Source organism: Ascaphus truei, chromosome 20, assembly GCF_040206685.1.
Source record: "Ascaphus truei isolate aAscTru1 chromosome 20, aAscTru1.hap1, whole genome shotgun sequence".
NCBI classification, from domain to species: Eukaryota; Metazoa; Chordata; class Amphibia; order Anura; family Ascaphidae; genus Ascaphus; species Ascaphus truei.
In genome coordinates, this window is record NC_134502.1 from 5,316,465 (window position 1) to 5,460,643 (window position 144,179).

At 45.0% G+C, this 144,179-nt stretch overlaps 3 protein-coding genes across 3 annotated transcripts in view; 1 reads left to right on the plus strand and 2 right to left on the minus strand.

Annotated features, from left to right (window-relative positions):
• Window positions 1–12,494: 12,494 nt before the first annotated feature.
• Window positions 12,495–54,270, minus strand: LOC142471213 (uncharacterized). The gene is given in 9 exon segments (XM_075578009.1): window positions 12,495–13,024; window positions 13,026–14,016; window positions 14,662–14,769; window positions 28,775–28,882; window positions 30,301–30,448; window positions 30,972–31,031; window positions 46,288–46,404; window positions 46,862–46,968; window positions 53,717–54,270. Coding segments are annotated over 8 exon segments (2,025 nt in total). The 5' UTR covers window positions 46,961–46,968; window positions 53,717–54,270; the 3' UTR covers window positions 12,495–12,630.
• A 6,286-nt stretch (window positions 54,271–60,556) lies between these two features.
• Window positions 60,557–91,607, plus strand: LOC142471219 (uncharacterized). Its single transcript, XM_075578018.1, is given in 8 exon segments — window positions 60,557–61,596; window positions 76,060–76,166; window positions 76,752–76,868; window positions 83,337–83,396; window positions 83,888–84,035; window positions 85,215–85,322; window positions 88,466–89,615; window positions 89,617–91,607. Coding segments are annotated over 8 exon segments (1,863 nt in total). The 5' UTR covers window positions 60,557–61,592; the 3' UTR covers window positions 89,786–91,607.
• Window positions 91,608–134,764: 43,157 nt separating this feature from the next.
• Window positions 134,765–144,179, minus strand: part of LOC142471206 (uncharacterized) — a 114,812-nt gene continuing 105,397 nt past the window's right edge. Inside the window, 4 exon segments of the mRNA XM_075578003.1 lie at window positions 134,765–136,607; window positions 136,609–137,031; window positions 137,033–137,930; window positions 138,576–138,683. Of these exon segments, the coding sequence (XP_075434118.1) occupies window positions 136,442–136,607; window positions 136,609–137,031; window positions 137,033–137,930; window positions 138,576–138,683 (1,595 nt within the window). The 3' untranslated portion in view covers window positions 134,765–136,441.

The window sequence follows — 144,179 nt, forward strand, 5'->3', positions numbered from 1 at the left end:
TCCATTCCCTTTCTTGGATATATAATTTCTAGCACTGGCTTCTCTATGGACCCAGTCAAACTCAAGGCTGTCTTAGAATGGCCACAACCCACCTCCCTGAAAGCCATACAGCGCTTCTTGGGATTTGCGAATTACTATCGTAAATTCATCAAGAATTTTTCTTCCATCATGGCTCCCATTACTGCCCTTTCCAAAAAGGGAGCTAACACAGCAGTTTGGTCTCCTGCAGCTCTCCAAGCCTTCGACTCTCAAAAAAAAATCTTTCGCTTCTGTTCCTATTTTGCGTCATCCTGACCCCGGGCTTCCCTTTACCTTAGAGGTAGATGCATCCGACGTCGGTGCTGGCGCCATTCTCTCTCAGAGACAGTCCCCACAGGCCAAACTTCATCCCTGTGGGTTCTTTTCAAAAAACTATTTTTCGGCAGAACGGAACTATGATGTCGGAAACAAAGAGCTCCTGGCCATTAAACTCGCCCTTCAGGAATGGAGATATCTCCTGGAGGGAACGGAGACCCCCATTTCGATCTTCACTGATCATAAAACTTACTCTACATTGAGAGTGCACGTCGCCTTGGGGCACGTCAGGCTCGATGGTCTCTTTTTTTTCCGAGATTTAATTATCTCATATCTTACATTCCTGGCTCAAAGAATCAAAAGGCAGACGCACTTTCACGTCAATTCCTGTTTGAGGACAATTCCGAAGTTATCTCCGAAACAATCTTACCCTCCAAATATATAATTTCGGCTAACTCTTTTGATATCCTGGATCAGGTCATGGCAGCACAATCTACCCTCCCGAGGGGCCTTAAGATGCCGGTCGGCCATATGTATTTTATTTATTTATTTATTTTATTTATAAAATATTTTACCAGGAAGTAATACATTGAGAGTTACCTCTCGTTTTCAAGTATGTCCTGGGCACAGAGAAAAACAAATAATACATGGTTACAAATACAGTTACATAAATGAACAGGGTATACATTATATACAAGACATTGCGTGCACAGTTAAAGAAAATATATATTATGGGCGTATGAAACAGTTACAGACCAGATTAAAATGTGAGACAGCCTTAGATTTGAAAGAACTTAAACTGGTGGTGGATGTGAGAGTCTCTGGTAGGTTGTTCCAGTTTTGGGGTGCACGGTAGGAGAAGGAGGAACGTCCGGATACTTTGTTGAGCCTTGGGACCATGAACAGTCTTTTGGAGTCTGATCTCAGGTGATAAGTGCTGCATGTGGTAGGGGTGAGGAGCTTGTTCAGATAGCTGGGTAGCTTGCCCATGAAGAATTTAAAGGCAAGACAGGAAAGGTGAACTTTGCGCCTAGACTCTAGTGATGACCAATCTAGTTCTTTGAGCATATTGCAGCGATGTGTGTTGTAGTTGCATTGGAGAACAAAACGACAAATTGAATTGTAGAGTGTGTCAAGTTTGCTAAGGTGGGTTTGAGGTGCCGAGCCGTATACTATGTCTCCATAGTCAATAATTGGCATTAGCATCTGCTGTGCGATACGCTTTCTGACCAGGAGACTTAGGGAGGATTTGTTCCTGTAAAGTGCCCCTAGTTTGGCATAGGTCTTGGTTGTCAGGATATCAATGTGCATCCCGAATGTTAAGTGGGAGTCAAACCATAAGCCCAGGTATTTAAAACTAGTGACAGGGGTTAGGGTGGTGTTAGCGTTGGTTCTAATCAGGAGCTCAGTCACTGGAAGCTTTAAAAATTTAGTCTTGGTCCCGAATACCATTGTTACAGTCTTGTCAGTGTTTAAAAACAGTTTGTTTTGGGAAATCCAGTTTTCGAGTCTCAAAAAGTCAGACTGAAGTATGTGTTGAAGGTTAGAGAGGCTATGGCTGTGTGCATATAGGATTGTGTCGTCTGCATACATGTGTATTGAGGCTTCCTTACAAGCTGTGGGAAGATCATTAATGAACACTGAGAAGAGTAGGGGCCCCAGAACAGAGCCTTGCGGGACACCACAGGTGATGTCCAGGGGGTTGGAGTTAGAGCCTGAGATGGACACATGTTGGGATCTTCCTGATAGGTAGGACTGAAACCAGTTTAAAGCAAGCTTCCCTATTCCAGAGCTCTGGAGCTTGTTGAGCAGGATAGCATGATCAACTGTGTCAAAAACCTTTGCAAAATCTAGGAATACTGCACCAGTGAGTTGACCCCGTTCCATTGCACACTGGATTTCATTGCAAACTTTTAGCAGGGTAGTTACGGTGGAGTGTCTGGGACGAAACCCAGATTGGAATTGGCTAGGGAAATTTGTCTTGGTATAGAAATCGCTTAATTGAGAGTGGGCACATTTTTCCATGACTTTGGATAGAATTGGGAGAAGTGAGATTGGCCTGTAGTTTGAGACAGTGTTTTTGTCCCCACTTTTGAAGATTGGGACAACTCTGGCAGTTTTCCAGGTCTTAGGGATATGGCCTGCAGACAGGATAGAGTTGACTATGGACGCAATTGGTTTGGCAATGGCTGGGGCACCAAGTCGTAGGAACCTAGATTGTAGTAAGTCAGGTCCACATTGGCTGCTTAGTTTTAGTTTGAGGAGCGCTTGTATAATCTCCTCTTCAGATACTGGGCCAAATTGAAAATTGTGGGCAGTGTTGGGAGGGGGTGGGACTATAGGGGTACTCCCAGGATGAGATTCAGGTTTGTGGTTTGGGCTGGGTTTTGCTAATAAGTTAGTGGCGCACCCCACAAAGTAATCATTGAATGCATTTGCAATGTCAGTGGGGTCTGTCAGAGTAATATCCCCCTTATTGATATTACTTGGTTGTTGATGGTTAGGAGGCTGGAATATGTTGTTGATAACCTTCCAGAAGTTACTGTAGCTGGGTTTGTTGTATTTTGGTGGAGATTGTCAGAGTAATATTGTGCTTTTGCATGCCTTGTTTGCCTTGTGCACATGTTCCGTGTGCATCTGTAGTGATTGAGATCCTTGGTAGTGCCAGTTACTTTGTAGCTTTTCCACAAGGTATCCCTGAACTGGTAGAGTGCTATAAGGTCAGGTGTAACCCATGGAAGGTGGGCCCCCCGTACCCTTATTTTGCGTAGTGGAGCATGGGTATCGCAGAGTTTTAAGAACTCGGATTGGAAATAGTCGAGCGCAGAGTCAGGGTCAGGAATTAAATCGATTCTGTGCCATGGGCAGTTGGTAAGGTCATCCAGAAACTGTTGTGGGTTAAAGTTTTTAAATGTTCTAGTGAGGAGAACTTTAGGGCTTGATTGGGGCGTTTTAATTTTCCTTACACAGTACACTATTGCATGGTCACTGAAAATGTCAGGAAGGATGCCAGAGGATTGGATTTTGCTGGGGTTTGAGGAGAGAATCCAGTCTAGCAAGGAATGGTTATGCGATTTCAGGTTTATCCGTGTGGGTTGGGAAATGAGTTGCGATAGGTTAAGTGACTTGAGTTTTATCTGGATTTTGTGGTTTTTAGGGTCAAGCCAATTGAAGTTGAAATCTTCAAGAACTAGCAGCTCACTCTTCTCATTCAGAGAGGAAATGGAGCCAAGAAATTGGGTGATATCAGTCAGGGATTGTAGAGGGGCTTTAGGGGGGCGGTAGATGCCAGCAAGGAAGATGGGCTTAGAAAAGGGGAGGCAGATTTTGCCAACTAGAATTTCAAAAGAGGATGGGCTTGGTGGGCAATTTAACAGTGTAAATTGTAAGGTGTCTGCAATATAAAATAACACCCCTCCTCCTCTCTTTGACCTATCTCTCCTAAAAATGGAGTATCCCTGAATGGCGATATTTGCATCAGGGGTTTTAGGGGATAGCCATGTTTCTGTAAGAATGATGGCTTTGGGTTTATGCATAAGGCACCATGCCCTTAGTTCGTCCAGTTTGGGCAGCAGGCTCCGGATATTTATATGGGCGACAGATAGCCCTTTTTGGAATTTAAAGGTGGAATTCTCAGGGGCATGGGACAGAGCTGAAATGGGAGGACCTGGGTTAGGTTCAATATCAGCTGCTAAAGAGAGTAACAGTACAAGTAGGAATTTGGGTAGTTGTTTGTAGGTTGTAAATTTGTGGTGTTTGCTATTAGAGTGAGCAGTGGTTGATGTGCTGCTTTTTAGAGTTCTCCACCAAGATTCAGTAGATAGTGCAAGGCTTTTGAGTAGTCCAGGGTGTATGGTGATGTTGGGTGTGGGCCAGGATGGAGGAGTTTGTAGTGTATAGAGGGAGTAACATCTCCATGAGGCCAGGAGAAAGAAAAAAGTTACTATACATAGCAGGTTCATTATGCCAGAGTTAGGCAGTGCTGCAAGGAGCTGCTGTGAACAAAGTGAGTGTGTGCAGACTAAACAGCAGGGGTGTGCCTGTTCCTTGTCTGCCATGTATGCAGCTCCTCGCTTCCATAGGAAGATACTTGAGTGGGGTCATTCTTCTAGGTCAGCCGGTCATCCAGGCATTAGCAGAACTTCTGACCTTATTGGTCGTACCTTTTGGTGGCCAACCATGTTGCAGGACATTTCGGAGTATGAAAAGACCTGTCCAATCTGCGCCCAGGTTAAGACCATTCGTAAAAAGCCGTACGGTCTTCTACAACCCCTCCCTATACCTGAACACCCATGGAGTCATCTCCCCATGGACTTTGTGGTGGAACTTCCAACCTCTAAAGGGATGAACACCATTTTGGTTGTCGTGGATCGTTTATCCAAACAGGCCCATTTCGTCCCTCTCAAAGGCCTGCCCAATTCCGCCACCCTGGCAGACGTTTTTGTTAAGGAAATATTCCGCCTTCACGGAGTTCCTCTTTCCATCGTATCCGATCGAGGTACACACTTCGTCTCAAAATTTTGGCGGGCCTTCGCTCACAGGATGGATATCACCCTCTACTTTTCTTCCGGGTATCATCCACAAACTAATGGGCAAACCGAGAGAACGAACCAGACTCTGGAACAATTCCTCTGATGCTTCATTGCGGACAGCCAGGATAATTGGGTAGATTTACTTCCGTGGGCAGAGTTCTCCCATAATTCTTTAAAGAACAGCTCCACGCTGAAATCCCCTTTTTTCATTAATTATGGTTTTCACCCAGGTCAGCTGCCCATCAACTCAGTTCCTTCCGGGGTTCCAGCTGCCGATGACCGAATCAAGGATCTTCAGGAATCCTGGAAAAAGATCCAAGAGGCTTTGAGAAACGCAACCCATAGACAAAAGGCACAGGCAGATTGTCACCGTCGTCAGGCACCAGTCTTCAAACCAGGGGATAAGGTCTGGCTCTCTTCCAAAAACATTAGACTGAAGACTCCAAGCCACAAACTGGCTCCTAGGTTCTTGGGTCCATTCTCAGTAGTAGAACGGATCAACTCTGTGGCATATCGTCTGGAACTTCCTCCATCCATGAGGATACCCTCCGTGTTCCACGTGTCACTGCTGAAACCTGTGTCCCAGAGTCCACGGATCCATAGGACATCAATTGACCCTAAACCAGTCATAGTTCAGGGGCAGGAAGAGTTCGAAATCCAGTCTATTCTGGATTCCAGGAGGACGAGGGGTTCGGTGCAATACCTGGTTCACTGGAAGGGCTTTGTCCCAGAGGAAAGATCTTGGGTACCCTACCATCAAATACATGCCACCAGACTGCTGAGACTCTTTCACTCCAAATTTCACCAAAAGCCATATTGGAGTCGTCCTGAGGCCGCTCCTCAAGGGGGGGTTACTGTAAGGTCCGGGGGAACACCTCTCCCTAAGGGGGTTCCCCCCGCGATCTTACCTGTCCCCACACCAGTTCTGCCTTCTCGCCGCCGCGGGCGGGATCTCCCTGCTCCTTCGCTTCCCGCGGCGGCTACTGAACCCGCGCATGCGCGCGCACGGCCGAGGACGTTTACGTCCTCCCTCAGGGGAAAGTCCCGCCCCCAGCTGAGGCCGCGCGTGCCTCTCCCGTGCGGCGCACACGCCTGATGCGCGTGCACCGCTCACAAGCTGCACAGCTGTGGTAAGTTCTCCTCTACCAATCCCTATCTTTCCTGGGGTCGCTCCCTCGTTACTCCCCCTCTCCCTATTGGTCCTTCCTCCTACTTATACCTTGCTCAGCCATTCATTCTTTGGCTGAGCATAGCTTTGTATGACCTGTGTTACCGACGGTCGTGCCTGCCTCAGTTCCTGTCTCTTTATCTCCTTAGTGATCCCTTGCGTACCGAACCGGCCTGGCTGTGGATCCGCTCTGGTCTTCTACCCCTGGTCTGTATCCTGACCTCCTGGACACCCCTGGTCTGTATCCTGACCTTCTGGACACCCCGACCCCTTTACCTCGGTTTGCGGATTCTGACCTACCTCCTGGCTCTGGACCCCAGGCTCTCGGTACCACCTATCTTCTGGAACCTCCCTTCTCATCTGGCGAGTATCTTACTTTATCTTATACTCCCAGACGGTTCCAGACGCCTATTTTCCACTTTCCAGGCGTGTCCCCGTAGCTGTGGGTGCAGTTTGTTACCCATCTCACCTCAGTTTCGGGGTCCCTCCTTGTCCGTGGTGAGCACAGTGTAACAAAAAGGAAATTATGAGAAAGAAAGAAATTAAATTTTCACGTGATAAAATGGACTATGAGAAAAAACAAGTATACTCATGGGAAAAAATCGTACAACCAAGAAGGGGGAGTAAAGATCAGCAATCTGGCTATTTTACACCTGGCAGGTGTAGGAGTAATTCTTGGTCCCAGAAATCAATTTTGAAAAAAACCTCTTCACCATATGATGTTCAAAATGTTGAGTCTGATGTCTCTATCTCATATAATGCAAGTCATTCAGTTTCATTTTTTTCACAACAAGGAGGGAATTTTCCCTATCAAGACAGACCCAAGGAACAGCGCCAGCAGGAGGCCAGGTCTCGTTATGAACAGCCAATTAATACCTCTGAGGGTTATGATGATGGCCCCTCAACTAGCTATCCATCAAAAAAATAAGGCGACGAGAAGTGGGAAGAGGAAATCAAGGAAAAGGGGCTCCACACAAACGGAAAAAGAACTTTTAAATGGGGTTATCAATATATCTAACATTGAACTCTCTAAAGATGAACTCTCTCTCCTTTACAAAGGGTTAAAGTTCGCTCCGGAGTGTAAATTTGATGTTTTTGATACAGTAATCGATCTTCATAAATTTATCCGTAAATGTACCTTAAAAAAGTTCTATGATGCTAGAAACTCTAAACTAACAGATGTTATTGCTTCTAATTCTATGAATGTTGTTGACTCTGATAATCCTTACTTTTCTTTCAGAGAACATTGTATTATCCAAGACATGGAGGAATTGGGGGGTACCTTTGCGGAGGAGTATGATCCAGATAATTTCTTGGGTAGAAAGGAGTCAGGTCTTAAGAAAAGGTCTTTATTTTTTCCTACATTTGTGAAGGGGAAATTCCTATCCACATTCAAGAGTTTAGTGGAGAGGGATCTCATCCTTCTTGAAAAAGGCTTTATATTTGATTCCCCGCATCGTGCCCATTACAAAGATAATCTCACTAGGGGTGAGATTGTTGCACTGAATGAGTTAACAAGAAACAAAAATCTCATAATTAAGAATGCTGATAAAGGGGGAGCGGTCGTAGTGCAGCATAGGGATGACTATCACAGGGAGGCCCTTCGACAGCTCTGTGATACTTGTTCCTATGCTGTACTGCCTACAGACCCCACAAAGAGATTTCAGGAGGAACTTAAACTACTTCTTGATGAGGGAACTATGTTATGTGTCCTTAATGAAAATGATAGAGAATTCTTGTTCAGTGCGACCCCGACCACGGCAGTGTTTCACCATCTCCCAAAGATTCACAAATCGCTGGTCTCCCCTCTTGGGAGACCCATTATATCTAGCATTGGATCTTTGGGGGATGGTGTTTCACGCTACGTTGATCGGTTTTTACAACCCCTTGTGAGATCCTTACCATCCTTCATTTTGGATAGTGGAGACCTCCTGACACATATTAATCAAATTTCATGGAAACCTAACATGATTTGGGTCACACTAGATGTGACATCCCTGTACACAATGATTGCACACCAACATGGGTTGACAGCTGTTGGCCATTTTCTTTCACGCACAGATATTTCACCTGCACAAATCACTTTTTTATTAGATTCTATTCACTTTCTGTTAACTCACAATTATTTTCTTTTTGATGGGGTTCACTATCTTCAAACACGTGGAACAGCAATGGGAACGAGCTTTGCCCCTTCCTACGCCAACCTTTTTATGGGTTGGTGGGAGTCTGTCCATGTGTTTGGAGATGGGAACATGTTTAGGGAGCACTTTTTCTTCTATAAACGTTTGATAGATGATCTTATTCTTATTTGGGAGGGTGATGTCACTTCACTTACATCTTTTATTAACACTTTAAATAACAATGTTTATAATTTAAATTTCACATATCCGTTTAATCACCATCACATTCACTATTTAGATCTTTATCTTTATATTGATATTCATTTATCTATTCAATCGGACATTTATAGCAAGTCCAATTCTCGGAACACTTTTCTACGTGCTAACAGCTGTCACCCAAGGGCCCTTATTAGGTAAATATGGGGAAAAACAATACTCACTTGTACAGCCACTTCTCTATTTGTGCGTGCATCACGCAATGCGGTGTAAGTAGAAACAAAATCCAAGGATTGAAGTGGAACACAGCTGAAGGAGGGGACCAGCACCAAAATATAAGGTTAAAACGAGTATTTATTAGAACATGGTGTAGGGGGAGACAAACACACTCTGACGCATTTCAGGCTAGAACACCCTTTATCAAAGAGTACTTTGATAAAGGGCGTTCTAGCCTGAAACGCGCCAGAGTGTGTTTGTCTCCCCCTACACCATATTCTAATAAATACTCGTTTTAACCTTATATTTTGGTGCTGGTCCCCTCCTTCAGCTGTGCTCTGCTTCAATACTTGGATTATGTTTCTATTTGGGCAAACAGTATTCTCTGCTCCAACGTCATGGTTAGAAGCAGCTTGACAAAGTGGGCTAACATCTAACCCACCGTGGTAAGAACAGTTCAAGGGGCAACCACGGGTGGGTTGAGGTCCCCCTCCGAGAATCTCTCGTGGTGCTCGCTCTCCGGGTGCACGGTCTCACCGGTAGTGGCCACAACCACTATCTCAGGAGTACATTTAGCCATGCTGGCTTCGTGGCACTCCAAATCCTCGCACATGTCCCTCTGCGACCTGCTGCGTGTCGGCAGCCCATAATCCGCACACCGGGCAACCACAGACGTCCTATCACAGTAACAGTCCTCTGGGTAAGCCATCTTCACCCTGTGGCACTAAACTAAGTGACAAGAACCAGTGTGCTTCCCTGCTTTGTATAGCGTGTGCACGACACCACTTGTTTTGAGAGCTTGCAATCCGCAGCTCACTTTGTACTATAATTCCCCGCAGGAAATTATAACCCAAAGCCCAATGATCCATACCCCTGCCACCAGAAAAAAAGCCTGTCATGGGAGACAAGGACTTATAACACATTTATACCGGGATCTTTCACTAGGCAAAACAAGGTGGTGGAATAAAATGAGGGTTATTCAGGTAAACTTGCGTACACACAATGAAATACAAAATACAGATAGAATGTACACTGTTACTGAGGTATGGGGGCTGAAAAATAGACTTTCCTAGTTTTGCTTCAGCAAAACGCTTAACCTGTCCCCTCCACGTCACTGGAGTATGTCTGAAACAAGTAACTTTATTCCTCAGAACTGGTCCTCTGCTGGACTAGGCCTCCCTGGCACCTCAATGCCCCTGGGAAACCCAACCGGTGCTTCACTGGACCAGTCCCAAGATTATCTGTAAGTCTGCAGACAGAGAGAGAATCTGATTGCGGCAGCCCCTTTCATAGACTTCTGTGTCCTACTGTATGTTTAACATGAACAGGGAATTCATGCCACTCAGAGCATGGAAACTTTTCCCACCAGCCAACCAGAGCGGGGATCATCTGGCTGATTATGTCAGAGGAAGGGGCGTGCCAAGCCGCACCTCCCCCCACCCCTAGCGCAATCATGGCCATCTGCCAGGCTCAACAGTGTCTCAGCGAACAAAGATGGCTTTTGGGCCTGTTCCTCTGCCCCTTCATGCTAAACCAAATGGCCCGACACCTCTGGACATCCTGGTTCTCCTTTGAGCTCAGATGTCTATGCAGACACCCTGGCACCTATGCAAATGCTCAGGCTGACTGCATAGATATTTATACATACAGTATAACACACTATAAACATTAGTTTAATAATGTATAAATCTTGGGGAACCTTATTTATGTGTGGGAAAATGGTTTGGGATACCTGGGCTCGAAAACCAGGAGTCTGGAGAAGTCTGTGCAGCCCGAATGTAATTTACCCTGCGTATCCACAAATAGTGCCTGCACGCCGGGGAGAATCAGGAAACCCCAAACTCCTGCAAACAAAACGAATAAATTTTCACCCAAATATCCCACCTTAAACTTACACTCCCAAAATCTCATGTCTATACAACACAGGGAACCCCACAAACCTCTAAACAGGTCAGGTTTTTGCTATACTTTACATGGGACTTCCATAGCCCACCCCATCATTGTGTAATGATGGGCACCCACAAAGCCTATGCTGTTTCCAGGGAGCCATACCTGTACCTGGGGTAACCCCTAAACCAGGGACCCCCTATTCTAAGAATACTATAACACATTTCACCATGGCTCACTTTCCTTCCTGGGCTGTGCTGAAGCAGGGTACCCTAGTGGTGATTGTCGGTTACATTTTCAAGGGTTAAAGGAGGAAACGATTGATTCACATACACTGTCCTGTGGTAAAGAAAACCTGTCCCATTTCCATAGAGGGAAAAAAAGTTCAGAAAACAAAAGCATAAGGAAAACAAATGTTTATTATAGATTGAAAGCAAAACATGGAACACTCAACATTTTTCTTTTTTGATCAATACAATAACTCCCCAAACATTTCCTGATGTAGGAAAAAGTAAATGAATGATAATTAACTGACAGTTCTACATAGATAACATTTTAGATAACATTGCTTTCCCAATCTAATTTCGACATTTCTCTAGGACTAATCCAGCATCTACAACTTTGAGATCAAAACAAAATGGAAAAATTCCCAAAATTTTTCTTTATTTCTTGTTAAACAGGAGATTTTTGCAGAAAATAAGTGCAAATTGAACCTTCTAGAAAAAAATAAAATAAATCCAGGGTTTCCTATCATGAACAGGTTTTCTGTGATTCATGTGTGGGTTTACTCGCAAGTCTTTCATTTTATGTGGCTTTTTTGATGCATAGAAATATTTTATCAATAACGTTTTTCCCACGTGGGACAATCACACAGATTCTACTTCATGTGTTCGCTGGTGTGTGACAAGACTTTCAAGGTGAGGGAAAAAATAATATGCCATGGGAAGTTCCATTTCTCTGTTGTACAGTATGAGTTTGTCTGGTGTGTAAGACTTGAGTTTTCAGAAAAGCATTTCCCACATTTAGGGAAAAAATACATTGTGAATTTTGATGCAATAAAAAGCAGCTTTCCTAAAAATATTGAACGTAAGTCTCTCTCCTTTGTCTATTCTCTGATATACTGTAAAATTAGATTTGGAAGCAAAGTATTTCCCACATTTATGGCACACATTATTTCTGTTCTGTACGAGTTGTCTGGTGTTGAAGAAGATTTGACCTGTGAGTAAATCAATTCCCACACTAAGTTCAAGCATTAGGCTTTTCTCTTATTTGAATTATCTGATGTCGATTAAGAGAGGGCTTACTAGAAGTGTTTCCCACAGTCAGTGAACGTATGACATTTCTACCCTGTGTGGTTTCTTTGATGTATAACAAGATTTGGTAGCAAAATGTTTTCCACATTCACTTCATTAATTAGGGCTTCTTCTCTCCTGTGTGTAATCTCTGATGTATATGACTATATTTGTGAGTAAACCATTTCCCACAGTCATTACACTTAGTCTTTGGTCCCGCTGCGTCTGGCGGCGTGCGCGGCCGCGGACCACCAGCCCCTTTCCTCCAGTGTGGAGGTCCCCGCTGGCTCCTTCTGACTTGGCTGACTGCGTGCTGTGACGCGTCAGCCGGCCGATGCTGCAAGCTCCTAGTGATTTGCAGCTCTGACGCGTCACGTGATGCGACAGTCAGCCAATGAAGGAAAGAGGAGATACGGATGGGAGGCGGCTTGGGAGAGGAGCAGGGAAGGAGCTGCGGGGGAAAGTGTGTGTGTGTGTGTGTATGTGTGTATATGTGTGTGTTGTGTGGTGGGTTTTTTTCCTGTTTGTTTTTCCACACGATATCCTTCACGTGACAGCTAGTGGGAACACTTCAGGACAGAAGAAATCCATATACTGTAGTTATAATTCAAGACTCATGCAGTCTGGATCATATATTGATTTGCATATTCATTCAAGTTTTACCACGCCCCCCTCCCACTCCCGGCTCCCTACAGAACGCATATCACGGTCAATTGCCTGTCAGCGCGCCGCCTGTCTGCAGTGCGGGAGCGCTGACTGAGGGAGCGGGGCCTTAGCCTTATGTGTCTTCTCTCCAGTGTGTGTTTTCTGATGCACAATAAGACTACATTTGAAAACTAAGTCTTTCCCGCATTCATTGCATTTATAAGGCTTCTCTCCTGTGTGCTCTGAGATATACAGCAAGATTAGATTTGCGGGTGAAGTGTTTCCCACATTCTTTGCATTTGTGAACATTCTCTCCTGTGTGTTTTCTGATGTACAGTAAGACTAGATTTCATAGTAAACTGTTTCCTACATTCTTTGCATTTATGAGGATTCTCTCCTGTGTGTGTTCTCTGATGTTCAACAAGATTAGATTTGCGGTTGAAGTGTTTCCCACATTCATTGCATTTATGAGGCTTCTCTCCTGTGTGTGTTTTCTGATGCGCAACAAGAATATATTTGGAAGCAAACTGTTTCCCACATTCATTGCATTTGTGAGGCTTCTCCCCTGTGTGTGTTCTCTGATGCGCAACAAGAGTATATTTGGAAGCAAACTGTTTCCCACATTCACTGCATTTATGAGGCTTCTCCCCTGTGTGTTTTCTGATGCGCAACAAGAGTATATTTGTAAGAAAACGATTTCCCACATTCATTACATTTATGAAGCATCTCTCCTGTGTGCTTTCTCTGATGTACAACAAGATTAGATTTGCGGTTGAAGTGTTTCCCACATTCATTGCATTTATGTGGCTTCTCTCCTGTGTGTGTTATCTGATGAACAATAAGATTAGATTGGTAAGTAAACTGTTTCTCACATTCATTGCATTTATGAGGCTTCTCTCCTGTGTGCATTTTCTGATGATGAACAAGATAAGATTTGAAAGTAAACTGTTTCCCACATTCATTGCATTTATGTGCCTTCTCTCCTGTGTGCATTTTCTGATGTACAATAAGATAAGATTTGAGAGCGAAGTATTTCCCACATTCATTGCATTTATGAGGCTTCTCTACCGTGTGTGTTTTCTGATGCGCAACAAGAGTATATTTGGAAGCAAACTGTTTCCCACATTCATTGCATTTATGAGGCTTCTCCCCTGTGTGTGTTTTCTGATGTACAATAAGAGCAGATTTGAAAGTAAACTGTTTCCCACATTCATTGCATTTATGAGGCTTCTCTCCTGTGTGCTTTCTCTGATGTTCAAAAAGTTTAGATTTGCGAGTGAAGTGTTTTCCACATTCTTTGCATTTATGAAGCTTCTCTCCTGTGTGTATTCTCTGATGTTCAAGAAGACTGGATTTGTAAGCAAACGGTTTCCCACATTCATTGCATTTATGAGGCTTCTTTCCTGTGTGCAAACTCTGATGTTCAAGAAGATTAGATTTGAAAGTAAACTGTTTCTCACATTCATTGTATTTATGAGGCTTCTCTCCTGTGTGTGTTTTCTGATGATCAACAAGATTAGATTTGCGAGTGAAGTGTTTCCCACATTCATTGCATTTATGACACTTCCCCTCTGAGGGGAAATTTATATTTTCCATTGTCCTATCTGTTGAACAGGCTGCAGTGTGGATCCAGCTCATGGATCCATCTGTTGGAAGGAAATTCACAGTGAGTGTATCATAACAGTATAATCTAACATTTCATTCACTATGAGCATCATTTGACAATGAGGGGTATTGGTTTTTGGTGGTAACACTTTCGAGTTTGGTTATATGTTCTATGCCACATTATGTGTTGCCTGCCATCTCTCTATATGTAATCATTACAAAGACAATTCAGAACTTGAATATGAAAACAAAACAAATAGAAAAACAAGGCGCATCTCCATGCTGCCATATAATATCACCACCCTGTAAGGCAAAGGTGATGCTCCTAAAGATGGGCCACGCGATTTCACGGAGTCACGATCCCCATTGGTAGCAATCACATGTTCGGGGATCTCCCCCAGGGTGACAAACAGAATTCTGATCCTGGGATTCTGATCAAGCCATAGAAAACTAGCATTTTAATGATGATTTACCTGGAATGACACAAGGACCTACAGTATGGCATGCCCTGGGCCATAGCAGGTACATTATTAGAGTAATCTGAAGGTTAAAATAAGGAATGCTAAGGAATTTTTCTAATTTCCTTGAGAACATACCTACACATAAATTTGAATTGTAATCATTTTTCTCTGCACATAGGGGAAATATGGACCCTGAGCTGCTTTCTTCACACTTGTTCTGCTCACCTGTGCTGGTACCTTCAAAGCATTCCATCTCCTGGGCTTCCAGGTGACTCTTCACACTCAGCCCCTCTATTTGCTCAGTCCGTGGTACAATCTCATCTTTAAATTCACCTGCTCAAATCATTCAATACCAATTACATGTTCTTATTTCACTGACTTTCTCATATTTAATACCTATTCTACTTAATGTGTTTTACACATGGCAGTGGGTACCAAATTGGATAGCTCCTCACCTGCAGCTCCAGTAGGACAGAAAACTCTTCTGTAGGTACTAGTACTGTATATAAGGCCCTCACCTTACATGCAAGAACAGTATTTTCTCTTTCCTACAGCGTAGCAGTAGGTTTTGTTATTTTGAAATAGGACTCACCGTGCAGTTCAATTCAGGAGTCGTCAGCCTCTCCCCCCTGAAGCACCTGCCGGTGTCTGTGTTCTGGAACACAATCAGTGAAACACAAGGCCAGGGTAGGCCTTAAAGGGCTGGTAATGGCATCCAACGTGAGTGCTGAGGATTGGAAGTCGTCCCCATGTCTATAAGTGGCATGTGTGATGACGCCATAGTCGTGACAGTCACGGAATTCCTTTATTATGCTTGTGGTATGAGGAGGCACTTAGAAAGTCAGGAAAATAGTGCAGATTGAGCAGGCAAGCAAGCAGTCTCCCAAAAGATCACGGTCACAAACAAGTCTAGACAAGACGACTCTTTTTCAGAGGGGTCAGATGTATTTCAGCAACATTCGGGGGCAAATATTGGGATTCATCCAAACAGGTGGGGTTAGATGAAGATTTGGATTTTCATTTAGACCTTGTAAACCCCTTAATTAAGGCAATGAGGTAAATACTGGAGTTACAAGACACAGAAGAATAACGCATGAAGTAAGAAATTATTCATGGGCTCACAAAGGAAGATGAGATATTTTCCCCTGCACAAGGTTATAAAGGGGGTGATGGAGGCTGAGTGGACACAGCCAGACAAGAAATTGCTTGTTCTTAAAAGATTTGCTGGGATGATTTCTATTGAGAAAAATTGATCAGGTTTTTGGGAAGCCCTCCTAAGGTTTACGCTGCAATCACAAGGATTGCTAGAAAAATTAAGTTGCATGTCGAGGAGCTGTATCCTTCAAAGACGCTATGGACTGAAAAATGGAGTGTGTTATAGGAACGTATTTTTCAGTATGCAAACCAACAGTAGCAATAGCATCCCTATCCAGAGCCATGCACATCGGAGCAGCTTACATGGAAGAAACACTCACGCAGGAAACAATGAGAGGATTGATCCTGAGTGCTCTCAGAGAAATTAAGTTGACAACAGATCAGCAAGACCCATGGCACTTTCAATGGCAATGAGAAGGGCACCATTGTGGCTGAGACATTGGGTATATAGAAAATGTCCAAGCACATCAAAAATGTGTAAAAATGAATTATAATTAAATGGTCATACTACACCTATGTAACGTACGTGCTCACCGCAAACCTGGACCGGACCGCGGGGCTGAGGTGGGGATAGATATACACCAACCTTAGACCACGAAGCCTGATCCGGGTTGCGAATTCCATGGTCAAACAAAGCTGGGTCAGGACAGGAGAAGGCAGGATAATCCGTGGACAAGCCGGGGTCAGGATAGGAGAAGGCTGGGTAAATGAGATCCATGCTGGGGTTCGGCAAGAGGACGCTTGAGCGAAGGTGCTCCAACGTAGAAAGGAACAGGAACGGGGAATCCAGTGCTTCAGCACCAAACAGCACTCCCTAGCCGGGTACAGCTGTGAGTAATGGAAGCCACTGGAAGCAGGAGATTGCAGCAGGTAACAGGAACAACGATGCAGGCCTCTGCAGGACTGGAAGCAGTGAACAGGTACTGCAGACAGGACAAGAAACACTGGGGCTTCAGTGTAACCGTGGCCGCGCGGCGGAGTCTGCCAGTAACTGAGAACAATGACAAGAAGGCCAGGCAGGCCAAACACATGCTGTGGCAAACGTCTATGTTCAGCAACTTCCTGGTGGGCGGGGCAGAAGTTACAGTAAATAGAACAGACAGCCAATGAGACTGAGAGCTGCATAGGAGGCAGCAAGAAGCAGGCTGCAGTCTAATTGCGAAAGTAGGTGATTCTTGATTGCAGGTTCAAGGGGGAGTTTCCTAGAAGCTGCAAGGTTCTGTAAGGACAAGGTTTCAGCAAAACCCAAGAGCGGATTCCTTACTATACTGCAAAAATGTTAAAGTATATGAAACCGGGGACTTCCGGTGACGTCATCCGGCATGGTTGACTGCTGAGAGAGCTCCGGGGACCCTCTTTAACAAAAGCAATAATTGATCACTTTACCCCCGCGTTTTTCCGACTTATCCAACCACCAACAGACGGAGGAGCAAAAGGAGAATGCAGGCGAGAGTAAAAAAACCTGCAACTCACGGAGTAGCAAAATATTTCCCCCCTTCACAAAAGAGCCCCGAGGCAAGGGCAGAGATGCAAGATGGCGCTGGAGCACGCGGCTCTCCCGCCGAGTCGAACAGGCCCCAGCAGCCAAGGGGAGATCCAAACCCAGAGGACCCAATCTCACGCTCCTACATGGAGGAACTAATGACGAATATGCACAATAAACTACACACTTCGTTGCAAGACGACCTAAAGGCGGTAGTCTCAGAGCTGAAGCGCAAAATCTCGGGTCTAGCAAGACAGGACGGCCGAGATCGAGCTCAGGCAAGGAGAGGATCGCCAAAGACTGATGGAGGCAGAGGACAAAATCTTCCGGCTGGGAGAAGAGGTCGCGGGTCTCAAGGAGGAGATGGAGGATCATGAGAACCAGGACAGGAGGCAGAACTTCCGAATTCGGAACGTCCCGGAGACGGTTCTCCCAGACCTCCTGCGACCCTATCTGACTAAATTAGTCATCGCAGTCTGCGACGAAACGGATCAGAGAGACATGGAAATCGACCGGGCACATAGGGCTTAGGTCGGCAGACCCTAACAGACGACGCAACATTATCGTCAGATTTCATAGTTACTCCACTAAAGAAAAAGTATTAAATGCCTGCCGGGCACTGGACTCTGTGGTTTTTCAAGATGAGGTCCTACAAGTGTTCAGTGATCTATCGAAAACCACAGTAAACAAAAGAAAAGAGATCAAACCACTCACCTTGTTCCTGCGAGAGAACGGAATCAAATACCGCTGGGGGTTTCCATTCAAACTCATTGCCTCCAAACACGGAAAGTTCCTGGCCTTGAGACGACCGGAGGAAATGTCTACGTTCGCTAGAGCACTGGATCTCTCCCCCCGTCCTCGTGGTCGGAGGCCGAGCGTCCCGCAAGAGACACCGAGGAGGAGGACAGATCAATCCGCTCCTCACGGAGAATAGCGGCACAGACTCAAAGCAGGAGCAAGTGATCCCTCCGAATCAAGCACCGCTTACCTGTGGATGTTACTCCTAGTTGGCCATTGCCATATACCTGAGCATCAATGAGGCGCAGAATCCCCCACGTGAGAGCCACGAGAAGGAGCCCCAGAGAGAACCCCTACATCACCGGGCCCAGTCCACACCACATCGCCTGGACGTCGGGACAGACTGCCCTCCACACACAGGTTTACATACTATTCGTGCACCGATCCCTAGCAGCCGCCGAGAGGGGAGACCGCCCCCCACCTCCATTTTTTGCCACTGGAGGTCATGGAACGCGTACGGACACAGACAACATAAAGAGATTCCTGTTTGGATGGAGAATGCAACCCTGCCTCACCTCGTGGTCTGTATAGGGACTTTTGGGTGAATGGGGAGGGTGGCCCCAGTCCTAGATCAGCATACGGGCCCGTTACAATGACTCCCGCTCAGGAGAACCACCCCAGAGGTGAGATCTAACCCGCAAAGACATTTGTCCAAGAGCGGCTGCTCGGACTATACCCCCCAGTCACGCTAGTTAACCAAGTATAAGGTTGTTGCTCCCTGGTTTCAAAAGGGATGTAAGTTGGGCACTTTAGCCCTAGTAGTTAAATTCTCGTTTACCCTTTATACCATAAGTAAAAATTACTATCTCAAGGGATTGCTCTCTATGCAGATGGCCCAAATTGTACCCCTTCCCCCCCCGCCCTCCCTCCTACCCCCACCCACCCACCACCCCTATATCCCCCCCTCCTCCCCCTCCCCGCCCACCCTACCCTGTCCGCCTTTTCCCCTCTTCCCCCTCCTCGCACCCCCCTACCCAAGTCTCATAAAGTTGAAAGTCACTCTGAAACATTGCCTTATCCTTCATAACGGGTCTTGTAAAACAGGCATCCAACACAAAGGTTGTCTTACATACGGGATCGTGACATATGAGTATGAATAACTGTCTAGGAAAATACACAAATGCTGCTCTTAATATGCTCCCACCCTTACCCCATTCCCCTCCCCTTTCAAATGAGCTATGAGCCAAATGCTGAGGAAATATGACTGTCAATGTAATACCATTTTTACTGTGATATATACTTGGCAATGTGTATGCTTAAATAAATTTCTGTCTTGCGCGCAGCTACCTCCCTTCCCATCCCCTTCTCCCCCCCCTCCCCTTCTCCCCCTCCCTTCGAGCCCGAAGCTAACAGGGTTAGGACTTATACTGCTAGGGAAGCTGAAATTGCTGGTGAACGCACACTTAAAGCTGTCTCCCATTGCTGCTGGAAACTGTGGTGGTGGACAACTCTCCCCTCAGCTTAAACACTGGCTGCGGCCTGAACGAACCATCCCCCCCCCCCACCCCTCCTCTCCAGATGTTAACAGGGTTAAGACTTATACTGTTTGGGAAGCTGAAATTTTTGGCGAATGTATATTTAAAGCTGTTCTCCACTGCTGCGGGAAAACTGTGTTGGTGGACAATCCCCCCCTAAACTGAATACTGGTTGCTGCTTGAACGAACCTCCCCCTCCCCTCCCCAGCTCGAAGGTATACGGGTTAAGACTAACACTGCTAAGAAAGCTGAAACTGATGGTGAATGTATATTCAAAGCTGTCTTCCACTGACTCTGTCGCTTCATATGCCGCCCCCCCACTCCTCACTCTCCCCGCCCCACCCCCTCCTCTTCCCCCCCTTCCCCTATGCTTTCCTCTCAAATACCCACATGTCAACCCCCCCAAAAAAACAGACATCATCTCTGGAAGCACAACTAACCCTAGGCAAAATAACCAACCCTGCATATAACCTGAGTGAATACTTACGCCCAGACTCTAATTAAGGCCCCGGTCGGAATGGGACCATGCTACAAGCCCTAAGGGGCTACCCCTTAAAGGGGCCTCGCAGAACCAATCACCCCCTCCCCCCTTCTTCCCCCCCCCCCCCACCCCACCCAAAACATTGCGGATGAGACCAGGAAGAACGAAAGGGAATCCAGATAATCGATGGGTCCACACCTCTCTCGGACCTGTCGGCGGGCGAAACCGGACGTACTCCCCCTAGAGTCTTAAACCCTAGCTACCGGTCCTTAGCTTAGACCGGTCCTGAACCTTTGAGACCCTGACAAGGTCTGCTTTCTTCTTCTAGCCCTGCTGATACTGTCCCAGCAGGACCCCCTCCCCCCTGTCCTTTCCCCCTCCTCCCCTCTACCCCCCCTGGGAGGCCATCCCAGAGTGTCAGAGCAATAAAGAGTCCACTGATCTTAGCAACAGGGGTGTAGCACCCTTTAGAACCATACATCGGACCATCCCTAGTGGGAAGGGTAAGGTCCTAATACCCGAAGAGGGAACAAAGAAATTATGGCTAAACAAGGCACAATCAAATTAGTATCCCTAAATGTAAAGGGGTTACAGAACAATAGGAAAAGTAGGCTTGCCCTCCAAGAACTGAAAAAATCAAATGGTGACATTGTCTTCCTCCAGGAAACGCACTTAACATCTCAGGAACCGCCCAAAACCTTCCAAAACGCATACCCTATGAGTTATTACTCATCATTTAGTAGTAAAAAAAGGGGAGTTGCTATTCTGATCCGTCAGGGCACTCCATTTAATCTAACAAAAATAACAACCGACCCAGAGGGTAGATTCACTGTTGTGTATGGCTCACTATCAGGATCCGCAGTCGCCCTGATTAACCTCTATGCCCCCAATGAAAACCAGACAAACTTTCTAAAAAAAGTACTGGAGGAGATTGATCCTGATTACTTGTCGTCACTAATAATAGCAGGAGACTTAAATATGGCACTTAATCCGGCCGAAGACAAATCGACCACTTTGGGACGCCCGCACTCAACCCAGGCTCTAAGACTGGGGAGAAAATGTAAAGATATTATGAAGGAATTTTCTCTAGTGGATATTTGGAGAGCACAACATCAGGGACAAAGGGACTACACCTTTTATTCGGCCCCTCACCAGACCTATTCGCGTATCGACTACTTTCTTGCTACCAAGAATATTCTAGAAGCAGCAGCTAACACTAACATTGGGCCGATTACATGGTCCGACCACGCACCCATCCTTATGAACCTCTCGACCCCATTTGTAAAAACGACTTCTTATAGCTGGAAATTGCCATGGTAATATACATTGCAAAAGAAGAAGGAACCAGAAGCGGGAGACTCACATCATGTCTTAGGATGACCACACGAACAACATCACAGCGGTTCATATTCCCAGATGCAAAAGAAAATGCTGCAGCTGACTTTTTGAGCCGAACAAGAATCCGTCCAGATGAATGGGAATTAGATGTTGGGATATTTTACGAGCTGATGTATCCCCAGGGTCAGCCCCAGAGAGGGCTCCATGAGGTCTATCTCAAAAACAAAAAAAAGTTGACTGCTTCTGCTCAAGGTTTTCATATGATCACTCGAATAAGACAAGAAGAACATGGTTTGCCCATCTGGTGAATATGGCAATAGATCCCACATGGCATCTCCCAGTCTTTCAGGGGACATGGAGATTAGGTGGCACATACTGAAAAAGAAGGGATGTTTAGATAAGGCAATTGCATCTCTAATGCCAGCCAGGAACACCTCAATTTCATTAATATACCGTTGACTTAAAGACTGGTGTCAGAAGAAAAATTAAGATTTTTCTGTTCTCTCTTTTTAGTCATTGATAGCATTTATGCAAGATGGTTTTGACAAGGGTTTCAGTCTGAGTTACTTAAAAGGACAGGTTTCAGCACTACTAGAGATGAATTTAGCATCAGACACCTTCCCAACTTGCTTTTTTCCTCCATTTTCCAAGATACACCCTTTCCTCTGTTGTTCTACTGCTAAAACTCTAACGCAGGCCCTTATCCTCTCCTATCTCGTTTATTGTAACCTTCTACTGTCCAGCCTTCCCGGCTCTCACCTGTCTCCCCTACAATCTGAAGGGGAGGAACTAGCAAATTTAGTACCCAGTGCAGTGATTGGAGACCCAGAAAAGAAAATAACGGTAACCTATACATACATATATATATATATATATATAAAAACTAATATATATATATATATATATATATATATATATATATATATATATATATATATATATATATATATAGAAACACAGAAAAAGAAAACCTCTAAAGTAGCACTCAGACAAGTGTTTGCAAAAAATAGAAAGGGTACTTTAATTAAATTCAAAAGAAATAACAGACATACAAACAACTGACTGGAGAGCCTGCCTGACTAAAAAATGAAAAAAACAAATGGACAGAAAAAAACAAAAAAAATATGATACAACACAATATAATAGACCCAAAAAAATATGAAAATATGATGCCCTTAAGAAACTAGCTTACTGTGGGAACAAAAGTTCCCGCAATAAAGCAATATAGACCGGCCGGTCACCACATACAGTAGCGACATCTTTTATTGCACTGAATGCCGCCGGCAAGCCGGGATCTACCCCAGCTGCCGCCAGTAACAACCGCGCGCCGCCGCGTTTCCCCCACGCACCCCCCCTCCACTTCGCGCGCAATTTAAATCCCTTCCCGACCCCGTACAAGGCTCCTGCTATGCCGCTCTGCTTCCCCGCACCCCCGCTTACCTTCATTTGATCTCCAGGGGTGTCGGGGAAGCCTGCGGAAGCCGGGGAAGACGGGGAAGCCGGGCGCGCATGTTACAGTGACGTCACAGTGCGCCGCCACGCGCCGCGGCTACCCGCTTCCCAGACGCATGCAGCCGGCGGCTTTTACTCGAATAAAAGCTGCCGCTGCTGTATATAAGAGACTGAAAAACATCATAGGTCTACATAAATAAGCATGGAAAAATACACAAAAATTAACATAAGTGTTATGCTGATAGCAGTAAAAATGTCACTAGCAAAGTGTAAACCTATTGCAACTCAGGTGATGCTAGAGCAAGGGAGACATATAAATGAGTATATTTAGTGACCCAAATACATAGATTGAAGCAGATGTAAAACAAAAAAAAGGGAGGGATAAAATAACCCAAGATACTCAGCTCCTTGATGTAAAGATACTGCAAACATGAATCAGCACAGCACAGTCCACTGAAAAAGTCCAAGCATGTAGGACATAAATGGAAGTCCAAAATAGGGCAGAGGCAGGATCAACAGCAGCAAAAATTAAAATTAGCCCACTAACGCGTTTCGGCAACTAAGCCTTCTTCACGAGTGGTACTAAGGCTATGTAGCAGGGGCATTTAAATAGTTAGCAGACAATTACAAAATTCGCGCCAAAAAAACACATATAACACATGAAATCAATTACTTTGGTAATACATGCTGTTGATTGGTATCGGTGGTGTTTTGCAGCTGTGTGGTAAGATGTTTTGATGCTGGGATGTTCCCAGTATCCACTTCCTGAAGCGAGGTGTCTTTATCAAACCCTCGCGAGAATTGTGCATGAATCTCCACACATGCGCACTGTGTTGTAGCTGTTGCGCCCGCCATCTTTGTTATGGTATTGACTTTTGCCATTAGTGATGTCATTTCCTATAGCAGACGAGTGGACTCATTGTTCTGCTGTGACACTCTGAATGAAGTGTCTGGGCATCTTAACATATATTGCCCATGCGCGAGGACTTGCCCTTACGTTATTGTCCAATAAAGATCAGAATTCTGCTGAGGGCTATTTTACCCTTTCAAAAATGGCCGCCGCAATAGAGCAATATGCATTGCACATGTGCGGGAAGTAAGGGACAAATCTCGTGAGACTCTTCACTCGTCTGCTATAGGAAATGACATCACTAATGGCAAAAGTCAATACCATAACAAAGATGGCGGGCGCAACAGCTACAACACAGTGCGCATGTGTGGAGATTCATGCACAATTCTCGCGAGGGTTTGATAAAGACACCTCGCTTCAGGAAGTGGATACTGGGAACATCCCAGCATCAAAACATCTTACCACACAGCTGCAAAACACCACCGATACCAATCAACAGCATGTATTACCAAAGTAATTGATTTCATGTGTTATATGTGGTTTTTTGGCGCGAATTTTGTAATTGTCTGCTAACTATTTAAATGCCCCTGCTACATAGCCTTAGTACCACTCGTGAAGAAGGCTTAGTTGCCGAAACGCGTTAGTGGGCTAATTTTAATTTTTGCTGCTGTTGATCCTGCCTGCCTCTGCCTATTTTGGACTTCCATTTATGTCCTACATGCTTGGACTTTTTCAGTGGACTGTGCTGTGCTGATTCATGTTTGCAGTATCTTTACATCAAGGAGCTGAGTATCTTGGGTTATTTTATCCCTCCCTTTTTTTTTTGTTTTCCATCTGCTTCAATCTATGTATTTGGGTCACTAAATATACTCATTTATATGTCTCCCTTGCTCTAGCATCACCTGAGTTGCAATAGGTTTACACTTTGCTAGTGACATTTTTACTGCTATCAGCATAACACTCATGTTACTTTTTGTGTATTTTTCCATGCTTATTTATGTAGACCTATGATGTTTTTCAGTCTCTTATATATGTGGTGACCGGCCGGTCTATATTGCTTTATTGCGGGAACTTTTGTTCCCACAGTAAGCTAGTTTCTTAAGGGCATCATATTTTCATATTTTTTTGGGTCTATTATATTGTGTTGTATCATATTTTTTTTGTTTTTTTCTGCCCATTTGTTTTTTTCATTTTTTAGTCAGGCAGGCTCTCCAGTCAGTTGTTTGTATGTCTGTTATTTCTTTTGAATTTAATTAAAGTACCCTTTCTATTGTTTGCAAACACTTGTCTGAGTGCTACTTTAGAGGTTTTCTTTTTCTGTGTTTCCATATTCATTTCTTTCCTCTAGCACCACCTACAGCTTATACTTTTGCTATAACTATTTCAGATATATTTTTATGATTTAGGTTGGTTTTGACTTTGCTTTACTTATTGGTAGTGATGCGGTATTCGCTCTTCTGTGTATGTTATATATATATATATATATATATATATATATATATATATATATATATATATATATATATAGCAACTGTAAATATTACTGTATGTTCATTTGCATGTCTTAGACAGGTCTGCAACCCTGTCTTTCCCCATTGTCACCCAGCATACAGCACTTCCACTGCAGCAAGGGATTCTGGGAAATGACATGCAAATGAGCACTCAGTGCCACCTTTTGTCTCAAGCTCGTATTACACAAGCCAATCCTCAAGCCAATGCATGCTGTTTTAAACACAGCTTTTAGACAGAGGCTGGGATGAGATGCAAAGCCATTAGACCCACTCACATACATGTTTCAACCTTGATGGGTATCATCAGTGTGAGGCTGGTCTTAATGGCTAGCAGGTTTGAGACTAGACTAGGTAATCACCACTGTCATTTAGGTTATGGTGGGTAAAAAAAGCGACAAAAACCCTCCACAGTAAAGCATAAAGCAACTGTAAATATTACTGTATGTTCATTTGCATGTCTTAGACAGGTCTGCAACCCTGTATTTCCCCATTGTCACCCAGCATACAGCACTTCCACTGCAGCAAGGGATTCTGGGAAATGACATGCAAATGAGCACTCAGTGCCACCTTTTGTCTCAAGCTCGTATTACACATATATATACACAATGGAAAGCAAATAGGTAGCGCTATATCCCAATAGGCAGGCAGCCTGAGATATAATCCTGACCCCCAGTCAGGTGATGAGTATGGCAACAAATTATATCTATGGCGCTCTGCACTAGTGATATACCATATATATGATAAAAAATCAAATAAATTTATACAACCAGTGTCGTGGATATTCTCCCTTGGTATTGATGCTCCACACGTGGTGGGTACACATGTAAGGAAAGAAAATCAAAACATAGTGTAATATTGTTAAACACACATATAAACATGCAACATGAGACAGACGCTGAGAACAACAGGTGACAAATTACAAACACATTTAATAAGGTATATGATTAAAAATACATAAAAATACATAAAAACATATATAAGGATCTGGTAGGACACTCCAACTCAAGTGGGGGTTCCTGCTTACCAAACGTAAGATGGTATCAGGCAATGGATATTGTTAAAGAGTATCCCCTCTTGTGGATGGCCGCTGCTGTAGCAAACTCCTGGGCTCACACGTGGAGTCTCCGTCTCTGTGACCTCCGCCTCTGTCCGCTGTGGACATGTGATGCTGGCGTGGAAGCTGACCGCTGTAAACACCTCCTGCCTTGCCGCTGAAAGCGCGCCAACCGGAGCAGATTCAAATGCGGATGGATATGCGCCAAAGATACAGCAGCCCGCAGGTAGCAGTTCTTAATTCCAAGGGGGACAGTGTTCACCACTGAGTGTGGGAGACCTCTCAGACCTCTCAGTAACACCCTACGCGTTTCGAAAGTAAGACTTTCTTCCTCAGGGGTAAATGTGATATGAAAAAATAGTCCCTGTATGTCCCGGTATATGTAGTCCCGTAATAAAGGTGCAGTACACCATTGTGAACTTGATCATGCGCAGATGGATGCGCTGGGACTCTCAGCGTCACAAACATAACATAGACACAAGACAAAATGAAAAATTACAATAAACAACTGTTATTAATTAATATATTACACAAAAGTACATTATTAGTACATACATAATTTTTGGAACCATAGGATACAATAAAGCATTATCACTATATAACATGATAATACTTGAAGTAGATAAGGCTGTGAGACCACATATATAATGGTATATGTGGCCAGTCCACAATTATGCAAGAAGTATAATGAGCAGAATGTGCCATAGTGTAAACCATGTTGGTTGGCTATTATAATAGGTGAATAGGGGGTGAGATGTGCCCCGTGGTGGGTTAAAGTATTAAAATGTTATGGTGTGCCAATGTGTATAAGAATATATGTGATGGTATATAAGTGTGACATATGCTAGAAGGGAAGTGATGTGTGGATGTATAATAATGTGAATTAATGTGTATAAAAATAAGTGAATATAGAATAATGTGTGAGACTATATTAATATAAATACAGTGACTAATCAGTGTAATAATATTTACAAAAATTTTTTTAAATATAAAATATATATTTAATAATAAATATATTTAATAATAAATATTATTATATGGCAGTATAAGCAATTCACATTAATTACTTTATCACAAAAAAAAAATATATATTTTATATTTAAAAAAATTTTTGTAAATATTATTACACTGATTAGTCACTGTATTTATATTAATATAGTCTCACACATTATTCTATATTCACTTATTTTTATACACATTAATTCACATTATTATACATCCACACATCACTTCCCTTCTAGCATATGTCACACTTATATACCATCACATATATTCTTATACACATTGGCACACCATAACATTTTAATACTTTAACCCACCACGGGGCACATCTCACCCCCTATTCACCTATTATAATAGCCAACCAACATGGTTTACACTATGGCACATTCTGCTCATTATACTTCTTGCATAATTGTGGACTGGCCACATATACCATTATATATGTGGTCTCACAGCCTTATCTACTTCAAGTATTATCATGTTATATAGTGATAATGCTTTATTGTATCCTATGGTTCCAAAAATTATGTATGTACTAATAATGTACTTTTGTGTAATATATTAATTAATAACAGTTGTTTATTGTAATTTTTCATTTTGTCTTGTGTCTATGTTATGTTTGTGACGCTGAGAGTCCCAGCGCATCCATCTGCGCATGATCAAGTTCACAATGGTGTACTGCACCTTTATTACGGGACTACATATACCGGGACATACAGGGACTATTTTTTCATATCACATTTACCCCTGAGGAAGAAAGTCTTACTTTCGAAACGCATAGGGTGTTACTGAGAGGTCTGAGAGGTCTCCCACACTCAGTGGTGAACACTGTCCCCCTTGGAATTAAGAACTGCTACCTGCGGGCTGCTGTATCTTTGGCGCATATCCATCCGCATTTGAATCTGCTCCGGTTGGCGCGCTTTCAGCGGCAAGGCAGGAGGTGTTTACAGCGGTCAGCTTCCACGCCAGCATCACATGTCCACAGCGGACAGAGGCGGAGGTCACAGAGACGGAGACTCCACGTGTGAGCCCAGGAGTTTGCTACAGCAGCGGCCATCCACAAGAGGGGATACTCTTTAACAATATCCATTGCCTGATACCATCTTACGTTTGGTAAGCAGGAACCCCCACTTGAGTTGGAGTGTCCTACCAGATCCTTATATATGTTTTTATGTATTTTTATGTATTTTTAATCATATACCTTATTAAATGTGTTTGTAATTTGTCACCTGTTGTTCTCAGCGTCTGTCTCATGTTGCATGTTTATATGTGTGTTTAACAATATTACACTATGTTTTGATTTTCTTTCCTTACATGTGTACCCACCACGTGTGGAGCATCAATACCAAGGGAGAATATCCACGACACTGGTTGTATAAATTTATTTGATTTTTTATCATATATATGGTATATCACTAGTGCAGAGCGCCATAGATATAATTTGTTGCCATACATATATATACACACACATATACACATATATATACACATATACATATATATACATATATATACACATATACATATATATACATACACACACATTTACTCTTTTTTTCCCTAAAACAAATGAACTTGCTATAAATTAACATTGGAATATAAATACACCTACCAACTATTTTAAAGGGTTTTAAACAGTCAAAAATATTCACATTAACTTAACATTTAAGAACTCGGGGAGACTATTTACTAATTCTGACCCATGTTCCATGGAGATTATTATCCTGTATGTTACTCACCTGCACTGGTGTCTGAGTGAACTTGCCCCTGTTGAATGTCCTGTTCCTCTCTCTCATCCTCTCTCTGTTCTTTAATTGATACAATATCTAGATTGTCATAGTGGAGGCCTGTTAGTTCCAATAGAGGATTAAACAGATGTGTATACATTTACACCATACATTATAGCAGTTTAAAGATATTGAAAAATGTATATTCATTCTTAAGAATCTTTTATGGATTTGTCCCATCTCAAAATTAATTGAGCCTATCTTCATAGTATTCACATATAAATTAAGATAGAAAAATATTTTAATTAAGAGTTTTTAACCCACAAGGGTTACGTCGCCATTTTAATACACTTGGGACGGTGTTCTGCTAACACAGAAGAGAGAGAGACTGCAAACTTGTGTCTCTGCTGATAATATCTTTTACATAATTGGCATCAACCCCGAGTGGGATATTTTGGTTCTAAACATAATTCTATACAAGTATATAACTGTTCAACTAAATATTAAATTACAGATGCAGCCACAAGCATTAGAACTCTTGCCTTGGAAATTCTGGGGCAGTAACACAGTAAATTCCTCAACATTTCTGTGAGATTCTTAATGGCCCATCAGATTAACAAAGCAGGGATCCCTGCAGTCCCATTCAGTTTGTATGGAACTGCAGGGACCCCCCACTGTGCTAATCATATGGGCCATTAAGAATCTCACAGAAATGTTGAGGCAATGTTGAAGAATTTACTATGAGATTGCCTCAGAATCTCCCAGATACAAGTGTTCTAATACTCGTGACTGCACCTGCATTAATATTGAAAAAGAGTATATATGATATAAATATATTATGCTGGTGAATGTATGTAAAACATCTATAAAAACTTTTAAGACAACACAGCTAAATAAAACAACAATTGAAAGCTTTAAAGCAATAAATCAGCTGGTGTAGCAACTAATAATCCATCCTCAGCTGGAGGGTAAGCAAATAAGTCCAAAAAAGTTCATAAGAGCTCATAGCTTCCAGTTAGATTTAGTAGTAGTAGTGCAACCCTGTGGCTTCCCTGATGAAGCCGAGTACCCCGGCGAAATGCATAGGATGGAGATAGCCGAGTAAACAGAGGACATTACCCAGCCCCCATTGACGGTCCTGCACGAGAAGGACTGAGTGCCCTTGTGCAACCACACGCAGACGGAGCATCTCGGCAGGTAGATTTGAGGGTGGAATCCAAACTACACAATAGGGAAGCTGTGTCTGCAGCCCGAGCGACCCTAGAGGATTTGTGCAGGAGAGTGATCAAGGGGAGAGCTAAAGGAGAGACTCCTCAAAGGCTAAATGCTTAAAAAAACTTCCCAAACGTGAGTGCAACCATTGGATGTTAGTTAATACACTGATTAACTTTTGGAAACAAATAGCACTATTGTTTCTTTTTTGTTCTCGTCCCTTTTCTATTTTCCTCTCTACCATTTCTGTTACACGTGAGTTTGTCTGTATGTCACATCTATTGAATCTAGCAGGAAGCTATGAACTTTTTAAAACATAGTTCTACCTGAACTCCTGTTTAATGGGATTCCCAAAGATTTGAGGGACTTGTAATTCTCCACCATTGCGTCCTTGTAAAGCCCCTTGTGTCCTTCTATATAGTCCCACTCCTCCATAGAGAAATAGACAGCAACATCCTCACACCTTATAGGTACCTGAGAGAGAGAGAATCCCATTCAGCGTTCACGTAGAGCAATTTATTCTGTAATTACTTATAAAGAGACAGTAAAACAAGCACATGCAGAGAAACACAGAGAGAAGATAGAATAATACACACAGGTCCAGACAGAGCGTAGACAATAAAGGGTAACTACTGCACTGGCTCTAATTTGGTATGTTCCAAGACCCCTGGCTGTTGGTTTATCCTTGACATATTTCCTTCTTGAACAGGCAAGCATACTGTCTCTTTCAGCCAGCAGCCACCTTGAGAAGTCACCTCACCTATCTCCTCTGGTAAAGTTAATATAATTGACCCCTCCCCTATATTTGTTACCTGCCCAGTCTCCACCCCTTTTTGTTACTGTTGTTCTACAATATAGATTACAGAAGAAAATAAGGACTCTGTGTGCATCAACAGGGAGTGAGTGAAGCTGCCTGCCTCTACTCACTTGCCACAGTGAGCTTGGGACAGAACAGTCATGAATCTGGTATAATGTAACATGCACCAGCAGTGCTCACCTCTCCAGTTAGCAGGTGGATGCTGCTATGGGGGGAATTCTTCCTCACAGTTATGTATTCCTACAGAATGAAAGAGAGTTATGTATGAGATGAGAGGTGAGGGGATATGAGACCATTGCGGATGTATTCCCCTACCCTTCCCCACCCACCCTTTTTATTTTCTGTACTCCCCTTCTCCCCCTCTCCTATGTTTTGAAAAAAAATAAAATACAAGTTGAAAAAAAAAAGAAGACAAGAATATTGCTAACTAAAAAAAACAAAAAACAAAGACATACACACAATGTAACACAATTTACAGGGTTAAAACATTTACTGGGAACGGGGCTAACGAATAAAATAGTCCTTTAAACGAAATTCACAAAAATGACCTCTGTAGGAGTCCTTTCCAATGACCGGGAGGTACTCACAAACTCCTGGAACTGATTTCGGCATGCAATGTCAGCCGCGACTGCTACGTTCTCAAAAAGTGGGACTTAAAACATTTTCTCACTCAAAATCTTTGAAGCCGGCTCGCGTCTATTCAGCACAGAGCACCTTTGAATTTGCCGCTGTTGGTTTGGCGCTTGGAATCTGCCCCTCTGATTGGCTGGAACGCTCCTTATGGGTTTCAGTGTCCCATTCACAAACCTCTACAGCCTATCAGAGCGTGGGAATTTCCCTGCCAGCCAATCACCGATTTTCCGGTATTGTAAAGCTGGGTGGGCAACTTTTTTCATTCTGCTAATGGGCATGCGCCAACCTTGCACCTCTGCCTCTTTGCATACTGAGCCCACCCACTGTCCAGGCTCCACAGAGTCAGGGCTCTGGCAAATGGTGGCCGGATAGCCCTGTGTTAGCCCAGGATGCGGGTACTCAAGCAGAACTGCAGTACCCCTCCTGTTCTAACAAATTGGCATCCCTGAGGCTTTCAAGTCCGGACTCCGAACTGACCCATAGGCACCAAGCTTGGTAGCCATCTGGTCCCTCGGCATCCATGACTTGGAAATCCCACAGTTCATTCACAGGTTATCAGTACATATACCTATTAAATATAACTCTTTAATAAAATATACTGTGGCCTGTATTTTTGTGTGATAAAGATGTGTAAGTCCCAGTTCTGGTGTCAGGAATGGAGTGTATATAGAGAGAAGGCATAATCTTGCTAGAAAGGGCAATTGAATAGATATTATCTTGTAGAGACACAGAGAGACAATATATATATCAAAAAGCAAACAAAATTATTCTTATAAATAAAAGTGAACTTGTCTTTAACAACATAGTTAATAAATCAAAAAACATAAAAGTGTTGAAACCCAACTAAGTGTGACTAAGTCACTAATTGTGACATGATTAGTGATTACAAGATTCTAATTACAAATATTAATTAATAAATACATAGAAAATTGAAAACAAAAATCAATATGGTGAAGATGTGTGAATTTTGTCTAAAACCAAATAAATATTTAAAATAAATTAAAGTTATACCTCGTAATGTAAGTGAATAATATATTAATATTATAAAGTTCAAGTGGTATAACCATTCCAAGGAGATCGAAGTAAGTGACCTATATGCATACAGCCAAATCTTGTACCTATTATCCTAAATTAATATAAAGATATACATGATAATTGCATATATGTCTATCCTAATAACTAGATATTATATATATAGGAAGGAGAGGAGCAGAGGAATATGGAATTTACAAATATAAACAAGGCTCCAAAAAGCAAGAGCAGAGGAGGAACAGGCTAAACCAGGGTACTTGCATCTAGACATTCATTCAACCCACCAGGGGCAAGAGTGCCCAACTGGTGGATCCAGAACGTCTCTTTGCGGCACAAAATTTTTAAACGATCCTCCCCCAGAGCACACGGAGAAACAGATTCCAGGCCCATAATTGTCATAGATTTGGGATCTTGGTTATGTGCTGTTTTAAAGTGACGGGGTACACTATGTGTGTTGATCCCTTTTATCACATTTCTCCTGTGCTCTAGGAAGCGAACGTGCAATGGACGTGTAGTGCGGCCAACATATTGTTGGCCACGGCCGCACTGGATCAAGTAAATAACAAAGGAACTAAGGCAATCGATATGTGTATTAATAAAGTAGACCCTGTCCTTGTTGTGAGAACTGAATTGTGTTTGAAGTAACAGATGCTTGCAAGTGATGCAACGGCTACGTCCACATTTGTGGTTACCTTTCGGACCCACATCTATGGACGAAGCGGCTGGATCAATGGACTTTAATTTGGAAGGAGCCAGAATGCTTTTAATGCTTCTAGCTTTTCTATATACAATAGATGCTCTCTCCGGCAAAATGGTTTTTAAATGGGGATCACATTTGAGGATGCTCCAATGAGTATTCCAAATATGGTTAATATTTTTATAGGCCTGATTATAGGTAGTAATAAACCTCACAGAAGAGGAATCAGTGCTATTAATTGTAATTGGAGCATCATAACTCATACGCAAAGCCCTCTTGGCTTTTGATTGATTAAGAATTACTGTTCTATCCATAGCTTTAACTTTGCAGAGAGAGTCTATGATCAATTTGTCATCATAACTCTTGTCCAAGAATTTCTTACTGAGTGTATCTGACTGTGAAAGAAAATCATTCTCTTTTGTGCAGTTTCTTTTGAGTCGATGAAACTGCCCCAGAGGAATATTGTTGAGCCACTGTTGGTGATGATTACTTGTTGCATGGACAAAATTGTTTACTGACACAGATTTAAAATGAGCCGCAGTAGTAATGTTTGTGATGGTAGCTTTGAGACAGGCTATTAATAATACACACCAAATATAACTGGGTTGAACTGGACGAGACTTAGATATGATAAAATATAATTTATTGAGACAATTGAGTAAGGGGTGACTCTGACTTATATACCATTTCAACCCTTCTTTTACACTCAAGGCGCCGAGCTGTCTAGCAAAATCTCTTTGAAGCAGATTTTGGTTTCCCTGTAAGTGTGAAGTATCACACTTAAAAAACACTCAGTTCCTTGGTTCCTGCCCCCAGTATAAACAATTAGGCAATTAGCCTTTGATCACCGGGCTGTGTTAATTCTTGCAGGATGCTCTTCCTGCCTATTAACATAGCAGATGGAGTCTGCAGTTTTCAGAGCAGACCCAATACCCCATATACATTTTAATACCTACACATATTAAAATACCCGGTTCTGGTAGGTCCAGCGGGTCCAAACTTTCCAGACCTTAATGCCGGAAGTGGTACACTATAGGGTCCAAATATCAGCCCGCTACGACCTACGGAACCGGAGTTATACAAATATCACATAAACCGTTTCATATTTTATTATAAAAATCTCCGCTAAAAAGAAATCTCAACGTTTCACTAAATCCCCATTGAAAACAACGGGCTCCGCCGCCGTGGGTTTCAATGGAGCAACTCCGCCATTGTAGTCAATGGAGTTTCCCTCCATAGACTTTCAATGGAGGAACCGCCGGCTTTGAAGTCTGAGAAAATCCACAAATCTTTACCTTCGTCCACACTCCGTCTGGTTGGTCTGAGGGGGCTGGGAATGGGCATGCATTAAAGCCGGAATCTTGGCTATATGCCACCCAAATCCCATCCCTCTGGTCATTCCAGAACCGGAGATATGGACTTACACATTTCAACATTTTTCACTTAGTCGTTTTTTTGCCATGCGGCTTTTCCCCATTGGAATCAATGGCCGGCGCCGCCATTGACAATTCATGGCGCCCACCGCCATTAGATTCAATGGTGCGACCCTCCTTCTCCGCTCGACTCCTTACGGGGGTCCCTCATTCCCGGACCCGGTGTGGATCGTGTGTGGGGGTCCTAGGGGGTAGGGACAAAAAGAACTTTATTCCCAGGGGCCCTAGAACCCAAGATTCCCACGCCAATTGTCGTTGAACTTGACCAAAGTGATTAAACTCTTTTAAAACACATTGTAACCGCTTTTGCGGTCTGCGGTTTGGATGGCTGCCAACCTGTTCCTCGAGGCCGGCGTTGAGGAATCTCCATTGAAGTCAATGAGCCCATTGACTTACAATGGGAAACCGCCGCTCCTCCTCTCGGACGCCACCTGCTGGTCGTCGCTGGAAAACAGGTCCAAAACCGCTACTTCTGCCATTAGAAAGCATGGAGGCTCAATGGCGACCTATGGACGGCTGCAAAATGGAACCTGAAAAATGCGGGAAAATTACACAAAGGGCAATAATCACCATTTTAACCCCTTCCCTCCCGCATCAACCCTAGTGTATGTGTGAGTGCAAAAACCAGGATAACACAATACATTTACATAGGGGAATAAACATTTGAATATTTAAGCAGCGCATAACACATTACTGGACCTCAGTCCAGTTAACCCCTTGCTTCCCAGATGAGAGTAGAGGGTGGCCAAATGGGGTGTAACCCCTTTAATCCCGGGCCAAATCCTCTCTATCATCACAAAGTTAGACTCTAAGTCCACGCTAAGTACTAGGTCCAGAAAGACCACAGATGTAGCATCAATGTTAAATGTGAATTTTAATCCCAAAGGGTTGTCATCAAAGGAACTTAAAATGTTGTGTAAATCAGTCTTGTCCCAATCCCAAATAATAATAATGTCATCGATGAAACGGCCATAGTACACAAGGCCCGCCCCAAGAATGTCATTGTGCCACACAAATCTCTCCTCCCAAAATCCCATGAAGAGATTTGCATAGCTGGGGGCGAACCTCGTGCCCATGGCCGTTCCACAGATCTGTAAATAATATACATCCTCAAATAAAAAATAATTGTGGTTTAAACTAAACCTAACACTGTTTAAAATGAAATTTTTATGTTTTTCCGGAATGGATAGGTCTCTGTTCAGCCAAAAACGTATTGCCTCAATCCCCCTGGCATGATCTATACAAGTACAGGTAAACCCCGTTATAGCGCGGTCCTCGGGGGCCACCCGATCCAACCGTGCTAGACCCGGGGTCGCGCTGATTTAAAAAAAAAAATGGCCACCGCGCGTCTGATCGGGAGGGAGTGAGGAGGGAAGGAAGGAAGAGGTGGCCAGGAGCCCTACCCGTCCCCTAGCAACAGCGAGTCCAGCCGCGGCATAGCCCACGCAGCCCTTCGAGTCCCAGCCTGCTCCTCACTCACCCCCCCTCCTCCCGACACCCCCCATCCTCCCGACACTCCCCATCCTCCTGACACCCCCCATCCTCCTCCTGATGCCAGCTCCGCTCCGATCTCAGCAGCCGACACCAAAGGTAGGGAGGGGGAGTGGGAAGTGTGGTGTAGTGTGCTGTGAGTGCTGTGAGAGTGTGTTGTGAGTGCTGTGAGAGTGTGCTGTGAGTGCTGTGTGCTGTGAGAGTGTGCTGTGAGTGCTGTGTGCTATGAGTGCTGTGTGCTGGGAGTGCTGCGTGCTGGGAGTGTGTGCAGTGTGCAGTGTGTGCAGTGAGTGTGTGTGCAGTGAGAGTGTGTGCTGTGAGCAGTGTGCTGGGAGTGTGTGCAGTGTGCAGTGTGCACAGTGTGTGCAGTGAGAGTGTGTGCAGTGAGAGTGTGTGCAGTGTGTTGTGAGCAGTGTGCAGTGAGTGTGTGTGCAGAGAGAGTGTGTGCAGTGAGAGTGTGTGCAGTGGCAGTGAGTGTGTGTGCAGTGAGTGTGTGTGCAGTGAGAGTGTGTGCAGTGTGCAGTGAGCAGTGTGCAGTGGCAGTGTGTGCAGTGGCAGTGAGTGTGTGTGCAGTGAGTGTGTGTGCAGTGAGTGTGTGTGCAGTGAGAGTGTGTGCAGTGAGAGTGTGTGCAGTGAGAGTGTGTGCAGTGAGAGTGTGTGCAGTGAGAGTGTGTGCAGTGGGAGTGTGTGCAGTGAGAGTGTGTGCAGTGAGAGTGTGTGCAGTGAGAGTGTGTGCAGTGAGAGTGTGTGCGCAGTGAGAGTGTGTGTGCAGTGAGAGTGTGTGCGCAGTGAGCAGTGAGAGTGTGTGCAGTGAGAGTGTGTGCAGTGAGAGTGTGTGCAGTGAGAGTGTGTGCAGTGAGAGTGTGTGCGCAGTGAGAGTGTGTGCGCAGTGAGAGTGTGTGCGCAGTGAGAGTGTGTGCAGTGAGAGTGTGTGCAGTGAGAGTGTGTGCAGTGAGAGAGTGTGCAGTGATTGAGTGTGCAGTGAGAGAGTGTGCAGTGAGAGAGTGTGCAGTGAGAGAGTGTGCAGTGAGAGAGTGTGCAGTGTGTGCAATGTGCAAAAAAAATTTAATTTTTAATTTTAATTTATTTTTTTAAACGGGAGCCACGTGAAAACCGCGTTATAACCGATTTCGCGTTATAACGGGTCGCGCTATAACGGGGTTTACCTGTATAGAGAGAGGCCACATCGCATGTGGCCCAAAGGTAGGTAGATTTCCATTTAACACTGGAGATGGAGTCAATGACGTGGAGCGTATCCCGAACATGCGACCTGAGCTGATACAGTACACACACATATATATATGAAAAAAAATCACACTCAGTTGGCACAAGAGAGAAAATGCTGATGCTTGTCCCATATGCACATGTATACAAATAGGTTTTACCAGATTGGAGTCCGGGAAAAATGAGACAGCACACAGTCTTGTAAGTCCAAAAGAACTATATTCAGTTTAACATGGCACCACATCCAACGTTTCGATCATCTAAACGTGACCTTCGTCACGCACGTCCCTGAGGAAGGTCACGTTTAGATGATCGAAACGTTGGATGTGGTGCCATGTTAAACTGAATATAGTTCTTTTGGACTTACAAAACTGTGTGCTGTCTCGTTTTTCCCGGACTCCAATCTGGTAAAACCTATTTGTATATATATATATATACATATATACACACACACACACATATATATATATATATATATATATATATATATATATACACATATATATATATATACACACACACACTAGCTTTTGTACCCGGCTTCGCCCGGGGAATATATCTCCCCGCCCCCCCTCCCCCCGCTGGTACATATCCCCCCGCTTCCTGAACATCTCCCCGACCCTCACCCCCCCCCCCACCCACTCCCCTGCTTCCGGCTCATCTCCCCGTCCCTCCCGTGCTGCCGGCACATCTCTCCACGCAGCTTTAGGCTGCGGCCACACTGCCGCTCAGCTCGCTCATGCTTGAGAGCAGTGACGTCACAAGCTCTCCAAGCATGAGCGATCGACTGTCCTGCAATTTTTTTAGAGCAGGAGCGGGGGGCGTGTCATTGGCTGTCTCTGTGTCTGTATGTATGTGTGTGTGTGTGTGTGTGTCTCTGTCTCCATTTTCCCTCTACAACCTTCCCTCCCCTCTTTCCCCCCCATTGCCCTCTCTCCCCCCCATTGCTCTCTCTCTCTCCCCTCTCCCGACCCCCACTTCCCCTCTCTCCTTTCTCTCCTTTGCCCTCTCTCTATCCCCCTTTTCTCCTGTCTCCCATCTCCCACTCCGTGTCCTCCCTCCCACTCCGTTTTCTCACCCCCTCACTCCGTTTTCTCCCCCCTCACTCCGTTTTCTCCCCCCTCACTCCGTTTTCTCCCCCCTCACTCCGTTTTCTCCCCCCTCACTCCGTTTTCTCCGCCTCTCCCTCCCTCAATCCGTTTTCTCCGCCTCTCCCTCCCTCAATCCGTTTTCTCCGCCCCTCCCTCACTCCGTTTTCTCCGCCCCTCCCTCCGTTTTCTCCGCCCCTCCCTCCGTTTTCTCCGCCCCTCCCTCCGTTTTCTCCACCCCTCCCTCACTCCGTTTTCTCCGCCCCTCCCTCACTTACTCCGTTTTCTCTGCTCCTCCCTCACTCTGTTTTCTCCGCCCCTCCCTCACTCTGTTTTCTCCGCCCCTCCCTCACTCCGTTTTCTCCACCCCTCCCTCCGTTTTCTCCATCCCTCCCTCACTCCGTTTTCTCAGCCCCTTCCTCACTCCGTTTTCTCTGACCCTCCCTCACTCCGTTTTCTCCCCTCACTCCGTTTTCTCCGCCTCTCCCTCCCTCAATCCGTTTTCTCTGCTCCTCCCTCACTCCGTTTACTCCGCCCCTCCCTCCGTTTTCTCCACCCCTCCCTCACTCCGTTTTCTCCGCCCCTCCCTCACTCCGTTTTCTCTGACCCTCCATCACTCCGTTTTCTCCCCCCCTCACTCTGTTTTCTCCCCCCTCCCTCCGGTTTCACCCCCCTCCCTCACTCCGTTTTCTCCACCACTCCCTCCCTCACTCCGTTTTCTCTGTCCCTCCCTCCCTCACTGTTTTCTCCCCCCGCCCCAACTCACTAATTTTTCGCCCCCCTCACTCTGTTTTCTCCCCCCTCCCCCGCTCACTCTGTTTTCACCCCACTCACTCCGTTTTCTCCCCCCTTCCCCACTCACTCCATTTTCTCTCCCCTCCCCCACTCACTCTGTTTTCTCCCCCTTCCCCCACTCACTCTATTTTCTCCTGCTTCCCCCATTCACTCCGTTTTCTCCCCCCTCCCTTACTCACTCCGTTTTCTCGTCCCCCCAATCACTCCGTTTTCTCCCCCCACTACTCACTCCGTTTTCTCCTCCCACTCACTCTGTTTTCTCCTCCCCACTCACTCTGCTTTCTCCGACCCCACTCACTCTGCTTTCTCCGACCCCACTCACTCTGCTTTCTCCGACCCCACTCACTCTGTTTCCCCCCTCTCTGCCTCCCACCACTCACTCCGTTTCCCCCCTCACTCACTCCGTTTCCCCCCCTCACTCAACCCGTTTCCCCCCTCACTCACCCCGTTTCCCCCCCTCACTCACTCCTTTTTCTTCCCATCCCTTGACGCACTCTGTTTTCTTCCCCCCTCATTCAGTTTTCTTCACCCCCCTCAATCAGATTTCTTCCCCCCCTCAATGTTTTCTCCCCCCCCCCCGGCACATCTCCTCCGCACATCTCACTTCAGACACACAAAACACAGAAGTCGGTAAGGATACGCCCCTCCCTAAGAAGCTACGCCCCGGCCCCCTGCTTCTGCTCTAACATTATTGCATTACAGGCGAGGGAAACCTATAATGTCCATAACTTGGGAGGTGAGTGACATTGGAAGCTCAAAATAGTTGCATTGACCTACAAATCCGTAGCAGAATGTCCAGTCAAGGGAAGGAGGAGAGAGGAGGGAGGGGAGGAGAGGAGGGAGGGGAGGAGGAGGGGAGCGGAAGGGGGAGGTGCAGGGGCAGCAGTGAGTGCGGGCGGCCAGGCGGAACCCCTGGGACTGCTCCGCGGAGCCCCGGCTGAGAATCACTAACACACACACAGCCCTATCAAGGCAAGGACACGTCCCCTCCCTTAGTAGCCACGCCCCCTCCCTTAGTAGCCACGGTCCCCGCCCCTTGCTCTCGCTCTAACATTACTGCTGTCCAGCCGAGTGAAACTTAGAATGTCCATAACTTGGGAGGTGAGTGACATTGGAAGCTCAAAATAGTTGCGTTGACCTACAAATCCGCAGCAGAATGTACAGTGAAAATTTTGTGGTGCTACGTGGTGCCGTTTGTGAGATATTGATGCTTCTGACATACAAAAAAATGGAAAACGGAATCCAACTTAGAATTATATATATATATCAAATGGAAATATACTGTATGCTCATTTGCATGTCTTAGGCAGGTCTGCAACCCGGGTTTTCTGGCTATGCATCTTAACCCTGGCTGTGCTCAAAGCTGTGACCATGCAGCAAGCTTAAGCCTATAGGGAACCATGTTTAAAATATTTTTTGAAGCAAAAAGTGGCACTGTGCGCTCATTTGCATGTCATTTCCCAGAATCCCTTGCTGCAGTGGAAATGCTGTGTGCTGGGTGATAATGGTGAAAGGCGGGGTTGCAGACCTGTCTAAGACATGCAAATGAGCATACAGTATATTTCCATTTGCTATATGCTTTGCTGTGGAGGGTTGTTACTTTTTTTACTCACCATAACTTAACTAAGTATATATATATATATATATACAGTGTTCGACAAACCTATACATTTGCTCGCCCCGGGCGAGTGGATTTAACCCCCGGGCGAGTAAATATTGGCCCAAGAAGCACACATTTGGTACTAGGTGGCGAGTAGATTTTTTTGTGTGGCGAGTAGATTTTTTGGTGATTTGTCAACCACTGTGTGTGTGTGTGTGTGTGTGTGTGTGTGTGTGTGTGTGTGTGTGTGTGTATATATATATATATATATATATATATATATATATATATATAGCAGAATAAATGAGTTCTTCAGTATTAGGTGATACCTTTTTTATTGGACTAACAATTTATGTCATAGGACAAGCTTTCGAGAGTTCTCCTCTCTTCTTCAGGTCAAGCAATACTGATATACAAAGGATTCAATGGCTAAAGCATATACTGCTGCGACCAAGTTTATTCGAGCATTTGCCCGTTCTTGGCCGCAGCAGTAGCCTGGCGCGCGCCCGAGAGTGACGGGCGCGCGCCGAAGCAGCGGAAGAGCGCCCTCCGATCGGGGCGCTCTCCCTACCGCTGCCGGGTCCGCCGGGTCCCCCGGAACCCCCTGCCGCTGTCCCGCGATCGCGGGACACCAGGGCTCCCTCGGGGAGCCCCTGGACGCGCGTGCAGGGGGCGCACGCTCCCGAAGACGCGTGACCGCGCGTCTATGACGCGCGGCACGCCGAGGGGCGGCCACTAGCAAGCCGGGAAATCTCCCGGCTTGCGGTACCGGCCACACTCGAATAAAGTGTGTCGGTACTGTATAAGCATATATATATATGTATATATATGTTCTGTCTCCGGCTTACTGAGGCTTAATAAATTCAGACAGGCAGATAATGATTCCTTATTTCATACAAAATGGAGTCTTTGAATTTGTTATGCTTAATTGTAGGAACATGAACAGAAATTACACAATGGAGTATCTCAGTCCTGGGTTTCCACAGACGGCTAAAATCCCAAGGCATGACAAAGCACCTACGCCGTACGAAACAAGTAAGGGCAGGGCCATGGTCAAAAAGACCGTGCTGAGCAGCGCTGAGGGGAAACATTCATACCTATGTGCACGGCTTTAGACAGCGCTTCCTCACGCTTCCGCAGGTGTGCGGAGGCGTGTGGAATTGCAGCAGACAGTGAAGTTTAAGTTTTCCCGCTGAGGCAAGCGGAGGGCAGGTCACGTGACTGCCAAAAGCCAATGGCAGTCCGTGACGTCGGTGCCGTCACGTAGCGCGCTAGACCCGCCTCGCCTCCGCCCCGCCTCCCACCCGGCTCACAAGCGCGCACACTGACGCTCATGCAGGGACACAAAAAAGCTCCTGCTTGAGCAGGAGAGCATGAGCGTCAGCGCTGCTCAGAGCTGTTTGGATTACCATGTCCCAAGCCTTAGAGAACTTGCAAGCAAAACGTTTTTGGATTTGAATCAATAAACATTGTTCTTGGTCATCACGTCCAGCATTACCTTTTTTGTCTGTGCACCGTTTTTTCCCTGTTTGGATCCTTCCCCCTCCTTCCTAAAGCAGATTAACACTCCTAGAAAACTACTAGTTAAGTCTGGTCCAGTAATGAGAACATAGTTTAAGGAGACTCCTAGGAATTGAACACTTGAAAAAAATACCACCCGGATTTGACCAGGTTTATGTGGGTGGTAAACGCCAAATAATGCTGGTACCAGCATTCTTCGCCTTCATTCAGTGGAGGAGTGGGTTCTGCTAACCACTGTCGAATATCTTCTGCTTGAAGTCCATAAAGTGACGCTTTGTTTCTGGCTTCCTTTCTAAGGCTGGGGCCATAGAGGGGTGAGGAGTTCCGAGCCGCGCTGACACTGAGGCTCGCCTGCTGAAATCTGCGCGATTTCATGCCCATGCAGGCGAGCCAGCGGGCACCAGCGGAGGCGGGGCGAGACTGAGGGAGGCGGGGCAGTGACATCGCTGGGCCAATCGCCCGCGACGCACCGACGTCAACGTCACGGCGCCGACATCACGCCGACGTGACGTTGCTCCACGCTGATTGGATGTTTTCAGCCGACAGCGCACTGAAAAACAGCTTGGCTGTCGGCTGAAAAATCCAGCGCCTCCGCACGCCTGCGGACGCCCGCGTGAGCCCTCTCTCAAGGCATCCTCATTGAGGATGCAGGGGCTCAGCGCGGAGCGTCCGCATGGCTCAGTGCGACCTGTCCTTCTATGGACTTGGCCTAAGTTGCAACGCAGCAAAGCAAGTCTAGAGAGGGCCTGTTCTCTGTTGTTTGGGAGATGTTCTCTGGGTGAATGAAATGGAAGTTGAGTCACCAAACTGTTTGATTCATCTGTAAAGAGGTCTTTATCCATCATCCTCAGTAAATCTGTCTTCCATTGATGGAGCTGGTTTATCATTGTCTTTTGTTGTCTGCAATGCTGTACATCCTAGACCATTTCCACACTTCTCTCATGTAAAGATATCTCTGTAAGTTTCAGTGATATGCCTTTGTTTCTCCTTGTTGCCAAGTCCTACTTTTATGTTGAAGTGGTTAGGACATGGTTTGAAGAGAGATGCACGTCCATTATCCAATGTTTGTTTATAGGGCATCGACGTTGTCAGGTCTGTGCACTTTGGCAATGCATACGTCACACACAATTACCCATCCCAGGTCAAGACTTTGGGAATACGGGGTGTTATGGGAACCGTTGCGCTGTTTGCGGACTTTGTATACCCTAAAGATATACCTGCCAAGCAGTAGTAAGACCTGAGTCTCTTGGTCTAACAGTGGGACGCGATCAGCTATTCTTCTGAGGTGAGGGTGATGACGTGCCCTGTCTGGTGTGGGAATTTAGCTATTTTCTGGCATCTGACTACACTCGTATAGAGTATGGAGTGGTATCTTTATTCTACAATCTATGGAACACGTGATGTAGCCATTTGCTCTAATACGTGTTGTTTCCATCATTCCTGCGCATGTTCTGAGTGTGTAGGGGGGAAGCATTGTCTCATATATTGTACAAGTCAAAGAACTCTGACCTAACTAAAGATCAGTTGCTTTGATCATCAATGATGGTGTACACTATTATAGCCTTTTCAGGTTGTCACTCGGGGTGTACTACAAGACATATTTTAGAGCAGGATCTCGCATCACCTCCTTCTCCACAAATCTTGATGCACTTGGATGTGACTGATGGTGGTGTTATTTTCTCTTCTCCCGTTTAATTGTCTCTGGATATAAAGCTACTACATGTCAGTGTCACACTCTGTATATTTGATAGCGTCTTTACAGTCTCTGAAGAGGTGACTTGTGGAAGCGCAGCATTTGAAGCAAACTCCAAGTTCCTTGAATAGGCTCCTGGTTTCCTCTATGGTAGTGATGTACTGGGTATCCAGAAATTACCCAGGGGGCTGTGACCCGGTGTCCGGTAATTTCCATTCTGTTCTGTTTCGTTGGTCCTCCTTTGGATAACGGCAGGAGCAGAGCAGCAGAAGAGACTTACCTGTAGCCAGCGGTGGAGGGTGATGAGGACCGCTGCGAAGGATAAGGAGCTGGCTATCCAATATGAATGCTCCTGCTCCGGTAACGTTCCCCGGCTCCCACCGGCACTGGCTGTGATAGGATGTGTTACGCTGCTCCCACTAGTTCAACAATGATGTTCTCTGCTGCCACCGCCACCAGGATGTCTGCCGTTGCTCCCACAATGTTACCGTGGTCGTCCTCACCCTCTCCAGGTAATTCAAAGCTGCCGGGCCCGGGTACTTGGTACCCGGCCTTGCAAATGTTCTATTTTTCCACTGGGCACCCGTTACCCGGCAATTTTCAGGACTTGGTAAAACACTACTCTATGGGTGTCACGTGTGTCATATGGACCGAGAAAGGTGTTCTAGTATTATTGTATCTTGTGACTGGTCTTTCGTTTCTTTAAATAGCTAGTACTAGATATGGTTGGTGTACCTAGGGCTGAAGATGTGGGCTGTTGTAGTTGGGTATGTTGCTCTGTCCATCATATTGGTTCACAACATTGAACGTAAGGTGGAGAAGGGTTTATTGGATGCCTTTTGTGTATGTGTTGGGTATGCGTTATGTGCAATAGTCCTTGCTGAGGGGAACCCTGCAGTCGTGTCTTACGTGCAGTGGATGTAAGGTGACAGTGTGCAAGTATGAGAAAGGGTGTTCTCTGTGTTAAAGTACCTGGATTGCGAGCTTGGTGTAGTGCATCCGTACACATGTGAGTGTGTGCTTCACTGTGGTAGATGTAGCCACCCCATGTAGGGTATGCTTGAAGATGCTGTTCCTCTAATTCATGTGGAGTCTCCATAGCTTTGGCATCTGTAATACCCTCCTCATCGGGTAGAGATGGTGAACTGGCGTTCATACTGGCATGACTTATTAAATAGTCTCTGGTGTGCTGGATCTTCTAAAGCTATTGGATTTCTCCAGTGCTCCCCGCCATCTTGTCTTCCGGCTGTTTCAAAGATCTTGGCTTGGGCTTCAGCAGCGACGGCTTCCTTTTCTACATGTAAACCTCTAAGTTTGCTTCCAAATTGGTGTTCCAACGTGCAGAGGCAGCGGTGGATGCAGCTGTGTCCCTTTGCTCCTCCCCTTCAATATGGGCTCTCTCAAATTTCATGGCTCTTTTCGATAGTAAATGGCCCTTGCACGTGTAGTCATGTTTAAAGACCTCGTTAAATGTCTGGATGTGCCGGAGCTCTGCGAGGTCCTTTCTCCGACTTTTAGCTTCCGTGATTGCACTCTACATGCGGCCGTCGCATTCCAGATCGATTGTTTTTTGTAGGTCTTGCCTCTTGCAGGCTTTCCACAATTATTGGTTCTCGTCAAGTAGGTGATATATGTTTCTGACAGTATTTGGTAACGTGGCTGGTCGGTCCTTAATTTCATCTCTGACAAAAGCCAATCAATTGGGACTATCCGCTCACTAGCAAAATCCTCTATTGTGTCCAAACTCACGGTTGATCAACTTTATCTGTTCTCTCCTTCTTCCTAGTCATGTCCCTTTATTATTTTGTGCTCTCCCTATGCGCTATGTTGTCTTGTCTGTCCCAGGCTCTGTCATTGAATAACTGCATCTGTCCCTAGACATCGGTTCTCAAAGTAACACATACGCACTATGACATTATACAGATGCAGCGGCCGTTATTCGAACAAATCACGGAACCGTTTTCGTGTGCGCTGCTGTACTCCACGCGGCATTAACGTGACCAACCGCCCAGCACAAGTGTTTATCGCGGTTGCTTTGTTTGTGCATGGATTCTGTTTCTATTTGTGCAATGAAATGTAATGTGTACAGAACTGTGCTACTGTGCAACTGTGTCAATTTCAGTGTTTAACACTGTTTAACACTAAAATGCCATTTTCTGCACTCGCGTCTTAAGGCGGGAAGGGGCGGTACAGTTGGAAGAAATCCCGCGCCATGACATGGGTATTCCGAGGTATACAACGCATGAAGTGTTCTTATAACGGCCGCTGCATCTGTACAGCAGCTCTCACCTCTCCAGACAACAGGTAGATGATCTCCTGGGTGTGATTCAAGATCCTCTCAGTCATCTTCTCATTATTAATTTTGTTCATCATCAGAGAGTCAGTCAGATGCTCCAAGAAAGGTCTCTGAGACAAAAGATAACATGGGAGATGTCAGAAGTACAGATATAGGGAATAAGGGCATTTTCTGTCTGTGTCACTGTGCATTTTGAAGTACAGAGAAGAAAGACTATGGTGCATATCTATCTATGTCTCTTTGCATTGGGAGGGATAGATATGAGGAAGTCATCAGCTCCTTGTACTTTTTCATCATCAGTGAATTACTTAGGAACTCCAAGAATGAGCTCTGGTCCTTGTGGGAGTGTTTCTCCACTTGGTGACCTCTGCAGTTAGGAATAGTGACTGTACTTGTCCTATCACATCAATAATAGGAGAGAGACCAACCTGAAATACTATGTGGAAAGTTACCATATTTCAGGAATCCTTAAACAAGACACTATCCTGCACTAAAATATAATCTGTGCTACTTTATTTAAAAGATAATACGAGGGGTGCCATTATGACCTTCTGTAGAAGCCCTCACCTCTCCAGTTAGAAGGTAGATGATGTCTAAGATGTGATTCAAGATTCCTTCAGCTAGCTGCTTCTTGTCCATCATAATCGAGTTAGTCAGATGCTCCATGGTGGGCTCTGGAAGCAAACAGAATGGGTAAGATCTACAGATCTCAAGCAATAATGGCTTTCTCTGTTTGTGTCACTGTGAGGGACAGAAGAGAAAGACTATGGGACCTCTCTATCTGTGAAACCTTATAGTGGGAGGGACAGACGTGAGGAAGTGATCTGATTCTTGTCATTGTTCATCACCAACGAGTTATTCAGATACTCTAAAAATGCTTCTGGTTCCTGAGGAGGCGTTTCAACACATGGTGGTGACCTCTGCAGTTAGGGATATGACTGTACTTGTCCTTCAGAGCAATATCAAGAAGTGAGAGGTAGGCAGAGACAGAGACCAGCTTGGGAGACAATGGAGAAAGCTAGAAATCTCAAACAGGACAGGATCATGCACTAGCACAGGGGAGCGCAAACTTATCTCCCCAAACCCCCCTACCTGCTCCCCCCCCCCCCTCTCCGTTCAGCTCCAGCATCAAATGACAGGTCATTTGATGCCTGGTTGCCATGGCGATGTGTCGCTGGAATGCAAAATAAGTGAAGTTACAGCGGCCTCACGCGATCCCCGGCATTTAATTTAAATGTCTTCGGGGAAGCGCGTGGCCTCTAACTGCCAACCCCCCCCCCCCTCACCCCAGAAATGATTGTGCGCCCCTGCACCAACATGTAAAACAGTCGTCTGAAAAAGAAAGTACACCCTCTTTGAATTCTATGGTTTTACATATCAGGTCATAATAACAATCGTCTGTTCCTTAGCAGGTCTTAAAATTAGGTTAATACAACCTCAGATGAACAACAACACATGACATATTACACCGTGTCATGATTTATTTAACAAAAATAAAGCCAAAATGGAGAAGCTATGTGTTAAAAACTAAGTACACCCTTACTGCTTCCATAGGAATAAAGATGCTAAGTAGCAGACTGGTGCTGCTAATCAAATGCCCTTGATTAATTGATCATCAGCAAGTGGGACCACCTCTATAAAAGCCGACGTTTTAGCAGTTTGCTGATCTGGAGCATTCAGGTGTGTGTTAACACAATGCCAAGGAGGAAAGACATCAGCAATGATCTTAGAGAAGAAATTGTTGCTGCCCATCCATCTGGGAAGAATATAAGGCCATTTTCAAACAATTTAAAGTCCATCATTCTACAGCGAGAAAGATTATTCAAAAGTAGGAAACATTCAAGACAGTTGCCAATATTCCTAGGAGTAGACGTCCCAGCAAATTCACCCCAAAGTCAGACCGTGCAATGCTCAAAGAAATTGCAAAAAACCTAAGAGTTACATCTCAGACTCTACAGGCCTCAGTTAGCATGTTAAAGTTCATGACAGTACAATTAGAAAAAGACTGAACAAGTATGGTTTGTTTGGATGGGTTGCCAGGAGAAAGCCTCTTCTCTCTAAAAAGAACATGGCTTAGTTTTGCAAAGTTGCATCTGAACAAACCACAAGACTTCAGGAACAATGTCCCAGACGAGACCAAAATGGAGATGTTTGGCCATAATGCACAGCGCCACGTTTGTGAAAACCAAACACAGCCTATCAGCACAAACACCTCATACCAACTGTCAAGTACGGTGGTGGAGGGGTGATGATTTGGCCTTGTTTTGCAGCCACGGGACCTGGAAACCTTGCAGACATTGAGTCGACCATGAACTCCTCCGTATACCAAAGTATTCTAGCATCAAATGTGAGGCCATCTGTCCGACAGCTAAAGCTTGGCCGAAATTGGGTCATGTAACAGAACATTGATCCCAAGCATACCACCAAATCTACAACAGAATGGCTGGAAAAGAATCAAGGTGTTGCAATGGCCCAGTCAAAGTCCAGACCTCAACTCGATTGAAATGCTGTGGCTGGACCTTAAGAGAGCTGTGCATAAACAAATGCCCACAAACCTCAATGAACTGAAGCAATGTTGTAAAGAAGAGTGGGCCAAGATTCCTCCACAACGATGTGAGAGACTGATAAAGTCATACAGAAAACGATTACTTCAAGTTATTGCTGCTAAAGGTGGTTCTACAAGCTATTGAACCATAAGGTATACTTAGTTTTTCACACATGGCTTCTCCATTTTGGCTTTATTTTTGTTAAATAAATCATGACACGGTGTAATGTGTCATGTGTTGTTGTTCATCTGAGGTTGTATTAACCTAATTTTTAGACCTTGCTAAGGAGCAGACGATTGTTATTATGTCCTGATATGTAAAACCATAGAATTCAAAGAGGGTGTACTTTCTTTTTCACAGAACTGTATTACATGTTGGTGCAGGGGTGCACAATCATTTCTGGGGGAAGGGGGTGGCAGTTTCAATGGCCTCACGCTTCCCCAAAGTCATTTAAATTAAATGCTGGGGATCGCATGAGGCCGCTGTAACTTCACTTATCTTGCATTCCAGCGACACATCGCTACGGCAACCAGGCATCAAATAACCAGTTGCGTCATTTGATGCTGGAGCTGAACGGAGAGTGGGGGGGGGGGGGGAGTAGGCAGGGGGGTGCAGGGAGAAAAGTTTGCGCTCCCCTGTGCTAGTGCATGATCCTGTCCTGTTTGAGATTTCTAGCTTACTCCATACTCTCCCAAGCTGGTCTCTGTCTCTGCCTACCTCTCACTTCTTGATATTGCTGTAAGGACAAGTAAAGTCATATCACTAACTGCAGAGGTCACCACCACATGCTGAAACTCTTCCAGAGGAACCAGAAGCATTGTTAGAGTATCTGAATAACTCGTTGGTGATGAACAATGACAAGAAGCAGATCACTTCCTCACATCTGTCTCTCCCACTGTAAAGTGCCACAGATCGAGAGGACCCATAGTCCAGGCCTGCACAACTCGTAAAGTGCGAAGGGCCGAACTGCTCCAAGGAAAAAAAAAATTGGGCCACACGGGTAAAATCATCATCATCATCATCATCATCATCATCATCTCTCCTCCAGCACCTATCATCATCATCTCTCCCCCAGCACCCCTCATCATCCTCATATCTCCCCCAGCACCCTTCATCATCATCCTCATATCTCCCCCAGAACCCAACACTATCAACCTTTGCGATACTCCCATCTATCTCTCATACTCCCATCTCTCCCCCTCACCCACACACAATACACCCCTCCACATCAAACACACAATACCCCCCTCCACATCAAACACACAATACCCCCCTGCACACCACACACATCCCACCCGCCCTGCAGCTCACATCCCTCTCCCCCCTGCACCTCACATCCCTCTCCCCCCCTGCACCTCACATCCCTCTCCCCCCTTGCACCTCACATCCCTCTCCCCCCTTGCACCTCACATCCCTCTCCCCCCTTGCACCTCACATCCCTCTCCCCCCTTGCACCTCACATCCCTCTCCCCCCTTGCACCTCACATCCCTCTCCCCCTTGCACCTCACATCCCTCTCCCCCCTTGCACCTCACATCCCTCTCCCCCTTGCACCTCACATCCCTCTTCCCCCTTGCATCTCACATCCCTCTCCCCCTTGCACCTCACATCCCTCTCCCCCTTGCACCACACATCCCTCTGCCCCCCTTGCACCTCACATCCCTCTGCCCCCCTTGCACCTCACATCCCTCTCCCCCCTTGCCACCTCACATCACTCTCCCCCCCTTGCACCTCACATCACTCTCCCCCCTTGAACCTCACATCACTCTCCCCCCCTTGCACCTCACATCACTCTCCCCCCCTTGCACCTCACATCACTCTCCCCGCCTTGCACCTCACATCACTCTCCCCCCCTTGCACCTCACTTCACTCTCCCCCCCTTGCACCTCACATCACTCTCCCCCCCTTGCACCTCACATCACTCTCCCCGCCTTGCACCTCACATCACTCTCCCCCCCTTGCACCTCACATCACTCTCCCCGCCTTGCACCTCACATCACTCTCCCCCCCTTGCACCTCATTTCACTCTCCCCCCCTTGCACCTCACATCACTCTCCCCCCCTTGCACCTCACATCACTCTCCCCCCCTTGCACCTCACATCACTCTCCCCCCCTTGTACCTCACATCACTCTCCCCCCCTTGTACCTCACATCACTCTCCCCCCCTTGCACCTCACATCACTCTCCCCCCCTTGCACCTCACATCACTCTCCCCCCTTGGGTGGGTGACAGTGACTGGGTGACAGTGAGTGGGTGGGGACACAGTGACTGGGTGGGACACAGTGACTGGGTGGGTGGGTGGGTGACAGTGACTGGGTGGGTGGGTGGTTGACAGTGACTGGGTGGGTGGGTGGTTGACAGTGACTGGGTGGGTGGTTGACAGTGACTGGGTGGGACACAGTGACTGGGTGGGACACAGTGACTGGGTGGGTGGGTGACAGTGACTGGGTGGGTGGGTGACAGTGACTGGGTGGGTGACAGTGACTGGGTGGGTGGGTGACAGTGACACTTGACAGTGACTGGGTGGGTGGGTGACAGTGACTGGGTGGGTGGGTGGGTGGGTGACAGTGACTGGGTGGGTGGGTGGGTGGGTGACAGTGACTGGGTGGGTGGGTGGGTGGGTGACAGTGACTGGGTGGTGACAGACTGGGTGGGTGGGTGACAGTGACTGGGTTGGTGGGTGGTTGACAGTGACTGGGTGGGTGGGACACAGTGACTGGTGGGACACAGTGACTGGGTGGGTGGGACACAGTGACTGGGTGGGTGGGACACAGTGACTGGGTGGGTGGGACACAGTGACTGGGTGGGTGGGACACAGTGACTGGGTGGGTGGGACACAGTGACTGGGTGGGTGGGACACAGTGACTGGGTGGGTGGGGACACAGTGACTGGGTGGGTGGGGACACAGTGACTGGGTGGGTGGGACACAGTGACTGGGTGGGTGGGATACAGTGACTGGGTGACAGTGACTGAGAGACAGTGACTGGGAGACAGTGACTGGGAGACAGGTGACTGGGAGACAGTGACTGGGAGACAGTGACTGGGAGACAGTGACTGGGTGGGTGACTGGGAGACAGTGACTGGGTGGGTGACAGGGAGACAGTGACTGGGTGGGTGACAGGGAGACAGTGACTGGGTGGGTGACAGGGAGACAGTGACTGGGTGGGTGACAGGGTGACAGTGACTGGGTGGGTGACAGGGTGACAGTGACTGGGTGGGTGACAGTGACTGGGTGGGTGACAGTGACTGGGTGGGAGACAGTGACTGGGTGGGTGGGTGACAGTGACTGGGTGGGTGACAGTGACTGGTGGGTGACAGTGACTGGGTGGGTGACAGTGACTGGGTGGGTGACAGTGACTGGGTGGGTGACAGTGACTATGACAGTGACTGGGTGGGTGGGTGACAGTGACTGGGTGGGTGACAGTGACTGGGTGGGTGACAGTGACGGTGTGGGACACAGTGACTGGGTGGGAAGAGTGACTGGGTGGGACACAGTGACTGGGTGGGTGACTGGGGTGGGTGGGTGAAAGTGACACTGACAGTGGGTGGGTGACAGTGACTGGGTGGGTGACAGTGACTGGGTGGGTGGGTGGGTGACAGTGACTGGGTGGGTGGGTGACAGTGACTGGGTGGGTGACAGTGACTGGGTGGGTGGGTGGGTGACTGACTGGGTGGGTGACAGTGACTGGGTGGGTGACAGTGACTGGGTGGATAGGTGGGTGACAGTGACTGGGTGGGTGACAGTGACTGGGTGGGTGACAGTGACAGTGTGGGACACAGTGACTGGGTGGGAAGAGTGACTGGGTGGGACACAGTGACTGGGTGGGTGGGTGACAGTGACACTGACAGTGACTGGGTGGGTGGGTGACAGTGACTGGGTGGTGGGTGACAGTGACTGGGTGGGTGACAGTGATTGGGTGGGTGACAGTGACTGGGTGGGTGACAGTGACTGGGTGGGTGGGTGACAGTGACTTGACAGTGACTGGGTGACAGTGACTGGGTGGGTGGGTGACAGTGGGTGGGTGGGTGACAGTGACTGGGTGGGTGACAGTGACTTGACAGTGACTGGGTGGGTGGGTGACAGTGACTGGGTGGGTGACAGTGACTGGGTGGATAGGTGGGTGACAGTGACTGGGTGGGTGACAGTGACTGGGTGGGTTACAGTGACTGGGTGGGTGACAGTGACTGGGTGGGTGACAGTGACTGGGTGGGTGACAGTGACTATGACAGTGACTGGGTGGGTGACAGTGACTGGGTGGGTGACAGTGACTGGGTGGGTGACAGTGACGGGTGGGACACAGTGACTGGGTGGGAAGAGTGACAGGGTGGGACACAGTGGGTGGGTGGTACACAGTGACTGGGTGGGTGGGTGGTACACAGTGACTGGGTGGGTGGGTGGTACACAGTGACTTGGTACACAGTGACTGGGTGGGTGGGTGGTACACAGTGACTGGGTGGTACACAGTGACTGGGTGGGTGGGTGGTACACAGTGACTGGGTGGGTGGTACACAGTGACTGGGTGGGTGGGTGGGACACAGTGACTGGGTGGGACACAGTGACTGGGTGGGTGGGTGACTGGGTGACACTGACAGTGACTGGGTGGGTGGGTGACAGTGACTGGGTGGGTGGGTGACAGTGACTGGGTGGGTGGGTGACAGTGACTGGGTGGGTGGGTGACAGTGACTGGGTGGGTGACAGTGACTGGGTGGGTGGGTGACAGTGACTTGACAGTGACTGGGTGGGTGGGTGACAGTGGGTGGGTGGGTGACAGTGACTGGGTGGGTGACAGTGACTTGACAGTGACTGGGTGGGTGGGTGACAGTGACTTGGGTGACAGTGACTTGGGTGACAGTGACTAACAGTGACAGTGACTTACCTTGACCGGGTGGGTGCAGGTTGCCGCTGGACGCTTGCTCCTCCTGCCCCCGATATCCCTGCGGCAGCTGCCCGGGACAGGAGGTGGGCTTGGGGGCGCGGACGTGGAGGAGGGCACGGGAGGTGAGCTCGTGGGGGACGCGAGAAGCTGGCCGCGGAGGGAAGCGGTGAGCAGGCCGGAGGAATAGCTGAATTAATTATTACTTCCCCCTCTGCCCCATGTTGGGAGCAGGGGGGGGGGAGCGGGCCCGCAGAGGAGCTGAGTGTTGCTTCCCCCTCCGCCCCACGTTGCCCGGCGCGCAGGGAATCGGCGCCATTTTTTTTATTTTATTTATTTAATTCATTTATTTGTCGCCCGGCCGGATTCATCGCGGGCCGCACAGAGAGGCCAGGCGGGCCGTATGTTGTGCAGGCCTGCCCATAGTCTCTCTTCTGTTCCTCACAGTAACACCATAGAATTCATAGAGGGTGAACTTTCTTATTCACACAACTGTAAGTGCAACATTATATAGGAATAATGAGTGTGGGAGAGGTGTGATAAAAACCAGTAGAGCCGACAGAGCGTGTCTGCGAGTGCGTGCGTCAGAGCTGAGTGCGTCTAGGGGGGGGGAGGGATGTGATGGGGAGAGGGGGGTAAAGAAAGTGTGGGGAAAGGGGTGGTTAGGAGAGAGGGGGTGTGTGTGAGGGGGGCAATCCATGTGAGGGGGGCAGTCTGCGTGAGGGGGGCAGTCTGCGTGAGGGGGGGCAGTCTGCGTGAGGGGGGGCAGTCTGCGTGAGGGGGGGCAGTCTGTGTGAGGGGGGCAGTCTGTGTGAGGGGGGGGGGCAGTCTGTGTGAGGGGGGAGCAGTCTGTGAAAGGGCCAACATCCATTGCAATCAGATATCACAACTCTGTATATAATATTCTCTGTTTCTGTATTTCTTATAAACCTTTAAAAGCTTGTAACATGTCCCCTGTGTATTGGTGCAATAACAGGTCTCATACCCCCTTCCATGTATGTTACACACACAGCTTCCCCCCTTCTCTGCCCCTCACCCAGTAAGAATATTTAGCAGCAGCCATTCCCATGTGAGGTGGGTGCATGAAGCCCCCATGTAATAGTCAGGTCTCTGCACACAGTGTAACAGGAGATTAATGTAATCAGAGCCTCTGTGTAACTATATTACATACACATAAGAAACACATCACCTCCTACCTGGGGGCAGCTGCAGCACGTGGGGGAGGGGAAGGACTCTGTGCTCTGATTGGCTGCGATCTGAGTAATGTCATGCGCTCCCAAGTGATTCTGGGATTTGTAGTCCTGCTGCCTTCAGAATTACAAAATAGGATCAGAAGCAGGACTACAACTCCCAGAAGCCCCTGCTGAGAAGGAAATCAAAAGCCAGATAGCAGCCAATTCGTGCAAAGGCTCAGGGTGTCAGCATTCATTGGCTGCTGTGTGCCATGTGATCTCTTTCCTTGTCACCATTGGCTTCTGTGAGGTGTAGTCCTGAACCAATTGGGGACATGGAAAGAGATCACATGGCACACAGCAGCCAATGAATGACACCCTGAGCATCTGTACGAATTGCCTGCTATCTGGCTTTTGAGTCCTTTCCTTCTCAGCAAGTTCTTCTGGGAATTGTAGTCCTGCTTGTGATCCTATTTTGTAATTCTGAAGGCAGCAGGACCACAAATCCCAGAATCCCTTGAGAGCTCATGACATCACTCAGAGCTCAGCCAATCAGAGCACAGAGCCCCTCCCCCACATGCTGCGGCTGCCCCCAGGTAGGAGGTGATGTGTTTCTTATGTGTATGTAATATAGTTACACAGAGGCTCTGATTACATTAATCTCCTGTTACACTGTGTGCAGAGACCTGACTATTACATGGGGGCTTCATGCACCCACCTCACATGGGAATGGCTGCTGCTAAATATTCTTACTGGGTGAGGGGCAGAGAAGGGGGGAAGCTGTGTGTGTAACATACATGGAAGGGGGTATGAGACCTGTTATTGCACCAATACACAGGGGACATGTTACAAGATTTTAACGGTTTATAAGAAATACAGAAACAGAGAATATTATATACAGAGTTGTGATATCTGATTGTAATGGATGTTGGCCCTCACACAGACTGCCCTCCCCTCACACAGACTGCCCCCTCTCACACAGACTGCCCCCCCTCACGCAGACTGCCCCCTCACACAGACTGCCCCCCCTCACACAGACTGCCCCCCCTCACACAGACTGCCCCCCCTCACACAGACTGCCCCCCCTCACACAGACTGCCCCCCCTCACGCAGACTGCCCCCCTCACGCAGACTGCCCCCCTCACGCAGACTGCCCCCCCTCACACAGACTGCCCCCCCGCCTCACACAGACTGCCTTCCTCACGCAGACTGCCACCCCCCTCACGCAGACTGCACCCCTTCACACTCCCCCTCACTACTAGCCACACCTTTCCCCGCACCCACCATTTCTCCAACACACCATCATCCCCCCCCCCCTCTAGACGCGCTCGACTCTGACGCACGCACTCGCAGACACGCTCGGTCGGCTCTATTGGTTTTTATCACACCTCTCCCATCACTCATTCTTATATAATGTAGCACTTCCACTTGTGTGAAAAAGAAAGTTCACCCTCTTTGAATTCTATGGTTTTACATATCAGGACATAACAATCGTCTGTTCCTTAGCAGGTCTTACAATTAGGTAAATAGTACCTCAGATGAACATCAGCAAATGACATATTACACCGTGTCATGATTTATTTAACAAAAATAAAGCCAAAATGGAGAAGCCATGTGTGAAAAACTAAGTATACCTTATGATTCAATAGCTTGTAGAACCATCTTTAGCAGCAATAACTTGAAGTAATCGTTTTCTGTATGACTTTCTCAGTCTCTCACATCGTTGTGGAGGATTTTTGGCCCTCTCTTCTTTACAACGTTGCTTCAGTTCATTGAGGTTTGTGGGCATTTGTTTATGCACAGCTCTATTAAGGTCCAGCCACAGCATTTCAATCGGGTTGAGGTCTGGACTTTGACTGGGCCATTGCAACACCTTGATTCTTTTCTTTTTCAGTCATTCTGTTGTAGATTTGGTGGTATGCTTGGGATCATTGTCCTGTTGCATGACCAAATTTTGGCCAAGCTTTAGCTGTCGGACAGATGGCCTCACATTTGACTCTATAATACTTTGGTATACAGAGGATTTCATGGTCGACTCAATGACTGCAAGGTTTCCAGGTCCTGTGGATGCAAAACAAGGCCAAATCATCACCCCTCCACCACCGTGCTTGACAGTTGGTATGAGGTGTTTGTGCTGATATGCTGTGTTTAGTTTTCGCCAAATGTGGCGCTGTGCATTATGGCCAAACATCTCCATTTGGCAACTGTCTTGAATGTTTCCCACTTTTGAATAATCTTTCTCACTGTAGAATGATGGACTTTAAATTGTTTGGAAATGGCCTTATAACCCTTCCCAGATTGATGGGCAGCAACAATTTCTTCTCTAAGATCATTGCTGATGTCGTTCCTCCTTGGCATTGTGTTAACACACACCTGAATGCTCCAGACCAGCAAACTGCTAAATTGTTAGCTTTTATACAGGTGGTCCCACTTGCTGATGATCAATTAATCAAGGACATTTGATTAGCAGCACCTGTCTGCTACTTAGCATCTTAATTCCTATGGAAGCAGTAAGGGTGTACAGGCATACCCCGGTTTAAGGACACTCAGTTTAAGTACACTCACGAGTAAGGACATATCGCCCAATAGGCAAACGGCAGCTCACGCATGCGCCTGTCAGCACATCCGGAACAGAAATATCGGCTCCCTACCTGTACCGAAGCTTTGCGCAAGCGGGAAGACTATAGAGCCTGTTACACACGTGTTATTTACTTTGGTTATGCATGTATATGACGATTGCAGTATAGTACATGCATCAATAAGTGGAAAAAAAAGGTAGTGCTTAATTTTTTTTTGTATCACTTTTTTTTTTTATTGAGAACAACATACATCCAAATGATAACGACAATGTCATAGGCACATGACATGACTTTTCAACTGAGTTAAACAACATGTTGTCCCAAAATGGGTATTTTTCAGTTGGTGGGGGGGGAGGGGCAAGGTCTAAGGGGGGGAAGAAATACTGGGGGGGGAGGTTTGGGGGGAGGATGGGGGAACTCTGTTTTCTTCCTCCCTTTCCATCAGTACGAGGACGGCCTAATGCGGGCCGCTCCAGGGGTCCCAGGTATTCCGAAACTGTGGCATTTTTTTATTGAGCATTGCTGTAAGTTTATCCATGGCCATGACCTCGTCTATTCTTCTCAACACCGTGTTTCTCGCTGGGGCTTTGGTGTGTTTCCACGCCGCTGCTATTGAGCATCTGGCTGCGGTTAGGATAGCTGATACTAGTCTACTCGGGGGGGGGGGGTCGTCTATAGGTTTGCTCAGCACGAAGGTCAAGGGGTCCAGGGGGAAAAGAAGCCCCGTAGTTTCTTGTAGAAGCTTCTGGATCTTTGTCCAGTACCTCTGAATCTCCATGTCCCCCTTTTGGCCACATCCCCTCTAGCACAGGTCGGGAGTGCCGGGGAAGATCTGGCTCAGCCTAGCCGGGGTCAGGTACCACTGGAATAGTATTTTATATATGTTCTCTTTTGTCACTGTACAGATTGAGGTCTTTGTGGCCAACTCCCAGATATCCACCCACTCGTCCATATCTATCTGTACATTGAGGTCCTCTGACCATTTTTGCATATACTTGTGGATTGGGGGGCTGGTTGCCGACTCCATCCCCCTATAGATCTCTGAGATCAGACCTCTCTGGTAGGAGCCCTTGCCGCAAAGGGATTCAAACCTGGTTAATGGGGGGAATTTAGCGTTTGGGGCTAGGGATAGAAGGAAGTGCCTAATTTGCAGAAATTTGAACAGATGGAGACCTTGGTGTTTATGTTTGTCGCGGAGTTCTTGAAAGGAGAGGATCTCCTCGTTTTTCAGCAGATCGGCAATCAGCCTTATTCCTAGACCTTGGAATTGGTCGAATTGTTTTTTGGAACACCCAGGAAGTGTGGGTTTCCAAAGATGGGGGTAAGTTGGGATGGGGTAGCTAGCAGGCCATATTTCCCTTTGTTCTTGAGCCAGACATCCCATGTGCATCTCATTGCCGCCAGAGCGAATCGCCGTGGTCCTCCCTCCCTTCCCACAGGAGACCAGAGATGGACCTGGAGGGTGGCAGGTGCAGCATGATGTGATTCGATCGCTAGCCAGCAGGTGGAGGCCGGGTCGTAGTTCCAAACTACAGCCTGCTTCAACTGGGCCGCCGAATAGTATCTGATCACGTCGGAGACCCCCACACCTCCTCTTGTCTTGGGGGACAACATCACAGACCTTGGTACTCTTGGCCGTTTATCATTCCAAATGAATTGGAACATAAGGGCCTGGATATGTTTCAGGGCTGCGATTGGGACGGGGACAGAGAGTGTTTGGAAGAAATAAAGAAGTCTCGGCAGGATGTTCATTTTTATTGATATAATTCTTCCAAACCAGGAAATTTGGAGCTTTTTCCATTTCTCCAGGTCTTTTTTGATTTGGTCAAACAAGAGGGGGTAGTTGGATTGGTATAGGGAGCTATAGGTGCTTGAGATTCTGACTCCTAGGTATTTAATACGGGTAGTGCTCCATCGATATTTATAGTTAGCTTGTAGGAGTCTCCATTCCTGGTCTAATAGGGATACGTTTAGAGCTTCTGACTTGTCCATATTGACTTTGTAGTCAGATACTGTGCCGAATTGGGATAGCACTCTTTGGAGATTGGGGAGGGAGACGTGGGGGTCCGCGAGGGTCAGGATCACATCATCAGCAAATAAAGAGATTTTGTATTCTGTTTCGCCAATTCTAATACCTTTAATGCTCTGATCTTCCCTAATTGTGGCCGCTAATGGTTCAATTGTTAGGGTGAATAACAGAGGGGAAAGGGGGCAACCCTGCCTGGTTCCATTTCTGATCTTAATGGGGTCCGAGAAGCCACCTGAAATTTTTACATGTGCTGTTGGGTTTTGGTAGAGGGCTCTAACCCCCTGCAGGAAGGGGCCACTGAATCCAAATTTCAGCATAGTTTGATCTAGGAAGGACCATTTGATTCTGTCAAACGCTTTTTCTGCGTCAAGACTAAGGATCATCGCTATGGTTCCCGTGAGGCGCACATGGTCTATTATATCCACAATTTTGCGGGTGTTGTCAGAGGCCTGTCTACCTGACACAAATCCTACTTGATCTATATGAATGAGCCGTGGGAGAATTGGGTTGAGCCTGTTTGCCAAGATCTTGCTATAGAGTTTTAGATCGGTATTCAGAAGGGAGATTGGCCTATAGTTGCCACAAAGGAGAGGGTCTCTACCCTCCTTGTGGATATTTGCCAGGTTTGCCGCGGTGACTGTAGAGGGGACCGGTTCCCCTTGCAGGAAAGAGTTGAACATATCTAAGAGGCAGGGGGAGAGAATCGGCAAGAATGTTTTATAATAAGCGTTGGTAAACCCGTCCGGGCCGGGCGTTTTAGCTAATTGGTAGTGCTTAATTTTAAGTACATTTTCGCATTACATACATGCTCTGGACCCATTGCATATGTTAATGCAGGGTATGCCTGTACTTAGTTTTTCACACATGGCTTCTCCATTTTGGCTTTATTTTGGTTAAATAAATCATGACACGGTGTAATATGTCATCTGTTGGTGTTCATCTGAGGTTGTATTTACCTACTTTTTAGACCTGCTAAGGAACAGACGATTCTATGGTTTTACATATCAGAACATAATAACAATCGTCGATTGTTATTATGTACTGATATGTAAAACCATAGAATTCAAAGAGAGTGTACTTTCTTTTTCACACAACTGTTTTACATGTTGGTGCAGGGGTGCACAATCATTTCTGGGGGAAGGGGGTGGCAGTTACAAAGGCCTCGCTCTTCCCCAAAGGCATTTAAATTAAATGCCGGGGATCGCTTGAGGCCGCTGTAACTTCACTTATCTTGCATTCCAGCGACACATCGCTACGGCAACCAGGCATCAAATGACCTGTAGTGTCATTTGACGCAGAAGCTGAATTGAGAGGGGGGGGAAGCAGGCAGGGTGGTGCAGGGAGAAAAATTTGCGCTTCCCTGTGCTAGTGCATGATCCTGTCCTGTTTGAGGTTTCTAGCTTTCTCCATAGTCTCCCAAGCTGGTCTCTGTCTCTGCCTACCTCTCACTTCTTGATATTGCTGTAAGGACAGGCAAAGTCATATCCCAAACTGCAGAGGTCACCACCATGTGTTGAAACGCTGGGCTCAATGCCAAACTTTCTTCTCCCAGGTAAGGCCTCGTGATAAGTTATATTCTGCACTAAGCAGAAGCACTCATCGCGATGTTTCACCTGCAGAACTCTCAGCCTCACACCCTTTATGTGTCAGGGTATTGTGAGATTATTATAAAGAAAGGTCACTCAGAGTTTGTATAAGATAAGGTTTGTTGTTTATTATGATACAACACAATAACCAGAAAACATCATAAGCAAAATTGCAAAGAATGAGCTAACAGTAAGCTAACAGCTAACAGTTAACAGTAAGCTAACAATCCATTTCTAACTATGCAGAGATTATTTATTTAGTATGCCTGTCATACTCACGAACTCCAAGATATTATGATAGGTCACGCCAGTCTCACTAGGTCTCGTCTCAGTGTGGCTCGCCACTTCGGTTCTGATCTTTAACATGGCATTACGCTAACTTTTATTGTGTGTTTCGTATATTGTGTACGTGATGGACGAGTGACACGTGAACATCTTCTGGCTACTGACGTGTGTTACTGGCATTTACAGTTTGACCACAGCGTGTTTACAACTCAAACAACTTCTGCTTTTATGCGTAAGTACCTGTGTCCCAACGACATATGTCCTAACACTATATCCTGGAAATTTCTTAGCAGACCAAAAAATCCTAACTGCAAAAATTCTAGTAACTGATATTATTTCCAAGGCAACAATAATAGCTAATATTCTGACAGTATGCTCTAAGCTGTATTAAGACATATGATTATACTATACATGTACCTTATGCTACCTGTAACCTATAACAATTTTGCTATATATACCGTATGCTACCTGTAATCCATAACACCCTCTCCTACACATAATTATCATATTTTAGCAAGTACAGAGAAACAAACAAAGCAGAAAATAATCATTATGTGTACTTTTGTATGACAGTGTCACTACTCTCTGATATTGATGAGCCTGAACCTACAGGAGTTTGTGATGGAATGCCAAACCACCCACAACTGCGCATATGTGCACATGTGATCCCATGATGGGAAGGTGTCAATCTGTAAAAATCACCCAGTTGCAAGGCAGGTTGATTTTGTCGTTCATACATACTCAACATAGTAGTGTTCCATCGTGCCCCAAAACAATTTTGATGTTTATTACCAGAACACGCAAATAACGTAGTACAATTATATGACCCGTGGCTAACTATGCTGATATGACCTTCTTCAATTGTATAAAATGACATTTGAAATATTTGACGATGAATGTCTCTGCACTTGAAGTTGGGTTGATCACCAAAAGACAGTAGAGATTTCACTTGCCAAAAATTACATAACATTAGCAAGCTACGCGGAAGCAATGTCCCATTAGGAGTTAAAACTGAAAACGGTCCTGAGGAAACAAGAGAGTCCTGATACATAAAGTCTCTCATCGAATCATGAACTGCATGCACTTTGCGGGGCTTCCGATGTGGCAAAACAAGTTCATCCAAATACATTCTCATGGAGGTTTGATACGACCGTGGTAGACGCAAAATTTGTGAAGTATCTTTTTTTTCGTCTGTGTCCTTGCAGCAGGTTAGATTTGACCTGTGTGCTTAAAACAGTATATTAGTATCTAGGTAAAAATATAAAAAATATATACTAGAAGTAAAAATGCAATTAAGCTGATTGCCTCTTCATCTTCGGAAGAAAAGAGAAAACACGAAGTAAAATAACAAGGATTATTATCCCTAAAATAAAAAACAATAGTGGTTCCAAATACCCTAGGATTCCAAACACATTTCCTAGGCCACTAAAAATACCTTTACCAGTAGTTTGTAGGCTAGTGCCTATTTTTGACAAAAAATTACCTGTCATTGGCCAAAAAGTTTCCAGTGACTCACCTAGTGTAGTTAACCACTGTGGAAAATCACCTGGGTGTAAATCAACACGTAGTAATTCACTGTGAACTCTTTGTAGGAGAGTATGCACCATATCATGTGTGAATCCTATAGTTATCTTCATTTTCTTTAAATGTGCCAAATAGGCTGCCATGTGAGGAAGTCTCAGTGTGATAGCTGGTACCTGGAAATGTACGGCAGATGTAACTGTCTTATGTAACAGAGGTGGAATAAAGGTAGTACCAAAACACTGTATACTCCTATTAACTGTGACAAGTGATGCCTGAAAAGGAGGTATATCGCAATCCTCTTATGTAGACAATACTATGTAACTCCCATTATCTAGACTGTGAATTAATGTAAAAGGAGTTTGAATTGCTACCTTGCATTTGATCATTGCAAGGCATGTGCTGTATGATGTCACATACTAAATAACCTTTATCAACACATCGTATAGTGCTGATGAAAAATTCACGATCACATTTCACAGACATGTATTGAAATGGTTGAGCAACCTGCACCCTTGCGAAATAAGACCCTGTGTGTGTTAAGTGTCCAAAATAAAGCAGTTCCCAATTTGTTGTATAAACATCTTCTGGGACAAATAATTTGTAGTACAGAAAAACTTCCCATAAAGAGTCATCAGGATTAGGAACCCGTCTGTGGTTTCTTTCTCGTATGTCATAAGCTGTGGTTTGTGAAACATATGCTAGGATCTCAGATTCTTTCGGACTTAAATTGAGATTCTGTGTGATCCATGTGAGATTTAAAAGTGATATGTCAACCTTGTGACTTTGTAATGTTAACCTTATAGAAGTGATGTGATTAAGAATAACCAAAGCTTTGATTTCTTCAGATAACACTGTAATGTCTGAAATTGTGTATGAAACAAATGTTATCAGATGATCCCTTAACACCAAAATACCTCTCCTCAATTCTTCATCATTTGAGTCAGAGATTTGGCTTATAACAGAAACAGAATCACTCAGCAGGTGTCCTGTGGTGATAAGAATATCACCGTTAGTAAGCAATTTCCTAGTAGATGATTTACTTGAAACCTTACATTCATTCATGAAATATGTATCATTTTGATAATACACTATGGTATTAATTGTAGCATTTGTATCCCACATTGCCTCTGAGTAGGACATGTTAACAATATTATGTGTGGTGCATGTGTCATATTCACAGGGTTTATCATCTGGAGCTATTTGTACATTCATCAAATCGCTCATTGCCCTGATTACCGTGTCTACATTAATATGTAAACTATCATTGAGACATTTCTGGAACAGGGAGTAGACTTTATAATTAGGTTTCATAATCATTATTTGCTCCACACACCAAAAGCCTCGTAACCCAGAAAAATGTAAAAATCCTTGATCAATCATTTTCGGTTGCCATTTAAAATAGTCTTGTCTGAAATTGTAATAAAAAGAACAGGGAGTACACCCGTAATTGAATACTGTATTGTCCTTATCACAGATTCCTTCATCGATTAATCTCTCCAATGTGATACCACACGCATTCTTGAAACCTTTACATGAATGGCTGTAGTATGTAGTATTGGTAAATGTTGCAAAGCGTGGTTGAGTGCAAGTGTCCCATGCATTAGGTTCACGAAACAACATACCATCACCTTTTATATTCCATTCTTTCGGAAGTGCTGCTGTCTGTAGCTGTCCAGTTTTAGCATCTTCCATCACATCTTGAAGTTTGAGTAACAGTTCATCAGCGGTTGTGGATGGGTCCCACCATTCTGAGTAAATACTGTCAGAGCAGAAAACAGCAGAATTATAGGCTCTTACCCCTCCAGGTATCCTGGACTCTTCTTCTTCAGCACCTTCCCAGAATGCCACTCTAGGATCAATCTGTCCGTTGGGAACAAATCCTTTCTGAGTATTCTGACCTGTATTCAGATAGAAAATAGGGTACTGCTTATACCTTATATTGTCCATGGTTACACCAGGCCGAGGGCAATGATCAGCTATCCGCTCCGTCGTTGGCCATTTACATGTTCCTTGAAAGTCAATGAAATAGCAATGTCCAAATTCAGCATAACAACGTTGTTCACGGTAGATCTGCTGTTTCCAATGGTCATGCAGGGGTAGATCATATTTCAGGCTCGTAGATTGCAGCTGTTGCATCTGGGCATTCAGATGTCGTGTCACCAGTTTCCTTCCTTCTGGCGTAGTGATACCAGCCTCTTTAGCTAGCACAGTTGAGTCAAACAGCACAACCTGTGAAATCCCCAAAGTCTTTCGTTTCTGGATGATAGGTTTAGGAAACGGCTTCCAATACACACCTTGAGGTATACCCACCGACTGTACCTCCACCGGTTTCAAATCATAGTGAAGTCCTCGTTTCACGATTCTGGAGTCTGGTGTGGTAATACCATGTGCAGCTGTACGTTGCCAGTTGATGATCTCGCCTTCTTGTTTAGTCACAAAATGCCATTGTAACCTGAAAATAACACTGGCGGATATTGCTAGAAAAGCAAAGAGGTTGAGAGACACAAAATAGCCTTAAACAGTTTTTTTTTCGCGATTACCTTAGCCATTGTTTGATAGGCCTCCCGGAAAATATTGCGTTGATCGGGTATGGCAGGTAACACATATGTATGTCTTTGGTCACGGTCAGGGAAGTCAGCTTCAGCTTGTTGGACCTCATCTGTGTGATTAGTTTTCACAACCTGTGGCCGTGCAGTCTGTGCTCCGAGAGACTGCAGCTCCATCGAATTCTGTGCCAGATATGGTGTCTCCTCCATCTTTTACAGTTTTTTCACTGCAGCTGTGGATTTAGGATTGGCTATACTCACAGTCCTTTCTTTGCCTTTAGTATCTTGGATAACAAAGGTACGCTAGTTTAACTTTTTCAGTATCGTGGTTGGTTTCTTCCACTTAGGCCGCAACGGCTTTACCTTAGCAACCCTCTCCTGGACCAAATGTCCAATCTGCGACGTCCAAGCTTTAGGATTACGTGGTGTGTGGACTGTATGGGAAAAAGAATCTCTCAATTCTTGTACAATTAATATTTGTTCGAGTCTCCCTGGGACAGAAATAGAATCATTATTAAACTGTGTATTCATAGGAGTACCATATAACAGTTCATGTAGTGTTTTACCAGCTGTTGTGTTAGGAATATTATTTAGACCAATTTGGACCGTAACCAAAAGTGGGTACCACTGTGTAGGACGATTAGATAGCATTTTGGTTAAAAGTCGTTTTACCTCGTAATTTTTGCGTTCGACCATACCTGATGACTCAGGATGGGACAGCGAGCTGTAGGCCCACTCAATACCTAATATTGCGGCCCATTCCTTGGTTTCTGTTGCAGTAAAAGCAGGTCCACCATCAGAATGAAAGGCCTTGGGCTTAGCAACGCTTACTAAGGAGTTGAGACAATTAATCGTAGAGCTAGCTGTCGTGCTACAAACGGGGTATAACCACGTAAACCTCGTACAAGCATCAACACAAACCAAAACATGTTTGTAGGAATGTGATGGAGGTAATGATCCAATATGATCTAAATATATTAAATCAAACGGCTTGCTCGGTATTGCATTAATAATAAATGGTGGTGTCTGATGATTAGGACTGTTTACCAACTGACATGGTTTACAGTTTCTTAAAACTGACTTAACCGTTTTTCTCATATTCGGCCACCAATATTTCTGTTTCAGCGTCAACAAAATGTTTTCTCTCCCTAGGTGAGGGTGTCCCACACTGTCATGTGCTTGCGTAGCTATCTGCATTCTGCTTGCTACAGGGGGAACAATGAATTCATTAGCATCAATTACAACCATGCAATTATTGTCGACCAGTTTATATGAGTATTTTTTGGGATAACCAGGTGGATTAGGCCTGGTAGTGTCCAGACAAGCATACAACTCTGCATCGAGACTGGCTGACTTTGACTGTGCCCTTGTAAACACTTTGTTAACGGCAAATTTTTTAATTACAGTTTGCGCGAGACTATCTGCAAACTGGTTACCCATAGTATGAACCGAGGAACCAAGCGATCTATGCGCTGGCTCATGTACAATTTCAATATCAGGCTTCTGATCAAAATAGGCAGCAATGGCCTTCCATTTAGCAATGTGTGTTAGTGGTTTTCTTTTGGCATTTAAAAATCCATTTGATTTCCATATTGGGAGATCCTGCAGTGCCAACCGTGCTAAGTATGCGGAATCTGTAACTATAAGTACATGTCCTTTAACTGTAAGTGCTTCTTTCATAGCAAAAGCTAATGCGTGAATCTCTGCAAACTGTGCAGAGTGATCTCCTATAGGTAATTGCCAAGTGTGCAGGAGATTCATATCTGCGTCATATTTAGCAATTCCTGAACCTGCAGATTTATTTACTCCTTCTTTGCTTGAGTCTACAGCTGAACCATCTGTGTAGAAAATGCATGTGTAATAATCGTTTGGGTGTGTCTGTTTCCCATCTCACTCCTTCAAAAGGAGATGGCAAATCATCCAGTGTCGTTAATATTTTGTCATGCACAAAATGTATTTGCGGATCTCTATGATAGTATACCACTTGAACCAGCGGCTTCTTAACGCCTTCCTGTCCGGAATGGTCTGTTTCTGCAATGTTGCTAGTGAAGCTACTGAAGTGTATATATAGATATCATGTGCCTGTGCCAAGTCTCTTGATTTCAGAATGCAAACAAAGACAAGTGCGCAACTAAATACCTCTAATCTAAAGTATTATATTAACCCATTAACCACCTTTGTGATAAAATAGTTGAATAAACAACCTCAAAGTAGAAAACAGGCGTCTGCAGCTATATTGATAGGGATGAGAACACCCCTAGAACAACTGAAATACAAAGAAAACAAAAACGCAGACGCACATAGTGAAGTATGTAAAATAAGTATATACAGCTAAACCCCGTTATAACGCGCTCCTTGGGGTCCACAACCCCAAGACCGCGTTACAACCGGGGCCGCTTTAAAATTTCACCGGCATCAGCTCTTGAGCCTCCTCATTACAGATTTCATTCTCCTCCATTTTGCCGCCTTACCAGTGCTCTCCTCTTCCTGCTGTCCACGTGCTTATATCTCTCTGCTCTGCTCATCTCTCTGCCCGTCGCGTGCCATGGTTTTTTTTTTTTTTCAAACATTCAATTCAATGCTTTATTGACTATAGACACACAATTAAACATTAATACATTTTGTACAAAACACATGCAGGGATTGAACTCGGGACCTTCTGATACCAATGCCTTGCCTCTTACCTCTACACCATAGGCTTGGTGTAAAAAGACATAACCTATAAATATATTTATCCTCTACAACACATTGCCACAGGGTACATGTCAATGTTAAATCTTAAGTCTACTTCTAGATGTCTATGACATCACACAGCTTCTGTGGTGTAGAGGTAGAACTCCTAACCAACATATGAAGAGGAGAGAGATGAGCACGTGGACAGGACAGCTGGAAGAGGAGAGCGTAAGGCGGCAAAATGGAGGATTTGAGATGCAGGTAAGGCGGCAAAATGGAGGCTTTCCATTCGGGAGCCATGCTCAGACCGCGTTATAAGCGAATTCACGTTGTAGTGGATCGCGCTATAACGGGGTTGAGCTGTATATATTGTTAGGGTAAGATATCTGCGTAGATCAGATCAAAAAGTAATCAGCATTTCATGTGTAATGACATGGGTTACCCGACGTCACACAGCCACCGCTGGACCACAGGAATTCCACTTTGCTGCCTTATGGAAGATCTCAGCCTGGGAGCACACCACCACGACACTTGGGGAACACCCTCCGCTCGTCTCCAGATTGCAGGTAAGGATCCTTTGCAGGTCAGGGCCGTCGAAAACCGCCACTTCGTCCGTCTTGCCGCCAATGGGACGCCCTCAGGGGTCAGAACTGTTAAATTCACCGCCGGGCTAGTTCGTCAAGTGTCCCGTATGTATTTCACGACCGGCCGTAAAGTGAGGATGGCCGTAAAGGGAGATATCGCGTCACTTCAGTTTTGCCAAGTTCAACAGATTTTGAAAGACTCCAAGCTAATATCAGCACGCAGATTATGAATAAAATAGTCTTGAGGGCTATAAAATCTATCCAACGCGTTGCATAGCGTAAGCTACTTCATCAGGGGTATTGGATTAATGACTTATCAACATATAAATACCCTATGGCCACATCTGATAGGTCAATCGGAATGCATAATGAACCAATCAGATGTGTACTAAGCAGCATCCCACATATGTATGTATAATCAAGTCATTAGTAACCTCCAGGCTTATAAGGTTTAACATATTGCAAGCCGCACGGACACTCTAATAAAGACACAACTAAACTGGTGTTACAGTTTATAAAATCTGTGATGTTGTACAGTTTTTGGTTTTTACTCAACTTAAATGTTTTTCTTTCAGGGTGAAGGAATCTACAGATGCAACACCTTCCACACGGGAAATTCCCTACTACCTTATTGCCCAACCAGGATTGTCCAAATTTGGGATCCACAGATTTCCCAATGTCGCTTGGGGCTAACGCATCCTTCAAGCTACGTGCCTTCCTATAGATAAACCTGGGAGATAAGCTAATATGACCACTTAGAATTGGATCTGTTGAAATAATTCCCCAGTGTTTTTTGATGACCCCCTCTATCTGTCTGTACATTGAATTATAGTTAGTAATAAAAGGAACTACTATTTTCTCACCATTTACATTAGTTGTTGTCTTCTTGGGTATCAGCATTTTACTACGGTCCATTTTCCTAACTTTCTCTAGTTCTAACATAAGTTGTTTATAATCATATCCCCATTCCATAAATCTCAAAAAGAGAAATTGTGCTTGTTGCTCGAAATCGGCTTCGTTACTGCAATTCCTCTTAATTCTCATAAATTGGCCTCCAGGTATATTACTTATCCAAGATTTTTGATGGTTACTGGAGGCCAATAAGAGGTTATTCGTATCGACCTTCTTAAAGAAAGTTGATGTAGTAACACCCTTTTCTTCTGACGCTGTTAAGTTCAGATCCAAATAGCTGACACTCTCTGTGTGTGTGACATGGGTGAAGACCAAATTATGGTCATTGATATTGATATGTTGGATAAAACGATCCACAGATTCCTCATCCTCCTCCCACACACAGAGAATGTCATCTATGTAGCGACGCCATACCACTATATGATGTTGAAATGGGTTATTATGCCAAATAAATAACTCTTCCCAGTTCCCCATATACAGGTTTGCGAAGCTGGGGGCAAATCGTGTGCCCATTGCAGTTCCGCAAACCTGCAAGAAGAACTGGGAAAGGAAAAGAAAATAATTATGGGTTAGCACGTATTCAATAGCTTTAAGAATAAACCATCTATTCAGATCTGTAAGTTTGAAGTCTTTTTTTCAGGTAAACATCAACAGCCGCAATTCCCTTAGTATGAGGAATACTTGTGTACAGTGCTTGTACATCGCACGTGAGCCACCTGTACGATTTTTTCCATTCAAATTTTGCAAATAGATTTATTACCGCAGAGGAATCTTTTAGATATGAGGGTAACTCCCCTACAATATTCTGCAGAAAGTAATCCACATACTGGGATAGATTTGCGGTCAGAGAGGATATACCGAAACTATAGGTCGTCCCGGTGGGTTTACCAAGGATTTGTGCAGTTTTGTAAGGTGGTAAAAAAACGGTATTTTCGGTGAGTTATTATATAAGACGCCATATTCCTTTTCTGTGATCACGGTTAGGGATAGTGCTTCATCTAGGACCTTAAGTTTTGTTAGGAACAAAGTCGTGGGATCTGATGCCAATTTCTTATAAAAGACAGGGTCACAAAGGAGTCGGTGTGCCTCTTGTTCATAGACAGAGCGATCTTGTAAAACAACACCTCCTCCTTTGTCAGCCTGTCTAATAATAAGTTGATGGTTATCTTGCAAGAATCTTAATGCAAGACTTTCGGCTTTAGTGAGGTTATGTCTGATGTTACCTGCTCTCCCATTATCATTAATACCATTTAGATCATTATAAACCATATCAAAAAAAGTATCCACATGGTTACCCTTTTATTGATATGGGTAAAAGGTTGATTGAGCCCTAAAGGGGGTATGAATACAAGTTTGTTCTTCATGTACTTGTTCTAAACTGGGGATTAATGTATTAACATTAGATTCATTCCCTGATTTAAGAAAATGTCTTTTGAGTGTAATATTTCTTATGAATTTGTGTAGGTCTTTAAAAAGTTGAAAAGAGTTTGCTCCGCATGACTTAGAAAAAGAGAGCCCTTTACTTAAAACTCTTTTCTATATGTTGATAAGTCATTAATCCAATATCCCTGATGAAGGAGCTTACGCTACGAAACACGTTGGATAGATTTTATAGCCCTCAAGACTATTTTATTCATAATCTGCGTGCTGATATTAGCTTGGAGTCTTTCAAAATCTGTTGAACTCGGCAAAACTGAAGTGACGCGATATCTCCCTTTACAGCCATCCTCACTTTACGGCTGGTCGTGAAATACATACGGGACACTTGACGAACTAGCCCGGCGGTGAATTTAACAGTTCTGACCCCTGAGGGCGTCCCATCGGCCGCAAGCCGGACGAAGTGGCGGTTTTCGACGGCCCTGACCTGCAAAGGATCCTTACCTGCAATCTGGAGACGAGCGGAGGGTGTTCCCCAAGTGTCGTGGTGGTGTGCTCCCAGGCTGAGATCTTCCATAAGGCAGCAAAGTGGAATTCCTGTGGTCCAGCGGTGGCTGTGTGACGTCGGGTAACCCATGTCATTACACATGAAATGCTGATTACTTTTTGATCTGATGTACGCAGATATCTTACCCTAACAATATATATATATATACTTATTTTACATACTTCACTATGTGTGTCTGCGCTTTTGTTTTCCTCTTGATTTCAGCACTGTAAGTGTAACCGCTGATAACAATTTATCAAGCGGCAAATATCTTTTCTCTGTATTTGTGAATACATAAGATAGAAGTGTAATTGGTACAGCTTCCATGGCATTGTAAATTCGAATGTATGCAGCTAGTGGTGAAATGTTTACATATGCTGACAATGGTTTTGTTGGGTCGCGCTTGGCTAAGTAGGAAGCATCATTAACTGCTGCTAATAACTTTCGCAATGCCTCATCCTCAACAGTTAACCATTTAAAAGGTGTTTTCGGCCTAGTCTGTTCTGACTTGATCTCGCGTGATATTGCATGATGCAATGGTTCAATCAGCACATTAAAATCTGGGATAAACGTCATTGAAAAATTCGGTAAACCAATAATGCTCCTTAACTGTTTCAGTGTTTTAGGAACACTGATGTTAGAAACTTTCTCTCTGTAATTACTATAGAGGCCTTTGCCATTTCCAGCTATTTCAAAGCCTAAAAATGTCACAGTTTCTCTTGCAAGCCGTGATTTTTTTTAACGAAACGATGTAACCAGCCTCTGTCAATGTAAGCAATACTTCTGTCAGGACTTTAAAATGTTCTGATTCTGTTTCATGTGACAAAAACACGTCATCCGCGTAAATTTCAATATTCTCAAATTTAGATAATAGTGAGATTACGTCTGCTGTGAACAAAGCTGGACTATTCACGAAACCTTGTGGTAAACGTGACCAGATTAATTGTTTACCTTTCCAGGTAAATGCCGTTAGCCAATAACTCTCAGGCGTAATTTGGTGTGACCAGTAGCCATTGCTTAGGTCAAATGCGGTTTTAAAGCGTTTACGCTGTAATCCGCTTAATATTGCCGGTGAATGTGTGTTCTGTGCTGTCACTGAAGGTGTCACTTTATTAACTTCCCTATAATCTAACACCATTCTCCATGTTCCGTCTTTTTTAGGCACACGATATACTGCAGTATTCATTTGACTGAACTGCTCAATTAGTACCCCTTGTTTAAGTAAATCATTGATTACAATTTGTATGCTTGGTAAGGCGGCATGATTAATTTTGTATTGGGCCTGTTTCTTTGGAAATGTAGAACATGTATTAATGTCATGTACAATACCTTTCCTTAAGCCCACTTGATTTTCCCATTGTTGAAAAATATACTTATGTGTCATTAACCAATTATATAACTTTGCCTTATCAATAAATGCACTGTTATTAACTTGGTCTGTGATGATTGCATCCAAGTCTATTTTCACAGTCAGCTCTGCCTGTGGTTTTGTTGCCACTTCCTCTTTTATTTGAATGAAGGAAGCAACATCCTTAAAAGCAATTAGAAAATCACATCCTAATTTAATATGTTCAACTAATTTGACATAAGTGTTTCTACCATTGATTTTTAATTCTAAATAATACGAAGGATAAGTACCCTCTCCTTCAATTGTCTGTATCGTGATATTTTGTACATAATCTTCATCAATTCAAATGTCAGTTCTTACAAGGGATATTTCTGCTTGTATGTCTAAAAAAACGTTATAATCTTTTCCCTTGTATTGAATGAGTAATTTCAAATTACTCATTCCTCGTAAGGCTCTGTAGGCAGTTGTGTAACTTTGCCCACAGATTTCTTTGTGGTTGCCGGAGTAGCAGCTTGTTTTTTAACCTCGCGTTGACTGTTAGTCAGTCCGGAGGTCTGTGTATTATAATCTGTGCGTTTGTCACGAAATCTGACCTCGCTACCTTTGTTCTGACCGTACCTGTCGGGAGTCCTAGTGTACTCTCTCAGATTATATCTGGACCCCCCACCCTCATAACGAGGTGGCTGTTCATAATGTGTAGTTTGTGGTGTTTGTGCAGTAGGAGTGTCTTGTCTCTGTGTTTGAGTTTGATAACCCCTATTGTCTGATTTCCAGTCTCTCTGAAAATTACCTTTTCTGTCCCACTGTTCGTCTCTAGGATAAACTGGAGTCTGATATTGATTGTATGATCCTCTCCACTTTCTGTTTTGTTTAGGAAAATTTCTCCCCTTGTCTGTATCAGATCGGTCAGGCTTCCTGTCACTGGTTTGCGATTTAGGCGCTCCTGCGTTCTCTCCTGTCAGAGTTTTGCCTACGAGAGTATATGTATTTTTTAATATTTCAGGAACCCTTTCTGCTTTTTGTTCTACTGGTAAACCTTCTATCTGTCTCTCAAGGTCTAACAGCAGGCCCTGGCCCTTAATGAGTGCCTTTAAACAACCCCAAACAATCTCATGGTTGCCTTGTGTAAAACGTAGCCCTAAAATATAAGCAGCCACTATCCCACTAGTCTTATTAACCTGCCCTAGCGTATCTGCCAGTGATGAAATAGTAACCTTCCCGTGAGTTTTCTCATACACATTGCTGATTACTGAATCCCAGTCTCGTGCTTCAGCCAATGTGATTGACAAACCTGCCGGGAGCAAAGCATTCACCAAAGCAAGCTTTTGTTGTGGTGTGGGTGTTGGATAAACTCCATCTAATGAATGTGTTCTCTCATTAAGCCACAATGCAATGTCTTTTGGATTAGTAGGTAATTGACCAATTGTTGCTTTAATATTGGCCATAGGAATACAGATTTGGACCCGAGCTGGCGCGTCAATTAACGCTTGAGCTCCTCTTGTTGCTAAGAAGACATTAATAATTTCTCTTAGCAGTGTGATTTCTGCAATAGCATTAACACGCTCTGTCGCTACATCCCGTGCAGCTTGTGTTAACTCAAGTAATGTAACTGGTGTAAATAAGTGTGTGCGATTTTCTCCCCATTTTGCACCAGAATTAATGGGACCGTGTCTGTCTATGCCTGTAGCAATTACAGGCTGATGCCCCAAAATAACAGTCGCTGCATTATATGTCAAATTAATGATTGTATGTGTCAACGGGTTATATGCCTGTTGTATGTATTGATATGTGACTGGATCAGCTGTAGTATCTACTATTATATAGGAGTATCTAGCACCGGGTACCCATGGACCAAATTGAATTTCAAATGCAAGAGTTTCACCATCAATCAAATCTCCGTGATACTGATTTCTCATTAAAACATTTAGGTCTGCAACTCGTGCAAAATCCATGACAGCCATGATATACGATTGAAATTTGTACCAACTCTATTATAAAGAGGAAATAGCATACACGTGTACTTCAAAGATTAAATGGGTAACATAAGATTTATGACTTATTTATACAACTCATGAGTATCAATCACGTATGGGCGCCAAATAATCTGGGCTCAATGCCAAACTTTCTTCTCCCAGGTAATGCCTCGTGATGAGTTATATTCTGCACTAGGCAGAAGCACTCATCGCGATGTTTCACCTGCAGAACTCTCAGCCTCACACCCTTTATGTGTCAGGGTATTGTGAGATTATTATAAAGAAAGGTCACTCAGAGTTTGTATAAGATAAGGTATGTTGTTTATTATGATACAACACAATAACCAGATAACATCATAAGCAAAATTGCACAGAATGAGCTAACAGCAAGCTAACAGCTAATAGTTAACAGTAAGCTAACAATCAATTTCTAACTATGCAGAGATTATTTATTTAGTATGCCTATCATACTCACGAACACCAAGATATTATGATAGGTCACGCCAGTCTCACTAGGTCTCGTCTCAGTGTGGCTCGCCACTTCGGTTCTGATCTTTAACATGGCGTTACGCTAACTTTTATTGTGTGTTTCGTATATTGCGTACGTGATGGACGAGTGACACGTGAACATCTTCTGTGGCTACTGAAGTGTGTTACTGGCATTTACAGTTTGACCACAGCGTGTTTACAACTCAAACAACTTCTGCTTTTATTTGTAAGTACCTGTGTCCCAACGACATATGTCCTAACACTATATCCTGGCCATTTCTCAGCAGACCAAAAAATCCTAACTGCAAAAATTCTAGTAACTGATATTATTTCCAAGGCAAGAAAAATAGCTAATATTCTGACAGTATGCTCTAAGCTGTACTAAGATATATGATTATACTATATATGTACCTTATGCTACCTGTAACATATAACAATTATGCTATATATACCGTATGCTACAGTACCTGTAATCCATAACACCACCATGTGTTGAAACGCTTCCACAGGAACCAGAATCATTTTTAAAGTATCTGAATAACTCGTTGGTGATGAACAATGACAAGAAGCAGATCACTTCTTCACATCTGTCTCTCCCATTTTAAAGTGTCACAGATAGATAGGACCCATAGTCTTTCTCTTCTGTACCTCACAGTGACACAGACAGGAAAAGCCCTTATTGCTTCAGATCTGTAGATCTTACCTATTCTGTTTGGTTCCAGAGCCCACCATGGAGCATCTGACTAACTCAATGATGATGGACAAGAAGCAGATAGCTGAGGGAATCTTGAATCATACCCTAAACATCATCTACCTGCTGACTGGAGAGGTGAGGGCTTCTACAGAAGGTCATAATGGCACCCCTCGTATCTCCTTCTGTATATAAGGGCCCTGCAGTGCATCTGTGTTTCTTTGAGATTACATCTGTACCTCCCACCTAAACCCCATATTTGTTGAAAAGCACAAACATATCCACAATAACTGTGAACCACAACAGTATTATCTTCTAAATAAAGTAGCACAGATTATATTTTAGTGCAGGATACTGTTCTGTTTGAGGATTCCTGAAATGTGGTAACTTTCCTCATAGTATTTCAGGTTGGTCTCTCTCCTATTATTGATGTGATAGGACAAGTACAGTCACTATTCCTAACTGCAGAGGTCCCCAAGTGGAGAAACACTCCCACAAGGACCAGAGCTCATTCTTGGAGTTCCTAAGTAACACTGATGATGAAAAAGTACAAGGAGCTGATGGCTCGCTCATATCTATCCCTCCCACTGCAAAGAGACACAGATAGATATGCCCCATAGTCTTTCTTCTCTGTACTTCAAAATGCACAGTGACACAGACAGAAAATGCCCTTATTCCCTATATCTGTACTTCTGACATCTCCCATGTTATCTTTTGTCCCAGAGACCATTCTTGGAGCATCTGACTGGCTCGCTGATGATGAACACAATTAATAATGAGAAGATGACTGAGAGGATCTTGAATCACACCCAGGAGATCATCTACCTGCTGTCTGGAGAGGTGAGAGCTGCTGTACAGATGCAGCGGCCGTTATTCGAACACATCAGGCGTTGTATACCTCGGAATACCCATGTCATGTCGCGGGATTTCTTTTACTGTACCGCCTTAGGACGCGAGTGCAGAAAATTGCATTTTAGTGTTAAACTGTGTTAAACACTGAAATTGACACAGTAGCCCAGTACTGTACACATTACATTTCATTGCACAAAAAGAAACCAGGATCCATGCACAAACAAAGCAACCGCGATAAGCGTCTGTGCCTGGGGGGCGAATGGCCGCGTTAATGCCGCATGGAGTACAGCAGCGCACACGAAAACGGCTCTGTGATTTGTTCGAATAACGGCCGCTGCATCTGTATAATGTCATAGTGTCATAGTGCGTATGTGTGTTACTTTGAGAACCGATGTCCAGGGACAGATGCAGTTATACAATGACAGAGCCTGGGACAGACAAGACAACTTAGCGCATAGGGAGAGCACAAAATAATAAAGGGACATGACTATGTAGAAGGAGAGAACAGATGAGTTTGGACACAATAGAGGATTTTGCTCGTGAGCGGATAGTCCCATTGATTGGCTTTTGTCAGAGATGAAATTAAGGACCGACCAGCCACGTTACCAAATACTGTCAGAAACATATATCACCTACTTGACAAGAACCAATAATTGTGGAAAGCCTGCAAGAGGCAAGACCTACAAAAAACAATCGATCTGGAATGCTATGGCCGCATGTAGCGTGAAATCACGGAAGCTAAAAGTCAGAGAAAGAACCTCACAGAGCTCTGGCGCATCCAGACATTCATAGAGGTCTTTAAACAAGACAACACGTGCAAGGGCCAATTACTGTCGAAATGAGCCATGAAATTTGAGAGAGCCCATATTGAAGAGGAGGAGCAAAGGGACATGGCTGCATCCACCGCTGCCTCTGCACGTTGGAACACCAATTTGGAAGCAAACTTAGAGGTTTACATGTAGAAAAGGAAGCCGTCGCTGCTGAAGCCCAAGGTGAGATCTTTGAAGAAGCCGGAAGACAAGATGGCGCGGAGCACTGGAGAAATCCAATAGCTTTAGAAGATCCAGCACACCAGAGACTATTTAATAAGTCATGCCAGTTTGAACGCCAGTCCACCATCTCTACCCGATGAGGAGGGTATTACAGATGCCAAAGCTAGGGAGACTCAACATGAATTAGAGGAACAGCATCTTCAAGCATAAGCTACATCTACCACAGTGAACCACACACATGTGTACGGATGCACTACACCAAGCTCGCAATCCAGGTACGTTAACACAGAGAACACCCTTTCTCATGCTTACACACAGTCACCTTACATCCACTGCATGTAAGAGACGACTGCAGGGTTCCCCTCAGCAAGGACTATTGCACATAACGCATACCCAACACACACACCAAAGGCATCCAATAAACCCTTCTCCACCTTACGGTTCAATGTTGTGAACCAATATGATGGACAGAGCAACACACCCAACTACAACAGCAGACATCTTCAGCCCTAGGTACACCAACCGTATCTAGTACAAGCTATTTAAAGAAACGAAAGACCAGTCACAAGATACAAAAATACTAGAACACCTATCTCAGTCCATATGACACAAGTGACGCCAACAGAGTAGTTTTTCCTGAAAATTGCCGGGTATCCGGTGGAAAAATAGAAAATTTGCAAGGCTGGGTACCAAGTACCCGGGCCAGACAGCTTTGAATTGCCGGCAGCAGAGGGTGAGGAGAACCACGGTAACATTGTGGGAGCAACGGCAGACATCCTGGTGGCGGTGGCAGCAGAGAACATCAATGTTGAACTAGGAAGAGCAGCGGAACACATCCTATCACAGCCAGTGCCGGTGGGAGCCGGGGAACGTTACCGGAGCAGGAGCATTCATATTGGATAGCCAGCTCCTTATCCTTCACAGCGGTCCTCATCACCCTCCACCTCTGGCTACAGGTAAGTCTCTTCTGCTGCTCTGCTCCTGCTGTTCTCCAAGAGGAGGACTGAGGGAGCAGAGCAGAACGGAAATTACCGGACACTGGGTCACAGCCCCCTGGGTAATTTCTGGGTACCCACTACATCACCACCATAGAGGAACCCAGGAGCCTATTCAAGGAACTTGGAGTTTGCTTCAAATGCTGCACTTCCACAAGTCACCTATTCAGAGACTGTAAAGACGCTATCAAATATACAGAGTGTGACAGTGACATGTAGCAGCTTTATATCCAGAGACAATTAAACCTAACTGACTCAAGGCCCCCAACCCTGTTTCAAAGTATAGTGGAGAGGGAGAAGTGAAAGTAAAACCACCATCAGTCACATCCAAGTGCACCAAGGTTTGTGGAGAAGGACCTGATGCGAGATCCTGCTCTAAAATATGTCTTGTAGTACACCCCGAGTGACAACCTGAAAAGGCTATAAGAGTGTACACCATCATTGATGATCAAAGCAACTGATCTTTAGTTAGGTCAGAGTTCTTTGACTTGTACAACATATGAGACAATGCTTCCCCCCTACACACTCAGAACATGCACAAGACTGATCGAGACAACAGGTAGTAGAGCAAATGGCTACATCACGTGTGCCATAGATGGTAGAATAAAGATACCACTCCCTACTCTATACGAGTGTAGTCAGATGTCAGAAAATAGCTAAATTCCCACACCAGACATGGCACGTCATCACCCTCACCTCAAAAGAATAGCTGATCGTGTCCCACTGTTAGACCAAGAGACCCAGGTCTTACTACTGCTTGTCAGTTATATTTTGAGGGTATACAAAGTCTGCAAACAGTGCAATGGATCCCATAACACCCCGTATTCCCAAAGTCTTGACCTGGGATGGGTAATTGTGTGTGACGTATGCATTGCCAAAGTGCACAGACCTGACAACGTCGATGCCCTATAAACAAACATTGGATAATGGACGTGCATCTCTCTTCAAACCAAGGCCTAACCACTTTGACATAAAAGTAGGGCTTGGCAACAAGGAGAAACAAAGGCATTTCACTGAAAGTTACAGAGATATCTTTACATGAGAGAAGTGTGGAAATGGTATAGGATGTACAGCTTTGCAGACAACAAAAGACAATGATAAACCAGCTCCATCAATGGAAGACAGATTTACTGAGGATGATGGATAAAGACCTCTTTACAGATGAATCAAACAGTTTGGTGACCTGCTTCCATTTAATTCACCCAGAGGATGTCTCCCAAACAACAGAGAACAGGCCCTCTCTAGACTTGCTTTGCTGCGTTACAACTTGGAAAGGAAGCCAGAGACAAGCGCCACTTTATGGACTTCAGACAGAAGATATTCGACAGTGTTTAGCAGAACCCACTCCTCCACTGAAGGAAGGCGAAGAATGCTGGTACCACCATTATTTGGCGTTTTCCACCCCCATAAACCTGGTCAAATCCAGGTGGTATTTGATTCAAGTGTTCAATTCCAAGGAGTCTCCTTAAACTATGTTCTCATTACTGGACCAGACTTAACAAATATTCTTCTAGGAATGTTAATCTGCTTTAAGAAGGAGGGGGAAGGATTCAAACAGGAAAAAGATGGTGCACAGACAAAAAAAGTAACGCTGGCCGTGGTGACCAAGAACAATGTTTATTGATTAAAATCCAAAAACGTGGTGCTTGCAAGTTCTCTAACATGTTTCGTATGGCTTAGGTGCTTTGTCAAGCCTTGTGATTTGAGCCGTCTGTGGAAATCCAGAACTGAGATACTCCATTGCCTCATTTCTGTACATGTTCCTACAATAAAAACATCAAAAGTTCAAAGACTCCATTTTGTATGAAATAAGGAATCATTATCTGCCTGTCTCAATTTATTAAGCTTCAGTAACCCTGAGACAGAAATATAGATATAAATGATAGAAATTAATAAACAGCGCCTGTTAAGGTGATTACCTGAATCGTGGTCCCCCAGAATCACAACAAAACACCAAATATCCTAGCCAGCACAGCTATAATAACCACTAAATTGTGCAAATTTTGTGTGGTGGTGATGGCTCTGATGGTGGGTAAAATGTGAGATGTCACTAAATAATATATGGTAAAACAATATTAAAAAGTAAAAGTGGTAAAATATAAATGTTAAAGTTCAAATGAAAATATAAAGTCCTTTAACCCAATGCTGGGTAAACCTTGTATGGATAGTTTTGGGGTCCGGGCTGCTTCTTCTTTGGGGTCAACAACCTCCCAACAGATACCTATTAGAAAAACGAGAAGAGGAAAAGTGCCCGATCCTTGTGTAAAATCCAAATACAAAGTTTTAATGACATGAATCACGACAAATGCACACTCACAATTTGTCACTGAATAAAAAGCGTTGTATGGGCAAGACCATGCGCCAACATGTAGCTAAATCGCCGTCTGTTTGCTACGTCACACTGTGTGTATCCTTGTAAAACCTCACTGCTGCTGGTGTCACCTGGTAAATGTCTCTCCGGCAACCCAAGATTGCAGCTTGTGGTTCCTAGCAAACATACGATCTGTATTGCGGGTGACTCAGGGAACTCCTTCCCCTTCCTGGCGTCAGGAGGGTGTGACGGTGAGGGGGTAACCAGGCTCACTAATAAATATTAAGCCCACTTGGTTACCCCTGATCCGTGTGTCGAGGTCCCAGTGTGTCAGCTCTTGGACCCAGATGTCAGAAATGCATTACTGTGACTGTGTGCAAATTATGCGACACTAAAGATTTATTTGTGTTTTGCCTTTCCTGGGGTGCTGGGACCGAGAGATTTCTAGGCTGTAAGTTTTAGCGGGGGTTTGCCGGAGAAAGTCTTTACAGAATGTGTCTATGTTTCGGGGTTCCAGAGTTCTGGGATACCCCAAAAATTGGATCTGGGAATCGAGTGAGATTCTCGGATGCAGCCAAGCACATTGCTCCAGGCAAACTCTGACTCTGAAAACGTTCTTACGACTCACCGCCAGGATTCCTGCTGCAGCATCATCCAGACACGGTAAACGGGCGTGAAGGGGTTAATGTATACCTGCAATCTTACACAGGGTCCCTAGTATAAAGAGGGGTCCCTGGTATAAGGAAGGGTGCCCAGATTAATGCCCATGTACCCTGAACCTGGTATAGGAGTTCAGAGGATGCTCCAGCTATAGGATAAATGTGAGAGTGATTTCTTGTGTGTAAAAGATTTAAAAGTTATTTGTAGAGTGTGCCAAGAATGAGGCTAGTGAGTATAGGCAATATATACCCTCACTCCCATCCCTGACATCAGAACAGGGACTTACACATTTTTATCACACAAGAATATAGGACACAGTATATTTTATTAAAGAGTTATATTTAATAGGTATATGTACTGATAACCTGTGAATGAACTGTGGGATTTCCAAGTCATGGATTCCGAGGGACCAGATAGCTACCAAGCTTGGTGCCTATGGGTCTGTTCGGAGTCAGGACTTGAAAGCCTCAGGGTTGCCAATTTGTTAGAACAGGAGGGGTACTGCAGTTCTGCTTGAGTACCTGCATCCTGGGCTAACACAGGGCTATCCAGCCACCATTTGCCAGAACCCTGACTCTGGAGCCTGGACAGTGGGTGGGCTCAGTATGCAAAGAGGCAGAGGTGCCATGTTGGCGCATGCCCCTTTGCAGACTGAAAAAAGTTGCCCACCCAGCTTTACAATACCGGCAAATCGCTGATTGGCTGGCAGGGAAATTCCCATGCTCTGATAGGCTGTAGAGGTTTGTGAATGGGACATTGAAACCCATAAGGAGCGTTCCAGCCAATCAGAGGGGCAGATTCCAAGCGGCAAATTCAAAGGTGCTCTGTGCTGAATAGACGCAAGCCGGCTTCAAAGATTTTGAGTGAGAAAATGTTTCAAGTCCCACTTTTTGAGAACGTAGCGGTCGCGGCTGACATTGCATGCCGAAATCAGTTCCAGGAGTTTGTGAGTACCTCCCGGGCATTGGAAAGGGCTCCTACAGAGGTCATTTTTGTGAATTTCGTTTAAAGGACTATTTTATTCATTAGCCCCGTTCCCAATAAGTGTGTTAACCCTGTAAAGTTACATTGTGTGTATTTCTTTTCCTGAAATACATGACAATTTATTTTACCTCCTTGCTTTGCTCAATCAATGATCGCGGTATAAAAAGGTTTTGATTAACCTGGTCTCCCGTGATTGGTGAGCAAACTTTTTACGCGCGAGCCCCCCTTTTCATCTATGATATTAGTGTGGCCCACCCTGCCTGATTTAATCCAAATCCACTTGAGAAAAAAGTTTATTAAATGGGTATCGATATACAATATAAATGTGAATACAAATACGTAAAAATACTTGCATAATACAACATTTAAAAAAAAAAGCAAAATGTGCCAAATTTTATATGGGTTTTTAAAATAAATCATGCCTTAATTTCCTCTCATCTCATATCCCCCCTCCTTGTCTTGTATCCCCTCTCCTCATCTCTCATCTCATACATAACTCTCTTTCATTCTGTAGGAATACATAACTGTGAGGAAGAATTCCCCCCACAGCAGCATCCACCTGCTAACTGGAGAGGTGAGCACTGCTGGGGAATGTTACATTATACCAGATTCATGACTGTTCTGTCCCAAGCTCACTGTGGCAAGTGAGTAGAGGCAGGCAGCTTAACTCACTTCCTTTTGCTGCACACAGAGTCCTTATTTAACAAAAAGGGGGGATGGGCTGGGCAGGTAACAAATATAAGGGAGAAGTGAATTATATTAACTTTTCCAGAGGATATAGGTGAGGTGACTTCTCCAGATGGCTGCTGGCTGCAAGAGACAGTATGCTTGCCTGTTCAAGAAGGAAATATGGCAAGGAGAAACCATCAGCCAGGGGTCTTGGAACATACCAAATTAGAGCCAGTACAGTAGTTACCCTTTATTGACCACGCTCTGTCTGGACCTGTGTGTATTATTCTATCTTCTCTCTGATTCTCTGCATGTTCTTGTTTTACTGTCTCTTTATAAGTAATTACAGAATAAATTGCTCTATGTGAACGCTGAATGGGATTCTCTCTGTCTCAGGTACCTATAAGGTGTGAGGATGTTGCTGTCTATTTCTCTATGGAGGAGTGGGACTATATAGAAGGACACAAGGGGCTTTACAAGGATGTAATGATGGAGAATTACAAGTCCCTCAAATCTTTGGGAATCCCATTAAACAGGAGTTCAGGTAGAACTATGGTTTTAAAAAGTTCATAGCTTCCTGCTAGATTCAATAGAAGTGACATACAGACAAACTCACGTGTAACAAAAATGGTAGAGATGAAAATAAAAAAGGGACAAGAATAAAAAAGAAACAATAGCGCAATTTGTTTCCAAAAGTTAATCAGTGTATTAACTAACATCCAATGGTTGCACTCACATTTGGGAAGTTCTTTTAAGCATTTAGCCTTTGAGGAGTCTCTCCTTTAGCTCTCCCCTTGATCACTCTCCTGCACAAATCCTCTAGGGTCGCTCGGGCTGCAGACACAGCTTCCCTATAGTGTAGTTCGGATTCCATCCTCAAACCTACCCGTCGATATGCTCTGTCGGCGTGTGGTTGCACATGCGCACTCAGTCCTTCTCGTCCAGGAAAGTCAATGGGGGCTGGGAAATGTCCTCTGTTTACTTGGCTATCTCCACCCTACGCATTTCGCCGGGGTACTCAGCTTCATCAGGGAAGCCACAGGGTTGCACTACTACTACTAAATCCAGCTGGAAGCTATGAGCTCTTATGAACTTTTTTGGACTTATTTGTTTACCCCGCAGTGGATGATGGATATTGAGTTGTTACACCAGCTGATTTATTGCTTAAAAACTATCAATTGTTGTTTTATTTAGCTGTGTTGTCTTAGAGTTTTTCTAGATGTTTTTCACAATACATACATTCACCAGCATAATATATTTATATCATATATATACTTTTTTCAATATTAATGCACTTGTTAATAATTTAGTATTTAGTTGAGTAGCGCTTTTTGAATAGTTATATATAGAACTGTGTTTGTTTGTTATGGACTTAAACCAAAATATCCCACTCAAGGTTGATTCCAATTACGTAAAAGATATTATCAGCAGAGACACAAGATTGCAGTCTCTGTCTCTGCTGTTTTAGAGCAGAACACCGTCCCAAGTGTATTAAAATGGCGATTTAAACCTTGTGGGTAAAAAACTCTCAATTAAAATGTTTTTCTATCTTAATTTATATGTGAATCCTATGAAGATACTGTAGGGCCAATTAATTTTGAGATGGGACAAGTCCATTAAAGATTCTTAAGAATGAATATACATTTTTATAATATCTTTAAACTGCTACAATGTATGGTGTAAATGTATACACATCTGTTTAATCCTCTATTGGAACTAACAGGCCTCCACTATGAAAATCTAGATATTGTATCAATTAAAGAGCAGGGAGAGGAAGAGAGAGGAGAAAAGGACATTCAACCGGGGCAAATCCACCCAGACACCAGTGCAGGTGAGTAACATACAGGATAATAATCTCCATGGAACATGGGTCAGAATTAATAAATAGTCTCCCCGAGTTCTTAAATGTTTAGTTCTCACTCACTCACTATTGAACTCACTAGTTCAATCTCACTAAGGCCTGGGACATAGTAAAGAATTTGGTGGTGCTGCTGCTCGCTCTTGCTTGCTGCCGCTCGCTCTACCAGGAGCTTTTTGCTGTCCTGGCAGAGGAGACAGCAAGCGCTTGGGAGGCGGGTATCACTGTGTGTGTGTGTCACTTTGAAGTGGTCTGTGTGTTTGTGTGTCACTGGGGAACCTGTGTGTGTGTGTGTGTGTGTGTGTGTGTGTGTGTGTGTGTGTGTGTGTGTGTGTGTGTGTGTGTGTGTGTGTGTGTGTGTGTGTGTGTATATGTGTGGGGGTGTGGGTGTGGGTGTGGGTGTGTATGTTATATAATATTTTAAAAATTAAAAAAAAGACATGTGAAAATAAATTATTTATTAACATTGTGCAACTTTGATTAATATATTCGCGCACACACATCACACACCACACACCACACAGACACATACACACTGGTACACGCACACGCACACGCACATGCACACATACACACGCACACATACACACTGGTATACACACTGGTACACACACACACATACACACACACACATACACATGCACATACACACATGGACACACACATACATGCACACACACACATACATACATGCGCACACACACATGCACACACACACACACACACACATGCACACACACACACACACACACACACACACACACACACACACACACACATACACACATACATGCACACACACACACACACACGCATGCATGCACATGCGCACACACACATGCACACACACACATACATGTACACACACACATACATGCACACACACAGACACACGGGCAGAAGGGGGTACATCACCCGCTCCCCCCCCCGGCAGCGCAAGCCCCCTCCATCTCCCGCAGGCTGACAGCCACAGGAATCGGGCAGATGGAGGCACATCATCCGCTCCCCCCCCCCCCCCCCCGGCAGCGCAAGCCCCCTCCATCTCCCGCAGGCTGACAGCCACAGGAATCGGGCAGATGGAGGCACATCACCCGCTTCCCCCCCCCCCCCCCCCCCGGCAGCGCAAGCCCCCTCCATCTCCCGCAGGCTGACAGCCACAGGGATCGGGCAGATGGAGGCACATCACCCGCTCCTCCCCCCCCCCCCCCCGGCAGTGCAAGCCCCCTCCATCTCCCGCAGGCTGACAGCCACAGGGATCGGGCAGATGGAGGCACATCACCTGCTCCCCCCCCCCCCCGGCAGCGCAAGCCCCCTCCATCTCCCGCAGGCTGACAGCCACAGGAATCGGGCAGATGGAGGCACATCACCCGCTCCCACCCCCCCCAGCAGCGCAAGCCCCCTCCATCTCCCGCAGGCTGACAGCACCACACATCAACACGCACGCACACGCACATCAACACACACACTCTCACTCACTCACTCCGCTGGCGCCAGACAATAAGTACCACATTCACATTTCCCTGCTCTCCTTCCATTGGTTGCTGAGGCGTCACGTGAGCGGAGTCAGCGCGTGAATTTAAAATTTCACTGTTGGCTCTGTTCAAGCGCGCCTCAGCAAGCAAGGGAAAGCATGCGCGAGCCCCTACTAAAGCCGCTTTAATTGCGGCTGTAGGGGCTCAGTGACAAGCAGCAGCAAGCGAAAGCAAGCAAGCACTAACCATGGCCTGGGCCTTACACTACACACACGGCTGGCATACTCCAGGAACCACTGATTCAACACTATTATGCTATTAAGCAGGTCTGTTACCACCTAAGATCAATGTGGATTCTAGGTAGTGTTTAACTGTTTGGTGTCCGGTCAAGATCATTAGGGGATTTAAAATACAATAGTATAAGCAACTTGCATTTATATTGCCATTAACCCCTATCTTGAAATTATCAGCCTCTCCATCTGTTTATATTATTTTTGAGCACTTAGAAGAGTTGATATATAAAAAATTGTATTTTATTTTAACTGTGATTACCCCTCTATATGTGATATATAATTATATTTTGTGATGAATTTCGTTTAGGATATTATATCCTTTATATCATTCCTCTGTGGTTGAGTGCTACAATAGGGGGTTCTTTTTTGCTGATCAGTCTTGTTCAGTTTTTGTGTGTATACAATATATTCCCCATGCTCCCCACTCTTTCTGATACTATTTTATGAGTATTAATAGTTGAGCTTTTGTCGTTTCTTTCTGTTTGTGCATTCCTTATTTTAACCTTTAAAATCAATAAACACACAATTTCCTAGAAAGCTCAAGAACCCCTTAAGCTCACCCTGCCCCACTTTCCAAGTAGCAGTTTTTTTCATGTTCCTGTTGTGACAGACCCAATTTGGTTATTCTCCCTCCAACAGAGGTACATGAGAATTTTATCAGGTAGTGTAAATACCTGCAATTTGGTTATGCTGTGACGTGGCTGCAGGCTTATAATGCTTTGGCCAAAGGGTTTAACTAAATGACCCTTGCTCATGAGAATATCAGCACTGAAGTATTGCAGTATGTATTTTGTCACATTGGATGTAGCATTGGGCATTTTTGTCTTTTGTTATTTTAACTTTTAGATTACTCTAATAATGTACCTGCTATGGCTGAGGACCAGTTATGCCATACTTTAGGTCCTCGTGTCATTCTAGGTAAATCATCCTTAAAATGCCAGTTTTCTCTGGGTTGATCAGAGCCCCCTCTGCTTCTGTATGTCACTCTGGGGAAGATCCCCGAACATGTGATTGCTACCAATGGGGAGCGGCACACCGGGAAGTGCTGTGGCCCATCTTTACGAGCATCGCCTTTACCTTACAGGGTGGTGATATTATTTAGAAGCATGGAGAGGAGTCTTTTTTTTCTATTTCTTTTGTTTCCATATTCAAGTTCTGAATTGTCTTTGTAATGATTACATATAGAGAGAGGACAGCCAATACATAAAGTGTCATAGAACATATAACCAAACTCAAAAATGTTGCAACCAAAAAGCCAACACCCCTCATTGTCAAATGATGCTCATAGTGAATGAAATGTTGGATTACACTCACTGTTATGATACACTCACTGTGCATTTCCTTCCAACAGATGGAACCATGAGCTGGATTCACCCTGCAGCGTGTTCAACAGATAGGACTATGGAAAATATCAATTTCCCCTCCGAGTGGAAGTGTCATAAATGCAATGAATGTGGGAAACACTTCACTCGCAAATCTCATCTTATTGTACATCAGAAAACGCACACAGGAGAGAAGCCTCATAAATGCAATGAATGTGGGAGACACTTTGCTAACAAATCTTATCTTAATGTACATCAGAAAACACACACAGGAGAGAAGCCTCATAAATGTAATGAATGTGGGAAACAGTTTACTTTAAAATCATATCTTATTACACATCAGAGAACACACACGGGAGAGAAGCCTCATAAATGCAATGAATGTGGGAAACAGTTTATTTTAAAATCGTATCTTATTATACATCAGAGAACACACACGGGAGAAAAGCCTCATAAATGCAATGAATGTGGGAAATACTTCACTCGCAAATCTTATCTTATTGTACATCAGAAAATACACACAGGAGAGAAGTCTCACAAGTGCAATGAATGTGGGAAACAGTATACTTTCAAAACTGATCTTATTGTACATCAGAAAATACACACAGGAGAGAAGTCTCACAAGTGCAATGAATGTGGGAAAAACTTCAAGCTCAAATCGTATCTTATTGCACATCAGAAAACGCACACAGGAGAGAAGCCACATAAATGCAATGAATGTGGGAAACACTTCAGCCGCAAATCTAATCTTGTTAAACATCAGAAAACGCACACAGGAGAGAAGTCTCACAAGTGCAATGAATGTGGGAAACACTTCAATCTCAAATCGTATCTTATTACACATCAGAAAACGCACACAGGAGAGAAGCCACATAAATGCAATGAATGTGGGAAACAGTTCAACCGCAAATCTAATCTTGTTAAACATCAGAAAACGCACACAGGAGAGAAGCCTCATAAATGCAATGAATGTGAGAAACAGTTTACTTACAAATCTAGTCTTATTGTTCATCAGATAACACACACAGGAGAGAAGCCTCATAAATGCACAGAATGTGGGAAACGGTTTACTTTGAAATCTAGTCTTAATGTACATCAGAAAACACACACAGGAGAGAATGCTCACAAATGCAATGAATGTGGGAAAGTCTTCACCCGCAAATCTAATCTTGCTGAACATCTCAGAGCACACAGGAGAGAAGCCTTATAAATGCAATGAATGTGGGAAAGACTTTGTTTTCAAATGTAGTCTTATTGTGCATCAGAAAACACACACACAGGCTCTAAAACATCAATCTGCACAACTATTAAAGAAAACATTTACAAAATTCTGTTTTATTGGTACCTAACCCCAAATAGGTTGAGCCAGATTTTCCCCGGGTCCTCAGATCTGTGTTGGAGAGGATGTGGGCAAAAAGGAGACATGGCTCATATCTGGTGAAATTGCCCAAAAATTCAGGTGTTCTGGATCATGATACAAACAATGATACGAGAGCTCCTGGGGCTAGAGATAGAGGTGGACCCACTGGTGCTGGCTAAACCAATAGAGGATCTACAACCCCAAGAGAACAAAATGATAAGCCACGTCCTCACTGCAGCTCGATGCTCGGTAGCCACGGCATGGAAAAAAATAAACACCCCCTCCAAGCAGACAGTACTGAGACGGGTCAGGGAAATAAGATTAATGGAACTCCTCTCGGCGCAGCTGGGTCAAAAGGTCGATAAATTCCATAAGGTTTGGTCAGTATGGCCAGACAATTAACAGTAAAACATAGGGTCCATACAAGACTGGAGTTAACAGGCCTCCCCCCCTCCTCTCATTTCTCCTCTCCCCCCCCCCCCCCACCCTCTTCTTTCTTGCTTTTTTCTCCACTATCCTTGATTTTCTCCGAGAGAGAAGCTCGGAAGCGGCTGCTTCCTGAATAGGTTGTTAATCATTTTTTGTAGAATTCAGCGGATGTAAGTTAATTTATCAAGAGTGCTATTTATGTTGTAATATAATGTTTAATACTTTTTCTTTTTATACACTGTGAAGTTGTAACAGATGTATGTTAAAACCTGTTATTTGATGTCATTCTCTCAAAAAACAATAAAAAAATTGAAACAAAAAAAATAAATAACACACACAGGAGAGAAGCCACATAAGTGTAATGACTGTGGGAAATGGTTTGCTCACAAATATAGTCATATTATACATCAGAGATTAACCACAGGAGAGAAGAAGCCCTAATTAATGAAGTGAATGTGGAAAACATTTTGCTACCAAATCTTGTTATACATCAAAGAAACCACACAGGGTAGAAATGTCATACGTTCACTGACTGTGGGAAACACTTCTAGTAAGTCCTCTCATAATCGACATCAGATAATTCAAATAAGAGAAAAGCCTTATGCTTGAACTTTGTGTGGGAATTGCTTTACTCACAGGTCAAATTTCAACACCAGACAACTCGTACAGAACAGAAATAATGTTTGCCATAAATGTGGGAAATACTTTGCTTCCAAATCGAATTTTACAGTATGTCAGAGAATACACAAAGGAGAGAGACTTACGTTTAATATTTTTAGGAAAGCCGCTTTTTGTTGCATCACGATTCACAATGTTTTTTTGCCTAAATGTGGGAAATGCTTTTCTGAAAACTCAAGTCTTACACACCAGACAAACTCATACAAGAGAGAAATGGAACTTCCCATGGCATATTATTTTTTCCCTCACCTTGAAAATCTTGTCACACACCAGCGAACACATGGAGTAGAATCTGTGTGATTGTCCCACGTGGGAAAATCTTTATTGATAAAATATTTCTATGCATCAAAAAAGCCACATAAAATGAAAGACTTGCTAGTAAACCCACACATGGATCACAGAAAACCTGTTCATGATAGGAAACCCTGTTTTTAGGTGTTTTGTTTCTAGAATGTTCAATTTGCACTTATTTTCTGCAAAAATGTCCTGATTAACAAGAAATAAAGAAAATGTTTGGGAATTGGTCTCACCGTGTCGGCACACTCGTGGCTAACCTGGTCGCGCTGGTGACGTCACACTGCAGGCGGTTCTGGAGAGATTGTGATCGAATCTGTGGTTCACTATTATGTGATACATGCTTTTTTTACTGGCACCATTGTGAGTGCGTTTTTCATATTTTATTATAAAGTTAATTTATTTTATTGATCTGTGCTATGTAGTTCTTATCTCTCTTTATATCGTTGGAGCACATCTATCTCGGTGACATCGGAGGGAAGGGACTCATTTGCATTCTGTTGGGATTATTCCCTTAAATGCCCATTGAACATCGTTTTCCTGTGAGTAGGCTGGACATAGAGCCAAGATTACCATCTTTATACTCCCAGTGTGTTCCTACGTCTACACTTATATTGTGTGTGTTGCTGTTTTCTTCTCTCCCATATGCTCCCCCTGGATTTCCTGACAATCATTCTTGTGTTTTGGAACCCGTGAAGACAGGTCCCACCGGAGGGTTTGAGCTGGGATTTCAGATGTTTTATCACATATTCACTCATTTTGATCACATAATATTGTTGTTATATTTATGTATTTTTTATTATTAATATTGAGGTGTTCGCGCCTATTATATCACTGTCACGTACTCACTATTTGTGGGTACGCAGGGTGAATTACATTGGGCTGCACAGAGTTCCCCAGACTCCTGGTTTTCGAGCCCAGGTATCCAAAACCATTTTCCCACACATAAATAAGGTTCTCCAAGGTTTATAATTTATTAAACTATGGTTCATTGTGTGTTATACTGTATGTATAAATATAAATGCAGTCAGCCTGAGCATTTGCATAGGTGCCAGGGTGTCTGCATAGACATCTGAGCTGAAAGGAGAACCAGGATGTCCAGAGGTGTCGGGCCATTTGGTTTAGCATGGAGGGGCAGAGGAACAGGCCCAAAAGCCATCTTTGTTCTCTGAGACACTGTGGAGCCTGGCAGGTGGCCATGATTGCGCTCTGTGCGGCTTGGCACGCCCCTTCCTCTGACATAATCAGCCAGATGATCCCCGCTCTGGTTGGCTGGTGGGAAAAGTTCCCACGCTCTGAGTGGCAAGAAGTCCCTGTTCATGTTAAACATAGGACACAGAAGTCTATGAAAGGGGCTGTCGCAATCACATTCTGTCTCTGTCTACAGATTTACAGATAATCTTGGGACTGGTCCAGTGAAGCACTGGTTGGGTTTCCCAGGGGCATTGAGGTGCCAGGGAGGCCTAGTCTAGTGGAGGACCAGTTCTGAGGAATAAGGTTACTTGTTCCAGGCATACTCCAGTGACGTGGTGGGGACAGGGTAAGCGTTTTGCTGAAGCAGGCACTTCTAGGAAAGTCTATTTCAGCCCCCATACCCCAGTAACAGTTACATTCTATCTGTATTTTGTATTTCATTGTGTGTACACAAGTTTACCTGAATAACCGTCATTTTATTCAACCACCTTGTTTTGCCTAGTGAAAGATCCCGGTATAAATGTGTTAAAAGTCCTTGTCTCCCGTGACAGGCTTTTTGTTCGCGTGGCAGGGGTATGGATCATTGGGCTTTGGGCTATAACTTCCTGCGGGGAATTATAGTACAAAGTGAGCTGCGGATTGCAAGCTCTCAAAACAAGTGGTGTCGTGCTCACGCTATACAAAGCAGGGAATCACACTGGTTCTTGTCACTTAGTTTAGTGCCACAGGGTGAAGATGGCTTACTTAGAGGACTGTTACTGGAATAGGACGTCTGTGGTTGCCCGGTGTGCGGATTATGGGCTGACGAAATAGCACTGGATGTTGCGGTACACAATGCCCCTCCTCTCTCTGAGTAAGGGGTTCCTGATACCCCGGAGTGAGGTGCAGGTACCCAGCTCCATGGGCACAGTCAGAAGCAGGTCCCAAACCCCGCTGGAGTGCCGGTAACTCAGGCACTACCAAGAGCTGACACTCTCCTCCTGGAGAGAAAGCTGAGCACCAAGGCGGCAGAGGGAGAGATCAGTCAAGCTGATGCTGGGGATCCTACCTCCTTGATAGCCTCCATGCAGGCTGATGGTGCCACTCTTGTGCCATGCCTCACGTTCCCCAAGACGGTGACCGGTGTTGCGCCTGCAGGGTATCCACTGTGGCGCTGTTTCACTGGAGACCAGGTATTTACACCTTTTTACCGGGATCATTCACTGAGCAAAACAAGATAGTAAAACAAATTGTCATTTATTCCATTGAAACAGATGTACACACAGTGGATTACAAAATACAGAAGAAAACACATTTACTGGGGGGTCTGGGCTACAAAACTAGACATTCCTATGTAAAATAGAACAGAAAACAAAGTCTTTAAGTTGACCGGGACTTGGCCCAAAATGTCCTGGAACTCAAATCGGCATGAAGTTCCTGACGCCACGTCTCTCTTTAATCCGGAGGTTATGAAATCCCTTGACCGAGAGTTAGTACCAAATGTCCTGGAACTGTTTTCGGCTTGCAATCCCAGCTGCGACCGCTACGTTCTATTCTCAGGACTTGGCCCTTAAATTTCTGAAGCCGCCTCGCTGCTATTTCTCCGAGAGCATCTTTTGGTCGTTTCAAATGTACAGCTGCTGTTCTTGCACTTAGAATCTCTCTTCAGGATTGGCTGAGGGTTTCTTATAGTATTTCAGAGTTCATTCATGAAATACTACAGCCAATCCGAGCGTGGGAAGAATGCTACCAGCCTAACAGAGCGCTGCCAGTCTATCTAAGCCAGGCAAGCGTGGATTCAGATTCTGACAAGGGCATGCACCAACCTGGCCCCTCTGCCACTTGTCAGGCAGAAGCCACCGATGAGTTACACACCTCACAATCTGGCCTGGGGCAAATGGTGGTCTGATGGCTTCCATGCATCCGAGGACGTGAGTACTTGAGCATAACCCCGGTACCTAAATGGCTTTCACACCTTGGTAACCTCTGAGGCTTTCATGTCCAGTACCCGAGCAGACTTGATGGCACCAGGCTTGGTAGCCACATCGTCTGTCAGAACCGTGGACCTGGAAATCACTAGCTCATATACCGTGCGTAAACATTATATACTTTAAACATACCTGTTAAATAAAATATGCTTTACACTGTTATACTGTCTAAGTCTTTTGGTTATGAGGGATTGTCATGATAGAGAGGATTTGGCCTGGGATTAAAGGGGTTACACCCCATTTGGCCACCCTCTACTCTCATCAGGGAAGCAAGGGGTTAACTGGACTGAGGTCCAGTAATGTGTTTTGCCTTGCTTCAATATCCAAATGTTTATTCCCCTGTGTAAATGTATTGTGTTATCCTGGTGTTTGCACTCACACATACACGAGGGTTGATGCGGGAGGGAAGGGGTTAATGTTAAAATAGTGATTATAGCCCTTTGTGTAATTTTACCGCCTTTTCAGGCTCCATTTTGCAGCCGTCCATAGGTCGCCATTGAGCCTGCATGCTTTCTAATGGCAGAAGTAGCGGTTTTGGACCTGTTTTCCAGTGACGACCAGCAGGTGGCGTCCGAGAGGAGGAGCGGCGGTTTCCCATTGTAAGTCAATGGGCTCATTGACTTCAATGGAGATTCCTCAACGCCGGCCTCGAGGAACAGGTTGGCAGCCATCCAAACCGCAGACAGCAAAAGCGGATACAATGTCTTTTAAAAGAATTTAATCACTACGGTCAAGTTCAACGACAATTGGCGTGGGAATCTTGGGCTCTAGGGCCCCTGGGAATAAAATTCTTTTTGTCCCTAACCCCTTGGAACCCCCACACACGATCCACACCGGGTCCGGGAATGAGGGACCCCCGTAAAGGGTCGAGCGGAGAAGGAGTGTCGCACCATTGAATCTAATGGCGGCGGGCGCCATGCATTGTCAATGGCGGCGCCGGCCATTGATTCCAATGGGGAAAAGCTGCATGGTGAAAAAGCAACTAAGTGTAAAATGTTGAAATGTGTAAGTCCATATCTCCGGTTCTGGAATGACCAGAGGGATGGGATTTGGGTGGCATATAGCCAAGGTTCCGGCTTTAATGCATGCCCATTCCCAGCCCCCTCAGACCAACCAGACGGAGTGTGGACGAAGGTAAAGATTTGTGGATTTACTCATAGACTTCAATGGCGGCGGTTCCTCCATTGAAAGTCTATGGCGGGAAACTCCATTGACTACAACGGCGAATTTGCTCCATTGAAACCCATGGCGGCGGAGCCCGTTGTTTTCAATGGGGATTTGGTGAAACTCTGAGATTTCTTTTTAGCGGAGATTTTTATAATAAAATATGAAACGGTTTAGGTGATATTTGTATAACTCCGGTTCCGAAGGTCGTAACAGGCTGAAATTTGGACCCTATAGTGTACCACTTCCGGCATTAATGTCTGGAAAGTTTGGACCTGCTGGACCTACCAGAATCGGGTATTTTAATATGTGTAGGTATTAAAATGTATATGGGGTTTTGGGTCTGCTCTGACAATGCAGACCCCCATCTGCTATGCTAATAGGGCAGGGAGAGCATCCTGCAAGAATTAACATAGCCCGGTGATCAAAGGGTAACTGCCCTAATTGTTTATACTGGGGGCAGGAACCAAGGAACTGAGTGTTTTGAAGTGTGATACTTCACACTTACAATGGAAGCCAAAATCTGCTTCAAAGAGATTTTTGCTAGACAGCTCGGCGCCTTGAGTGTAAGAGAAGGGTTGAAATGGTATATAAGTCAGAGTCAGCCCTTACTCAATTGTCTTCATGTATGGTCTTCATGTATCTTCATGCATGATCTTCATGTATTGCTGTGATGTCAACATCTGAAACTGAATTATGGAAGAAATGGCCCATCCTGTATCCTGATGGCTTTCTTGTCCTAACCTTTAAGTAAGTGTCCATATTTTGTCTGTTATTTGTATATCTCGTGTGTTCACCTTTTTCAAGGAATAAATTATATTTTATCATATCTAAGTCTCGTTCAGTTCAACCCAGTTATATATTTGGTGTGTATTATTATAGCCTGTCTCAAAGCTACCATCACAGGGATAAAATGAGAATCTGTACTTTTATTCCCACTAGCCATATCCCCCACACACTGCAAACCTGACTTAGACTTTTCAAATCATCACATAGCTGGAGCACCCCGAGAACCCCTATACCAGTATCTGAGTGATCAGGGCATTAACTGGGCATCCCATCTTATACCTGGGACTCTGTGACAGGGTAAATAAAAGCCACCAGTTATATGCCTGGAAAACCTATGTGTAGTCTGCAGTGCAGCACTGACTAGGTTAAACTTCAGCTGGGAACCTCAGGACAATTAGTTGGATCCAAGCTGCCTAATCAAGGTGCGTTAAAACCCAGGTTGTAGACACATGGAGCTTTTGCTGTTGATGAGAGAGGAGTAAGCTGCTAAAGTGATTCCTGAAAACAAGGTCTGAGTAGCAAAGTAGTGAAACTGTGAACTGTCTGTCCCCTGCATAGAAAAAGGGTAGCTGCATATATATAAACTGTCTGCTAAAGAGAAACTGTTGTGTTCGGTTCGCTGAAGGAAAAGCCATTTTCGTTTGTTGCTGAAAAAGAGCTATTTTTGTTTTGTATGCTGTATATTTTTCAAGGCAAAATAAAACAGCCTTGTCAAGAAACCCACATGTGTAGTTGCATGTATCCTGCAACATATGGTTGTCAAGAAGTGAGATTTGATTTTTTTCAAAAGGCTCCTGCAGTTAAAGGGCCACACACACACACAAGAATGGAAGATATGTTGAAAGCGTTTCTGTGCGAGCAGGCCCGGCTGCAAGCGGAGAGAGATGAAAGACTACAGACAGCACAGGATGAGCGGATTGCCAAGCTGCTGACCCAAGTCTAAGGGTCTGCCGGTGCAGAACTGGCCAGCAGACCCCCGATACTCCTGAGGAAAATGGCTCCGAATGAGGATCCTTAGGCTTTTTTACTAACATTTGAAAGAGTCGCCGAAGCTCAGGGCTGGGCTGCAGATCGCTGGGCAACTGCTTTGGCCCCGCTCCTCATAGGTGAAGCCCAGGCCTCATATCAGGGCCTCCTTACAGATCAGGCAATGGACTACCGCCAAGTAAAAGCCGCCATACTGGATCGCTTAGGTCTGACCCCAGAGACCTACCGGCAGCAGTTCCAGAACATGAAGTACACCGCTAAGATGAGACCCCGGGTCCTCGCTCAGAAATTATTGGACTTGTGTACGCGCTGGATACAACCCGAGGAGTGCACTAAGGAGGCAATTCTTGAGCAGGTGGTTTTGGAACAATTTCTACAAGTAATACCCCCTCCCGCACGCTCGTGGGTAAAACGCCACGTTGCTGAAACCCTAGCTTTGGCGGTCCGACTAGTGGAGAACTTCCTTGGGGCTGAGCAGCAGGAGAGTGTCCTGGACCCGACTCCACCGGCACTTGTGGACGCCCAAAGAGGGAGGTCGGATCAATGGGGAAACTACGGCCCGTCACGGAACTGCCAAGTCCAAAGGAAGGAGCAGTCATTCCAGCAAGGAAGGAGTCCAAATGCTGGTCCCCGCAGAGACCCTCATCTCCTTCCGGATGTTGGCTCGTCGCAAAGTGAGAGGAACTTCCGAGGACGTCGCCCACAGGACCCACCAGATGTTGGTCTCCAGTAACCGGTCCAGCGGAACGCTATCCACAGCCCCCTCCTGCGAGGGAACCCTCTCCATGTTCTGCCTGCGGAGAACAAGGCCACCGGTATGTGGACTGTCCACAGATGGATTGTTCATTCAGCAGAACCGTCGCCTCGGCTTTTTCTGGGGAAAATTACAAGCCCTGGCTACTTCCAGCCCTGATTGGGGGAAAAAACGTCCAGGCCCTTGTAGATTTGGGCTCTGGGAAAACTCTGGTCCTCCAGGAACTGTTACCACCCAACGTGTGTTCTTTTGACTCCCCATGGAGCATAGAATGTATACACGGTGATGTAAAACCTTATCCGACGGCCAAAATCCGGCTACAGGTAAAAGGTCAGGAGGCTTACCTCGAAGTAGGAGTCGCTCCTTGGCTACCTGCCCCCGTTGTGCTCGGTCGGGACTGGCCTTTCTTTGCAGACCTAATGGCCCCAGTCTTTCACGAGGAACCTCCTTCTGGGGCTCAGGAGAACCCTGGCAAACTGTTCCCCTTCTCGGCAGACCTTTTTCCCAGTAGACACCGGGTTCAAAAGACTCGGAAGCAAAGACGCTTGGACAAACAGGACTGGTTGCAGAAATCTGGGTCTCAAGGTGACCATTCTAGTAGTCAGAGGTCACAAGTGATGGCTGGGGATGGCCAAAGGGAGGGGGATATGGGCCCTGGAGATTTACCAGACCTGTACCTCCCTGACTTTCACCAGAAGCAAAGGGAAGACCCAGTCCTTGCGAGACAGTATGACAAGGTGGTGAAAATTGATGAACAGATTTTAGATGCACAGGGGGTGATAGTATTCCCCCATTTTGAGCTATCAAAGGATATCCTATATAGGGTGAATAGGCAGACACAAACAGGGGAGGTCACCAGACAGATATTGGTTCCCAAAGAGTTTGTTAAATCTGTGTTCACTCTAGCCCATACTGTCCCTTGGGGTGGTCACCTGGGCAGGGATAAAACATTGGACCGTATTTCATCCCGATTCTATTGGCCAGGGATGCATAGTGATATTGCTAAGCTATGTGCAGCATGTCCAGAGTGCCAGCTAACTAGTCCAAAAGGACAAACTAACTTAATTTCCCATGCAATCGAGACAGCACCTCGGTTAAAAGTACGTTCCCGTCCTTATAGGTTGTCTGAAAGTCGTAGGGCTATGGTAGAGAAGGAGGTACAAGAAATGTTACACTTAGGAGTGATTGAGGAATCATGCAGTGAGTGGTGTAGTCCACTAGTTATGGTCCCTAAACCCGATGGGAAGGTACGATTTTGTGTGGACCTCCGAAAGGTCAATGCGGTATCCAAGTTTGACGCATATCCGCTGCCAAGGATGGACGAATTAATTGACGCCCTTGGTAACGCGGAATATATATCCACGTTGGACTTGACAAAAGGATACTGGCAAATACCCTTAGAGGAAAAGTCCAAATGCAAATCAGCCTTTGCCACTCCCATGGGTTTATACAAGTTTGTGACAATGCCATTTGGACTGCATGGAGCCCCAGCCACATTTCAGAAACTCATGGATAAGGTACTGAGGCCCCATAGGACTTATGCAGCAGCCTACCTAGATGACATTGTCATTTATAGTAAACACTGGTGGGCCCATCTAAATAGGCTGAAAGCAGTCCTCAAATCTCTAAGAGAGGCAGGGCTCACAGCCAACCCTAAGAAATGTGCCTTGGATAAAGCGGAAACCAAATATTTAGGGTATGCAGTGGGAGGTGGAAAAGTAAGGCCACTAGCTGACAAGGTAGCTGCCCTGAAAGAAGTTCCGACCCCCTAAACAAAAACGCAGGTACGCTCTCTGCTGGGTTTAGCAGGGTACTACCGGCGGTTCATCCCCAACTATTCGGAAGTGGCAGCCCCTTTTACGGACCTCACAAAAAAGTGTGCCCCTACACAAGTGGTGTGGTCAAGGGATTGTCAGAGAGCCTTTGAGGACATAAAAATGTGTCTATCAGAGGGTCCCATCCTTAGAAGCCCAGACTTCAACAGCCCTTTTATAGTGCAAACAGATGCATCAGAGATAAAGCTAGGGGCAGTGTTGTCACAACAGTTTGAGGGAGTTGAACATCCTATCCTTTTCCTGAGTAGGAAATTGTTCCCAAGGGAAAAAAATTACTCAGTGATTGAGAAAGAGTGCCTCGCACTAAAGTGGGCAATCGAGGCTTTGAGGCATTACCTGGCAGGAGTCCATTTTACTTTGGTGACGGATCATGCTCCACTGAAATGGTTAAATAGCATGAAGGATTCCAATGCTAGATTGACTAGGTGGTATATGGCCCTCCAACCCTTCTCATTTGAGATTCAGCATAGGCCGGGAAAAGAGAACGCAAATGCTGACTTCTTTTCTAGAGAAGGGGTGGATGGTCGGGCTTCAGCCGTGCGTAGCCCCAGCCACACACTAACAGGGGAGGAATGTGACAGGGTAAATAAAAGCCACCAGTTATATGCCTGGAAAACCTATGTCTAGTCTGCAGTGCAGCACTGACTAAGTTAAACTTCAGCTGGGAACCTCGGGACAATTAGTTGGATCCCAGCTGCCTAATCAAGGTGTGTTAAAACCCAGGTTGTAGACACATGGAGCTTTTGCTGTTGATGAGAGAGGAGTAAGCTGCTAAAGTGATTCCTGAAAACAAGGTCTGAGTAGCAAAGTAGTGAAACTGTGAACTGTCTGTCCCCTGCATAGAAAAAGGGTAGCTGCATATATATAAACTGTCTGCTAAAGAGAAACTGTTTTGTTCGGTTTGCTAAAGGAAAAGCCATTTTCGTTTGTTGCTGAAAAAGAGCTATTTTTGTTTTGTGTGCTGTATATTTTTCAAGGCAAAATAAAACAGCCTTGTCAAGAAATCCACGTGTGTAGTTGCATGTACCCTGCAACAGACCCCTTTATCATTCTGGGGATACCTTGCACCCCTATGCCCCATTTACCTTTCTGGTCTGTGCTGAAGCAGGGAATCCTAGCGGTGAGTCGCGCAAGCGTTTTCAAGGTAAAATTTTGACCGGAGGATTGTGCCTATATTTATCTGGGATTGTCACCTTATTACTGGTTATATTTTTGGGGTATCCAGCAACTCCGGACCCCGACTAGCTAGACACAATCTGATAAGGCCTTTGAAAGAATTTGCCCTGCCAATTGCAAAAGGGTTGGAGGCCTTTGTGACTGGATACACACACAGCACTGCACCCTGCAGACTTCCCGGGAAGCTTTGGAACCACGCCCTGGCACTGTTGATCTCGATCTGGAGGATCTTACAGGCCCGGGAAACGAATGAAACGATACACATGCAGTGTTTCAAATCCTTCGTCTCAGTTTATTAAGCATAAGGTAAAGATATTTATACAGAACAAAGAAAACATTGGTTAGAGGCGTGATTTAGGGGCAAGACATGTTAGTGAGGTGATATTGAGGCGTAAATCTCCCAGGACAGGCACTGTACCTTTCTCACTGCCTACATTATCTACAACCTTGGTTTCCATGGCAGCTATGTGGGGTGATTCGGCTTTCCAGGGAACTAACCTTCTACTACTGATTAAAACAGTATAAAGCTGACTACATGAGAAAATATATTTTAGCTAGCAATTCCAGACAAAATGGAGGGTATAATACAAATGCAGATTCTGGCCTTCTCTACTGTCCCTAACAATTTCCTCCTTTTGTTCTTTAAAAGAACAATACCCTTAATTGGTATTCTTCTCTATGACTAACGCATTGTATTGACCAATAGAGTCATATATATATATATATATATATATATATATATATATATATATATATATATAACATTAAACATTTCTGCAGAAAAGGGATATACCCTACGTCTCAATACGTCACATAATTTAAGGGTCAGCTATTAGGTGGGGGCTAATTTCTGCTAGGAGCGACTGCACAAACATCCTTCTTGCATGCATCTTTAATACTGCATTTACTCAGAATGGTAAAACGGACAAAATGGCTGCTATGGTCAAAATGGTTGACTTGTGATCCTTTTTTTGTGGTTGACTCATGCCCCTTTGTGACCTCCCACCTTCCTCATATCCTCATATCCAATCTTCTCAGTCCCCTCTTATCCTTAAGAGACAGTCTATTTAAAGAACAGTTAACCATTTCATAGTCCTGGACCAAGATATCCAATTGTGCATGACTTCATTCCTTTCCGGCCATTATATCGGCCCAGTTGACTTCTTCTTCGGTCTCTTCTTCTGGGGGACTGTCGACATCTTCATCACCGAAAAGAGGCATAGCGTCGGTGGGGGTTGCAACGCACTTCTGGATCAAAGTTTACTGCACATAACACATACATAGAGAGTAATGAGTTGGACAGACACACATACAAAAGCATTCGCTAGCTTCGCTCCAAGCGATCCAATCCAACCACCAAGTCCCAATGGTTCCTGAATCCTGGATAAATACACAAATTGCTCTTAAACTACAGTAGAGGCAACTCTTATTCTAACAAAAACCAGTGGCAATTCCCCAAAAAACCCAGGAAACACCCAGGTACATTCTGAATACAAGCCTTAAACTTTCCTTAAACTAGCCCCAGCATTTCTGCATTGATTAATGGCCTATCAGATTAACAGCGGGGGTCCCTGGCAGTCCCATTCAAACTGAATTGGACTGCCAGGGATCCCTGCTGTGTTAATCCTATGGGTCGTTAGTCAATGCAGAAATGCCTTAAACGTGCCTCAAACTAGCCCAGAACATACCCAGCACATACCCAGCACATACCCAGAATGTAACCCGGCTAGTTTACGGCAAATGTTAGAATAAACGTTGCCTCTACTGTAGGGTGCATACATATTCCTCCCTTTGAGGCTAAAATATAGTCTAAAGCTTTTCCATTCTGTACCGCCATTAGTCTGAACTAAACCTGTTCTTGGTTAAGTGAGTAAATGGCTACGGTTGTATGATTGAGGATATCTGTTACATCTGTAAATCTGTCATACATTAACCCAACTCCTACATTTGGGAATAAGCTCACCGCAACTTGTTCTTCTCATAGACAATTTTTTAACTCTTGTGTATTGGGTGTATCTCTCCTATTTCCGAGTCTATCTGTCGACAATTAACATTACCGTGTGTTTGACAGATAAAACATCCTCCCACCGGGATATCATTCTGCAGGGAGATTCTATTCATCTATAAATCCAAACAAAATAAACAGAGTTAAGCAAATAATACCTTCTACTATTTTGTCATCCTTATGGGACGCCCCTTACACAAACCCAATGGAGCATACATTGTAACTGAAAAATAATAAAAACCTGTAAAAATTCAAAGTTCGTGTGTTGAGGCCTGGACTTTTGCCTGTGACCTTTCTCCCTTGATGATTAGTGGTCAGGGAGTATTATGCCCTTCAAAACACTAATTTGCAGGCACTTTGTCTTTGTCTTTTTTAGCTGTTTGTGCTGGGGCACTATTTTGACGTGCGTGATATGTATCCATGATGATAATTAAGCAAACATTTACTGCAGTGTTGGTGATGAGTAGTCCTTTAAATGGCCTTGTCATCTGGGATGAAGAGCGTGCTTGCATAGGAAATCCTTGACAATTACCCCGTCTCGTGTAGGTGCACTTTCAACTTTGACCTGTGCCAAGAGAGACTCAAAAAATGTATTAGTTGCATACAATACTTACTAATTGTTTTATTACCAATAACATGGTCCTTAATTTGTTCATTTGAACTACTGATAGTCATAAGTCATCCCATAAGTGTCTCATAGGGAATTAATTTATACCTAGGAATAAATTCTTGTATCCATTTCTCCTCAACTTAAAGCTAAGCAGCCAATATGGACTTGACTTTACTACAATCCAAGTTCCTAAGACTTGGTGCCTCAGCCATTGCCAAACCACTTGCTTCCATAATCAACTCTATCCCGTCTGCAGGCCATTTCCCTAAGACCTGGAAACCTGCCATAGTTGTCCCAATCTTCAAAAGTGGGGACCAAAACACTGTCTCAAACTACAGGCCCAATCGCTCTTCTCCCAATACACAATTGCTCTCATTCATGCCTAACTGCCATGTAAATGGTGTTAACCTTTTAGTCATTTAATACTAACTAACCTTAAAAATCACCCCACAAATCAAAATGTGTCCTATAGCCTGCACTCATGGCTATTCTCCCACACCCATAGTCACTCCTACCACCCATTTGTGGCCACGCACTGCCAACTACAGCACTTATTCCCTCACCTTCTATCTCTGTAAGTTCCATACAAATATTATCCAAAGTCATGGACAAAAACATATTCACTCCCAATTAATGTAATCTATACCAAGACAAATTTCCCTAGCCAATTCCAATCTGGCTTTCACCTCAAACACTCCACTGTAACTATTCTGCTAAAAATGTGAAATGCCTTGTATATAATGTATACCCTATTCACTTATGCAACTGCACTTGCAACCATGCATCACCTGTGCTTTAACTCTATGTCCAGGACACACCCAAAAACGAGAGGCGACTGTTAACTCACTACTTCCTGGCAAAATATTCTAGATTACCTAGTGATTTTGACAATAACTACTGCTTATGGACACCTTTGGAAAAAATAAATGGTTAAAAGTTATAAAGTTGGCAGATATGATATATCCCTCAACATATGGACGGCTTGCTGCTTGCTTTGCTGTAACATCTGCAAAGGTATTTCTTAAAGAGAGCCTGCCAGCCCTGTTAGTATGGGCAGCAACCTTTAGTACTGCAAGAGCCCTTGGAGTTAACATTGCTTTAAATAAATTCTGAACCTGCTGTGCATTGTGTATTGTCAACAAACATATCAAGTTCTGGAGCCTCTATAGGGATCTCAAAGAGTCCTTGCCTAACCTATGTAACAGTATCTGTGTCACTAACACAGTTGTGTAGAATTCGTGCCTCAGGTGTTGGTAAAGTAGCGGGATTTAATGTTGTGCATCTGTTAACGGTAATATTGTCAGAGCCCTGCAGTATTATCTCGTATTTGGTCAGCCTGCTCTTAGTCAATTGTGTGGACCTGCGCAGAAGGAAAATAGAGACTGCATGGGGGACATAAACCTGTGTGTCCCTGTACTAGAGTCTGGGCCGTGTCAACAAGAGTTGCAGCAGCCACTACAGCTCTTAGACATGGGGAAAATGCTTGTGCAACAGAATCTAAGCTTGTTGTTCTGCTGCTTCAGTGCTTTGAAAATATTTACTGCTTGTGGTAAAAGTAAAAGGTCTTTTAACATCTATGGCATTAGCAATAGGAAACCTGTAAATATAAGAAAAACCCTGAAACCTTGGGCAGGAGATTTCCATTTAAAATGGAAAATAGACAAATAATTTTGCATAGGACTCCACACTCATTTCTCAAATGAAATAATATAGTCTCTTTATAACGTGCCAAGAACACTGCTAGCGTTCTGCCTTGAAAAGACACTCAATGCCCTTCCATTTGATTAAAAAAAAAAATTGTTAGCTTGTTATCCGGGCATTCCGCCAGCCTGGGCATGGCGCCAAATGACCCTGAACAGATAAGATAACGGCACAACCGCTTCTTCATAAACTAAATAATCATTACTGGATTGGAACATTAGTTTAATGTTAAAAAAATGAAGCTTTCTCCACAGCCCTAAAAACTACATTTTTTATGGCCTCAAAAATAAAATAACGGGACTTTTATACCCATAGGTCAAATTACTTATAAACACAAAATCTATTCCAACAAAAGCATGCTACATTCTTCCACTCGTTCCTCTGAATGCCTTCTGAAAGAAATCTCATAGTCCCGCAAACTTCCTTCACTACAAATGTATGCTATCCTGTTTCAACTCTGCCCTCTCTCAAGCTAAACAAAACTACTTCTCTCCATTAATCAATCTCTTCAAACATGCGACAGTTATACCATGATGCAAAAACAGCAAGCCCTGGCACTGTTGATCTCAAACTGATGGAACTTATAGGCCCGGGAAACAAATGAAACGATACAGATGCAGTGTGGGAGATATGCAATTTTCATGAGAAACCCAACCAATAATAGGGTCTCAAGATATTCAGGGAATTCTCTCTCTGTTCATTTAAACAGGACAACTGTGATAAAAATAAACACACATACACAAATTTTGTTGTGGTAGAAGAGTTTAATTATATACTCTCTAAGTGTTTTTGCAATATCATCAGTCACCCTTGTGTAATCACTCTCCGATTTTTATTATATGTTCACGTGTTTGTTTTGTTTTGTTCCATATCCCGTACACTTCATTTTAATTACGTTAATAAAACCGAGTTTTAATTTGTTAGGTGTGTGCCACTACCTCAAGGGGATACTTTCCTGTCTCACCTTCCCACATTTCGCCCTCCCCAGTGAGCACCACCCTTCGCTCTAGTGTTCAGGGATTTTTAATTATCTAGACACCCTCCCCGTCCTGTGTTAGAAGCGAGGTTTCACCTTTTTGCCCCTCGGGGCATTTGTATGCTACCGATCTCTTCAAGGGCTGTCTTTTAGCCTGTTTCAGTGTACCTTAGCTAACATTTTAATCCCAGTTATGACTGGATTTATTTCAGGTGAAATTGATTTCTCTCAATGGCTAGATGAATCCGCTAACGTATTTGATTTAGGAAAAGAACAACCTATGTTTACGGTAACACCAGAGATGAAAGACTACTTTATGTCCCTGGATAAAGCCTTCAGGAAGCAATCACGACTGTGGTGGGATATAATTAGCCTAGAAAATTATACCACAGCCAAGCTAATTCCAAGAGGTTTACGCCTGAATCTGTCACCCTCACATTCCACTAATGATAATGTATTCATGAAGGAATGGGAAAATGCTTTATCTGCATGTTCAAGGGAATTAATGCAAATCCTCATAAAACATGAAAAGATTGCTTTAGATACAGTTAATACTGATCTGAAAACACTAGCCTTAGAGGTGGGAACCTGGAATAAACACGATAAATTTCTAGAGTATGAAATACAACTAAAGAACAATATTCCTAAATATAGACAAGAAATAAAAATTTGCAAGCACAATAAGTATGCACGAGATACTCTAGACTATAAGGAGGGTAAAGTCTATAATCTTATGTAGCCATGTCTCCCTTAGGTATCAGCACCCCCCTCACCTCGAGCACGATCGCGGGTACCTCCGAGTCCCAGGGCGGCCCCGCGCGCCGATCGCAGGGGTGAGGGTGGTCAGGTCCCGGCTGGGGGTTGCCGGGGACGCGTGCGGCCGGTTGCCAAGGCCGCACGCGCGTCATAGGGCTCCCGGCGCTCCCGGAGCCGGGCGGTGAGGGCGCCGCCATGTTGCACCAGTTCGCGCATGCGCAGTAAGCCCCCGGCGGCCCGATGGAGTAGCCAGGGAGTCAGGAACAGCCCAGGAAAGTTCGAGGCGGCCATTAGATATTCGCGCAGGCGCAGGGCAGGCGCGCACGTGGCCCCAATGTGTTTCTAGGCTCCATGGGACTACAACTCCCATTGAGCATAGCGAGGGAGACACCAGGTGCCAATAGGGCTGCGGGATTGCGCTGGGGACAGAAAGGATACATTTCCCGCGCTGAACCCACGCGAGTCAGTTGGAGCCATGGAGCTGTGAGGGAAGGAAGGGTGCGGGGAGCGAGTGCGGCTCCTGCACCCAGATAGGTACCCACACCCCAGGTAGGCCCCAACTCCCCACCAGATTAGTGGGTAATTGATCAGGGACGGCCCAAGATAGGGACGCGGCCCTTAGTGTCAGTGTGCTGTCTTGTCAGGGTCACGGCTGTCAGTGCTGTGAGGTCTGACAGGCAGGCACAGTGTTAGTGCAGTACGTTAGCTGCAGGTAGCGAGTAGGTTGTAGCAAGTTACTGCAAGTGCTGCGAGTGCTAGTAGTTAGTTAGACTCAGGACCGGGAAGCGCTAGGGGGACGGGATAGGCCATTAACCCCTTAGGTCCCAGGTAGGTCCTCATTCCCCAGCTTGTGGTTCTACAGGGACAGGCCCTAGGTTAGGGACCGTGTCACGTAGTGCCCGTGATAGACAGGGACACAGCGGCTGCTGTGCTCCACGAGAGACGACTTGGGCTCAAGTTGGTACCCAGAGACCAGAGACTATCTCCAGGGTGGGATCGCCCCTGGGGGACCCCAAGCAAGGATTCACCGGACCGGATCAGACGGGATCCCAGAACGACTGATCCTTTGCAAAGCTGTTGCGGCTCTGAGCACCGGAGTGCTTGGCAGGTGCTATACATATACAAGTGCACCAACGGGCCCTTAGTATAATAGTGACTGCGCAGTCACCCATTGCCTCTCTCTGCCAGAGTGCGGGACATTGGGTGGGGATTCTATGGACACTGTGTGGGATCACCTGGTGTTGGGAAAGCGTCCTGCGTGACGCAGTAGTGAGTGTCTCCTCTAGAGAGGGACACCTGTTATGGTGGTATTGGTGTTACAGGTTGCTTTGCACGTTAGTAAAAGACATTGGTTATTATACATACAGTGTATGTGATTATTGTATTTGTCCTGCGAGGAACTACTCCCCCTCTGGTGGGAGCCATCGCAGGTGGAGGCGCTGCACCGAGTAAGTGGTTACTCATAATATCATAATTGCCCCAGGTTCCCCGTGGCGGAAGCTCAGCCCTCCTGTGAGCCAACAGGTAACGCACCACACACCTGGTAACACCGTATGTTCCTTGCACCCACAATATATCTGCGATTGGGGGGGGCAATACCCGTTACAGTTAAAAAAAAGAAAAAAACATTGACGGACAAATCTGTACCCCAGAGTGACCTCTCTACTGATTGGGAATCATCTGATACGGATAGTACACGAGCTAAGAACAAAAAATATACTAAAACTAAGGATACAGAGCAGGGATATTCAGGAGTAAATACAAGATCAAAAACAGCTGAATACCTTGCAGAACAACCCCCTTTTTTAGGATTAGATTTGACGGCAGACCCTCCATCCCGCCCCCCCCCCCCCCGATCTCTATCTAACATAACCAGAAGGGGGAAGAGGAGGAAGATGGGGCCAAAGAGGCCGGAGTTACAGACACAGGGGCAACTCCAGGAAATACAGGGGAGCCCGATATTAGACTCAAACAATAAAAACTTTGTCATTAATCTAACAAATCTGCAACTAAGTCCAACACATATCAAAGTCCTAAATAGGGGTTTATCTTTCTCCCCAACATCCACTATGGACTATTTTGAAACAGGAAAAGATACTAATTTTTTCGCAAGGAAACTTCTCCTACATAAACACTACAAAAAAATTCAACAATCAAGATTGACCAATCTAGGCATGAGTGATGTGAGCAACGCAGAAATTGAGTGCTATGAGACCCTGGTAGATTTATGGCAAGAGAGCAATCAAGACCCAGGCAAGGGTCCGTATACAAAACTCAAACCACGAAGTAACTTTACCCCCAGTATGGAAATCTGTAGCAACATAGATACTTTTGTAAAACTGGTCACCCAGGACATAGAGAAAATTCCTAGATACAGGAGGTGTGATAATATGAATCAACAGGAAAGACTAATCCTTAAAAACTTATCTGAGAAAAGTGAAATAACAATCAAATCCTCTGATAAAAGGGGCAACATAGTTCTACAGAAGACCGAGAACTATGTAAAAGAAAACCTGAGACTTTTGGGGGATACCACGTGCTATAGGATCTTAGACACGGACCCCACTCTAACATTTCTAAAAGAATTAAAAACACTGTTAGATGAGGGACTAGAAAATCAAGTCATATCCAAACAAGAGCACAAATATATGTATAACACCAAGCCACAGGTAGCCACCTTTTATACATTACCAAAGATTCACAAAAATGCACTCAAACCTCCCGGACGTCCTATAGTATCAGGAATAGGAAATATAACAGAGGTTCTAGTTATTATCTAAACCAAGTTCTTAAACCCTTTGTCATCTCCCTTCCATCGTATGTCAGAGACACCCAAGACGTACTTAGACGCCTGGAAGGCATATCTGTAGAGAAATGCACACTTTTATGTAGTCTTGATGTAGAATCACTCTACACAAGCATACAGCATCCAGTGGGATTAAAGGAGGTGTCATATTTCTTACAAAGTAGAAGTGTGTTTCATCTCACTCACAATCAATTCGTGTGTGATTTATTACAATATGTGCTTTCACACAACTACTTTATTTTTGACCAGAAGATCTACCTCCAGGTACAGGGGACCGCCATGGGCACCACATGTGCGCCAACATACGCAAACCTGTACCTGGGGTGGTGGGAGAAACATACTATTTTCAGTGATCACCTAACTGAATACACAGACAATATCATCTTATGGATACGCTACATTGATGACATCCTGGTCCTATGGCGGTGAAGTAGAATCCACTTGCAGAATTTTGTACAAATCTTAAACACCAATACACACAATCTCAGGCTAACTCACGAAACAAGCGAAGAAAGCCTTGGAAGATGGTAGAATTAAAACATCCACACATACAAAAAAGACGGCAACAAATAGCTATCTAAGGGCTGGTAGCCACCACCCCACCCCACTGATCAGGGGTATACCCACCGGACAGTTCCTCAGAATTAGGAGAAACTGTTCGGATGTTAATGAATTTAAAGAACATGCAAAAATCATGACTACAACATTTCTACAGAGGGGCTATAGTCACAACAATATAGAGAAAGCATATCACAATGCCCTCACATCCAAACGATCCATTCTGTTACAAGATAAAATAAAACCAAACGATCAACAAATCATCAGGTTCATAGGCACTTACTCAGCACAATGGGGAGAAATAAGAAAAATCTTTGAAAGACTGGCATATCCTGTTACAAGATAAGGATTTAAGGGAAATCCTTAATAACAGACCTGACATGGTGAGCAGACGCTCTAAAAATTTAAAAGACACTTTGGTCTGCAGCCACTATAAAAGACCTAATAGGCAGCTGTTACCTACATGGCTACCATCCAAAACCATGGGCACGTATAGATGCGGGGAATGCAAAGGATGTAATTTCATTAAACCTGGTAAAACCTTCATGAATAAAGGGAAAGAGTACCCAATCCGCCACTTCATCAACTACAAAACAACGAAAGTGGTATATTTGATCACTTGCACATGCGGCATACAATATGTCGGAAAAACTGGCAGAGAATTCCGCAGAAGAATTCTAGAACACATTGGGAATATAAGAAACTATACGGATACACCGGTCTCAAGACATGTTCGGTATGAACATGAAGGTAACCCCAATGTTCTCCATTTTCAGGGGATAGATCATCTCCCCAACACTAGCTGTGGTGGGGATTGGGACAAACTGTTGTTACGCAAAGAATCTAAGTGGATATACACATTGTCAACACTTACCCCAGCAGGCTTAAACAAGGGTTTCCTTTTTTCCCCATTCATTAACTGACTGTACCTCCTGATTACATCTTTTATTAAGATATATGTACTATTTTATCCACTCACAATTCCTTTTGTTCTAAAGCCGCATTTCTTATATACATACCTGGTACATTTTTTGTTTCCTCTCCACCACCCCCCTATTCAAGACGGGTTGAAAACCATCATTAGTGGAGGATTCAATATAATTTGTAGAGCAACTACCTCTCTCCTTCATATAGAAGGGATTAGGTTTATTAATAGAATCAACCATTTGCTTGGTAGATATAGTAATCAGTAATGTATACCTGTACCATGTATCGGTACCTTTGTATACCTGTTATATCTGTACTACTATACCTATTTGCACCAACTACAGCAGCATCAGCATGCTTTTGCTGACAGTTCACTTATGGCTATACACCTGCTATAACTGCACTAATATATCTATTTACATCAGCTATAGCACCACTAGCACGCTGGGTGCTGACAGTTTATTTATGGCCAACTGGCCATACACTTGTTACAGCTCTATTAACATATCCCTTTGCATCTGCTATAACAGCATTACTATACTCAAATACTGGTGCTGACAGCTTATCTACAGCCAAATTCAATCCGAGTAAACTGTGTGTTTACAATAACTTACCACAGCGAATCAGCTATAAGGGGGAGGGAATACAAGCTCTGTCCCTCCTACAAGGGTTTGGCATGATGTACGATTCAGAATAAGTATACCCGCCCCCTCTCCCATTGGTTGCGCTGGGAACCAATAAGATCGCACGCTTGGTACGGAGGGAGGCGGGTCTTGTATGATGTGATGTGACGTCATGATTGACACGTCTTCTCGGCCAATCAGGAGTCTAGCTCTCCATTTTTCCCTCAATCAGAGGAGATATAAGAACTATGGGGTTTCATTAACAAACTGCCCCCGACGAAGTCTATTGGTGAAACGTACGTAGGGTACGTGTGACGTCAGCAAGCCTGCGACGTTGGCTGACTCGGAGTGGCAAGGGAGTCCTGTTAGTCTGAGCGTTTCGGAGACTGTAGCCGTGGACAGCAACAACGCTCAGACTGTGTATACATTGCACCCCTAGATAGATCCTCTCTGCACTCTGCCTATTCTGGAAGCCAGAGGGTCACGTGGTGATGACTTAGCTCAGATAGTGTCAACTCGCCCTCTTTTCATATGGTGTTTCTATCAAACTCCAGAGTAAGGTGTAGATTGAGGTGATTATTGTTCAAGATATCAACAAACTCTTTGAGGAGTGCCAGTGTTCCTTCCCACAGAATCAGTACATCATCGATGAAACATACCCAAAGGATGATGTGTGGTTAGATGTTCAAGTTCATCAATGAAAACATGTTTGGACTCCCACCAAACTACGTAGAGGTTGGCGTATGATGGGGCACACTTGGTGCCCATGGCTGTTATTCTGGAAGCCAGAGGGTCACGTGTAGGATGACTTAGCTCAGATAGTGTCAACTCGCCCTCTTTTCCAAGCACGACAAGGTCTGTTTCTTTTCTTACTTTATTTTGGAGAAAGTAGGTAAATACAGTTTCTTGTGTAGAGGTGTAGGTATCTCTGTGTGTGCTTAGTAGTAAAGGGAGGTGAAAAGATAATCCTGCAGCACCATTACAGGGGTTACAGCGAGGTACTCACAAGTCCAGAGGAATGGTGGAAAGGAAATGGCAATGTATGCTGGGTAGTAAGATAGTCTGGGGACAGACCATCTGTGGGCAGAGCAGAGGGGGAGAAAGCAGACTAGCCCATTTGAGAGAAAAGTTGGGGCTGCTATGGCAACTCACAGGAGTGTCTGGGGGAGCTACAACATGTAGCAATAATGTTGCATCTTTAATGCAGCAAGCTGCTGGGAGAGGGGAAATGGCACTGTATTTTTCACACAAGCACTGTGTTTGTGTGCAGAGGCAAACACATACAGCTGGCACTAAGAAGCTGACAAGCAGGGCTGCGAGAAAAAGGGGGGGTGAAACAGAAGTGCAGATAGGGGTATTCCTGTTCCATGACACTCCCCGTCTGGTATCTGTAGATACCACTATATGACAGGCTATGTGGAACATATGTGCAATGCAAACATAACATAACAACATAATAATGCAAAGTCCATGTCCACATAATGAGGTGATACCGGCCGGTACCACTGGCGTTGAAATCCCTTGGCAAAGTCTTTTAGCAAGGGATGTTGGGTGGATGAACCGCTCCAAGTTTGCTGGTTTCACCACAATGTCTTTCTGTGAAAGTCTCTGGCACTGTTTCCTTTCAACTTTGTGAGAGAACAGTTCCTTTGACTCTGTAGTTTTCTCTACAGAGTGCATCACCCCGTGGATGTGCCAGTCATGGTAGTTTGTCATCCTATCACCTGGCGTTTGGCGGGAAGAGATGGCTTTTGGTTCCTTGCGGAAGCGGATTAATGTCCCTGAAAGACTGATCGTCAAGTCTGGTCCAGTGAGGAGGGCGTCGTTCAGGGAGACTCCCTGGAGCTGAGCGCTAGGGTTGAACATTACCTGGATTTGATCGGGTTCCTGAGGGTGGTAGGCCCCAGGTGATTGGAGGTACCGACATTCTTCACCTTCCTCCATTAGAGGTGCTGGCTTTGCATGGCCGGTAAAGAATATCTTCTGGATGAAGGAAACAAAGTTGCTTTTGGTCTCCGGCTCCCTTTGTGGGTTGCGGCGGAGCGAAGTGAGCCTAGAGATGACAGGTTCTCTATTGTTCAGGAGGCGTCTTTTTGGTGAACGGACTGGTAGCGGAGTCACCCAACTGCTTAGTCCGTCTTTAGAGAGATCCTTGACTGTTAACTTCGGGAATCCTCTATCTTCCCTTGATGGTGTTTGCTTGTCATCATTCCTTGTTGTCTGGAACGCTGTGCACCGTAGTTCATCGGTACATTTCTCTTGCACGAGAACATCTCCGCGTAGTTTGGTGAAACGCTTTTGTGTTTCTTTGTTAACTGCCATCGGGAGGTTATTGTCTCCCCGGACCTAACGAAGAACAGTCTCTTTTGTCCTAGTAAATCCCTTTGTGAAATGTCTCTGTAGCCGTCTCTTTTTAGACGTAGGAGAGGACAGTCTTTTTGACACTGTGGCTTCACCTGTGGGGCGCAATCTTTTACGGCTATGCCAGCCGTGGCAGCTGGTTGCTTTGTCGCTTGATACTCTATGGAGAGGAACAACTGTACATCTTAGTCGTGCCATTGCTCGCGAGAGGACTGTTTGATCGTTTATTGTTTGTTGGACGATACCTTTGTCGGTCACCTTTGGGAGGTTACTCTCTTCCTTCGGTGGAATCGACTCATCATCCTTAGCTGTCTGGACTGCTGAGCATCCTAAGCCATTGTCGCATCCCATCGACGTGAGGATTTCTTTGTTGGCCTCAGGGGTATGACCTTGTCTTTTCTCTTCACTTGGCCCTTCGGTCACTTGGAGATGGCCAAGACATGGTTCAGAGAGAGATGTGTGTCCACATTCTGTAACCACCGTTCTGCGGGCATCAACGTAGTCTTGCCCGTGCTCTTTGTTGGTGCACGAGTTGCCCACTATCACCCATCCTAGGTCAAGTCTTTGGGCGTATGGCACGTTGTGGGGTCCGTTATGCTGCTTACGGACTTTATGTACCCTCATGATGTCCCTACCGAGCAGCAGCAGGATCTTGACGCCTTGTTCTACCGGCCGGATGTAGTTGGCTATTCCTTTGAGGTGGGGGTAATGGCGTGCCATGTCTGGTGTGGGAATCTCGTCCCTGTTTGTGGCCATGTGGTTGCACTCGATGAGTGTGGGAAGGGGCATGTTCACTTTACCGTCTATTGAGCATATGGTGTAGCCATTCACTCTTCTCCCTGTGGTCTCCATTCGACCCGCGCACGTTCTGAGAGTGTAAGGAGAAGCACCGTCTTGTATGTTAAACATGTCGAAGAACTCTGACCTGACCAGCGATCGGTTGCTCTGGTCATCGAGGATTGCGTACATCCGAATAGCCTTCTCAGGTTATCCCTGGGGGTGCACTGTGACAAGGCATATTTTGGAGCAGGACATTTTGTCACCTTCTTCTCCGCAAACCTCAGTGCGCTGAGATGTGACGGATGTTGACTCTCCTTCTTCTTACTCCCCGCCATGCTCCGCTACGGAGGATGGGTTCTTGAGTTGGTGGAGTGTCATCGCCTCTGGGTGTAACGCTGTCACGTGCTTGTCACTTTTGCACACTGTGCATTTGATCTCTTCCTTACAGTCCCTGGCTAGGTGAGTCGTGGAACCGCAGCACTTGAAGCAAACTCCGAATTCTCCAAGTAACCTCTTGCGCTCCTCTAGGGACTTCATCCTGAACCCAAAGCACTTGTTGAGTGGGTGTGGCTTCTTGTGTATGGGACATTCCCTGTTTGGGTCCCTTGTTTCCTTGTCTCCGGCGACCGACTGATCGGGAGTAGTTTGGGTCGTGGGAGGCACGTCCGTCCTGCGGGCCGAGATGGGTGTTTGGGTGTTACCATATCTCGTCGCTGGTCTCTCGTTCCTCAGGCTGCTTGCACTGTATGTGGTTTGCGCACCTAAGAAGAAGCTGGGGTCGTACCTCGTCCTTGCTGCTTCGCGAATGAAGCTCAAGAAAATGGAGAATGGGGGGTAGACGACTTGCTTCTCCCTTTTGTATTTGGAGCCTTGTGAGATCCATTTTTCTTGGAGGTTGAAGGGTAGCTTCTCCAGGATGGGTCTCACTCCACGAGTCTAGGATGTTGAGACATATTAAGGAATGGTCTTTCCTTGCGAACTCCAGTTCTTGCAGCAGGTCTCCAAGATCTCGTAACTTCGAGTAGTCTTTATTTGTGATCTTGGGGAAGCTGTCGACTCTTTGAAGAGCGAATCCTCGACTGCTTTGGGGCTGCCTTTCCCACAATAGGTCGAGACCTACTTGGGGTTGATGCGCGTTTGCTGCCCGCAGTCTTTTTGCGTACTCTCTGGATTCGTTCCCCAGGAACTTGACTAACAGGTTGAGCTCGTCCCTTGCTGAGAAGTCCAAGCTGTTGATTGCGTCTTTGAACGTGAACTTCCACGTCCGGCAGTTCTCAGGGCGGTCGTCGAAGCTGATGAGTCCTGCGTGCACCAGGTCACGCCGGATCATGTACTTGGCTATGTCTGTCAGACCTGAGGCATCGGCGTGTTTGTCCCGTTCTGAGGTCGTTGCTGGCACGGTCTGTGCGGTCGCCTCTTCCTTGGCGTGGACGCGTGATGGCTGCTGGCTAGTGTGAGGGGCTGTTTTCTCCCGCGTGGGTGTACCTGGATTGCGAGCCTGTTGTGGTGCATCCGTGTGCGCTCTGACGTGTGGATCACTGTTGCGGCTGTGGCTATCCCAGGCAGCATGTGCCATTGACGGAGCAGCGTCTTCTCCTCGTGGTCCTAGCGAGTCTTCTGTGTCTGTGGTGTCACTCCCTCCGTGTTGAGATGGTGCGCTGGTGTTTACACTGAAGAGGCTCCTTACGTAGTCTTCAGTGCGTCAGACTGGATCCTCTGAGGCGATCCGTCTGTACGGTTGCTCCCCGCCATCCTGTTGCGCGGCTGCTTCTAGGACTTCGGCTTGGGCTATAGTGGCAGCAGCTTCTCTTTCTTGATTTAGGGCCTCTAGGTTGACGTCCACCTCTGCCTTTTTCCGTGCAGCGGTGGCAGCGGCTGCGGCGGCGGTGGCAGTGGCGGTGGCAGCGGCTGCGGTGGCAGCGGCTGTTTGCTCCTCCTCTTCCAAGCGGGCCCTTTCTAGTTTCATGACTGCCTCTTTCTGAGTGTATTCGGCCCTGGCACGTGCGGCCTCTGCGGTGGCTCGCGCCTTGGTAGCGTTTGCGCTTGCGCTAGACGCGTGAGATTGCGCTGATCTTGCTGACCTTGATGAGTGTCTGGATGTGCTGGAGTGCTGTGATGCAATTTCCAACAAAAGGTCCTTTCTCTGGTCTTCGGCCTCAGTGAGAGTGGTCTGCACGAAGCCGTCACGCTCCCGGTCAGTTGCCTCCTGCTGGTCACGTTCGCTGAGGCTTTCCTCTGTCTTAATTCTTTTTAGGTATACGAGATATGTTTGTGACAGCATTTGGTAACGTTTGTGACTTGACCTCAATTGGGCTATAGCTTGCCTAATTTGTTTCTCCTGATCACTAGTACTTGCAACGTTACATATTTCATGACCAGTGTCCTCCCAGGCCTTCTCTAACCTTTCGCGGTGTGCTTCAATGTCAGTCTCATATTTTTCACGGGCCTTTTGTGTCAGTGTGACTGTCCGTTTGGGCCTTGCGCCTGCCTGCGCCTGTTGCAGTTGCGCAGCGGTCTCTGTGTCTGAGTGATCGCTTTCCTGCGTGATGTCTGGTGAGGCTCTGAGTTCTGCCATGCTGTAGGTGTGTGTTGGCCTTTTGCCAGTGAGTGTGGTGTGCGGTCTTTTACATTGTCAGCGATGGGCGTCTGTCTCAGATAATGCCGAGCGGTGTCCTGCAGCGTGCAGCGTAGGGGTAGCTGTACTCACAGGTGTCCGGTGGTTCTGACCCGTGTCCTGGCGGGTGTCCTGGTGGGTGCCCGGCGGCGTGGCCCTTGGTGGCACTGGCCGTGGGAACGTGCACAGGGGTAGGTGGGAAGGTGGCTCCTCACTATGGGGCTGTGCAGAGGGTGAACTCAGACAGAGAAAAAGGCAGTTAGGTTTTGTGTAAGAAGCACTGTATGTTGCAAGGCTGCTGTGCAGTGTAGGCTGCTGCTTGTCTGTTAAGGCTGCAGGCTGCTTGCAGTTTGAGCTACTTGGTGCTTCCTTTGTGTGTAGAGACTGCTCTGTGTTAGCTGTGTAAGCTGCTTGCTTGTACTGCTGTAGAGGCTGCTCTGTGTATCATGGAGTCTGGAGTAGCAGCTCCTGTAAGTGTCTGTAAGGCACACGATATCTTTTCACTATTCTGGAAGCCAGAGGGTCACGAGGTGATGACTTAGCTCAGATAGTGTCAACTCGCCCTCTTTTCCAACCACGACAAGGTCTGTTTCTTTTCTTACTTTATTTTGGAGAAAGTAGGTAAATACAGTTTCTTGTGTAGAGGTGTACTGCTGCGACACACTTTATTCGAGCAAATACCCAGTATGTACCTGGCAGATACCTGGAATGCGCCGCTCCTCACCTCTGACAAGCCCCGTTGCATTTGCCTTCCCAGCCATGGTTCATGCCTGGCTGACAGGCGGCTGATCTGTTAAATGATAATGATTAGGATTTAATAGGCTGCAATGCTTCGCGTGTCTACCAGATGGCATAAATTCATGAATTGTAATGCAGTATATATATATACTGTGCAGTATTGCAGCCAGCGGGAATAAAATGCTTCAATCAATGCCTGGAAAATAACGCAATGCACTCGGGCAGAAAACAGTCACAAACCTCAATACACCCGAGTATACCCGAATTCGTGGGACTAGCCGAGCTCGAATAAAGTGTGTCGCCAGTGTAGGTCTAAATCTCTGTGTGTGCTTAGTAGTAAAGGGAGGTGAAAAGATAATCCTGCAGCACCATTACAGGGGTTACAGCGAGGTACTCACAAGTCCAGAGGAATGGTGGAAAGGAAATGGCAGTGTATGCTGGGAAGTAAGATAGTCTGGGGACAGACCATCTGTGGGCAGAGCAGAGGGGGAGAAAGCAGACTAGCCCATTTGAGAGAAAAGCTGGGGCTGCTATGGCAACTCACAGGAGTGTCTGGGGGAGCTACAACATGTAGCAATAATGTTGCATCTTTAATGCAGCAAGCTGCTGGGAGAGGGGAAATGGCACTGTATTTTTCACACAAGCACTGTGTTTGTGTGCAGAGGCAAACACATACAGCTGGCAATAAGAAGCTGACAAGCAGGGCTGCGAGAAAAAGGGGGGGGGGTGAAACAGAAGTGCAGATAGGGGTATTCCTGTTCCATGACACTGCCATCAGCTTCATTATAGCTGATTACTGGTCAAAGCACCACAGAGGTCACTTTCCTCTGCTCTGCAGTCTCCAGTATTACCTAACTGGGCATTTAAGTAATCAATGCGCAGTGGTGGAGGGGTTATTATACCCACGCACTTAAGGTTTAGGTTGTTGTCATATACACCTCTTCAACCTAGACAGTTGGTTAATTACCTAAGATTTTGCAGACTTAGATATTATGGAAAATATGCAATTTTCATGAGAAACCCAACCAATAATAGCGTCTCAAGATATCCAGGGAATTCTCTCTCTGTTCATTTAAACAACTGTGATAAAAATAAACACACATACACTAATTTTGTTGTGGTAGAAGAGTTTAATTATATACTCTCTAAGTGTTTTTGCAATATCATCAGTCACCCTTGTGTAATCACACTCCGATTTTTATTATATGTTCACGTGTTTGTTTTGTTTTGTTCCATATCCCGTACACTTCATTTTAATTACGTTAATAAAACCGAGTTTGTTAGGTGTGTGCCCCAACCTCAAGGGGATACTTTCCTGTCTCACCTTCCCATATTTCGCCTTCCCCAGTGAGCACCATCCTTCGCTCTAGTGTTCAGGGATTTTTAATTATCTAGACACCTCCCTGTCCTGTGTTAGAAGCGAGGTTTCACCTTTTTGCCCCTCGGGGCATTTGTATACTACCTGTAAATCTCCCAGGACAGACACTGTAACTTTCTCACTGCCTACATTATCTACAACCTTGGTTTCCATGGCAGCTATGTAAGGTGATTCGGCTTCCCAGGGAACTAACCTCCTAATACTGATTAAAACAGTAAAAAGCTGACTACATGAGAAAATATATTTCAGCTAGCAATTCCAGACAAAATGGAGGGTATAACACAAATGCAGATTCTGGCCTTCTCTACTGTCCCTAACAGCCTTCTCCGCAAAACCCACCCTGAAACTCATAGCCTACATTAGCAATCTCTGCTTGCTGGCACACCTGGAGAGATAAAACACAGAAAATACTATATTGACGCATAATTTTACACAATGCATTTACAAACACTGGGCTTAAGAGCTGACACTCCCAATACATAGATCAGGGGTAACCAAGTGGGTTTGACCTTTATTGTGAGGTAAGTGAAAAAATTGGTGGAACAGCAGGATCCAAAACATAAGCACCGATCAACTCACCAGATATAGAGAAAATAAAAAAAGTTTAATCGTTACATAATTAAAAACAAAAAACATGAAGACAGTACAGGACAATTCTCCTACGCGTTTCAGGCTGTGCAGCCCTTTCTCAAGGAGTATAATAGGGGCAGGATGATACAAAGTTTATATAGCCCCTCCTCTGAACTCTAACACACCTGAAGCATGTACAGGTGATAAAACGTGTAGTGTTAACCATTAATTGTGCGCAAGTCTCTATGTTAATGAAAAGCTAGATGGTTAATTGAAAGTATACAACTGTTACATGTGTACTTGAGTGTATAATATATACGTCACATGGTGCATAGTATATTGGATGAAAGATCCATAATACATGATAAGTCTAAATAGTGTATAAACCAACTATTAGAAATTGACATATTGTAGATAGTCTAAATATATATGATAAATTGGATATTGAATAATACTATCATAGACAATGAATGCTTGTCAAACATAGAAGACTTGTGACACCTCGTCATAAATGCTTTCATATGTTTAAGGATGGATATAATATAACCTAAGTCAAATAGCATATACAGGAAGGCCCCGCTACTCGGCGCTTCGTTAACCGGCGTTCCGCTTATCCGGCGGCGCTAGACGGGGGCCGCCATCTTTAAATTGCAGTCGCGCATGCGCAGAACGGGCAGACCATAGGCCGCGCATGCGCAGAACGGCGAAAAACGCTGTTCTGTGCATGCAGAGAACTGAAAATCGCCGGATCCGCTTTCCGGCGATTTTCACTTTACGGCGGGCCCCTGGAACGGAACCCGCCGTATACCCGGGGCCCTGCTGTATAGCCAAAAAGAAATGAATTGTGCAAGATACAGGGAATCATCAATATAATAGTTAAATCAGCAAATTATGAACTAATGGTAATTTAGTGATGCAATCTACTACCCATTATATATCTGTGAAAACAACACTAATGTCGTACCCATAAGGATTCCACTTGTGAATCGATAAAGATAATAATGTTGAATAACGATTACTAGTAATCTTTTCACAGAAAGAGAGAATTTTTGGCAAGGCTAATAAAAGCTATGCTATCTTTGTCACAACGAGAAAACACATGGCTAAAATAACTATTACTGATTATTTAATATCCATCATTTGAGTGTTAGCAGTATATGAATATTGGGTAATAGTGCATCAATTCAATGATGAAAATATTGCAAACACATTATAGTAATTAACCAGATAGAGACAACAGATGGTTTTCTTTGATGATATGTGAACAGATCCTGTGAGACCAATCAAAGCAAATATATATTGTGAGAGGATAGAACACCGTATATTTAGAGAAAATATTTAAAGAAAATATTTAAAATCCCATTGTGTATTGAGCCCGTTAAGGATCAAGGTGTTTAAAGAAAATATCCAATGGGCTTCTCTCCTATATAGAGCGTTCGTCCTATCACCTCCACGGCAGTGGATAAGAACATGTTCAATGGCAATACATTTGAAGTTAACAAGAGAACCGTTCTGACAAACATCAAAATGTTTAGACACTGGATGCACACTGTCTCTTTTTAAAATGAGTCTGATGTGCTCCATTATCCGTATCTTAAACATACATGTGGTAAGACCGATGTATCTCTTGTTACAGTCACATATAAGCATATAGACAATTAATTCTGAATTGCAGTTGATAAATATAGTTATATCGTGTGACCTGGTAACCTCCGCATCTGTGAATGTTTTTGTCTTAAGTATATATGGACAAATTTTACAGCGACTACAAGGGTAGCAACCTGTTAATTTTGGAAAGAACTACCTCTTATTAAGAGTTTTGTCATTTTTAATTACACTTGGAGAAATTATATTGCCCAATGTTTGTAATTTTTTGAAGACGAACTTTGGATTTGTTGCTGTGATATCTTTCAAAAGGGGGTCAATGTTAAGAATAGACCAGTGTTTGTTTATAATTTGTTTATTGCATATGCTTGATTGCTGAAAGTTGTTATAAAGTGTGGAGGGTCCAGGTCAGACATGTTTTTATCTTGTCTGCTCTCGTCATTTTCCCAGGGACTCGACCACCATCCATCAACTCCTCTCTATTTTGGTTGAGAGCATTCAGATTAGCTTCAATTAGTGTTTTTTATTGTATACTCTTGCAAGGAAATGATCTGTGAGCTCTGTAGCTCTAAGATGATAGTCTTCAAGGTTGGAACAATTTTGGGGTAAACGTATAAATTGGCCATATGGTATTCCTCTGAATAGAGTATGGCTGTGTGCACTATGAGCGTGAAGAAGGGTGTTTCTGGAGTGTTCTTTTCAGAATATGTCCGTGTGAATCATTTGGTCTAGGCCTATGAATAACTTGAGATCAAGATAGTGTATGTGGTGTGAATGGTGTTGTGAGATTGAGTGAGTTACTGTTGACATAATTTAAGAAGGCCATCAGCTGTTCGACAGAACCATTCCATATCAACAAAAAATCATCAATATAGCGATGATAGATGCGTATGTGGTGACGATATAGGTTCTTTTCTCCAAACACGTGGGACTCTTCCCACCGTCCCATGAAAAGATTTGCATTGGATGGTGCGAAGCATGTACCCATGGCAGTACCACATGTTTGGAGATAGAAGGCCCCTGAAAATGAAAAATAATTGTGAGTGAGTAGAAAGTGTAAACTGTCTAAAATAAAAAATATGTGCCAGTGATAAAGGGGAATCCCGTTCCAGAAAATGTCTGGTAGCTTGGAGACCATCCAATTGTGAAATGATGGTGTATAGTGAGGATACGTCTAGTGTGACCCATAGAAAATTGGGAGACCAGAAATAATGTTGAAATAAAGTAAAAAGGTGAGATGTATTTTGTAAATGTGAAGGAAGTGCATAGACAAGTGGTTGTAAATAATGATCAATGTAAGTGGACAAGTGTTCACCCAGTGACCCTATACTGGATACAATGGGATGCCCGGGTGGTGCATGAAGGGATTTGTGAATTTTAGGAAGGTGATGGAAAATGGGAATGATAGGGTGAGTGCAGTGCAGATAGTCATACTCTTTGCCATAATTAGTCATACTCTTAGTCATAATTTGCTGATTTAACTATTATATTGATCATTCCCTGTATCTTGCACAATTCATTTCTTTTTGGCTCTGTATGCTATTTGACTTAGGTTATATTATCCATACTATACTATTCAAGATATCATTCATGGACATTATTTTGGGACTCCTTGCCAAGCTTTGAGAGTTCCCATATTGCTATTATTGGAGCTGAGAGTAGTTTTTTTTTATTGACCTTTATTGTGAGCCTGGTTAACCCTTCACCGTCACGCCTCTCCCCTCAAGATGAAAGCTCAGTGGCAGTCACACTGTCTGGTGGCTCCACGAGCCTGGCACTTCTTGAGGACTTTGGCTCGCAAGGAATGTACTGTCGAGAAGCATTTCCATGCTCGCTGCCTTTCTTGTGTTGAATAGTAAAGTAAAGTTTCTGCAATGCAAAACTCCAGCACAACAACTTGCCATTCTCCCCCGGCACACTTTGTAGCCATGATCATACAAATAGGGCTGCAGTTTCTTCAGAACCCAAACAATGTCCAGTCATTGTGGCGATAGGGGGTTAATCAGGCCACTAATAAAGGCATTATTCCCGGCTGATTAACCCTAAATCGCATTGGGACTGAAGGGGTTAACTGTATATGCACCACACTGACATGATTTCTCCTACACCATCTTTATTGTCCCAATTTTGCAGCTCAATCCATAGCTGCAGTCATAGAACTGTGTGTAAACTGTGCCAATTGATTTTGCGACACAAGGGGGAGCTGCTAGCGTTAAACCAAGCGCTGATTGAAGAAGCATGGCTATGTATGGGTGGCCGCTTTGAAGTATAGGGATCACTTTCTAAGCCCCAGACCTCGTAACCGCAAGTTTAATTGAATAAATGGTTTGCGGTCTAGCTGAAGAGCTTTTTCTGACAAAATGTATCAGTTACCTTGTTAGCTTCTTAACTTGAAAGGGGGAAAGTATATTGGCATGGGAAGTAGGTGAAACCGCAAATCACATCACAGCCCGTTCAATTAAGTAAGCTAACTCGCGCTAGGAGTGAGCTAGCACTCTAATTTGTGGAGTGCAGCTAGGAATAAAGAAACCATACACACACATATAAACTTTATAGTAGTGGCATAAGCAGAGCATATTTTATTAATAAACTGTATTGTACTGATGGTTTTAAATGTAAAGACAGGAAGTTTTTTCTGTCAGCCCGGGAATAAATCCTTTAACATGCAAATATGTTAAGGCAGAATGAACTGAGGGATTTTTCATCTCCGTACTTCAGAGGCACCCTGCAGAGTTGGGGCCTCAATATCTATGAGAAGTCCGGAGTTGAAAAGCCTAAGCAATGCTAGGTGCTAGGAGGGCCGGGATATTGTAAGTGCCAGATACCAGTGTAAAATATGGGTATTTCATACGTGGTGGCCAAACCCCAGACTCAGTGTCGTCAGGTAAGGGGATGGTCCCGGTATGTTAAGGAGCTGAGGTGTGAGGATAGCGCCTGCTCTGTGCAAACCGGGACGCAACTTTTGCCCTTTCTGCAAAGTACTGGCAAGTCGGGGATAGGTGGAGAAAATTATTCCCACGAGAGGACTGGATGCATATGTTAGGTACAGACATACCCCGCATTAACATTTGCAATGGGTCCAGAGCATGTATGCAAAGTGGAAATGTACTTAAAGTACCGAGAGTACCGGCGGCAGAGTCTACATCCTGCCAGGACATCCTCCTGTGCTGAGAAGATTTTGCTTTTACATCGCTTGCCATTTCCTTGCTTGCTGTACTGCACCGACACACTTTATTCGAGCAAATACCCGGTATGTACCTGGCAGATACCTGGAATGCGCCGCTCCTCACCTCTGACAAGCCCCGTTGCGTTTGCCTTCCCAGCCTGGGTTCATGCCTGGCTGATGGGCGGCTGATCTGTTAAATGATAATGATTAGGATTTAATAGGCTGCAATGCTTCGCGTGTCTACCAGATGGCATAAATTCATGAATTGTAATGCAGTATATATATATATACTGTGCAGTATTGCAGCCAGCGGGAATAAAATGCTTCAATCCCTGCCGGAAAATAACTCAATGCACTCGGGCAGAAAACAGTCACAAACCTCAATACACCCGGGTATACCCGAATTCGTGGGACTAGCCGAGCTCGAATAAAATGTGTCGCCAGTGTAAGTAGGGTTTTGATTTTTTCCATCTCCGGATGACTAGCGGCCCTCCATTGATCCAGTGCTGTCTTGTATGACAAAGTTCATCATTTTTAATAAATTGTATGTTAATTCAGTTTGTTCACTAGGTGTTTTATTGTTATATGTTGCATAGTGTAGATTGATTTATCTAGCAGTTGTGCGCTATGTTCTCTCTTTTCGTTTCATGGCCTGTCAAGCACTTGTGCAGATTCTTTGAAGATCACAGGACTTTCCACATGACCATTTGGCGCCAGGTTTTCTTTATTTTTATGTCATATCTGTTTGTACAATACAGTAGGTACCAGGTGGCCTACCTTTATTTGAAGGATATTTATTATTATTTTTTGTTTATACTTTAGCGCTCTATTCACATTTTTCTGTTTTGACTAAAGTGAAGCACTAACTTTTTTCCACTTATCGATGCATGTACTGTACTGCAATCGTCCTATACGTGCATAACTGATGTAAATAACGCATTTGTAACAGGCACTATAGTCTCCACCCTTGCGCAAAGCTTCGGCACAGGTAGGGAGCCGGTATTGCAGTTCAGGACGTGCTGACAGGCGCATGCGCGAGCTGCCGTTTGCCTATTGGGCGATATGTTCTTACTCGCAAGTGTACTTAAAGTGAGTGTCCTTAAACCGGGGTATGCCTGTATAGGACCCGTAACCCTATAAAAATGCCTGCAGCCCAGTCCCAGTCAGATTCACCTGATTTATCTAAGGTTTGGCCAAGTTCCAGCGTCAGCGGTTTCGGACTGTGAAGGGTTAATAATGTCATAACCAAGGATCATCCGCTTCTTCTGGAATTCGTTAGAGCTAAGGGTTCCCGAACGAACCCTGTAAGGACTGAACAAACGTTTTCCTTTTGGTGGAAATACAGGGGTGGCAACTTGTGCCCCTAGCCAGGAACTGCTACACGGATCATTGTGCGCACCCTCTTGCAGGGGTGCCCAGAGACTTTGTTTCGTTCCAAGGACATTTGAGTTTGTTTCTCCATCCCAGTAAGTGTTTTATTAAGTGTATATTGTGAAGATTTGTGTGTTTGTCTGAAAATAAATAAATTACAATTTATTTTACTCATCTTGTGTGCTCAGCGCAGAATCCCAGTGTTAATCTGTTTATAAAACTTGGTCTACCGTGACAGGCTTATATTTACTGGTAGAGGCGGTGGGATGCTGACTGAGCGTATGGTATAGTCTCCTGCGGGTTTCTATAACATAGTGGGAGAAACTCGTAGATTGCGAGCTCTCCAGACAAGTGGTAACTTACACACACTTCACAAGAAGCACGAGAAAATTCACCTTGCCCTTTGCCCATACCCCTGTGCTACACATCCCAACATGAGTAACCACTCAGGAAGGTTCAGATCCTGGGACCGAGCTCGGATCGTGGAGAGATGTGAGTGCTATGGGTTGCTGATGGACGGTCTATCGAAGACGCAACTGGAGGAGGACTTGGAGAGTCACGAAGCCAGACTGGCTCCAATGGAGGGGCCTGGCCCCTTAGCTGCTGTGGCAGCGAACACCAGTCAGCCCGGAGTGCAGGAGGTCGATCCAGCTCCAGCGCTGCAAGGACATGGGGAGGGAGCAAGTGACCACTTGAATAATGGTGGCTTGGCGCCAGCGGGTGCGGAGGAGGTAGTCATTGCGGCTACTGGACTTTCCGCCACTGGGCTCCCAGCGCTCCTGACCACATGGGAGAGAAGGCTAATGCAGCAGGGCGGATACAGATGTTGGCCACAGTGCATGGCAAAGTCCCACATCCCTACCTTGTCAACGGGGAACAGGATATTCCCTGTGTAAACCACCACTGCTTCAGCAAGCTTGTGGATGGCACGGATGAAATAGCTGCATTTCTAAATTACTTTGAGAAGCAGTGTCTCTGATACAGGGTCCAATGTCGGGGCATGGTGCTGAGACTGCGTCCATTGCTATCCAAAAAAGCCAAGTGAACTGTGCAGGGTATTCCATGAATGGATGCCGATAACTGCAGTCATGTAAAGTTTATACTGCTCACCGAGTATGCCCTCACCCCAGAAGCCTACCGGGGCAAGTTCCGGACTGAGAAGTACCCTCGAGAATCCTATGTGGACTATGGAGCCTGAATGGCTTTGCAGGAGACCGAGTTGGTGGAGGGGTACGGGATCACCAAGTTCCACACACCACTGGACTTGATGTTCCAGGAGCAGCTACTGCAGCAGCTTCCCTCGGACGTGAGGGTATGGGTTTTTGACCACAAACAAAAAGACCGATGTGGATGCTGCGAGGATGGCAGATGAGTATGTGGCCAGCAGGGCTCTGATAAATGAGAGCGGCTCCCAAAGATGTGGCTACCCCGGCCAAGGGAGTCAAAACCACCCCTCAGTGGATCCACAAGCCTGCAGCAGACGGCACTGCACCCAAAGCTGCAGAGTTTAGACACGTGAGGTGGTGTTTTACTTGCAACAAGGTCGGACATCTCACGCCAGACTGTCCGGACCGGGACCGGTCCGGGAAACCCCATCAGGGGCAACAATCACCAGCTGCGAGGCCGTTCACCCGTGTGCGACTCGCACACACTGAGGAGCCAAGCACAGCCCTGGAGCTATCCCACATAGAGACATCCACAGGAGAGCCTACACTTGCCACCTCAGGACCAGAAGCGGATATCGGAGGACATCAGGTTGCAGCAGTCAGGATGCAGCCCAACGATGTCCGGCAAAAGCATCTGCGGAAGCTGACCATCGGGGACCGGCAGGCGGACGGCTTGCTGGACTCTGGTGCCACCGTGACCCTGGTTCGCCCTGATATGGTGTGGCCAGAGGATTTGCTCCCGAGCACAAGGATGCAAGTGACCATGCCAGATGGAGGACTGTGGTCCATCCATGTAGCTCGGGTCTTTTTGGATTGGGGTGCTGGACGTGGCATGAGAGATATGGGGGTATTGCCCGGGTTAGATGCCAAGGTCCTACTTAGCAATGACCTGGGGCACGTTACCGGCATTTTTACAACTGAGCTGGCCCATGCAGCGATCACCAGGAGCCAGTCATCAAGGATTGCAGTAGATTCAGCCCCTGTCCCTTGCATTTGGGACCTACAGTTTCAGGAGTCTCTGCGGAGACCAGACAGGTAAGCCAGACGAAGTTGCATACTGACCCTGACTTAGTGTTTCCTTTACCTGTTCCCAGTCCCCCCGACTTAGCTTCGACAGGCGGGTGGCCAGAGTTAGGTACCCAGTTTAGTGATGCGGTGCGATCAGACCACAGCTTGAAGGGCATGAGATTTTGAGGGCCTCCGAGTCTGAGCCAGGGGACGGGACTGATAACTACTTGTGGCACCGCAGGCTCCTGTATAGAGAACAAGGGACCAAGGGGTTAGATGAGATATGGAAAGGTAAACGACACCTAGTGGTGCCCACGGAGTATAGGCAGCAATTGCTGCAGGTAGCCAATGTCACGGTAGACTAAGACTTATAGTCCATATCCCGCACGTCTCTCCACGATCTGCACCCGGTTCCAGGATCGGAACCTTCCTAAGCGGTTACTCATGGTGCTATCGGGGTATGGGCAAAGGGGACAGTGAAATATCTTGTGCTCTTTAGAAGTGTGTGTAAGTTGCCACTTGTCTGGGGAGCTCGCAAGCCATGAGGTCCCACACTATACTACATAATCCCGCAGGAGACTATAGCATAGGCGCAATCAGTATCCCACCCCTGACACAAGTAAATAAGCCTGTCACGGTAGACTAATACTTACAAACAATTTTATATTTTTGGGATTCTCGATTGAGCATAATAATGCGGGCAAAATAAATCGTCATTTATTTATTTGCAGGCAAACACACGAAAACCTCAGAATACACTTAATAATCACTTACTGGGAAGGGGAAACAAAATAAATTGTTCATTGAACGAAAGATGAAGAAATAAAGTCTTTGGGTTACAATACTTTTGGCTTGGGCGCAACTTGCCTGCCCGCTATCTCGGCCAAATGTAAAAAGTTTGTTCTGGTTCATTGGAGTTTGTTCCTGGATCCCCAGCGCTAACGAATTCCTGAAGTAAGGGTAAATCCTTGGTTACGATGTTTTAACCCCTTGCGTTCCGGAACGACTGCTGCTGTACTTGGACAGGATCTTTAACCACGCTTGAAGAAATCATGAATCACACCGGGGATAGCTCAGCAGGCAGGTTTAAAAGGTTTACAGTCCTATCCCTAACATGCGTACCCAAACCCCTCCATGGGAACATTTAACCCACCAATCCCCGATTTGCCCGGAGTTTGCAGAAGTGCCAAAAAGGGCTTTCCGGTTTGCAAAACTCATGTGTCAGCCTGACACCTAGGCGGTTTACCATACCGGGGTCCACCCCTTACCTGGTGATGCTAAGGCTGGGGTTTGGTCACAAAGTGTGAATGGCCCATGCTGAGTACCGGTATCTGGCACTCAGCAACATCCCGGCCACTTTCACACTTTGGATCTCTGAGGCTTTTCAACTCCGGACTTCACTAGATGCTAAGGCGCCCACTTTGCAGGGTGCCTTTGAAGTACGGAGTTGAGAAATCCCTCAGTTCCTTCACCCTTAGCATATTTGCATTGCTAAAGGATTTTTTCCGGGCTTACAGAAAGCGTCTTCCTGTCTGTACATTTAAAACCTTACAGTACAACACAGTTTATTAAAACAATATGTTCTGCTTGTTCAACTTCTGTACATTTCATATGTGGGTTCATGGTTTCTTTATCCCGAGCTGCACTCCAAAAATCAGAGTGCTAGCTCCCTACGTTCGCAAGTTAGCTTACTTAATTGAAGGGGCTTTGCTGTGGTTTCTGTGGTTAACCTAGTTCCCACGTCAATATACTTTCCCCCTTTCAAGTTTTGAAGCTAACAAGGCAACGGATACATTTTGTCAGAAACCACTTCAGTTAAAACCGCAAACCACTTATTCAATTAACCTTGCGGTTGCGAGGTCGAGAGCTCAGAAATGGATACCCATACATGCAACCCGACCACCCGTACATAGCCACGCGTCTTCAATCAGCGCTTGGTTTAGCGCTCACAGCGCCATCTTGTGTCTGAAAACCATTTGGCACAGTTTGTATTTATTCCCATTACTAGTCAGGGAATGAGCTGGAAGAATACAAGAGCATATTGGATTAATTAGGAGAAAGGATATGCAACATCCAGTATCCAAACATTTTTGCGAATGTAGAAATGGGGGCCTTGGTAAATTCAATTTCCTGGGGATTGATCGAGTCATAGCTAAAGAAGGAGGGGGAGATCTGACCAATCTCTTGGACTGTAGAGAGTCCAAATGGATATTCCTGTTAAAAACTAGATCACCAGATGATATGAACATTGCATGGAATCTGGGTCATTTCCTTAAAGATTAAAACATTGAATTTTCTCTCATTCTGTTCTCCTATTCTTTTATCAGGTGCCCCTTATCCTTGTAGGGTCTAACCTTATATTTTAGGTATAAACGTAGTAAGAGATCCCTTGCATGCTTGTTCTCAATTGTGCTAAATTGTGCTAAAGATTTATATTGTCATATACAGTACCAACTATGTACTTTTTGATTGATTAAGTTCTTTTGCTTAAATTTCTGCCGAAAAAGGTCGTCACACATACGCCTCTCTGATTTGGGATAAAATATGGTGCTGAATATATATCTGAGTGCCATACTGTCACATATGTCCCTAGGATTTGGGATATATCATTGTGCTGAATTTATATACAAACTCAGGCGATGCATTATCACCTTTGTGAGCTTCTACGGGTGGAGTAGACAACACTCACTTATTATATATAGGAAATGCAGGGTACCACCAGGACCAGGAGGACCCAAATTCCCCCCCAAACTACTGATAAATAACAGGGGAGTCCCAGCATGTAACTCCAAGCTTATCTTATGTTTTAGTATCTTTTCTAGACCTTTCAGGACATCCGAAGGGTTATTTTCAGCGAGAAAATCCCTATTCCCCAAACATAGAGTGGCAATCCTAGTTGCATCTAGGTCTGTGTATGCAAAAGTGTTGGCACTAACGGATGGGACTGTGATGTCCTGTGACTGCGACATAAGGTCCAAATGGTACGGGTGCACGTCTACCAATTGGGTAAATCAATGAGCTTCTACGGGTGGAGTAGACAGCACTCACGTATTATATATAGGAAATGCAGGGTGCCACCGGGACCAGAAGGACCCAAATTCCCCCCAAAACTACTAATAAATAACAGGGGAGTCCCAGCACTCTCTGACTAAGAGAAATGGTGACACTATGGATTATGCCAATAGTATAGTAAATTTAATGTAAATACAAGATAATGCTTGGAGTGATACGGCGCAAAGCAACACACTAAAGATGCATATAAATTATAGGGGGTGCTAAACACAGGGACAAGGGGTGACAAAAGACACGGAAAGGGGGGGAAACAAAACTAACAGGGGGAGGGTAATCAGGGGGGCAACGTTTTGGGGGGAGACCCCTTCCTCAGGCCCGTTCCCCCAGATCTGAAAAGACCACAAGGTACTTCCCTTGACCCTTTACACCCCAGTGACCAGAGCAGCACCCAAAACATACAAAGCAAATGCAAAATAGAATGCTCAAATAGGCACAGTCCTGAGTGCACCAGAGTAAATGTAGTAGGGAAATCAAACCATCCGGTATAATGGGCAAAATAGAAGAAATCTCGGCGGTCACTGCAAACGTAGGAACTCAGCCACGGACGAATTTAAAATCAATATTTATTCAAATCTTGGTGCTGGACATCACAGAGATTCACATCCTCTGACGCGTTTCATTCCGTTAGGAACTTTATCAAAGAGTTCAATGAATCTGTTCACAGGTATCTTAAGTAGGCAGGTTCCTGTCTCCAATTGGCTGGATATTTAATTAAATCAGTTGAAAGCCATTTGTAAATTACTGATTATAATTGAGCCCTTATGTGGAGACGAATCCTGTCTACAAGGATATATTGTGAATATACAACAAACATACAACAAAACAAGTGATGACAAAAATCAATATACAAATGGTTAATAACAAATTAAAAACAAAGCCAAGTAATGTGCAGCAACCCAAATATAAAATATGTTAATAATTCTTTTGCACTTGGAAGACATAATTAGATTTATGGAAGGAAAAATTATAATAAATATATATATAAATCCCAATTTATATATATATTTATTATCATTTTTCCTTCCATAAAGGGATTTATATATATATTTATTATCATTTTTCCTTCCATAAATCCCTGCACTACGGAGCAGACGCCACGATACCTCCTCCCCTTGCAGTCGCGGGGATAGCCGGCATTCGTGACGCGTCCTGTGGAACCCTCCCGGACTCACCAGGCTGGCGACGGCGATGACGTCATTCTGAAGCGCCGCACATGTGGAGTAACGCCGGGAGTTCAATGGAGCAAGCAGTGAAGACACCAGGCGGGTTAAGGGCAGCAGGCATCGGTTGGCTTATCCGTGAGTACAGGAGAGGAGTTTCTAAACAAAGCTTCTCATCCGGTCTCCTTACCAACCCCTGCACAACGCCCCCCCCCCCCCCCCTAAGGTTTATAAGTTATTATTGTTGCTTCATTTATATACTTAACGCCTTATATATTGATTGCAGTGGGATCGCTTCCTTTTTTCCTCCAAGTTTCAAAGCAACCAAGGTTTACTACTTGACCCATATCTAGACATATACACTTTCTAGAGCACCGAACATCGTGGGGTTCACTCCCCTTATTCTATAGACATCCGGTATAATGACCAAGTCTCTCTTCCTCCCTGGCGTGCTGCTGACTGCTGCTGTACACCTGAGAAAATAAAGGGTACCTCACAATGATGTCATCAGGATGTTCCTACGGGCTCCACTGCGCAAGCTGATGAGTAAATCCTCTCAGCTGGTGTGTTGGGGAGAAGTCTCTCTACCTGCAGCGCGTCACCAAATGTAAGGGTACGCTCTTGCTTTAGTCCTGGGCATGCGCCGTGAGATCCAACCTACATCTGGCAGTCCCATACTGCCGCGGTCCAGTGCACCTGCGTCATGCCCAATAGCCACAGCTACATGTCGCAGAGACAGTAACAGCCACCGAGAGAATGAGAGGAGCCGTCAGACAGGGGGAGCCCATGCGCATGCGTCGTTAATGAAATCTGGAGTGTCCAAGTGGAAGGCTGGTGGAACTGCATCCTTCTGTCTGCTCGTGAAGTGAAGCAGCCATTCCTGAGGTTGCAGTCATGTGTGCACAAAAGCAGTGCTTGTAAATGGTAATGCGTGTCTCCATTTTATATGCTTTGTATGTTTTGAGTGCTGCTCTGGTCACTGGGGTGTAAAGGGTCAAGGGAAGTACCTTGTGGTCTTTTCAGACCTGAGGGAATGGGCCTGAGGAAGGGGTCTCCCCCCGAAACGTTGTTCCCCTGATTACCCTCCCCGTTAGTTTTGTTTCCCCCCCACTTTCCGTTTCTTTTGTCACCCCATGTCCCTGTGTTTAGCACCCCCTATAATTTATATGCATCTTTATAGTGTTTGCTTTGCGCCATATCACTCCAAGCATTATCTTGTATTTACATTAAATTTACTATACTATTGGCATAATCCATAGTGTCACCATTTCTCTTAGTCAGAGAGTGCTGGGACTCCCCTGTTATTTATTATCACATTTGTATTAGAGAACTTGGTTTGAAAAAATGATTTTCGTTTCCTTATCCTCTTTTTATGCTTCCTCTACGTCTCTCCTTATTTGCTGTCTAGGTTTCTCCCTATTTGTAAATCAGTTACATAATGTAATATGGTACTGTCCGTATGAACTATATAATATGTGAGGAGGATTTGTCCTGAGTGGAACATGTGTATCAACATATGGTTCACTAGACTTGGTCTACCATGACACTCACTTTCCTTCCCGGGCTGTGCTGAAGTAGGGTACCCTATTGGTGAGTGTCGGTTACATTTCCAAGGGCTAAAGGAGGAAAAGATTGATTCACATACACTATCCTGTTGTAAAGAAAACCTATCCCATTTCCATAGAGGAAAAAAAGTTCCGAAAACAAAAGCATAAGGAAAACAAATGTTTATTATAGATTGAAAGCAAAACATGGAACACAACATTTTTCTTGTTTGATCACTACAATAACTTCCCAAACATTTCCTGAAGAAGGAAAATCTCTGGGACTTGAAACAAATTACTGATAGGGTAACACTTTTTTTGTTATCAGAGTAGAAGTGTCCCTAAATGTTACTGTGTAAAAAAAGTAAATGAATGATCATTAACTATAATGACAGTTCTACATAGATTATAACATTTTAGTTTACATTGCTTTCACAATCTAATATCTACATTTCTCTAGGACTAACCCAGCATCTACAACTTAGAGATCAAAACAAAATGGAACAATTCCCAAACATTTTCTTTATTTATTGTTAATCAGGACATTTTTGCAGAAAATACGTGCAAATTGAACATTCTAGAAAAAAAACACCTAAATACAGGGTTTCCTATCATGAACAGGTTTTCTGTGATCCATGTGTGGGTTTACTAGCAAGTCTTTCATTTTATGTGGCTTTTTTGATACATAGAAATATTTTATCAATAAAGTTTTTCCCACGTGGAACAATCACACAGATTCTACTCCATGTGTTCGTTGGTGTGTGACAAGACTTTCAAGGTGAGAGAAAAAATAATATGCCATGGGAAGTTCCAATACTCTCTTGTATGAGTTTGTCTGGTGTGTAAGACTTGAGTTTTCAGAAAAGCATTTCCCACATTTAGGCAAAAAATACATTGTGAATTTTGATGCAATAAAAAGCGGCTTTCCTAAAAATATTGAATGTAAGTCTCTCTCCTTAGTGTATTCTCTGACATACTGTAAAATTAGATTTGGAAGCAAAGTATTTCCCACATTTATGGCACACATTATTTCTGTTCTGTACGAGTTGTCTGGTGTTGAAGAAGATTTGACCTGTGAGTAAAGCAATTCCCACACTAAGTTCAAGCATAAGGCTTTTCTCTTGTATGAATTATCTGATGTCGATTAAGAGCGGGCTTACTAGAAGTGTTTCCCACAGTCATTGAACGTATGACGTTTCTACCCTGTGTGGTTTCTTTGATGTATAACAAGATTTGGTAGCAAAATGTTTTCCACATTCACTTCATTAATTAGGGCTTCTTCTCTCCTGTGTGTAATCTCTGATGTATAATATGACTATATTTGTGAGTAAACCATTTCCCACAGTCATTACACTTAGTCTTTGGTCCCGCTGCGTCCGGCGGCGTGCGCGGCCGCAGACCACCAGCCCCTTTCCTCCAGTGTGGAGGTCCTCGCTGGCTCCTTCTGACTTGGCTGACTGTGTGCTGTGACGCGTCAGCCGGCCGATGCTGCAAGCTCCTAGTGATTTGCAGCTCTGACGCGTCACGTGATGCGGCAGTCAGCCAATAAAGGAAGGAGGGGAGGAGATACGGATGGGAGGCGGCTTGTGAGAGGAGCAGGGAAGGGGCTGCGGGGGAAAGTGTGTGTGTGTGTGTGTATATGTATGTATGTGTTGTGTGTGTGGGGTGGTGGTTTTTTTTTCCTGTTTGTTTTTCCACACGATATCCTTCACGTGACAGCTAGTGGGAACACTTCAGGACAGAAGAAATCCATATACTGTAGTTATAATTCAAGACTCATGCAGTCTGGATCATATATTGATTTGCATATTTATTCAAGTTTTACCACGCCCCCTCTCCCGCTCCCGGCTCCCTACAGAACGCATATCGCGGTCAATTGCCTGTCAGCGCACCGCCTGTCTGCAGTGCGGGAGCGCTGACTGAGGGAGCGGAGCCTTAGCCTTATGTGTCTTCCCTCCAGTGTGTGTTTTCTGATACACAATAAGACTACATTTGAAAACTAAGTCTTTCCCACATTCATTGCATTTATAAGGCTTCTCTCCTGTGTGCTCTGAGATGTACAGCAAGATTAGATTTGCGGGTGAAGTGTTTCCCACAATCTTTGCCTTTGTGAACATTCTCTCCTGTGTGTGTTTTCTGATGTACAGTAAGACTAGATTTCATAGTAAACTGTTTCCTACATTCTTTGCATTTATGAGGCTTCTCTCCTGTGTGTGTTCTCTGATGTTCAACAAGATTAGATTTGCGGTTGAAGTGTTTCCCACATTCATTGCATTTATGAGGCTTCTCTCCTGTGTGTGTTTTCTGATGCGCAACAAGAATATATTTGGAAGCAAACTGTTTCCCACATTCATTGCATTTGTGAGGCTTCTCCCCTGTGTGTGTTCTCTGATGCGCAACAAGAGTATATTTGGAAGCAAACTGTTTCCCACATTCACTGCATTTATGAGGCTTCTCCCCTGTGTGTTTTCTGATGCGCAACAAGAGTATATTTGTAAGAAAACGGTTTCCCACATTCATTACATTTATGAAGCATCTCTCCTGTGTGCTTTCTCTGATGTACAACAAGACTTGATTTGGAAGTAAACTGTTTCCCACATTCCTTGCATTTATGAGGCTTCTCTCCTGTGTGGGTTTTCTGATGTTCAACAAGATTAGATTTGCGGTTGAAGTGTTTCCCACATTCATTGCATTTATGTGGCTTCTCTCCTGTGTGTGTTATCTGATGAACAATAAGATTAGATTTGTAAGTAAACTGTTTCTCACATTCATTGCATTTATGAGGCTTCTCTCCTGTGTGCATTTTCTGATGATGAACAAGATAAGATTTGAAAGTAAACTGTTTCCCACATTCATTGCATTTATGTGGTTTCTCTCCTGTGTGCATTTTCTGATGTACAATAAGATAAGATTTGAGAGCGAAGTATTTCCCACATTCATTGCATTTATGAGGCTTCTCTCCCGTGTGTGTTTTCTGATGCGCAACAAGAGTATATTTGGAAGCAAACTGTTTCCCACATTCATTGCATTTATGAGGCTTCTCTCCTGTGTGTGTTTTCTGATGCGCAACAAGAATATATTTGGAAGAAAACGGTTTCCCACATTCATTACATTTATGAAGCCTCTCTCCTGTGTGCTTTCTCTGATGTTCAACAAGTTTAGATTTGCGATTGAAGTGTTTTCCACATTCCTTGCATTTATGAAGCTTCTTTCCTGTGTGCAAACTCTGATGTTCAAGAAGATTAGATTTGTAAGCAAACAGTTTCCCACATTCATTGCATTTATGACACTTCCCCTCTGAGGGGAAATTTATATTTTTCATTGTCCTATCTGTTGAACAGGCTGCAGTGTGGATCCAGCTCATGGATCCATCTATTGGAAGGAAATTCACAGTGAGTGTATCATAACAGTATAATCTAACATTTCATTCACTATGAGCATCATTTGACAATGAGGGGTATTGGTTTTTGGTGGTAGCACTTTCGAGTTTGGTTATATGTTCCATGCCACATTATGTGTTGCCTGCCATCTCTCTATATGTAATCATTACAAAGACAATTCAGAACTTGAATATGAAAACAAAACAAATAGAAAAACAAGGCGCATCTCCATGCTGACATATAATATCACCACCCTGTAAGGCAAAGGGGATGCTCCTAAAGATGGGCCACGGGATTTCACAGGGTCGCGATCCCCGTTGGTAGCAATCACATGTTCGGGGATCTCCCCCATGGTGACAAACAGAATTCTGATCTTGGGATTCTGATCAAGCCATAGAAAACTAGCATTATAATGATGATTTACCTGGAATGACACAAGGACCTACAGTATGGCATGCCCTGGGCCATAGCAGGTACATTATTAGAGTAATCTGAAGGTTAAAATAAGGAATGCTAAGGAATTTTTCTAATTTCCTTGAGAACATACCTACACATAAATTTGAATTGTAATCATTTTTCTCTGCACATAGGGGAAATATGGACCCTGAGCTGCTTTCTTCACACTTGTTCTGCTCACCTGTGCTGGTACCTTCAAGGCTTTCCATCTCCTGGGCTTCCAGGTGACTCTTCACACTCAGCCCCTCTATTTGCTCAGTCCGTGGTACAATCTCATCTTTAAATTCACCTGCTCAAATCATTCAATACCAATTACATGTTCTTATTTCACTGACTTTCTCATATTTAATACCTATTCTACTTAATGTGTTTTACACATGGCAGTGGGTACCAAATTGGATAGCTCCTCACCTGCAGCTCCAGTAGGACAGAAAACTCTTCTGTAGGTATAGTACTGTTTATAAGGCCCTCGTCTTATACACAGGACAGTATTTTTTCTGTCCTACATTGTAGCAGTAGGTTTTGTTATTTTGAAATAGGACTCACCGTGCAGTTCAATTCAGGAGTCGTCAGCCTCTCCCTCCTGAAGCACCTGCCGGTGTCTGTGTTCTGGAACACAATCAGTGAAACACAAGGCCAGGGTAGGCCTTAAAGGGCTGGTAATGGCATCCTACGTGAGTGCTGAGGATCGGAAGTGGTCCCCATGTCTATAAGTGGCATGTGTGATGACGTCATAGTCGTGACAGTCACGGAATTCCTTTATTATGCTTGTGGTATGAGGAGGCACTTAGAAAGTCAGGAAAATATTGCAGATTGAGCATGCAAGCAAGCAGTCTCCCAAAAGGCCACGATCACAAACAAGTCTAGACAAGACGACTCTTTTTCAGAGGGGTCAGATGTATTTCAGCAACATTCGGGGGCGAATATTGGGATTCATCCAAACAGGTGGGGTTAGATGAAGATTTGGATTTTAATTTAGACCTTGTAGACCCCTTAATTAAGGCAATGAGGTAAATACTGGAGTTACAAGACACAGAAGAATAACGCATGAAGTAAGAAATTATTCATGGGCTCACAAAGGAAGATTAGATATTTCCCCCTGCACAAGGTTATAAAGGGGGTGATGGAGGCTGAGTGGACACAGCCAGACAAGAAATTGCTTGCTCTTAAAAGATTTGCTGGGATGATTTCTATTGAGAAAAATTGGTCAGGTTTTTGGGAAGCCCTCCTAAAGTTTACGCTGCAATCATAAGGATTGCTAGAAAAATGAAGTTGCATGTCGAGGAGCTGTATCCTTCAAAGACGCTATGGACTGAAAAATAGAGTGTGTTATAGGAAAGTATTTTTCAGTATGCAAACCAACAGTAGCAATAACATCCCAATCGAGAGCCATGCACATCGGAGCAGCTTACATGGAAGAAACACTCAAGAAGGATACAATGAGAGGATTGATCCCGAGTGCTCTCACAGAAATTAAGTTGACAACAGATCAGCAAGACCCATGGCACTTTCAATGGCAATGAGAAGGGCACCATTGTGGCTGAGACATTGGGTATATAGAAAATGTCCAAGCACATCAAAAATGTGTAAAAATGAATTATAATTAAATGGTCATACTACACCTATGTAACGTACGTGCTCACCGCAAACCTGGACCGGACCGCGGGGCTGAGGTGGGGATAGATATACACCAACCTTAGACCACGAAGCCTGATCCGGGTTGCGAATTCCATGGTCAAAGGCAGGATAATCCGTGGACAAGCCGGGGTCAGGATAGGAGAAGGCTGGGTAAATGAGATCCATGCTGGGGTTCGGCAAGAGGACGCTTGAGCGAAGGTGCTCCAACGTAGAAAGGAACAGGAACGGGGAATCCAGTGCTTCAGCACAAAACAGCACTCCCTAGCCGGGTACAGCTGTGAGTAATGGAAGCCACTGGAAGCAGGTAACAGGAACAACGATGCAGGCCTCTGCAGGACTGGAAGCAGGGAACAGGTACTGCAGACAGGACAAGAAACACTGGGGTTTCAGTGTAACCGCGGCCGCGTGGCGGAGTCTGCCAGTAACTGAGAACAATGACAAGAAGGCCAGGCAGGCCAAACACATGCTGTGGCAAACACAGTTACTAGAGAAAGTCTATGTTCAGCAACTTCCTGGTGGGCGGGGCAGGAGTTACAGTAAATTGAACAGACAGCCAATGAGACTGAGAGCTGCATAGGAGGCAGCAAGAAGCAGGCTGCAGTCTAATTGCAAAAGTAGGTGATTCTTGATTGCAGGTTCAAGGGGGAGTTTCCTAGAAGCTACAAGGTTCTGTAATGACAAGGTTTCAGCAAAACCCAAGCGCGGATTCCTTACAACCTATACTGCAAAAATGTTAAAGTATATGAAACCGGGGACTTCCGGTGACGTCATCCGGCATGGTTGACTGCTGAGAGAGCTCTGAGGACCCTCTTTAACAAAAGCAATAATTGATCACTTTACCCTGCGTTTTTCCGACTTATCCAACCACCAACAGACGGAGGAGCAAAAGGAGAATGCAGGCGAGAGTAAAAAAAACTGCAACTCACGGAGTAGCGAAATATTTCCCCCTTCACAAAAGAGCCCCGAGGCAAGGGCAGAGATGCAAGATGGCGCTGGAGCACACGGCTCTCCCGCCGAGTCGAACAGGCCCCAGCAGCCAATGGGAGATCCAAACCCAGAGGACCCAATCTCACGCTCCTACATGGAGGAACTAATGACGAATATGCACAATAAACTACACACTTCGTTGCAAGACGACCTAAAGGCGGTAGTCTCAGAGCTGAAGCGCAAAATCTCAGGCCTAGCAGACCGGACGGCCGAGATCGAGCTCAGGCAAGGAGAGGATCGCCAAAGACTGATGGAGGCAGAGGACAAAATCTTCCGGCTGGGAGAAGAGGTCGCGGGTCTCAAGGAGGAGATGGAGGATCATGAGAACCGGGACAGGAGGCAGAACCTCCGAATTCGGAACGTCCCGGAGACGGTTCTCCCAGACCTCCTGCGACCCTATCTGACTAAATTAGTCATCGCAGTCTGCGGCGAAACGGATCAGAGAAACATGGAAATCGACAGGGCACATAGGGCTTAGGTCAGCAGACCCTAACAGACGACGCAACATTATCGTCAGATTTCATAGTTACTCCACTAAAGAAAAAGTATTAAATGCCTGCCGGGCACTGGACTCTGTGGTTTTTCAAGATGGGGTCCTACAAGTGTTCAGTGATCTATCGAAAACCACAGTAAACAAAAGAAAATAGATCAAACCACTCACCTTGTTCCTGCGAGAGAACGGAATCAAATACCGCTGGGGGTTTCCGTTCAAACTCATTGCCTCCAAAAACGGAAAGTTCCTGGCCTTGAGACGACCGGAGGAAATGTCTACGTTCGCTAGAGCACTGGGCCTCTCCCCACCGCCCTCGTGGTCAGAGGCCGAGCGTCCCGCAAGAGACACAGAGGAGGACAGATCAATCCGCTCCTCACGGAGAATAGCGGCGCAGACTCAAAGCAGGAGCAAGTGATCCCTCCGAATCAAGCACCGCTTACCTGTGGATGTTAATCCTAGTTGGCCATTGCCATATACCTGAGCATCAATGCTGCGCAGAATCCCCCACGTGAGAGCCGTGAGAAGGAGCCCCAGAGAGAACCCCTACATCACCAGGCCCAGTCCATACCACATCGCCTGGACGTCGGGACAGACTGCCCTCCACACACAGGTTTACATACTATTCGTGCACCGATCCCTAGCAGCCGCCGAGAGGGGAGACCGCCCCCCCCTCCATTTTTTGCCACTGGAGGTCATGGAACGCGCACGGACACAGACAACATAAAGAGATTCCTGCTTGGATGGAGAAGGCAACCCTGCCTCACCTCGTGGTCTGTATAGGGACTTTTGGGTGAATGGGGAGGGTGGCCCCAGTCCTAGATCAGCATACGGGCCCATTACAATGACTCCCGCTCAGGAGAACCACCCCAGAGGTGAGATCTAACCCGCAAAGACATTTGTCCAAGAGCGGCTGCTCGGACTATACCCCCCAGTCACGCTAGTTAACCAAGTATAAGTTTGTTGCTCCCTGGTTTCAAAAGGGATGTAAGTTGGGCACTTTAGCCCTAGTAGTTAAATCCTCGTTTACCCTTTATACCATAAGTAAAAATTATTATCTCAAGGGATTGCTCTCTATGCAGATGGCCCAAATTGTACCCCTTCCCCCCCCCACCCTCCCTCCTACCCCCACCCACCCACCACCCCTATATCCTGCCTCACCCCTCCCCCCCACCCTGTCCGCCTTTTCCCCTCTTCCCCCTCCTCGCACCCCCCTACCCAAGTCTCATAAAGTTGAAAGTCACTCTGAAACATTGTAAAACAGGCATCCAACACAAAGGTTGTCTTACATACGGGATCGTGACATATGAGTATGAATAACTGTCTAGGAAAATACACAAATGCTGCTCTTAATATGCTCCCACCCTTACCCCATTCCCCTCCCCTTTCAAATGAGCTATGAGCCAAATGCTGAAGAAATATGACTGTCAATGTAATACCATTATTACTGTGATATATACTTGCCAATGTGTATGCTTAAATAAATTTCTGTCTTGCGCGCTGCTACCTCCCTCCCCCTCCCTTCTGCCCCCCCCCTCACCTCCCCTTCTCCCCCCCCTCCCCTTCTCCCCCCCCTCCACTCCCCTTCTCCCCCCCCTCCACTCCCCTTCTCCCCCTCCCCTTCTCCCCCCTCTCCCCACCCCTTTTCCCCCCTCTCCCCACCCCTTTTCCCCCCTCTCCCCACCCCTTTTCCCCCCTCTCCCCACCCCTTTTCCCCCCTCTCCCCACCCCTTTTCCCCCTCCCTCCAAGCCCGAAGCTAACAGGGTTAGGACTCATACTGCTAGGGAAGCTGAAATTGCTGGTGAACGCACACTTAAAGCTGTCTCCCATTGCTGCTGGAAACTGTGTTGGTGGACAACTCTCCCCTAAGCTTAAACACTGGCTGCGGCCTGAACGAACCACCCCCCCCCACTCTCCCCTCTCCCCCTTCCCCTCCCCTCCTCCCCCCGCTGTTAACAGGGTTAAGACTTATACTGTTTGGGAAGCTGAAATTTTTGGCGAATGTATATTTAAAGCTGTTCTCCACTGCTGCGGGAAAACTGTGTTGGTGGACAATCCCCCCCTAAACTGAATACTGGTTGCTGCTTGAATGAACCTTCCCCTCCCCAGCTCGAAGGTATACGGGTTAAGACTAACACTGCTAAGAAAGCTGAAACTGATGGTGAATGTATATTCAAAGCTGTCTCCCACTGACTCTGTCGCTTCATATGCCGCCCCCCCTCCCTCCCCCCTCCTCACTCTCCCCACCCCCTCGTCTTCCCCCCTCCCCCTATGCTTTCCTCTCAAATACCCACACGTCAACCACCCCAAAAAAACAGACTACATCTCTGGAAGCACAACTAACCCTAGGCAAAATAACCAACCCTGCATATAACCTGAGTGAATACTTACGCCCAGACTCTAACTAAGGCCCCGGTCGGAATGGGACCATGCTACAAGCCCTAAGGGGCTACCCCTTAAAGGGGCCTCGCAGAACCCCATTTGTAAAAATGACTTCTTATAGCTGGAAATTAAACGACTCCCTACTCAACAATAAAGAAGTAGAAAAAGAGATCAAAATAGCTCTCAAGGATTATTTTAGACTGAACCTTGACACGGTCGAGTCCCCAGCTATCCTGTGAGAAGCCCATATGGCGACAATTCGAGGTAGCCTTATTTCAATACCATCC